Genomic DNA, 111,363 nt, shown 5'->3' on the forward strand with positions numbered 1-111,363 from the left:
GGTGCAACACCCACAACTCAGGTTGGGGGTGCCAAATTGTCCTGTTCGCCTGAGAGAGAAGGTCCCGTCTCAGGGGAATGGGCCAAGGGGCCGCCGTAAGCAGCTGAGATAGCTCCGAGAACCAAAGTTGGTTTCTCCAGAGCGGGGCCACTAGGAGGACTCTGTGTTTGTGGTCCCTGATTCGTCTGATTACCTGAGGAATCAGAGCGATTGGGGGAAAGCATACAGGAGGAGGTTGGGCCAATCGTGGGCCAACGCATCCTCATTCTTCGAAAATACATCGGGCAGTGAGAGTTGTCTTTTGAGGCGAAGAGGTCGATCTCTGCCTTGCTAAAGACTTCCCAGATTTTCTAAACCGTCTGCGGGTGGAGCATCCACTCCTCTGAGGGGATGTTGCTCCGAGATAGCATGTCTGCTCCTTGGTTCAGCAGGCCAGGGACATGTGCTGCCCTCAACAACCACAGATTGAGATGTGCCCACTCCAAGAGGCGTTTTACCATCTCGAAAAGGTGTTTTGAGGAGAGCCCGCCTTGGCAATTTATATAGGCAACCACTGTCATGCTGTCCAAGGGGACTAGCACGTGGTCCGGCAAGAAGGTCTGAACAAGGTCTGAAGGACTCGACATACTGCCACCATCTCGAGGCAGTTGATGTGTAACCGACCTTCCGCGACCGACCAGGAGCCGAAGGCCAGTTTGCCCTCTCACAGAGCTCACCAACCTGTGTTGGTAGCATCCGTCGAGACAACCTTCCTTCTGTGAACAATGCCCATGGTTACGCCCTGCTTGAACCATTGGGGTTCCTTCCAGGGGACCAGAGCTGCTACGCAGGCCTGGGTCACCCTGATACGAAGGCAACCGTGATGCCACGCGCTCAGCCAGTACTGAAGGGGTCTCATGTGAAGCAGGCCCAACCGTAATACTTATTTTTCTCACTATAACAGCGGCTGCTTGTGTGGGCGCTTTCAGAACGGGCCCAGTGTCCACAACAACATTTACAAACCCACTGCCACTGGGCACCCAGAACAGAACGGGGTGCTTGGGGGCATAACAGAGATTGTTTGGGGGGTGGTCCAGCGATGGCGAGACTTCGTCCCCTCCTCTTCCTGTCTGGTAGATCATGACGACGCCCAAGGTGGAGTTTCCAGCGTCAGCTTGGGCCAGGGTCCTTGGCATCTCAGGAATGAGTGGCGTCTACCCGAGCGGGAGCGCTGCGGAGGCTCAGGCTTTTGAGTAGGCTGAGCAGGCGCAGGCGCGGGTCTACCCAGCTGCTGCGTTGGACCAGGTTTGGGGCGACTGGTGACGCTCGCAGAGTGTTGCAAAGTGTTGCAATGCCTGGGACAACTTCTGTGCAGCAGTAAAACGCTCAGCAAACCCTTCGACAGTGAGTCCGAACAGCCTCGTGGGAGAAACCGGAGAATCGAGGAAAGGAACCTTGTCTGCCTCTTTGATCTCCATCAGGTTCAGCCATAAGTGGTGCTCCAACACCACTAAATTGGCCATTGACCTCCCAATGGCCTGAGCCGTCGCCTTCGTAGCTCGAAGGGCCAGGTCCGTCGCACTGTGCAGCTCCTTAAAAGCCGCAGGATCGGGCCCCAACTCGTTCATAATTTGGAGGAGTTTGGCCTGAAAGACCTGGAGCACAGCCATGGATTGCAGAGCTGAGGCCGCCTGCCTGGCGGAGGAGTAAGCTCATCCAGCAAGGGCAGACGTTGTCCTGCACGATTTCGAGGGGTGCATGACCTTCGCTCTCCATCCGATGGCAGTGGGCGGGCAGAGGTGTGCGGCCACTGACTCATCCAGCAGAGGTAGTCTCTCATAGCCCTTTTTGTCCATGCCGTCAACCGTGGAGAACGCGGATGAAATGGACATGCGAAGGCGAGCCGAGTAGGGAGCGCGCCATGACATCCAGATGGCTCCGAGTGGGCTCCTCCGTCGTGGACCACTCTAATGCCAGCTCTTCCACCGCTTTAGAGAGGATGCGGAAGAGCTCAGCGTCCATCCCCGTCTTGGTGACGCTGGGATCCGTAGACAGCAGAGGGGCGGGGTTGAAGGAAGAGCCCGAAATATCCTCCTCGTCGCACAGAACAAGACCATGTCGCTTGCATCAGCCAAGGGACGCTATTCCGGGCGTTCAAAGAGGATGGGAGAATCCTCTCTGCATGGCGAGATCGAGGCACACGGGGTCTGAGCCGGTGTGAGCTCGCTCGCAGACTGGCGCTGAGCCTCTCTGCCCCGCTGTTTTTTCCTTGCAGGTCCCTGGGAGGAAGAAAACGGGGGTGCGAGGGGCGGAGTCGCTTTCAGAAAAAAAAAGCGATCCGAGCATGCAGAGAGGAGAGACTCAGAGCGGCTACTGCATGGGGTCTGCCCAGGCAGGAAACGCACTCTTTTTGCTCTTTTAGCACTTTTTGCTCTTTTAGTGCTTTTTGCTCTTTTAGCGCTATGCTCTTTTTGCTTGCTGGATGGTGGCAGGGGACGAGCTGGTATCTGCGCCGGACGCTGACGGCGGCTCGAAGCTCGGCAGGAACAGTGGGACAGTGCAGGCAAGTAGCTCTTGTCTGCAGCGAGGCGTGTCGACAGCGAGCGGCTTCAAGTCTCGTAGCTCAGCGGAGAGAAGATCTTCGTTGCTGAAGGAGAATTGATCTGAGATCCTATGGCGCTATGCCCGCTTATATAGCCAGATGGCTCCGCCCATCCTGGTGGGCTTCCTTGCCATAGGCACGTGCAGTCCCGCTGCCGAGCCATTGGTTCGCTTTATTGCACTGCACGAACCAATGGCCATGCAGTTTCACTGCGTGATTGTAAAGGCTTCAGTCATCTGAGAAAAAGGAGTTTTCCCCATAGCATCTAGCGACGCAGTATGAGTGTAGTATCGAAAGAGAACTGATTATATTATAGTTTTTCTTAAATAGCATTAGAGACCTTTAGTTTTTAGGATTTTCATAGCCAATATTCTATGAGAATAATAAATTGAATAAATCCTCAAAATCAATACTGTTATCTTTATGTTGTCTGTTATGTTTGGTTTGTGTGTGTGTGTGTGTGTGCATGTGTGTGTGTTTCCATATCATGCCTTGTGCCCTGTATAATTCTGCCCTTTTCAACCCATTCTCATTAACAAAGGTGTGAATACAGTATACTTTAACCCAAAGTGTGTGTGTGTGAGTGTGTGTGTGTGTGTGTGTGTGTGTGTGTATACCTTGTTCTACCCACAGGAGGCTAATTGGCCAGTGGCATTTAACATGCTGTTCAGAGAGAAATGACAAAAACAGTTCACTGTGTGATATTACCACACATAGTTCCATTCAACTTAGAGGAGCCCACAGTAGGGTGATTTTGTTTCATTGACATAAATGGAAACAAAATACACTGGTGTTAGAATTTTATGCAGTAATACCCCAGTGGATTTACTTACTGAAAACTATCACTTACGTTATAGCAGCTATAAACAGTCTTTCCCTCACCAGCCTCTCTTTTATTCTGTCTCTTGAAGATAATAAGACAAAAACACACAGCATGTCAGGTTACCATTAACCCAGAAAGTTCTGCATCCGGATGCCCTACATACAGAGCTCAACACAGTTTCACAATAAGAATTTATATAAGCAAACTGGTTTGGCTATGGTTAAGGCAATAATAGTGTTAATATTTTTTGCTTTCCTGTACTGAATACAGTAAAATCATTCTCATTAGACAGAATTTCTACAAATTTTGAATGGGATCTGTTTGGTGATGTGCATGATGTGCTACAAAGTGTTGTGTAAAAACCTATTACACAACAGTTGGAATGAAAAAGTTTATAAGTAAGCAAAATACATCAAGTGGTTTGTAATGAAATTTAGGAAAATATTGGCCCAGCGGAAAGTACTACAATAATTAAAAAAATATATTAAATGATATATTAAATGAAGCACCATGGAAGTTTCAGGATAAGCCTGCATGAGTGTTCGGTGTTGAGATTGCAATGTGTGCTTAATATTACAGACCTAGGAGTGAAGAATATGATGTGAATGCTGATATGTCATTCCAACCTAATACATAATCTTTGTGTCAGGAAGGAAATGAGTAAACACAATATCGAAAGACCTCCATTTGATCAACAGCAGAAACACACACACACACCCACCACAAACAAATATATATACATGGAAATGACACACACCTAGCAAAAAGAGAAGGTTCCTTGGGGATAATAAGTATTTTCATATAGTATATCACTTCTCTGCCTTGTAATGATGTTCTGTCCCCGCTCCCTCTTTCTCTATATATCTCATACAGAAATAATAACACCAGGACATATCCAGATATATACAGTGGATTCAGAAAGTGTTCAGACCCCTTTACTCATTTCACACTTTATTGTAGTGAGGATTTGATTTTGAATGGATATAATTGCCATTTTTACCCATCAGTCTACTCTTACTTGCCCATAATGACAATGTGAAAACATTTTTATAGATTTTCCAAAATTAATTAAAAATCAAAAACTGAAATATCTTATTCACAAAAGACCTTTTGCTATGGCACTCCAAATTGTGGTCAGGTGCATCTTGTTTGCTTTATTTATCCTTGAGATGTGTCTAGAACTCAATTGGAGTCCACCTGTTGCAATTTGAATTGATTGGACATAGTTTGGAAAGGCACACACCGGGCTTACAATTTACACTGCATTTTCAGGACAAAAACCAAGTATAAGGAACTACCAGTGGATCTCTGCAATCAAATTGTGGCAGGCATAGAGCAGCACAAGGATATAAAACAATATCTAAGGCGTTGAGTTTTCTCAGGACCACAGTTGCCTCAATAATTTTGAAATGGAATAAACTTGGCACAACCTTGAACCTTTCTACAAATTCGGCTTCTGGGAAAGAAGGGCCTTGGTCAGGGAGGTAGGAAAGAACCCAACAGTCACTTTAAAAGAGCTTCAAAAGTCTTGTGCAGAGATGGGTCTCTGTGGTCTGTTGAGACCACAATTGAACTCTGGGCAGAACAGCAATCACTATGTCTGGCAAAAACACTGCACATCACCTGGCCAATAATATTCCTATGGTGAAACATGGTGGTGGCAGCATCATGTTCTGGGGTGCTTCTCAACGGCAGGGACACAGAGACTGGTAACAACTGAGGGATGGATGAATGCAGCCAAATACAGGAACATCCTTGAAGAAAACCTCCTCCAGAGGACACACAAACTCAGACTGGGGCGACAGTTCACCTTTCAAGAGGACAATGACCCTAAGCATACAGCCGAAACAACATTGGCTTCGGGGAAAGTTTCTGAATGTCCTTGAGTGTCCCGGCCAAAGCCCAGACTTAAACTCCATTGAACATCTATGGAGAGGCCTGAAGGTGGCTGCTCACAGATGCTTGCCATATAATTTGACGGAACTTGAGAGGATCTGCCATGAAGAATGGGACAAACAGCCCAAATCAATGTGTGCAAAGCTTGTGGAGACATATCCAAGAAGACTTGTAGCTGTAATTGAGGCCAAAGTGGTTTCTAAAGGGTCTGAATACTTTTGTGAATAAGAGATTTCAGTTTTTGATTTATAATTATTTTTCAAAAATCTCTAAAAACAAGTTTTCACTGCATCATTATGGGCAATTAAGTGTAGAGTGATGGGTAAAAATGGCAATTATATCCAGTCAAAATCAAATCCACAAAACAATAAATTGTGCAACAAGTAATCGAGTCTGAATCCTTTCTGAATTCACTGTACATACTGTACAGTATGTTTTGTAGATGAACTGGGCAAACATTACTCCACAAACTTGACTGTGTGTAACTGCTTTGCACTTTATGATATTCCAACTATTTCCTTATAACCTGAAACATCCGAAGTGTGGATGTATGAACAAATACACATTCATCAGAATGCCTAAGTTTCTCTCTTGGAAATAATCACTTCTCTGTTTGTGAGTGTCTCATGAATAATCAGATGTGCTTGAAGTACCAATGTATCACTTTCTTATCCATGGGATATTTGTTGCCATTGTTTTACTCTGACTGCTTATTTTAAAATTAGATGCCACAAAATCAATGCAACTGGTTTTACTCTGAGTTTGTTACTCTTAAAATGTTTGCAGTTAACTGACGTTGTAGTGCATTTTGTGGAAAAAAAAGGGACAGAAAAAAAAAATCAGCTAGATCTTACACCTTGCTGTGGGGGTCGCACAGTTTCCATGGGAACAGTTTATTACTCTATCGATATCCCTCTTTCTTTCTCTCTGTCTTTCAAGGACAGCAGAGCTGAATACTCCAATATTAGTATAGTAACAAACAAAATCATTCAAAAGATTACTTTAAAAAACTGGTTACAGAAGGGCCTTGTCCATACTGATTATATCCATAATATGATATGGGTAGCCCACACTCTTAGCCCTTGTTCTGTCTTCTGTCCATCACCAGCAGACATCGTATGGAATAATTTTGAGCAAGGTTGAAATAAAATAATAAAATCCACAAGCAAAATATTATCAAAATGTAAAAAAATATATTGCAAATGCAAGTAGTGGGCAGTGCTCTGAAAGTTAGCCACATCCACCTCATTAACCATGGGGTGGCCTTTGACATGGCCATCAACATGCCATTCATTTTTGTTTTTACAACATTGTGGGTTTATTTTGGGTTCACTACTCCAGATTTGCTTGTTAGGGCTAGTTAAAATTATCTAAAAGGAAATACAAGTAAATATCTGAACTTGTATGGCTTCAGCAGTGGGATGAAACCAAGATATCAAGAAAATCTACAGAAACAGCTGATCTTTATTTGGCGTTAATCAGAATCACTCCATTGATGACAGTTGTTTGATAATTCAATTTGATCTTAAGTTTGAATGTGATTAGTTAATTCTGAGCACAGTCACATGCCTCATTATAAAAGGGTGTGTATGCTTATGCAACCAAATTATTGTATGTTTGTTTCTTTTTTTTCTATTTGTTTTTTATTTACTCGCTGGACTAATCTGCATCTTGGCATCAGACATGGCTCAGCTGAAATCAATCATTCAGAAGCTGAGACCAAGCAACTCAGAGGATTGTACATTCTCAACACAGTTGTCCTTATAGCTCAGTGGCCAGTCATCCTTCCCACCCCTTATCAGAGGTGTGTGAGAATGCTATAGCTATAGCCATAATCTGGAAAGTTTTCCCAGGTTGATAATTACCTACGTGAGCCCCCATTTTCAACACTCAGCAGCTTCTCAGCAGCTTTGGAGAAAGGGTCTGTTTTGGACCCTGGCAGGTTACAGACATCTATGATATATATAAACTAGCTGTGTCACTCTAAAGACAAAAGTAGAGTTGGATTCTGTAATGTAACCAATATCATACAATGCACTTTTTTCATAGCACTTGTTGTGACAGAGTTCACTATGTCACAGTGCAAGAACAGCCTTCAGGGGAATTCATTAAGGCTCCAGCTTACCTGTGTCCAAAATCATGAGCAAATCAGGTTTGACCATATGCCTGCCATTGATGCATGTGTCATGTCACTGGTGGTCACCAGATGAATTGCTGAAATAGATAATGGCCAAGTGCTGAATGCAGACATACTGCTGTTTCCCTGGTAAGGATGGCCTCTAATTTAGCAGTCCCTTTGTAAGAAAGATGATGGAGTGGGAGCCAAGCAACTATTTGGCAACTCGTTGCTAACTTGGTTTATATGTACCTCCAAGTCCATACTGCCTGATGAGTGTAAATCTCATTGGATGGTGAGTACATGTCACAGCGATACAATTTACAGTTCTAGTTCTGGCCAACAGCCTGTTTGGGGCTCAAGGCCTTGTCTATATCAGACCACAACAAATTTGTTGCTCTGTCCCAAAATGTTTGTTCCCTCTTGTACAGAGGCCACTATTTGCATTACTCAAAGTCTCAGTATACTATATTATTCAGTAACTACTGTGAAACCATTAGGAAAGCTGTGTAGTTCTGAGGGTGAGAAATGGTGATCTGGAATCACCAATGGTCCCTTGAAAATATTAGAAGCTAATAAAAGCTTCAGACATTCAACATTTGGTTGACATGTTTAACAGCCAACATTTCACCTAACATTTTTTAAAGTAGGTTTTAGACAGATCCAGAGCCTATCCTGGGAACACTGGGTGTGAGTCAGGGCATACTTCCAGGAGACTGGCATCCGCACCCAGAGGTGGCAAAAGGTTTGGCAAAACACATGTGGACCTATTTGCTAGTGCTAGTCAGCATTTTGCCATTTGTGATAGCCTGGTTGAGCCAGAAAGACTGTTTAACACCTTTCCTCCTCTATTTGTGATTCTTTCTATGTTTTATAAGACTCAGCAACAAGGCCACAGAGTCCTGTTTGTGGCCCCAATTTTTGCTCCTCTTTCTCTTGAGGTTCAATTCAATTCAATTCAATTTTATTTGTATAGCGCTTTTAACATTGGACATTGTCACAAAGCAGCTTTACAGAAATAAATGGATTCACAAAAAATATATTGTAAATATGTGAATTTATCCCTAACGAGCAAGCCAGAGGCGACGGTGGCAAGGAAAAACTCCCTGAGACAATATGAGGAAGAAACCTTGAGAGGAACCAGGCTCAAAAGGGAACCCATCCTCATCTGGGTGCAACGGATAGTGCAATTATAAATAAATCCCTTCTATTATTGTGTACTATATGGACAAATAGTGCAATTGTGCAACCAGTAAATCCATCACAGTTTTTGCAAAAAGTCCGGTTGGTGAAAATCTATCCACTGTCCACTGATGGAGTCCTGAGTACGAAGGTGGTCATGGCAACTGTAGCCCCAAAGCCACTACAGCAATCGCAGTCCCAAGCCATTAGTAGGGCATCCGGATGGGTCAGGCAGGTCCTGGGACCAGAAGGGGTCAGGGTCACTGGCATCTCAGAAGTAGCATGTGTAGCTCGACAGAGAGTGAGGGAGAGATTGTTAGGTAAGCTTTTGTCCTCTAATGGCTAAGGACAATGTACTTTGCGTGCAGAGTGCAAGCAGGGACTCCGGCAAGACTAGCTATGACAGCATAACTAAAAGGGAGAGCCAGAAGCTAACACAGACATGAGGGCACCCTGGGACATAAGGCAGCCAGCCACTCCACCGTCGACAAACCTGAGTGAACATGTGAGAGTGGGGGGGCGACAGCATCCAAACATCCCAGTTCACCACAACACTCTATGCCTGTGAACACTCCAGACCTGCCCCTGTACCTAAGAAAAAACTATTCACAAAAGGCTTGACTAAACAAATATGTTTTCAGCCTAGACTTAAACACTGAGACTGTGTCTGAGTCCCGAACACTAAGTGGAAGGCTGTTCCATAACTGTGGGGCTTTGTAAGAGAAAGCTGTACCCCCAGCTGTAGCCCTCACTATTCGAGGTACCAACAAATAGCCTGCACCTTTGAATCTAAGTAGGCATGGCGGATCATAAAAGACCAAAAGTTCGCTCAGGTACTGTGGCACGAGACCATTTAGTGCTTTATAGGTCAATAGCAGTATTTTATAATCAATACGAAATTTGATTGGGAGCCAATGCGGTGTGGATAAGATAGGGGTGATGCGGTCATATCTTCTGATTCTAGTAAGGACTCTTGCTGCTGCATTCTGGACTAACTGGAGCTTGTTTATGCATCTACTGGAATATCCAGACAGTAAGGCATTACAATAATCCAACCTAGAGGTAACAAAAGCATGAACTAATTTTTCTGCATCGTGTAGTGACAATATATTTCTTATTTTAGCAATATTTCTGAGATGAAAGAAAGCGATCCTAGTTATAAAATCTTCATGAGCTTCAAAAGAAAGACTAGAGTCGATAATCACACCAAGGTCTTTTACTGCTGCACATGAGGAAACAGAAAGGCCATCCAGAGTTATTATGTAATCAGAAAGCTTACTTCTAAGTGCATGTGGTCCTAGTACAAGTACTTCTGTCTTGTCAGAATTAAGTAAGAGAAAGTTAATAAGCATCCAGTTTCTAATGTCTTTTACACATTCCTCAACTTTATTAAGCTGGTGTCTGTCATCTGGCTTTGCTGAAACATACAACTGTGTGTCATCAGCGTAACAAAGGAAGCTAATACCATGTTTACGAATAATTTTGCCCAGAGGTAGCATATATAAAGAAAAGAGCAGTGGGCCTAAAACAGAGCCTTGCGGGACACCAAACTTTACCTTAGTATGCGAAGAGAAGTCACCATTTACGTTTACAAACTGACAACGATCAGTCAAATAAGACCTGAGCCAGGAAAGGGCCATTCCCTTAATGCCTACTACATTTTCCAGTCTATTGAGGAGAATAGCATGATCAATGGTATCAAAAGCTGCACTAAGGTCAAGCAGCACAAGCAAAGAGACACAACCCTGATCAGAGACCGGCAGTAATTTACCACTTTAACCAGTGCTGTCTCTGTGCTATGATGAGGCCTAAATCCTGACTGATACATTTCATGAATGTTATTCCTATGTAAGTATGAGCATAGCTGCTGTGCTACAACCTTTTCTAGGACCTTGGAGATAAAGGGGAGATTTGATATTGGTCTATAATTAGACAGCTGACAGGGGTCAAGGTCAGGTTTTTTAATTAAGGGCTTGATAACTGCTAATTTAAAAGATTTAGGTACATAGTCAATGCTAAGGGAAGAATTGTTTATCTTTAAAAGAGATTTGATTGTTTCAGGAATTATTTGTTTGAAGAAACAAGTAGGTAAAGGATCTAGCATACAGGTTGATGATTTTGATGAAGAAATTAGCTAAATTAGCTCAGTTTCTTCAAGAGGAGTAAAACATTGTAATTGCTGATCTGATATTATTATATTATCATCTACAGGGTTAGTTATAAAACTGTCCGGTTTTAAATTAATAGTCAGAATTTTTTGCCTGATATTTTCAATCACAGAGGTCACAGTGGCAGCAAGCTGATAAGGTCAGCCCAGACTTCTCTATCCCCAGACATTTTCAAGCCAACTATCAGATATAATCTCTCCAGTGGAACATGGATCTGTCCTGGGGTCTCCCTCCAGTAGGACATACTTGATACATCTCTTGTGAAAGCCAACAAGGGGCCATCCTTGTAAGGTGCCTAAACCATCTTGACTGGCTCCTCTTGATTCTAAGGAGTAGCGGCTCTACTGAGAGGCTGTCACGGATTACTCACCTCCACATCCTGTCATAGAGAGTAAACACAGCTTGTGGGGGAACTTTTTTCCACTGCCCATACTTGTGACCTTATTCTTTTGATCACTACTCACAGCTCCTTTTTTCAACTTCACACTTTCTTTTTCCATCCCTCTTGAATATGATCCCAACATACTTAAACTTGTCCACTAGGGGCAAGATCTCTCCCTGCACCCGAAGAGAGCATTTTACTCTTTTCTGAGAGAGAACCATGTCCTTGGACTTGAAGGTGCTGACTTTCATCCCAGCCACTATACACACAGCAGCTTTTGAGTGCATGTTGGAGGTCTACTACAGATGCTGCCAAGAGAACACTATCTGCAAATAGCAGGGATGCTACCTCTAGCCCCCTATACTGGGCACCTCTCCATCCTTGGCTGTATCTTAACATTCTGTACATGAAAACCACAAACAGAAGACAAGACACATCCTTGACTGAGTCAGACACTCAACTTAAACAGTTTTGACTTAATGGAGATACTTCAGACACAACTCTCACTGCGCTCATACAGAGAACAGATTGCACAAATTATAGACCAAGGTACCCCATAGTCCTGCAGTACCTCTCACAAAAAATGTTGAGGCACATGATCAAAGGCCTTCTCCAAATCTACAAAACATATGTAGACTGAATTAACAAGCTTCCACAAACCCTCACAAAGCTATACAAAATTAAGGAGCTGGTCTACCTGAATCCCAGTTTCAACTATCAAATGGAGTCTCCTCTCCAGAACCTTGGCATAGACTTTTTCTGGGAGGCAGAAGAGTTTGTTTCCCCTGTAATTGTAAGACACCCTCTGGTCCCCTTTTTTTGAAAATAGGGACCACCATGAAATATGACTTTCAAAATGAATAAAAATTCACGTTACATTTTCTAATAGAATGATGCTAGAAATAATTCAGTCTGATAACGCAATACTATATGACTAGTGCCAGCCTTGACCCCCATCAACCTCATAGAAATTGGAAGCCAAATAAAACATTTCTAACACAAATTTGTCTTGTCTGTAAAACAGTTGTCTGTTATTTATTCTGCTAGTATGCTATATTGTGCAAAGAAAAAAAAGCATCTGACCTCTTAAATGCTGAATAATTTTGAGTTTGGAATATCACAATATATGCCTTGTATTGTGTACATAAAGAGGAAGTCAATAATTTTAAGTTTCTTAATTTAAAATCTCTGGTCTTCCTGGCTCTGTAACTAAGAGAAAAAACAAATAAAGTGGACCACCAACATTCAAACAAACAGGACAAGAAGACAGGCTTATTTGCTGGAAGTGTGACTTTGGAGGGAACGCTGAGGCAAGGTCTGTTTTGGTTTTGGTGCATAAAACCATGGAAATATATGCTCAGAATGGATAGTAATTTTGCTTAAGATAACAGGTGTCACGTATTGAAACATTTTGAATGCCGATGTTTAGATCCTAAAGGCTAAAACATGTTTTCATAATTTCATCTAGGAACTATGGTATAAAAAATGAAGAATATATTGAGACAACTGACAATTCTTTGGAATTGTGTATGACACACACACACACACACACAAACACACACACACACACAAAGTTTTCAGATCTCCTTTTCTCAGGTATTTCTTGAAAACATCAACTTTATGATGATTAAGGACCCTACTGTGCTTTAGTTAATCCAATAACATTTCTCCACTGGGCTAGACTGTACAAACATAATGTTATTATGAGAAAAGTAGCAGGAGACAGAGGGCGCCAGCATGCATTCCCTGCCCTTCAGGACTGACTCATAAATGCCACTCATACCTGAAATATGTAGCATAACATCATCAGTCAAGGGCCAGCTTTTTTGAAAAGAAAAGCCTTGGATTATGAAGATGTGAAAAATATGGTCCCCTGAGCTTTTCTACAGACATTAAAAAAAAATCAACAAATCATACATGGGAAATATTTCCAATATATAAATGAATATATCTAGTTCTTATTTTCTAGAGTATCACTGAAATTCAAACAGATAACACTTTTACAAAAAGTTAATTTTACATATAAAATTTAACAATTTATGAGATTTCATAAGAGCAACTTCATACAAGCATACAAGATGTTGGCTAACCTGTAATAAAGAGAAGAAATGACAGAACAATGAGTGATTTACAAAATTGAACCTTTTTACATGTAGTTGTGGTGAAAAATAGATTTTACCTGGATCTTAGTCATTAGAACAGACTTGTAGAATTGTTCCAGACTCATAAATATTTCATCATTGATTACAATAAAATAAGTTTGTATTTTCAAATAAGACTATGTAAACTGTAACTATGAACTAACCAATTTTACCAAATAACCCTCTCCAACTTCCTCTGTCCCAACTACTTTAGCTTTTGGACAATTTAAGATTTTTTTCTTATAATGGATTTTGATGCATTGAATGGTGTTTCGAAAGGTTAAACAATAGAACAGTTTCTCTCAATTACAGTAAAAATTTGTTCAAAGATGTGACAGTGAATATACTGGTATAATATGAATATACTGGTATACTATATACTGGTAAGGTTTTTGCTTGTGCACACATCAATTTGTTTACTTTCAAGTGATGTATCTTCTGAATCAACTAAAGACCCATTTTATTGAATTACCCAAACATGCATACTCATCTAGTATTCCCAACAGTCATAAAAATATTACCTTTAACACTAACAGGATATTACATTTACTTTTGAAAATTACAATCTGTGTAACTCAGTTGTGTACACATGTATCTGCTGGTGCCAGTCACAAGAGCAATAAAGCATTTATTATTCAACAAACATGCGTACATATTATTCTATACAAGAAATCTAAATACACTAAGCCATATTTTTCATTTAATTGTTTATTTTTAAATGACATTTAAAAATGAAACTTAGAGAATCTTCAATTAATAATACAAATGAATTTTAATGCATTAGCCTACTGTTTTAGTGAGTGTATCTTACACACACACACACACACACACACACACACAAACAAACTGATGCACCTGTCGCTGTTGTAAACCTGTTTGATGTGGAATGGAACATTATTACTAGATAGTAATTCTCATAACTCTTTAATATGAGGGAGTTTTGGCACAGTTACACAAACAAACTTGCACACTCATCTATCTGAGACAAGGTGCTATAAAAAGCAATAAATCCTGCTCATGTATTTCCAAAGTAAAGCTGTCAGTTTGAAAAGACCAGCTCAAAGGACAGAGACTAAGGGAGGAAAAAGAAGATAAATTATCATAAGAGAACCTCACTACACTGCCTACAGTGAATATATAAAACAAGATAGCCATCATTTACTTTTACCCCTCAACATCTCAACATATTATTTAATATCTGCAGTGAAACTATGAGGAAAGATGTGCAGATGTGCAGATGTGAGAGTAAGGAATGTAGTTCTGGACACAACAATGGGCCCTGGAAATGTAAGAAGCTAAGCGCTTCAGGCTTCAAACATTTTTAGCAAGTTTTAGCAGGTAATCACCCAACATGTGTTTTACATTAGGTTCAGACTGAATAAATTAAAAAGATATTTATATGTTATATAAAAATAGATACATTACAGGTGTAAAGCAATGCCACTATCTGTATCTGTTTAGTACTCCAAATAGTTATATCTGTGTGGGAATGGACCAGATTTTTTTTGCCCCACACAAGCAATAGAAAACCCTGAAAAAGAAATTTGAGAAATTTGCATAACATAAGCAAATACTAACTTAGTAAATACTAACTGTGTGTGTTTGTTTGTGTGTCATTGGGTTTGATTTTGCACAGGGGTTTTGTTGCACACACATTAATAGAATAATGAAAACATTCATACACATAGCATAATGAATTCATAATTTTTTTGAGAAATAAATTTCAAATTTGTTAATGCCACTACCTGAGAACCTGAGGACTGTCTACTCTTATTCTTCAACTGACATGGGTGTCTGGGGAAATATTGTTTTGTTTTTTGTTTGAGAAAATCAGACAGGCATGTGTGTGTGTTTGTGTGTGTGTGTGTGTGTGTGTGTAGACATTGCTCTTTGCATCTCTATGGAGCATCTCATTTCATTCCAGAGATCAATCAGTAAGATCAATCAGTAAGGTAAACTCATAAGAACACCTTTGCCCCCTGAGCTAGTCAAAGATCCTGGCTTGACGTCACTAAAACATTAGCCATGAAAAAAAAAGAGTCTGGTACCAACTCCACTTCTAGAAATATTTCCTGATTTTTTTGTGGTTATGTCTTCTTGCTTGAGTTAAGATGGAATGTGCATTTTAATTCAGAAAGGGAGGAATGATAATTGCACATACCTAAAAACACAAATTGATCAGAAAACATATTGCATCAATTGTCATGAATTGTGGTTTATGGGTTACCACTGTAAGCATTTTTAAAATGTATCTATAATATGTTATGATACAGTCTTTGGTTTAGACTTAATTCGACCACAGAAGAATAGCTAGTAATCTTCTGGCTGATGTTAACTGTTTGCCATGTCTCCTGTTAATGAGCTTGTGGAGTTCACCTGGAACAACACTGTAAACAGAATTTTAATTAGAATTCCTTTTAATAGGCAAATGTCCAATTTCCAATTCATCTTTATTGACTATCTTTGATTACCTCATAGAGACCAGTTTTCTTCACAAACACTGAGAATGTATGCACAAGCCCAGATCAGAAAGCCAAAGCTGGGAAAACATTTATATGAACAGATGAAATATTAAATAATTTAACTTCATTGTCATTACAGTATTCAGCACAATAAAAAGATTTCTTCAGATACCACACCTTGGAAAACATTGGGATCAGACTGCAGGTTCAGACACTGGGCAAACCCCACTGCGGTTAACAAATAGTCTGGAGAAGCCCTGGTCTGCTCATAGCAAACATATTCTCACATTTTAAATTGAATAAGTATATTAATAATAGACTATTTAGCACACTAGTCAACAGGACAGTTGTGCTCTGTGTATAGAACAGATTTTCTGCAGATCCACAGCCTTGATTATTGTCACATTCACATCATGAATAGCCAGTGAGAGGAGTCACTGGAAAAAAGTTACATATATGACATAATGAAAATCTGTCCTTCATAAAGTGACTATGATGCATGTGCAAGCTCCTTTATAGATCCAGCTTTGGCTTTCTGAAATGTAATTATTTTATCGCTCTTCATTTACAATCATATTGCTATTTTAGATGATGCTGTTTATACAGAGATATTCAGTGACTCACTAGTAGTGATCTGTGCAACCATGGATGACAGCATCCACGTCTCACAGGTTTTTTCCCCTTGATTTTGTTGTTATTTCAGACTCTTGTGCCTTGAAATACATCTATACATAAAAAAAAAACATACTAAAAATGACATTATAGCAGTTGTGTACCTTTAATTGAATTCAAGGCTTGGTTATTTTTGTTTGAGCATTTTTTTCTTCTCAGCCTGCAGTGTGGTCACTTGCTGTGAACTTGTCTGTTGTTTTAGAATTTCTAAGCTTGACAAACAGGAGGGAGGGCAAAGGAGAGATATAAGGAAAGAAGGGAGACCAGAAAGATAATAACCAGGAGAAAAGGAGGAATGTTAATGAAGAAGGAAATGAAAAAGGACAACTGGAAATGGAAATGCAGATTTGAGGAGAACTGAGGTGGAAAATGTATGAAGAGGAAAATGTATGGTGCATCTGCTATACCTAACTTAAAAGGAAGGGATTGTTCACAGTGTGCTTTGTTTTTTGTGTATATATGTAGTCTGACCTGCTAAGTTCACACTAAGTAGCAGGTACTCCAAAACTTTTGAAGGTGATGTGGTCCTTTTCTCAATTTTCTCATACGCCATATTTCACATCAATACAGTGTAATAGTTACTATAATAGTAAGATCAACATGGTTTCATAATTGGCAATGATGGCAAATGGTAACAATTCTCATGAGAAGTTAATCTGTCTTAATTTGTATGAAATGATTTGAAATCCATCCATCCACCCCTTGTTCAAATGCTAAAATTCTAGAAGAACTTCCTATGAGATCAGGTTGAATAATATACAGTATAAAATGTTTGAACTATAAATCTAATCTAAACTTGTAAGCATAATGGATATAGTAAAAATACTGTACATTTATTGTTACACTTCACAATTCTGTTCAACAACTCATAGGTAACTATGCGGGAACTAAGCAGGAACAAATTAGTAGTTCTTAATTAACACTTATTCCTATTAACTAGGTATGTTCGGGTTTATTATTATTTTATTTAATTGCTTTAAGTAAGTAGAATGTAACTTTTTAATTAATTTGACAGTTTCTTTCCATTTTGTACCATTATAACAATTACAGGTTATATGAATCACTTAAGAATGTTGTTTGCATGTATTTTAACTATATGGATATGCGTTTAAACAATAAAGTAAAACTCATTGCTAATGACTGAAGTGTTACTGTGTTGTTCTTCTGTAGTTAATAATGATGTGAAAAGGTATTACACATTATGAATTTTTGTTATTTATTTTTGTTAGAAAATTATTAACAAAACATTTGAAAGTATGTTAATGGACAATATTCGTTGCTCATTGCTACATTACAGCCTTGTACTTTTGTAGGTTATTGTTGTCCATTTCTTTCTTTAGACCTTAACTGGCTAAATAAAAACAACACACTGACCATGTGCACAGACACATAGACATTTACATTTACAGGTATTCAATCTCCAGGTCTCCAGAAGGAAGGTAATTAATCAATAGTTATTATAAAAGAGCCATAGTAGTAGCAACTAGTAGTTCTGCAGGAGAAATGTGGGACTCATTAATTTCTGCTTAAGACTCAATTAATTACTGCATAATTAATACTGAACTCCTACTAACATACTTACTGAGTAATTAACTAATAGTTCTCAGTAGTTAATAGGAATAAGATAAGTGTTAATTAAGAACTACTAATTCACCAAGGAGTACCAAGGAGTTATTAAACAGTATTGTAAAGTGTTACCTACATTTACGTCAGAGGCAAATACTTTATTGTTCCATCCTGGCTAACATCTGCAACTTCTGCATTGCTCCCAGAACAGCAGCCTCAAATTGCAGCTTCATTTTGTGTGAAACTGAGACTAATTGTTATGATTGGATGAAAGTAATGGCAAATATGAATGAACTGCGAAGAGGCATTATTAGATCAGGGCACAAAATGAATGTTATTACAAGAGAATCATACTTAGAAAAGTCCCTTCATGTGTGAACAAATGCTATCAATTATCAGATTAACACTTTATCCACCTGCTGTTATATTGGGTAGGTCATACTATCTGACAGACAGACAGACACACACACACACCAGCAACCGGCCAGGGGAGACTGGAACATCTCTGACTCATTTAATCATACTCTCTCTCTCTCTCTCTCTCTCTCCCTCTCTCACTCACACACACACACAGACAAGCAGTATCATAAGAATTGATATGACTCCCCCTTCTCTCTCTTTACACGTACACTTATTTGGGCCTTAGCTGTCTCTATCTCTCACTCCCAGTTCTCTCAGGACATCAGTCACTTCACACATGAGCACACACACACACACACACACACACACACACACACACACACAAACACACTTGTTTTACTATTCTCTATCTTTGTGAGGACCATCCACTGACATAATTAATGCAGATAATTTAATGTTGTGTCTACACCTAAATCTAGCAATAACCTTAACACCAGTAACTATATAACCTTTTGTTTTTTTAAAGCTGCATTTTTGTAAAAAAAAAAAAAAAAAAAAAAAGGGAAAAAAAAGAAGAAAAAAGAAATAGATAAATAAATAATCCCCCCAAGATATAAACACACACAAACACACTCACACAGAGTATACTTCTATCTATATTTAGAGTGTTAATTAACTCTGTTCCTCCTTCCACTGGGACTTCCTGCTGCTCACTCCTGTTTGTCACTTCCAGGCCTCCTTACTTTCAATCAGCGTATTTTTTTTCTCTGTCCCTGTATCCTTCATTCACTGTCAGCCTCTCAGTTGTGTTTAGAGGTTTGTGAGCCTTTGTGTTTAAATAAACTGTGATGGGAATTAATAAGCATTCTGAGTCGATCTGAGGACTTTTACATGACGGTGTGAGGACAGTTTGATGAGTGGTTGCTAGGCAATGGTGTCACTGCCATCTGTTGACTTCTTGGTACATGGTGAAACCCACCTCTGTTGTGTTAGTTTGTGTCAGTGTGGGGAGGGTGCATGGTTCATTTGTGTTCTCTTTGTTTTTCATGGAAAACCAAAATGCACAGAAAGAGACACATACTTACACATACAAACAAACAGTTTATACCAAGCATTCCTACATTTTATGGTTTAACAGACAGAACAAAGGTGAACAAAGGTGAGCATAATTTAGTGGAAAATCTATGGATGTAAACATTCAGTTTAATTGTAAGATCCATAATTAAATGGTTTGAGTTCAATATGAAAATTATCAACTACTTTTAAACATTAAACAAATAAATAATTGAATAATATAATGCGTCTTTGGCCATGCATCTCTTGCAGACATGGTGTGAGAAGAGAAGAAGAGCCACACTGGGGGTGGATAGATTATGCGTGGGTGGGAGAGAGATAGGGAGAGAGAGAGATGACAAGTGGGTGGTGGGAGAAGAAAATTAAAGTAAGAGAGAGAGAGAGAAGAAGAAGAAGAATCCGGAAGGGTCAGAGTTCTGTACAAGTCAAATTTAACATTCCTAGTGCTGCAGTACTATAAATGTACTGTACCTAAGCAGATGAATGAGTGAATGAATGAATGAATGAATAATGAACAAATTAATTAATAAACATTATGAATATGGACCATAGAAGCTTTTCTGGCAACCTTTAACTACCTAACTTCCAGGGAATCATTCAGTTCCATACACTGTTATGACTTAATTAACCAATAGCTTAATTATTCTCATTTGTTTCAGGTAGTTACCAGATAATAAAATTTAGAGTTGATAAATGTAAAGGAGCAGAAGTGTTAAACAACTATGTCACCTCTCTTGCACAGAAACAAAAGGGTCTAAATAGAACACCACAGGGTACCACAGGAAAATGTACACTCACCAAACACATTATTAGGAACACCTGTACATCTACTTATTCATGCAATTATCTAATCAGCCAATCATGTGGCAGCAGTGTAATGCATAAAATCATGCAGATACATGCCAGCATCTTCAAGTAATGTTCACATCAACCATCAGAATGGGGAAAGTATGTGATCTCAGTGATTTTGACCATGGCACTATTGTTGGTGCCAGACGGGCTGGTCTGAGTATTTCTATGGCTGCTAATATCCTGGGATTTTCATGCACAACAGTCTCTAGAGTTTACTCAGAATGAAAAAGAGAAAACATCCACAAGCAGCAGTTCTACGGACAGAGACACCTTGTTGATGAGGGAGGTCAATGGCCAGACTGGTTCGAGCTGACAAAAAGCCTACAGTAACTCACTCTGTACAACTGTGGTGAGCAGAAAAGCATCTCAGAATGCACAACACATCAAACCTTGATAGCCACAACAGCAGGAGACCACACTGAGTTCCACTTCTGTCAGCCAAGAACAGAAAGGTGAAGCTGCAGTGGGCACAGGCTCACTAAAACTGGACAGTTGAAGACTGGAAAAATAAAGCCCGGACTGATGAATCTTGATTTCTGCCTGAGGCACAGAGAATTAGAGAAGTAGGGTCAGAATTTGGCGCCAAGAGTATGAATCCATGGACCCAACCTGCCTGGATGGGAGGTGGTGTGTGGAATATTTAGGTGGTGTGTGGAATGTTTTCTTGGCACACTTTGGGCCTGTTAATACCAACCAATCATCTCTTGAATGCCACAGCCTATCTGAGTATTGTTGCTGACCATGTGCGTCCCTTCACGGCCACAATTTACCCATCTTCTAATGTCTACATCCAGCATGATAATGCACCATGTCACAAAGCAAAAGTTAAGCTTATAGACCCCCTGCCTGGAGCATCACTTCAATGCGTATGTGTCTACCAACTGTCAGCCTCAGATACCTGTACTATTAAGGAGTATGTGCATTTCACCAGCAACTGCAGGCTTCTTAGTCTTTGTGGAGAAAAGTGCATTTATTACAGAGGTCTGAATGCATTTACAGTAAAGTATTGCTATCCCTTACCTTTAATGCCATCAGGTCCAAGATTTATGCAGTGTATACAATCTTATCTGCATCAGAGAAGGGGAAGAGTGGAAGACAGCATCCATCACAGCATCTGGTCACTATGAATATTTTCTTATGTACTATGGACTAGTCAGTGCCCCTTCTGTGTTTGAATCTTTCATGAACAACATACTATGAGTTTTTAATTTGAAATTTAGTGATGGACTATACTGATTCATATTCCCATCTTCCAAGCAAGAACATACCCAACACTTCAGAATGGTCCTGCTGGAAATCACCTCTTGGAAAACATCAATCATCAACCAAACCACATATGTACCTTTCATACAGTAGATTCTCCCATTTCTACTCATGCTTACGCAGTCATTTATAATGATAATCTAGCCGTCACACAAAAACCTAGTCATAAATTCAACGCATTTGAAGTTCTTTATTCTAACATAACATACGTAGCCACTAAAAATAAGTCTACCCAGGTGATTCCAGTAATTATTATTTACAGACCCCCAGGGCCATATTCTGAATTCCTGTGTGAATTTGCGGATTTCATCTCTAACCTGGTTGTTTCTTTAGACAAGGCATTAATTGTTGGAGACTTTAATATTCATTTTGATAATCCAGATGACCCTCTGAGAACAGCAGTTGTGTCCATTCTAGATTCTGTAGGGGTTAATCAGAATGTAATAGGACCCACCCATAGTGGTGGTCACACTCTTGATTTAATACTAACATTCGGATTAAATATAGAAAATATAGTCTCATGTCCACAGTCTGAAGCTATCTCAGATCATTACCTCATCTCATTTAAAATGTGTATTAATCATAGTATATGCACCTTGCCACGTCACCGTGTCAAACGTACGTTCACGTCAACAACTGCACAGAGTTTTATCAGTAATCTCCCAGATTTATCAACCATGATTGGATCACCGTCTGATCCCGAAGAACTTGACCAGGCAACTGAATGTTTAGAATCAACGTTCTGCAACTCACTAGATAAGGTAGCTCCACTTAAAAGAAAAATAATTAGGGAGAAAAAGCTAGCACCCTGGTATAGCGATCACACACGAACTTTAAAACAGACCACTCGAAAACTAGAACGTAAATGGCGTCAAACTAACTTGGTAGTATTTCAAATAGCATGGAAGGAGAGCCTACTGAGCTATAAGAAAGCTCTTAGTGCTGCTAGATCAATGTATCTCTCCACCCTAATTGAAGATAACAGAAATAATCCTAGATTCTTATTTAATACTGTAGCAAAATTAACTAGGAATAAGACCACAATAGAAACACGCACACAATCATTATATAGCAGCGATGACTTCATGAATTTTTTCAATGGTAAAATTGAAAATATCAGGCTAGAAATTCAGACTATTAATTTAAAACCGGACAGTTCTATAACTAACCCTGTAGATGATAATATGATAATATTAGATAAACAACTACAACGCTTTAGTCCCCTTGAAGAGACTGAACTAATTTCACTAATTTCATCATCAAAATCATCAACCTGTATGCTAGATCCTTTACCTACTTGTTTCCTCAAACAGATAATTCCTGAAACAATCAAACCTCTTTTAAAGATAATCAATTCTTCCCTTAGCATTGGCTATGTACCTAAATCTTTTAAATTAGCAGTTATCAAGCCCCTGATTAAAAAACCTGACCTCAATCCCTGTCAACTGTCCAACTACAGGCCAATATCAAACCTCCCCTTTATTTCCAAGGTCCTTGAAAAGGTTGTAGCACAGCAGCTATGCTCATACTTACATAGGAATAACATTCATGAAATGTATCAGTCAGGATTTAGGCCTCATCATAGCACAGAGACAGCACTGGTAAAAGTTGTAAATGACTTACTACTGGCCTCTGATCAGGGTTGTGTCTCCTTGCTGGTGCTGCTTGACCTTAGTGCAGCTTTTGATACCATTGATCATGCTATTCTCCTCAATAGACTAGAAAATGTAGTAGGCATTAAGGGAACAGCCCTTTCCTGGCTCAGGTCTTATTTGACTGATCGTTGTAAACGTAAATGGTGACTTCTCTTCTCATGCTAAGGTAAAGTTTGGTGTTCCGCAAGGCTCTGTTTTAGGCCCACTGCTCTTTTCTTTATATATGCTACCTCTGGGCAAAATTATTCGTAAGCATGGTATTAGCTTCCACTGTTACGCTGATGACACACAGTTGTATGTTTCAGCAAAGCCAGATGACAGACACCAGCTTAATAAAGTTGAGGAATGTGTAAAAGACATTAGAAACTGGATGCTTATTAACTTTCTCTTACTTAATTCTGACAAGACAGAAGTACTTGTACTAGGACCACATGCAGCTAGAAATAAGCTTTCTGATTACATAATAACTCTGGATGGCCTTTCTGTTTCATCATGTGCAGCAGTAAAAGACCTTGGTGTGATTATCGACTCTAGTCTTTCTTTTGAAGCTCATGTAGATAATATAACTAGGATTGCTTTCTTTCATCTCAGAAATATTGCTAAAATAAGAAATATATTGTCACTACACGATGCAGAAAAATTAGTTCATGCTTTTGTTACCTCTAGGTTGGATTATTGTAATGCCTTACTGTCTGGATGTTCCAGTAGATGCATAAACAAGCTCCAGTTAGTCCAGAATGCAGCAGCGAGAGTCCTTACTAGAACCAGAAGATATGACCACATCACCCCTATCTTATCCACACTGCATTGGCTCCCAATCAAATTTCGTATTGATTATAAAATACTACTATTGACCTATAAAGCACTAAATGGTCTCGCGCCACAGTACCTGAGCGAACTTTTGGTCTTTTATGATCCGTCACGCCTACTCAGATCAAAAGATGCAGGCTATTTGTTGGTACCTCGAATAATGCGGGCTACAGCTGGGGGTAGAGCTTTCTCATACAAAGCCCCACAGTTATGGAACAGCCTTCCACTTAGTGTTCGGGGCTCAGACACAGTCTCAGTGTTTAAGTCTAGGCTGAAAACATATTTGTTTAGTCAAGCCTTTTGTGAATAGTTTTCTTAGGTACAGGGGCAGGTCTGGAGGGTTTCACAGGCATAGAGTGTTGTGGTGAAATGGGATGTTTGGATGCTGTCGCCCCCCCACTCTCACACGTTCACTCAGGTTTGTCGACGGTGGAGTGGCTGGCTGCCTTATGTCCCAGGGTGCCCTCATGTCTGTGTTAGCTTCTGGCTCTCCCTTTCAGTTATGCTGTCATAGCTAGTCTTGCCGGAGTCCCTGCTTGCACTCTGCATGCAAAGTACATCGTGCTTAACCATTAGAGGACAAAAGCTCACCTAACAATCTCTTCCTTTCTCTCCATCTCTCTCTCTCCCTCACTCTCTGTCGAGCTACACATGCTACTTCTGAGATGCCAGTGATGCCAGTGATCCTGACCCCTTCTGCTCCTCCTCGCTGCCTGACCCATCCTGATGCCCTACTTCTGGTTGGAGTTCTCATCGGTTGAGTTCGCTCGCTGCTGCTGGGGGTGGCCCCATATGGACTGCCTGAAGAACTGTTTGGATTGCTGGGGATGGTGCCACCTGGGGGCTGTGGAGATGGCTTGGGGATCACATATGGGGAGCTGTACTGTAATGGCTTGGGACTGCGATTGCTGTAGTGGCTTTGGGGCTGCAGTTGCCACGAGCAGCTTCGTACTCAGGACTCCATCAGTGGACAGTGGATAGATTTTAACCAGCCGGACCTCTTGCAAATACTGTGATGAATTTATTGGTTGCACAATTGCACTATTTGTCCATATAGTACACAATAGAAGGGATTTATTTATAATTGCACTATCCGTTGCACCCAGATGAGGATGGGTTCCCTTTTGAGCCTGGTTCCTCTCAAGGTTTCTTCCTCATATCATCTCGGGGAGTTTTTCCTTGCCACCGTCGCCACTGGCTTGCTCATTAGGGATAAATTCACAGTGATAAATTTAAATATTTACAATATATTTTTGTGAATCCATTTATTTCTGTAAAGCTGCTTTGTGACAATGTCCATTGTTAAAAGCGCTATACAAATAAAATTGAATTGAATTGAATTGAATTGAATTAAAACAGAGGTTACTTGATTCCAAGATCACAGATTTCATTGTGAATGTCTGTGCTGACTTGCACCCAGACAATCTTCAACTATCCTGTTCTTGGCTGAGAGTATTGAAACCCAGTGTGGTTTTCTGCTGTTGAAGCCCATCTGCCTCAAAGATCAATGTGTTGTATGCTCTGAGGTGCTTTTTTACTTGCTGTGGTTGTAAGGAGTGGTTATTTGAGTTAGCATATCCTTCCTGTCATCTCAAACCAGTCTGGCAATTCTTCTCTGACCTCTCTCATCAACGAGGAATTTCTGTCTTCAGAAATGCTGATCACTAGATATTTTTTTAGAGCCATTCTGTGTAAACTCTGCTGTACACGAAAATCCCAGAAAATCAGCAGTTTAAAGTGTATGGTGAATGTATGTTCATTTATTCATACACCTTCAATACCCACTTTATACTGGTCAGGGTCACAGTGGATCTGGAGTTAAGGGTCCCAGGAACACTGGGTGTGAGAATACATGCTGTATCACGGTATACCTACATGCATGTTTTTGGGAAGTGGTAGGAAACCAGAGAATCCCACCAGAAAAGAAAAACCAACACAGACAATGGAGAACATGCACAGATAGTAACCCGAGCTCTGGATTGAGCCAGCGTTCCTGGAGCTATGAGGCAGTAATGCTACCCACTGTATCATCATGCTGCTCTCCAGATATATTTTCGTAGAATAATTTTACTTCAAATAAAGTTTAGATTTCTATCATATTAAGCAAATTATTCACAAAGCCATTTTTCATAACATTTTTTTTAACCTAACAACAATACACCTAGCTTTCTATTTGTCAGTGACATGAATGCCCTTTGAGGTCCAGGGGAGGAGAGAAAGAGATGAACCAGACAGCACTGGTAACTCATTCTCCTTTCCCATCAATGCTTAAATATTAATTATCCTCTGAGTTTGACTGCTGCCTTGTAAATTTCAATTGTAAACAAGTTGTGTAAATTCATTCATCACTGTATGTCAGAAGAGCTCCTTATATTCCTAATAAATGCCTCATTTTTTTTGCTCACTTTACGATTATAGTGAAGAACATGGCCAGACATCATAATCAAAGAACAGTCCCCCTAGAATACTGTAGTATTGCTTATAAATTAGTAACATGGACTGATCTACAGAGTTCATGTGTTAACTGAAATGGTAGTCAACTATTTTCCCTTGCTATGTTGTAGTTATTGAATGAATAACATGTCCTGGTCACTATTCAGCTACTCATAATAAACCACTTTAATGTAGTCATACAACATATTTCAATGTCAAACTATGTGACCAATACATAAAAGTAATTTAAAGTGATTTGAATTAAAACATACTAGGGCCAGACAGGGCCTTGACCACACCCTCATCGCCTGACCTCCAACCAAGTATATTTCAGATCTGTGTGAAACTTGTAAATCTTGGTTTACAGCTGTTGGGAATTTAGATTTCATGTATAGCATATTAAAAAAATCATTACATAATTATTCTCTAAAACCGCATGCATCATATGCTTCCTAAAAATATCCTGTCCAAAAGTGTTAAAAATTGTTGCAGTTTACAACTATTTGCTATCCTAAATTGTTGCAGTAAAATTCTAAGACAAATTACCACCTCTCTACTGCCAGTTCATTTTGTCCCCCCACATTCATAATCATATGAAGTTTATGAATAATTATCAAACTGCTATTTGTATTTAATATGGAGACTTGGTATTGTTGCACACTTATAATTCACTTAATTGCCTTCCATTAAAATGCCATCAGTGTTTCTTGGTAGTTTCCTATCATTTACTGTTTTGGATCGTGAGATGCAATTAAACCTCACTCAGTGAAACAATCCTGTCATCCCAGAGGACACAGCCTAGTCCACCACAATCCTCATTACAATTTTTTTCTTCCTATTTCTTTCATGCACATACTTTCTGAGTGTAAGATATCACTGAGCAGCAGTGAGAGAGATTTTAGGAGAGACAGTGGAATGGAAAGGAGGCTGAGAAACTCAACAGGTGTTAATTATTTAATATTGGGGGCTCATATTTTACACTGTCCTGAAAAGAAATGAAAGTAATTATAATGAAATTACATGCATTTGTACTGACAAACGGAGGTGTAGCTGTAAATGTACTACAGGTGACTTTGTTCGTATTGATGAATGAAGTAATTAAAGCTTTTGCATCAACTCATTTATGTGCAGCTCTCCATAGTTTTAATACACTAAAACTAATGTAAATTGTTAATTACAAAATAAAATCTTTGGTGCCTATTATTTGTGTTAGTGTAGTTATTGGTGTTTTGTTGATGGTCAGGCAAGGTCAGAGAACATGGATGTTTACTTGTAGCCTAAACTATCTTATTGATTTAATGGTAATTAAGGTGGCATGAGTAGAATTAATTTGTTTTTGTTTTATTTTTCAGGTGCAGCATACACACCCACACACACACACAAACCTCACTCACAAACACATCCAGACTCATAAACACCTGAACCATCTGATGTGTTACCAGAGTAAAGACTCATAATGAACAAGTGTCTATTCTGGTTAAGGTTTTATTTTGACTTTACATGTAGACTTAATTAGTCTACATCTACAATTGAAGGAGTAATTTACAGGGGAACACTACATCAGTTAAAATTAATTCAGGAAGAATAGCATGCCATAAAACGAAGAGCTCAGTGATTGTTACGCATGGAAGCCAGATGGATGCACATGCAATGTGACTTTATTAGAGCTCAATGAAGATCATAATCTGGAGCAAGGGTCAATGTTTAACAGAGGTTTATTAGGTTTAATAGAGGAATATTAAAATAAACAAGAAATACAAAGGACTGCCAACTGGAGGAAATTGGAAAAACACTAGGATAAATATCTACCTGTGACAAACTGAAAAAATAACTTGAGTGTTCTGACAGTGAAGTTGCAGAAAGACCTGAGGCCTTGACAGCGGTCATGAGATGATCGCTCATGATCTCCTCCCAGTTTTGAGACTGTTTTCTTCTGGGACTGGACACAGTGTCACCCATAGTTAATATATGTGGGTCAGGAGATGTTTATGTTAAAATGTTACCCTCATTTTAAAATGTTAAACCCATAGTGTAGTCTTACACTATTGAACTCATTCATACAGTGTGTCTATGTAGTACTGTGTTCCTGTAAGATTTCTGCAATATTTTGCACCATTTTAACCAGCCTATAATAATTTAACCATACTGAGATTGTCATCAAATACTTTTCTAGCAATTTTATTGATTATGTTCATCTCAGATTAACAATGGAAATCAAAGATCAAGATTTTTTGATTATGCCATCAAGAACTGAAAATGTGTCTTCTTAACTTATAACCGTCAAAGGTCCTCTAAGGGTGAAAGAAAAAGAGAATAAGCAGAATTTGATAAGCACAAATAGCACAAAATGGTCAATATAATTAGTGAGCAGTAGGTACAGCTACCATCTGGACCATTGTCCCCAAGGACAAAATAAAAGAGGGAGATAGTGAGAAAGAAAAAGTCTATATGTGTGTGAATGTTCTGACCATAGCAGATGTTGCACCGTGTGACCAAATAAATAAAGTCCAACAGGAGACTGACAACTGTGACATCACACCCTCTTCAGGCATGCAGACACACACTCACACACAGTCTTTCACCTTCCTTCTGACACATTATATGCACAACCATTTGCTTCAGATATATGTGTGTGAAGGTATGATATCATCACTTCTTAATTTTGCTTTGACCTTTGGTTTTTCATCCTCTAGTTCTCTTTGTCTTGCTCTTCAACACTTTCTGAGTTCTGTCTATCCAGTCTAATAGTGACCTCACATCTGCTCAAAGTGTAGCATAAATTTAGATGTGATGGAAGGGAGAAAAAACGCATCAGTCAAAATGCAAAAAACACTTTCACTACCCAAGGCAGTTGTAGCTAGAACTGATGAAAGCGCTGAGAACCCGTATTTATTTATGGAAAAGACCAGATGGTGGCAGCTGCTAAAAATCTTTTTTTTGCTGTTGCAAAAAACTGGTATAACAGTTGTGCCTCTTTCTTTGTCTAAACCGCATCTGTGTTTTGGATACATGTGAAATAAATCATCAGCAGGTACTGTATGTCCTTCTGCACAAAAGGTCTTTGTTTCTTCCATTGGGTCTTACTTTCATGTTCTGTGACCTTCTGTCAGTGATGTCTGAATATTCTGAAGGACCTGATACACAGACTTGACAATGCAGTAAACTAATGTAAATCTGATTCTCCTACAGAGAATTCTCCTACAGAGACCAATCCAATCAATGACTTAGTAAAAAGACTGTACTTAAATAATTCACAGCTACTGTAATCTAAGCATATAGACTTGATAAAACGTAATAGGACTCTTGCTATTTTAAGGCTCTTAACAGTCTGGCAGTCTAAATCCTGCTGTGATAATCAAGTGCAAATTGCTTTAGTAGGAGCCAAGAGAGATTCACTTGAATTCATTGATACTGCATTTACCTCATTCATTTTAACACTTCAGTAACACACTCCAAAGAGCAGAAAAAAATCAAATACAGTTTAGTGACAGGCTGAGTCACTCCCTTCCTCTAAAGCCCCAACACTGTACAACACACACAAACATACATACATACATACAAAAGATCACTATATGACTTTTCTCTAATTACATCTAGGAGTGTGGCATGTGGTGAGGAACAATTAGACCTATGAATGATTGCTGCCCCACTACTGTGTCTTTGTGGGGGACTGTCTTATATCAGCATAGTTTTCAAGATGCATATGTGTGTGTGGTTCAGTGCATTTAGTAACACACACTCACACCCTCCATTGAATCATTATGTGACACAAATTGTGTGTGATACTAACACCATATGGTGCTTATAGAGGTTATTTAAACAAAAGGTGAAACTAAAAAGCGAAGCTGCTGGCTTTAGGCAACATCTATTTTGGCTCAATGCTTAGGTTGCAATTATATTAATGAACTGAAAATAACTGAAGTGGACCTTGTATCAGATTTAGAAAATTCACAGCTCTGTGAAGTCAACTTCTTATACTATATCATCATCAGGTGATCCACACAATTAACAAAATGTCGTGGCTCTCAGATGGTTCACCATTTTCTTTACACACACCTAGACACATGATTGTCTTACTCTCCTTGTGAGGACCTTCTACTGAAATAGTTATTAATGCAGCTAATTAATGGTATGCTTACACATAACTCTAAACCTAACCCTAACCTCAGTATTTTTGTTTGTTTTTCATTAAAACTGTCAGATATCCTGTCCTCTGTGGGAATATTTGCTCCCCACTAAGATATAAAGACATGCCCACACACATACACACACACACTCATTAGGAGTCATGGCTATAGGCATTAAAGATTTAGGTTCTCATTTAGGTGATGATTACACAGAGGAGGAGGGAAAGAACTAGGTGATAGAGAACAAATGATCTTTTTGTTTTGTTCCTCTCCTTTTGTCTAAATTAAAAATGAATGTCTTGAAGCAATGAAGCAATGGTCTACTGAGACCTTTCTTTTGGTCTCTGTGCCTCTTCATCCACATCTCTCTGTCTTCTCTCACTCTCTTTCCCCCACACTAGTCATGGCAGCTCTCAGAACTCACTATGCTCACACCACCATAGATTGTCCTTGTTGTTCAGATATCATGAAAAAAAAAAGTAACAGTAAGCAGCAGATGCCAAATCAGTTAAAAAACCCAAATCTGTAGTGAATTTGTACATGAATTATGCATAATGAATTATGCATCCATCTGATTTTTAGTAAGAAAGTAAATTAAAGTAAGCATACTTATTCCTCCTAAGTTGTTCATTCAAGATGACAATTTTCAATTGTATTGTCACATTTAACCATTCGTAGTAACTGGAAGATTATTAGACATATAAACATATTGGATACAAATTTATAAATATAAATATAAATTTATGGACTAAAAGCAAATGGTAGATGTATAATGATGTAATCAAAATGTTTTGGCAAATACTAAACATTGGCATAGTATTTCTTAAATATTTCAGTTCAGTCTCACCCATGCCGAAGCCTTTGTTCTTCTGGGCTGACCTGTGCAATGCATGTGTGCAAATATATGCGCATGGATTTCCACATGTAAAAATGCAAGTGCAAACACACACACACAAACACACACATACTGCATACACAAACCCAGGTAACATCAAGCTAATAGATTGCATGTTAATCTTCTAAAGACCAAGCAGGAATACACATCTGAACTATATTAATGTGTTCATATTTTTAGCCTCGGGCAGTGTTCCAAATACTTGGGCTGTCTGTGCACTAGAAGAAGAGGGGCCATATGCATCAGTGTTTATTGTTTATGCTTGCCACGTTTTACAATACACCGTTATTGTAACCCCTTAGGGCTTAGCAGCGCAAAAGTGCCCCCTACAGCTGGGATTTGCATTCAGAGTGCCAACTCTGCCATGATGTTTCAGGGCTCTGGGGTCTCTGAGACCACCCTAAACTACATTCATGGTGAGAGTGAGGGATCTTAGGGTCCATCTTTACCACGTTGCTATGCAGCATTTCAAGCAGCTACCAGCATTTACTCTGCAGATTCCAGTACTTAGCATTCTCTGCTGAGCGCTCTGAAACCCTGGGAGAATGGGAGAAAATCTTAAAAGAGAATTATATTATAGTAGGTTTGCTTTTTCTCATTTTAAAAAACACCAACAGGGATCAACAATCTGCAATATGTTGACTGCAAGTAAAATGCACCATTAATGTTTGCTGAGCCTCTGAAGAAATCCTCTACTCGCACTCTCTTGCCTTTCCTCTTGCCTTTCCTCTTGCAAGGCATGAGGGTGCAAATAGACTTCCAGGTCTTTCAGTTGTGTTTTATAGCCAGAGTCATCACTAGAGATTTATGGATAGGGGACTGTGCCTTTATTAGGGGGAATGGTCCCCAGGAGAATTTTTTAAGTGGCTCCAAAATATCTGTTCATCATGAATTTTTACGCTATATGGTCAAGTTGGCACACAATAGATTTGTCTCTGTTTATAGGCATAAATATAGCCTAAAATGTTATCCATCCACTTACATCAGGCACAGATCAAGATAAGTCCAAACATAATAGCATGATATAATAATCATTAGATGAGTGAAATCCTAATGCCTTCTTTAGACTTCCTAAATCACCCAGTGGCTTTCTATGCTAGAAAAAAATATATCATGAAAAAAACTGTTGTTTGATGAATGAACTTCTAAAATTAAAAATGTCATAACATAATTTAATTTATGCCTAGTATGAGCAATAGACCTATATCAAATTCAGTGTAAATTTAACTGATGGCTTAAACAATTCCCACTCACGTTCTTCTCGATCACTAACCTCCATGAGACATGCTCCTTCAGCCCTGTCTGTCACCTTTTTACTCTTTTCACTTTTTACTCTTTCCTTGCCTATGTTTAGTAACACATTATTTTTATTTAACTCAGATTTACAAGGTTAATTAGAGATCCTGCATGTCAGTGCATATGTCAGTTGTCTTGGAAATGCCATGACATTGTTCCCTTCACAGGGTGTCTAAATCCTTTTTCTTTCACATACTTTTGTAGATATTGAAGCACTGCCTCAAGTCAGTCAACTGACATATGAGACAGCACAGGCAGCAAGGCATCAAGGCAGTCTTTACTCTTGCTTTGCAGAACAGGTAGCACATTCAGGGCAGCAATGAATTAGAGCAGAAGAATCCTCCCCCATGTCCTAGCACCCAGCAAGCTTCAATAACCACTTTATCTTGAATTTCCCCTACCGGGGATCAATGAAGGTACATTTTATCATCTTATCTTATCCTGGTCAAGGACAAAGTGGATCCTGAGTCTATTCCAGAAATACTGGACATGAGGTAGGAATACACCCAGGATGGCACACTAGTCCATCGCAGCACACTGGTCACACACATTCACACAATCATTCTCACACATCATAGCAGCCAATCCACCTGGCATGTTTTCAGGGGGTGGGAGGGATGGGGTGGGAACCACAGAATCCAGAGAAAAACACATGCAGTTACATGCGAACATTTGACACAGACAGTAACCTAAGCTGCTGACCATAACACTACCTGCTGCACCACTGATTAATATTTTATATAGCCTAGCATTTAATAAATTCTTGCTAATGATGATGTTAGTACTTCTTAAGACACTTTTTTACAATACTAAGAACAAAAAGAATTCTTAAATAGGTATGTTAGGAAAGGTACAGTGTAGCTGTTGGGGAGTAGTTAGCTACAAGTAGCAACACTACTGGCTTAACTGCATATTTTAGTAGTGTGTCAGTAGCTGAGCTTCTTTACCAAGTAGCGGTGTAATGCAACAGAATTCTACACCAAACACTAAATTTTCCCTTTCCAAATAACCAGTTCAACATTATCTTTATATCAAACTATTGTATCCATCCAGAACCCAGTTCAAAACTTCTAATTAATGTAGAGCATACGTTGGTGTGCATATCTCAGACCTGCGTTGAGAATAACTGGATTCCACTACAGTTAAAGAGGATCCATTCTTCTACTGATGAAAACATATCTATTTTCATGAAAATACCCATGAAATATACATCATTTTTATTTTGTACAATAAATCACGATTTTCCTCATTTTCCTCAAGTAGCTTCAGTGTAGTGAGATTGTTTTTTTGTCCTATTAGCTTGTTGTGTAGCTAGCTACTTTATAAAAAGGGTAGCTTCGCTGCAGCTTAGCTATTATAAATCATGAGTAACTTGTATCTTGACAAGTTACATTTGAAATGTAGCTTCCCCAACACTGCTGCCCTTTGTAATTAATTTAAGGGAAATACAATTAACAGGTGATGTTTTTATATTGTATGTCCTTAAGCAATACTAAGAAACCATCACTCAGTAATAAATGTCATGACTTCTTATTTTGCACAATTTAGTCATGCACAGATAAATATGTAGAGGAAAACCCTTATTAAAGACTTGGTTAATTGAGTAAAAAAGAAAATAGTACATAGTGTGTGTTTTGAGTAAAAGAGAAATACTGAAGGAACAGGAATGAAGAGTCTAGACATGCACAAAACTTATCAGACAAATGTTCATCTTTTATGGTTCTTTTTAGGAAAAATTTCATATGGCTCGATCCAATCAGGTCATAAGCACATCGTCCATCACTGCCACACCCAGAGACACAGTGTCCTTCTGGGAGCCGTTGCCTGGAAACGGGGGCTGATTGAGTTTCGTTGAATGTGTGTGTGTGTGTGTGTGTGTGTGTGTGTGTAAAATAAGCATACCGAATTTAGTAAGACATAATCCACGTAAATTTTAATTTATGTTAAAAAATTACTGGCTGATACTTTGTGTGGTTCATGAAACTCTAAACAGCATGTGATTTTGTCTTGAATATAAGTATGTGCATTCATACTTTTTCATGTGTGGTGTGTATGTGTGTGTTGGTAAAGTTCAATGTCTTCTCCCCACTGTGATGCAGTGATATGAGTGTTAATAACCCTAATCGACTCTGACAGACACTAAAAGGTTCTCTCGAACTCCTAGGGTCTTTATACCTGAAGAAGTCTATGTGCAGGATAACACACCTCTTCCTCTCCATCTCTCTTTTCCTCTTCTCTCTCACACATGCACACACAGGCACACATACCAGTCACAAGTGAAGCTGATGGCTATGCAAGAATTTATTTTCAAAACAAAATATAGATAGAGACAGATAGATTGATATATAGATAGACATGTAGCTAGTCAGTTAGATAAATATATAGATAAATCAGACTTTGTCAGGCTTGGGTTCAATTCAACATTCGTAATTGTTTTCCTAACAAAGGTATGATGGTTAACAACCATCCTATCCTCACTCATTCAAATTTATACAATTCATTCATGAAATCATGATTATTAGTTTGAGTTGGTTTTAGCTTCTTATACTATAGGTCTGCTTTAATTTGAATTTAACTTGCCAAGCCCTTATAGTCTAGTAATCTTCTCCCCATCCAATCTAATCCAATAAAAATTAGAGACAGTTTACAATACCTATATCTAATCAGGCCATAATTGGGTGGCCTGTTGCTACCACATGAGAAGACACAGTATCCTTCTGTATCCTCCTTCATTTTAGTTTCCTGGCAGACAGATCTGAAATACACAAAGATATCCCAAGCTTGTTCGTGAATTATTTATGGTGAAACATGTTTCGATTACTTTCATTCATCTTTTTGGCATATTTTCTTCATGGTCATTTTGCACCTTCAGTTTGAGGTTTATTTCTTCATCTATAAAAACTGTACCTCACAGATTCCTACTTTAATTTGACACTCAGGTATGCCGACGGCTGTATATTTTATATTGTCTAAGATATTTCTCTGTAAGGAGAAGGTGTGAAGATATAAATTCCATCCATGTGCTGTACATACTCACGTTAGATCGCTAGACATGGTTAGGCTGTACTTCCTGTTGCAACAGATGGCCTGCCAAACAACAAGCTGGCCATTTTTTAAATAAATATGATTTATTATGTAATTGGATGAGCGTGGTATTATTTCTCATTTCTTTGATTTATAATTCATGATTTTAATTTGTAAAGTTTCAAAGATTAGACAAAATGTTGTTGTTTACAAAAATTTATTCATACAAATCTTACAACACCTTATTTTTGACATTTATTCTGGTGATTTCTTTTGTGGTTCCCATTTTTTATAATCTACTATTTAGCTACACAAGAAATAGATTTGTTTATTTAAGATTCATCTAAAGTAAGGCTTCAGGCGCTCTCAGACGTTACACACAGGATGAATTTCAGAAGTGTGAGTTTCCTACGATTTCTACTCAACTATCCATCACACACTATGCATAGTGAAGCTAAGACAAAGAACAGGAAATGGTGCAGGAAGTCAAACAAAATAGAGTGGGCCAGGTGACAATTGAATGAAAGTCATGTGATCCAGTGAAATGGAAAGAGTGTGAGCAGGTGATGTGCAGCATTGGAGGGCCACTAACGTGCCATCTGAGATTGGTGGCCATTTTTAAAGTCGAAGCAAAGGCACCCGAGCTGCAAGCTGCCCTCCTGCGTCACAAAGCCTGCAGGAGAATGCATAATTAAACAAACATTGATTTCACACTCACACCCTCTCTCTTACACTTTCACACATATATTCACTGCAGCTTTGAGTAGGTGTGCTTTAAGCAGTGTTTTTTCCCCAAATCCTTCCTTAACTCTGAGATTTTACTCTAGATATTCTCATCTTTTTGCATACATAAACATAGACATGAGCAAATTGCCTCTGTAAGCAATTAAAACTGTACACAGCCTCATACAGCTGTGAAATCCTAGATAAGGCTATTAGCATTTGCAACTAAAGAGACATGATACACGAAAAGTACCCAGAAGTCCCAAATTACGTTTCCACACACAGCAGTAAGATGAACACAGGGAGAGATGAACATGGAAAATGCAGATATCTGGCATTAACAAAAGCAGATTTCAGGGCAAGTTTTGTCAAGAAGGAGAGACTTTAATCTGTAAAACTAATGGTGCCCAGTGTGTTTTTGCAACAGGAGAAAAACTATGAGTTCAAATACAGAATAAAAGAATGGAAAAAAAATCCCAGATCTAATTTTCCACAACCACAAATTCATGAGAAACATTTTACACACATACAGATACTCCACAACTATAAAAGCTGAATTGGATGCTTGTAATAAATGAGTAAACACATTCACAAGCTCCCATTCTCAAGATAGAGAGGTGAAGAATAACAGTTTGGAAAATGGTAGATAAGGTGCTTGGACATGCTTTTACAGAAATAGGAAAGGTTGTGTGGTGGCTCAGAGAAAGAGGCATATCTGAGGAGGCCTCTATTCTACAGCTGTGTTCTGGAGAGTGTGTCACGTTTACTTCATGAAAAGAACCCAAGAGCTATTTTCTTCTGAAGTGAGAACATACCATGGTATGAAAGTTATCAAGTAGAGTGTGAACAGGTGAGAAAGGAAAGGAGTTGGCTCGTGAAATTTAAGTACTTGATGACAGAGGGGGAGAACGTCACGGGAGAAAGAAGGAAGAGTGAGAGGCACTTTTCCGAAAAGTAAAGGGCTAAGGTACGGACCAGAGCCACAAAGCCACTCACCAGGAGATTGGAAGGGAACTGCCTCAGCCAGTTCCTCATTAATGCCTCAAACTCATGCCCATCCGGGAGCGCCCCAATGTCTATGCCTTGTAGAATTTGGTGCAAATCTAAGTCTTCAGGGCTGTTGTAAATAAAGAAGACTACACGCTTAATTTCAAGTTCCAACAAATAAAGAAGAGAGGTAACATTCAGTGCAATGATTGTCTTTAAGACAAATTTATTTACTCATACTCATAATGGTAGATTGATATATTTAAAAGACATAATATCGGAAGCATACCCTCCAAGTGCACATACACTTTGTTAAGGTCTAAAAAATAAATAAGGAAATATAGACTATATTTGGTCAGACTAAACGATTGGTCCACAAAGTAGTGTTGTGCGTTCTCAAGTGCTTCAGTACAAAAAAGAAAGAAAACAGTGTCATTATCAAAATATTCATTTCAACGTCTTTACTTCATACATAAAGTACATGTTTGAAAAGAAACAGTGGTCGCACTCTTCATCTCAACACTCTTGACTGACCCGGGACAGCACAGAACAAGCTGGATTAAGCGGCTGTAGGGGGGGTGTGGGGGTGGGTGGGGAGGTTGTGTGTTTTTTTGAAAGCGCTAAAAATAGGCGAATCGTCGTCCTTTGGTTCTAACTCTCTGTCTGTACCTTTTGCCGAGGACCGCGGCCAGATATTTCCGCACGGCCATTTGCTTCCGGTAGCGGCTGTAGCTGTCAGTGAACACGCCGTCCGAGTGGCGCTTAGCCAGAGCTTCTGCATCCTCCATAGCACTGCCTCCTCTGAGAGAGAGAGAGAGAGAGAGAGAGAGAGAGAGAGCAGAAACGCAGGCGCGTTAGTGTTACCGGAACCGCATACACACTTCCAAACTGAATAGTAGCCCATAACAAAATAGTAAACTGCGCCTTCATGGATATGAAACAGCATGAAGTAGTTTGTGTCTGTTGCGCTTGTGCGTGTTCCATACAGCTGTTAGGTTAAACCAGGAGTCTGGGACTGCATACTAAACACTCATGGGTTGTTGCTTTGTTGGTTGTTGCTTTGTTGTACTAATACAGTATTCTGTTTGAAGTCTCTAACACAAGAACATTTCAAACAAATAGTTTTTCATCGCTCTAATGTAACCTACCCGTAGATCTACATCATTTGATATTTTCCTTAAGGTTAGGTTTGGGGAGAAAAAAAAACGCTTAATTACTTAGAATAACGCTTAATTATTGTAATTATGCATTTATCATCTAGTCTGTTCAAAGATAATCAGTGAACAAGAATGCAGAACACACACTATCTCTCTCTCTCTCCCCTCACACACACACACACACACACGCACTCTCTCTCTCGCTCTCTCGCTCTCTCTCTCTCCTCACACACACAGACACTCTCTCTCTCTCTATCTATCTCTGCCAAGATGAACTTTAAAAGAACTGTACGACTCGTTTGGAAAACTATGTCCATTTTTTCTCTTTTTTTTACTTATTATAAATATATATACTTATTACTTATTATAATTTTTAATCTTTCCTTTTTGGGATAGACCATCCACGTACAAAGGGACAGAAAGAAAACACTGAAACATGGAATGGAAAGTGAGCATCCACAAAAAGAGGCACTAAAACAGGGATCAAATAGGACACGTGTGTGTGTGTCTGTGTGTGTGTGTGTGTGTGTGTGAGAGAGAGAGAGAGAGAGAGAGAGAGAGAGAGAGAGTCTGTGTGTGAGAGGGAAGACAGAGAGAGAGAGAGAGAGAGAGCGAGAGAGTGAGAGAGAGAGAAAGTCTGTGTGTGAGAGGGAAGAGAGAGAGAGTGAGGAATGAGAGAGTGAGAGAGAGATAGAGAAAGAAAGAGAGTCTGTATGTGAGGGAAGAGAGAGAGCGAGAGAGTGAGGAGAGAGAGAGGGAGTCTGTATGTGAGGAAGGAGAGAGAGAGAGAGAGAGAGAGAGAGAGAGATGCGCTTACCCGACGCGTTTTGCCATCAGAGAATGCAGGTATTTCCGGGCTGATAACTGACCCAGCGCTTGTCTGTAGGCTTTATTAAAGATCCCGTCTGCATGTCTTTCCGTTCTGGGGTGACAAAACGCCAAACACACACATCATCACACACCCTGCACTCCTAGATCGACATGCTGAGCCATAATTACTCAATCATACTTTCCAAAACTAAGACAAAGCTCTTTCACATATCTGCCTCCAGGCTGAACACATTTCATTCAGTTGCTTTCACACACACTCTGCTTGTGGGGTAAACCCTTTAACTGAACCTGATTAGCTGAGGTTTTTTAGGGGTCTAGTTTAAAAAGACCTCCACATTAAGCTGGAGTTACACAACCTCCTGACACAAAACACACATTTATATCACACAAGATCACACACTGATGAACAAAAAAATCACTGGCATACTATACTTATAGACAAGACCAATGCTGTTCAAATGAGTGAAAGAAAATGAGACATAGGTTGAAGCTTCACCTTTTTTCTGGAGGAGAATATATCTCGTAGACATCGTCCGTCCCTGATGGGGAGCTTCTGAGTGCGAGCTGCTCTGAGTCAAAGGCCAAGTCTGCTAATGAAGTGCCATCTTCATCATAAGCCGCAGTCTCCAGCCTGCAACAAACAGCACGGCGTTACAGGATGCTGATTGTACCACAAACCTTTTTTTTCACTTTCACAAATGCATATAAAATTAACCTGATCCGCGACACTAAGTGACTCAGGATGGAAAAATCAAGGGATTCCGTCTGTCGAGCTACAAAAAAACTGACAGTGATGATTAAGAAACGGAACGACTACGTGTTAAATCACACACATCAAACGCGCTTCATTCCATTATTCATTTATTTACTACAATATTACAATATTAACTTAACCTCGCATTATTCAGAATGTAAGTTTAAGTGAATTTTCTACAGGGAAATATAAAGGAATGGGCGGTATCTGTGAGTGAAACGATAAATCGCGTTCTAGTAGGAATTAATTTGAATTCGGTTTTATAATATATGTATATACACGATATTTTTATATTTATCACGTTTCTATTACTATAAAAAATTATGGCTCGGTTAGAAACCTTTCGGGGTTCCTATTGAAATGATGGCTCTTTTTTGGGACTATTCATGTTACAAGAACCTGGGAATCCTGTGAGAACCGAAACAATCTCCAAAAAAAAAATCTTTCTTTTAGACCATAAGAATGCGCCATGCATGGATAAACGAAAATCGCGTCGTCTGTTTGTTTTTGCCCATATTGTCGGCAAGTAACTGTATAAGAAAGTTGCGTTTTTTGCGCGTTATTTCCCGCTGATTCCCCGCACCTCCACTCTGCACACGGTCGTGTTGTCCTACCTGAGCGGAGAGGACGCGCTGCACTGCACCAGGAGCGCGTAGATGAGGAACCCTAAAGTCCCTCTGCTCCCCGACATGATCATCCTGCAGGAGAAACAAAGATCACACCACATCACTACACCTCACACACACACTGGCTAACCTGGTTTGAATGATTTTAAGCAGGATCTAACGAGCTAAAGTTGTGGATAAAGCGCAGCAGGTGTCCCGGGTTTCACCACACTGAGGTGGAGAGGAGCAATTACGCAGTGAAGTCGAGCTGATAAAGGGATAGATTGCTGTTTAAATCATTACGCATTTACAACTTTACCTAACACATAACGCGTATCCAGTTAGTTTAAGTTCAAATAGTTGTAAAAATATTCATACAATTTGTTTTATACATTTCTCTTCTTTTATGAGCTAGAAGTTTGGCTGGCTTTGACATACCTACAGCGGTGCAAGTAGCGGGATGCAGTCCAGTGAGGCTGCGAGATAAAATCTCTCTCTCTCTCTCTCTCTCTCTCTGTCTCTGTCTCTCTTGCTCTGTACGGCGTTTTTCTCCCAATTCTTATAAAACTTCCCTGGCACTCTCCCTGTTCTCTGCCCAGCAGCAGCGCGCAAGACTTGTAGACTTCTGAAGCGCGTTGCTCAGATTTCTCCGCTGCGCTGGACGCCTGGAAGATCGCGTGCCGCCATCGTATGTCTCAGTCTCAGGGCGGCAGCGCGAGTTTTATTGTGCTGTGGCGAGGCGAGCCCTTTTCACTCCCTGTCGACGTCACTCACCTCGTTCCACCAGGACCGACGCGCGTTCTTCGTCATGGATTTACTTAGGCTGTACGTGTAGAAAAAAAAAGAGAGAGAGAAGCGTACGTTTGACACCACAAGTGAATGCTAATATTTGTCGTTGTTTTTTACGAGTGTGTGTGTGTGTGTGTGTGTGTGTGTGTGTGTGTGTGTGTGGGGTGGGGTGGGGGGAGGGGAGGGGTAGTTGGCGTGGGCAGGTTCAGGTAGACACTGAATGACTCATCACCGCCTGCCCGGGCTACAGCGCCTGTATGCGGAGCTGTCCAGCCTCCCAGTGCTGAAATCGCCCTTTTGGGTTCATCAGACTTCTTTGATCTTCTTAGGCGCCAAACACCTGAATGGTATTTCCCTCCTCATAGATCAGAAAGCACAGGCCACAAAAGTGGAAAAGTGGACGCTGGTGTAACGGATTTTATAAACATCAGTAAAGCATAACAGGTGCAACAGACTGTCTTTTCCAGGTAGATTTATTCAGCTTTATTTATTTGTTTGTTTGTTGGTTTGTTTGTTTGTTTGTTTAGACTATATGGAAGCTCAAGGACAAATTGTTGAAAAAAAAAAAAAGAAATTAAAAAAAGGAAGGTGGAATGAGTTTAGTGAGAACTGAGTTCAAGTGCATGGTCGAAGTTTTACAGATCTGTCTGATGTGAGTATAAAAACTTCCTAAAGAATTTCAGACTGATGAACAGGATTTTTTTTAAACTGCTGAGGCTTTAGTGAATGAATCACCGGCCTCTTACGTCATGTGGCCATGTGACGAGTATTCCCAAGTACTAAGCTCTAGAGCTGTTAAACTTCAGCTAAAGTTCTAGGAAGGCCTCTAGGAACGATCTTTTTCTTCCCTTCAGAAACGACACGGAGCTCAAATTACTTGACCGCGCGCGCCATCCAGTGTTTTGCACTAATAAATACGTTAACACATGCATGAGTACTTCTTGTGTATATCAAGCATGAGAGGCGTACTATTAATAATGAAACTATTTTTTTTTTTGATTCGCTCATATTAAACTGGATCATATAGCTGCAGGAACCAAACTGAACTCTGTGCTTTGTAGCCTACTCCAGTTGTCTGATAAGCCTAGGCAAAATCTATAAAACATTATGCCGTATCATATCGTGTTCTCCAGCAACAGCCCTGCTCTAAAGTCTCGTTCTGCGTAAATCCCTGGAGAACTCTGTGAGCTGCTCTTCCCCGAAATAAAACCGCACCGGTAAATAGCCCAAATCTAATACTCGAGTCACCATCAATATCCCAGCGGCATGACGACCTCAAACGGAGAAGCGGTAAACAGGCGGAGTCCTGTCATGCAACTGATAAGACTGTATTTACTTCATTATTTTTTGATTCACAAAAGGATGTTTAGAGTAGAGACCTTTCATCTAGGATCTGGTTACAGCCCCAGATTAGATTACCTAAAAATTTCGTGAATGTGAGCTATTTCATGAGCAATAATATGGGCTACTGTAATCTGCTGTAGACTCTCTCTCTCTCTTTCTCTCTCTCTCTCTCTCTCTCTCACACACACACATACACACACATACAGAGAGAGAGAGAGAGAGAGAGAGAGAGAGAGAGAAAGTGTGTTTAAATTTAAAAGCCCACTTTATTGGGTCAGTCAAATATCATCATAAAACATGAACACTGGGGGGGCGAAAGAGAGAGAGTTTGAACGAAAGTAATTGCAGGGTTGCTTAATTAAGTGCAATATGTAATTTTCTAATTGAGAGGATTTTGGCTTTGATCCCATTTGAAAGCGTGATCTTACATCTTCTTCCTCTCTCTCTCTCTCTCTCTCTCTCTCTCTCTCACTCACTCACTGTCTCTTTCTTTCTCTCTCACCTCTGACTCAACTTTAGCACAGGCATCTTCTTTTGTGGCTTGTCACTGCTGAAAGCCAAGAAATTGTCAGTGCTACATGGTCCACAGCCAAGATAGGAAAGTTATTTACTTATTTGGAGGTCATTAGGAACTTAAACAGATATACACTACATGTGTACAATCAATCCATCTAATCTTTTACTGATATTGATACTGATTCTGTGAAAAACCTGTATAAACTGATAGAAAATCTATTCTGTGAGTAGTATGATCTAAATTATGCATGTTGTTGGTTTTAAGTGAGCTTGCACAGAGAAATGTAAAATATTCATTACTTCATGTCCAGTAATCATAATACTGGAATATGACCACTTTATCCTTCATCCGAATGATGCCCTCTGACATCATCACTATTTGGTAACCTGGCAAACAAAACAAAGAAAGAAAAAAAATTAAAGTGCTTGTCATTTTACAAACGAAGTCTCTATTGATTTTTATATTAGCAACAATGATTAGCAAAATGGGTAAAAAATTTGATATTTTACATTTTCACATGTTCACATTTGTCTGTGTACATGTGTGTGTTCTATGGTGAGACAGATCCGCAGCAATGCAAATCCTTCAGTCTCCTTCAGTCTAGCTCAGTCTAGTATTTAAACTAACATCAACCGTTTTGCCCATTTTCGACTCTTGTGCTTCCAGGTGTTACTATACAGGCATATATTGACTACCTCTGTCCACTGTGCATTCGTATGTCAATGAGATAAGATAAGAGAGCATGTAAAGAATACTTCACAGTCTTTTTCTAAAAATATTCAAAAGAAACTAGCATTTAAATCAAATTAATTGATTTTGAATAGCACCAGGAGCACCAGTGCTAAGCTTAATGCATTAGGCCCCCCATTAAGTACCTTGTGCACACACATTGTCTCTCTCTCTCTCTCTCTCTCTCTCTCTCACACACACACACACACACACACACACATACACACACCTATGGACAAATTTTAATTTAGTCACTCTACTTCTCTGCATGTTTTTGGTTAGTGGGAGGAAACTGGTGAACCTAGAGGAAACCCACCTAAACACAGAAAGAATATGCAGAACGGCACACAGACAATAACCCGAGTTCAGGAACGAACCAGGGACCCTAGAGCTGTGAGGTGGCAACAAATCACTGTGCTGCCCATTGTTGCTAATAGAACAATAAAATACTTTTTATTTTCATTTTTTCTATATTTCCTTTGCTGACAGGAGTATTCTCAAGCAGTGAGAAGCATGAATAAAAATCAATTATCCTTTTTACCTTTACGTAAAAAGGATAATTGATTTTTATTCATGCTTCTCACTGCTTGAGAATACTCCTGTCAGCATTTGGTTCAAGGTTCAAGGTTAAAGGTTCTTCATTTGTCACATACATATTACATACAAGTGATGTAATGTAGTGAAATGTATTTCCTTAGTGCCTCGTCCCACAGTGCAACAATGATACATAATAATAAAAACAGAATTTAATAAAATAAAATAAAAACTAGTAGACTATTATGTAAAAAATTTTAGCAGTCTTTTGAGGAATAAAATGTAGAATATGATATATGCATAAATAGAATATGTTTAAAAAAAACAGATATACAGAGCTGTAGTGTGCAAAAAATTGTCTCGCAGTGCAACAGTGTAAGAGTTTTTTATTTAGTGTGCAAAAAAATTGTTTTTCCATAGTGCAAACTGTTTGTGTTTGTGTGTCTGTGTGAGGTAGAGATATGGAGACTTCTTATTTGGTTTGAACCTGTGAGACCACCTCCTATTAACCACTCGGTTAATTTTGTTTTCTTTTGTTTTCTCACATAGCCATGACTAACACTCTTATAAATAGCTAATCAGAGTGTACTACCTGCAATTATCTGCACAACGAACAGTATGAAGAAAGCTGTAAGTGTGTTAGTGAGACCACAGGTTCCCACAGCCTGGCAGCATATTTACTGACTTGTTTTTCAGTATATCTCTTACTATAGACTGAAGATTATGTGGAAAATACAAAGCTACTGTGCACAGTCAAAACTGTATACTTTAAATACAGCTGAACATTAAGGGAACCTTCTTACATGGATGTGAATATAGTGAATAAATAGATATTCAGCATAAAAGGAAATATAAATGAAGCAGTGATGAAAATACAGTGGGTTCAGAAAGTATTCGGTCCTTCTCACTTTTTGTACATTTTATTGTGTTATCGATTTAATTTAAAATAGATTAGATTGACTATTTTGGCAATTGATATATAAACAAAACCCATGATGACAAAGACAAGCTTTAGGCATTAAAAATCAAAAACTAAAATCTATCATTTACATAAGTTTTCAGCCCCTTTATATAGTACTTTGTAGAAACAGCTTTGGCAGCTATTTCAGCTTCAAGTCTTCTTGGGTAATTCTCTGCAAGCTTTGCACACCTGGATTTGGTGTTTATGTTTCTCCCATTCTTCCTGGCAGATCCTCTCAAGCTCAATCAGATTGGATGGGGAGCATCTGTGAACTGCTATCTTCAGGGCTCAGTCTGTGTTTTGTCCTGAAGCCAGCAAAGCACTGTCTTGGCTGTATGCTTTAGGTTGTTGTCATGCTCAAAGTGGAACTTTCACCCTGATGTCATGTGCACTCTGGCGTAGTCTGATGTTGTGTGTTCACTGGAGTAGGTTTTCTTCAAGGACCATCCTTTTCTCAATTCTAAGACAGTCTCCCTGTCCCTGCCACTGAGAAGTAACCCCGTAACATAATGATGCCACCAACATGCTTCACCGTATGGATGGTATTAGCCAGTTGTTGAAGAGTACCTGGTTTTTGCTCAAAGTAGCACTTAGAGTCCATATAGAAAATAGTCTTCCTCATGCTCTCAGCATCCTTTAAGTGCCTGTCACATGCCTTTTACTCAGGACTGGCTTCCATCTAGGCACTCTTCTCTAAAGTCCTGATTGAAGTAGTATTTCTGAGATCGTCCTTTTGGCAGTTTCTCCTATCTATGCGGAGGACTTCTGAAGCTTTCGGTTCCAGCTTCTTCGATTTCACAGTGATGGAGCCCACTGTGTAACCTCCTGGTAATAATCAAAGCTTTAGAAATGGTTTTATACCAGTTCCCAGATCTATGTCTCGAAAACAGTTTGGTTGCAGAGCTCTTTGAAGAGTTGGTCTGACATGCACTGTGAATTGTGCGACCTTCTAAATTATGTCCAGTCAATTCAGTGTGAAATGGGTCCACTCCAGTCAAGTTCTAGAGACATAAATAAATAATCAAAGCAAATAGGATGTGCCTGAGGATTACTTGGAGTGCTTAACCAAGGGTCTGAATACTTTTAATGTGATATTTCAGAGTTTCATTTTTAATAGTCAAAAAAGTTCATTTAACCTGTTTAAAAATAAATCTATAATACAATAAAGTGTACAAAAAGTGAAGGGGTCTGAATACTTTCCAAACCCACTATAAATCTACACAATACAATTCCCATTATAACCATTAAAGCCATTACAGATTCTATAAGGGTTTCTGTTGTTGTTTTTTCCAGCAGGGATACAGATGATAAGTTGAGGGCAGGGAAAACTGCTGATTTATGCGTTTAAAAAGTTTTATAGCTAAATAATAAAAAGTTGCTTATCCATACAGCTTTTACTGATCTAACCAATCACAGCTTGAGGGGGGCGGGATATGAGGTGCAAGTTCACTTGCTTCCTCATTGCAGTTAAATCTCTTGACAAAACAGCGAAATGTTGAAAGCTGAAATTACCAAACTGACAGTAAGTGATGTGAGGTTTCCCACGTCTTTGGAGCAGCATGGATCCGACGCCATGGTGTGTATAAACACAGTATAGATTTTAGCAGCACTTTTGCAGGTTTAGCACGAGATAACTACTTAGTTCCGTTTTAAAAAAGGGAGTCAGGCATTATTAGCCGTATGTGTTCAGTGCAATCACTTAAAGGAGCATGTTTTATGTGTTACTCTTGGAGATCTGATCAGTTGAAATGGTTCCAGTACACTGCGTTTGACGGTTGGACTGTCATTGTTTGTGTCATGTGACCTGTTTCAGCACACCGACCCGGACTACTCTGTAGCTTACGTTGTGCTCGACACAGACACTAGTCTGAAGGGATATGGTTTGACCTTCACGGTGGGAAGAGGCACTGAAATCGGTGAGCTTCAGCAATATTAAACCTGCTTTCACTGCATTAAATGTAGCCTGGGATGTTGTGGCAGACTGTAACCTTCCTGGTTTGTGTTTCTGCCACCATTGGCTCTGGCTGTAAGAAGGCGCCACCATGTGGTAACATATATATATATATATATATATATATATATATATATATATATATATATATATATATATATATATATATATATATATATAAAATATTTTTTTTTAAATAGTAACGTCTTAAAGCATTTGGTTTTCAGTTAAGCATTTAAAATGTGTACACTTCTTATCAAAGGAAAAGATATGTATATATACATATGTGCAACACATGTCATATCTTAGAATTACTATTCTATATACAGTACTGTGCAAAAATCTTAGGCACATGCAAAGAAATGCTGTAGAGGAAAGATGCCTTCAAAAATAACGAAACTAAATGCTTCTACATTTAAAAAAATACTGTAAAGAGCAGTAAACAGTAATAAATGAAACAAAGTCAATATTTGGTGTGACGATCCTTCACTTTGAAAAAAAAAATAGTAATCTCAGGTGCAATTAGTGCAGTTTTATAAGGAAATGAGCTGTAAGTTTTACTGAGCATCTTGCAGATCCAGCCACAGTTCTTCTGGAGACTTTGACTGTCACACTTGCTTCTTATTTTTGCAGCAAAACCCAGCAGCCTTCATTATGTTTTTTTTTTTGTCTGAAAAGTGTCTCTTATGTAATATGCTGCTTTCTTTACATACAAACATTTTTCTGTAATATTTAATTTTGTGCTGGAAAATTAAAGTTTGGAAGTCTAAAATGTTTTTTGTACTGAATCAATAATGTAGAAGTCATAAAATAAAAATCTATAACAAAGTTTGTACAAAAAAAATAGGGTTTCTAAGACTTTTGCACAGTACTGTATATTTTAAACATCCACCCATCCATTCATTCATTCACCCACCGACCCACCCATTCATTCATTTATTTACTCAACCATTCATCCATCCATCCATCCATTCATTAATTTTCATTAATCGTGTTATCCTGGTCATGGTTGCAGTGGATTTGGTGCTTATCCTGGGAACACTGTGCGTAAGGTGGGAATAACCAAGCTCCTGATCAAACTGGGGACCCTACTTGCTGTGCCACCGCGCCACCCTATCTATCTATCTATCTATCTATCTATCTATCTGTTTATTTATTTATTTATTTATTAGTCTACATGCTAAAGTCACAAAAATTAAACAAAGGCACTGTGGTACTGTCAGCATTCCAGTTAAAACCAGGATTCTTCACCTCAGGTATTATTGTGTCTCTGTGTAGTTGCGTGTGCAGTAGAGGCCTTGTCATCTTTGGTGATTGGAAAAACACTGGAGGAGATAGTGATTGACTTCAGAGGATTCTACAGACTCCTGACAAATGATGGGCAAATGAGATGGGTAAGTAACCAAGTCTGTGAAGGCAAATTGACAGTTAGACCTACATTTACTGACTTTACATTGTGCCAGATTGGTCCAGAGAAGGGGGTCATCCAGCTGGCAACGGCCGCCATCCTCAATGCTATCTGGGATATGTGGGCGCGTGCGGAGGGCAAGGTGAAACATTTCAGTTGATGCATTATTTCTCTTTTTAATTTTTTTAACTTCTGCAGTTTATGCCAGAAAGATAGCACAAAATGAAGTTTCTTATACTCTTGTACCAATATCATTGAGCCCATTGCAGGTATCTTGCACACCACGATAACAGCAGTAAAAATACAAGAAAATTGATTCTGATTAAATGACCTACAGTTGTCATATCAGGTGAACATCTATATTTTATGCTACATGCACGTAATGTCATTTCTTTTCATTAATACAGCCTCTCTGGAAGCTCCTTGTGGACATGGTAAGATCATATGACAGTATAATCTCAGTATTTAGTATTTAAATCTTCTCAGTGTGTGGCAGCCTTGTTTCTGTGACTGTTGGATACTGGGAGAAGGTTAAGAGAGATTTGGAGAAGTGGTTGGGAGTATTTGTGTGTTTTCACAGGACCCAAGGCAGCTCATCCGCTGTATAGATTTCACTTACATCACTGATGCGCTCACTGAACAGGAAGCATTAGGTGAGGTCATTATTATTAAATAATGTTTACCCAGAACTTTTTGGCTTACCAAGCTCTCTCTCTCTCTCTCTCTCTCTCTCCGTGGAGATAGATATCCTGGAAAAAGCCAACAAGGGAAAGCAGGAGAGAGGTAGGAAACTCATGTTCTGATTGAGTTTTGGATATAACAGATATCTAATTGAAGCTGGTTATCACATACACGTGCAATGTAGTAGAACCATACATGACGTCACACTAAGGGTAATGTTGCAATCCTTGGCAACCTACTCAGAACTCAGAAAAAACACCCTCCGATGGAACAGTCATTCGTTTCGGAACTTCAGAACTTGATATTTTAGCCCAGTTTTCCTAAGATTATTAAGAAGTCCTATGACTAAGATCATAAGACCATTGTGACATAATCTTTATGAGATGAAGATATAGTTGACCTATCTTTTCCTTTGATTCTCAGACTAATTGCAGAGAAATATTTCAAATAGATCTTCTTACTCTGGACATCTGACACACTGGAACATGTTTAGATAGGAACTGCGGAAAATCGACTTGGAACTTTCTGAGTACAGTGGATTGCAGCATAGGACAAATATTTGGACATGGGTTTTGGTTATTTGAAGTTTGGTTATTGGTCCAGGGTTGTCCAGGATGCTGTTTGTTGTAATAAAGGGATTTCCTGCATGAGACAACCAATGTACCAACCTGTGACAACCTATGAAAATATTTTTGTTATACAGTTATTATGGGTTATTATGACAGTTATTATCCAATTTCATTCACGTTTGCCTGAAGTTTCCTATATCACACCTATTATGGAGTATGGGCAGTGAGATTATCCACAGTAGAGTGCAAACTTCAGTAAAAATACCTCATTCTACTTCATTTTGGATTCTTCGTGACTTCCACTAGCAACTTACCATACAGACCATAGCATACAACCATGTCAGCAAGTTACACTAATAATGATATTATGACCTCTTTGATCCTTGTAGAGGACCAGATGCGGAAGGAAGGATATCCAGCCTACACTACATCCTGTGCCTGGCTAGGATATTCAGATGAACAGCTCACACAGGTGTGTGTGTGTTTGATCATTGACTAATGAGAAACACTGCAGAATAAAAATGCAAGTGTGCATATGTAGTCAGGTTAATTATACTTGTGTATGTGTGTAGCTGTGTTCTGCTGCTCTAGATGAAGGATGGACCAGGTTTAAAGTGAAGGTAGGGGCGGACTTGCAGGATGACATTCGCAGATGCAGGCTCATTCGAAACATGATCGGCCCAGAAAACACGCTGGTAAATCTAACATTCTAAACCAAATACTAGTATTGTAATTCAAACATTTTGCTCATGTTCAGAATGCAGGCTAAGTCTGATTTATTTTGCAAATTTTGTATGGTTTAGACTGTTCTCAAATGTGTTTGTTTGCATAGCAAATTATAAGTGACCAAATCTGATTACTTTGTTCAGACTGTAGGGAAATCTGCTCATATATCCACTTTGGTTGTTATAGTAATAATGCAGGGATCTGCATGCCTTTTTGTGCTGAGGAAGTAAGAGAAATCAGTGTGGAGATTTCACTGTGGATTTGAAACATCATATTCCTTTAAACATTGCATTAGCATTTGACTTAGATAAACGTTTGGTATTCAGATGCATTTGATTATTAATTAGCCAGAAGGCACAGAAGGTATGATAATTAAATATGATCTGCATGAAACTTACCATGAAAAGTGAAAACCTTTTCCTTCTTAAGCAAAAATAATGAGAAGGAAACATCATTTCAACATTCTTACATAGAACATTGAAATTTGAACCAACAGCCATTTTTTGGATTATGTTTTATATAACAGTAATGTCCAAGACAAGGTAGTGATGAGTGTGGATGTTGTCTGAGGTGGGCTTCTGACCTGCCTTCGTGTTGCTTTTTGTCTGTGTTCTCACAAATGTCTGATGCCCAGAAACTGAATGATCATAAAAACTGGGTTGCCTGTACAAAAAACCTATTCCAATTGTATTATTGAACACATATAAGAATGACTTGAATCCAACTGAAAGAAGTTAGATTATGTGGTTTGTATAGACTGCAGAAAATCTTTCCTGCACCAACAAGATATGCCTGTCTAAACAGAGTCTTTGTGATTAAAATAGTTCAGTGACTTGTGACCTATCTACCGTTAGATGATTGACGCCAACCAACGATGGGATGTCAGTGAGGCCATTTCTTGGGTAAGCACACTAGCAGAGTTCCGTCCACTGTGGATTGAAGAACCCACCTCTCCTGATGACATCCTTGGACATGCTGCCATCTCAAAGGTAATCAATAAGTGTCAGCTTGTGTGGGAATAGCAATGAGTCACTTATCATGATATTAATATTCATATCTGTGTTTCAGGCTCTTGCACCTTTGGGTATTGGAGTTGCCACAGGAGAACAGGTTCAAGAAGTGTGATTCAACCCTTGTACGTTGCGTGTGAAGTTTAATAAGAAGGATTAATTGTGTGTATTTTTGTGTGTCAGTGCCATAACAGGGTGATGTTTAAGCAGTTTCTGCAAGCCTCTGCTCTGCAGTTTGTTCAGATTGACAGCTGTAGGGTGGGCAGCGTCAACGAAAACCTTGCCATCATATTAATGGCTGCTAAGTTTAAAGGTGAGATCTGTATATAAGTGGGGTTTAGAATTTGTAACGGGCTCTCAATAGTTAATGCTTATATGTTCTTAATAGGTGTGTCTGTTTGCTTCTTTTAGCTCTTATTAAACATGTGGTTCTTAAGAGATTGTATTTGTTTGTATGAAATTTTATCCATTTCAAGTTCCGGTATGTCCTCATGCTGGCGGAGTGGGACTTTGCGAGCTTGTTCAGCATCTCATTCTGTTTGACTATATCTCAGTGTCAGCCAGCTTGGACAACAGGTGAGTAGATGAGTTACTGAATGAGAATAAGATCAGGGCCTAATGTATAAACATTTGCATAGGCACAAAATATTTACTAAACATTGGAATAAAAAGCAGTTTTCCTCTACAATGGGGCTACTTTTGACTTCCAGCTATGAGTTGATTCTTTTTACCTGCAGGTTGGTGTACATTTGATTTATTAGGCAAACTGGAAGTTTTCAATGTAGTGGTTAGAATCTACTGCTTTAACGTGTATCAGAAGAAATATGACATTGACATTGTAAAAATCATTGTGAAACATCTAGCCAGGTCAAGAACACTCTCAGGCAGGTAGACAAATCATTGTCAAAGTCTACAATCAAGAGATGCCTTAAAAAATGTAAATACAGAGGGTTTACCTCAAGGTGCAAACCACCAGTAACTCTCAAGTACAGAAATTCCAGATTAGACTTTGCTAGAAAACATCTAAATAACCCTGCACAGTTCTGGAACAAGATTCTTTGGACAGATGAAACCAAGATTAACTTGTACCAGAATGATGGGAAGAGAAGAGTATGGAGAAGGAAAGGAAGGGCTCATAATCCAAAGCATACCACATCATCTGTCAAACATGTGGACGCAGTGTTATGGCATGGGCAGTATGGCTGCCAATGGTCACTGGTGTTTATTGATGATGTGACTGCTGATAGATGCAGCAGGATGAATTCTGAAGTGTATAGGTCTATACTCTGCTCAGATTCAGTCAAATGCTGAAAAGCTGAGAGAATGGCACTTTAAAGTACAGATGGATAATGACACAAAACTTTGTGAAACTGTGAAAGCAACCCAAGAGCTTCTTAAGGCAAAGAAATGGAATGTTCTTAAATGGCCGAGTCAGTCACCTGACCTCAACTCAATTGAGCATGCATTTCACTTACTGAAGACAAAACTGAAGGCAGAAAGACCCACAAACAAGCAGCAACTGAAGGTGGCTGCAGTGAAGGCCTGGCAAAACATCTCCAGGGAGGAAGCTTTGGTTTTATATATTAGTTTGTCCAATTACTTTTGATCCTGTGAAAATGGAGGGACTATGAAAAAAATGCCTGTAATTCCTAAACAGTTAATGCAATATTTTTGTTAAACCTTTTGATTGCTTAATTTCAAGTCCATTGTGGTAGTGTACAGAGGAAAAAAATTACAAAAATTCTCTCTGTCCAAATACTTATGGACCCAACTATATATGTGTTGATCTGAAAGGTTCAAAATTTACTGTGCACTCTTTTAGTAAACACAGAGCATTTCTGAAATGTAGATTTAAACAGAAATATACACCACCATTAATAAGGTGTTTGAATTGTAGTGTATTGTTTGTGTTGTTTTTAATACACTCATTGCTCTGTATGAAAGGATGTGCGAATATGTGGACCATCTTCATGAGCATTTCAAAAGTCCTACCGTAATCAGAAATGCACACTACATTCCTCCTAAGGTGAGTCAATATTTCAGACTATAAGACAGCAGGCTTGTGACAGGACATCCACTTAAAATTTGCAAAAGCATCCTTAAATTGTTATGCACAACAGATGGGAATTCATTTGTCATTAGCATAGTGCATGTGTGATTCAGATCTAAATTGTTAGTTCACTGTTACTTTTAGGGTAGGGTTAGGGTTAGAGGTTTTTAATATTCAAATCAAGTTGCTGCATTGTTTATGTCTCATGGCTGGTTTGGGTCTCATTAGGATCCTGGATTCTCATGCGAGATGTTGGAGTCATCAGTGCAGAAACATCAGTTTCCTCGTGGAGAGGTGTGGAGACGCATTTTGGGGCAGAAACACTCACCAATAATCTGAGTAACTGCTGATTAACATAACACCAAATACCAAACTGCAAATCTTTCATTTTACCAAATCTTTTATCTCAGTAAGCAAAGAAATGACTGTTTTCAAAGTACTAAATACTGTACAAGTTAATAGTTTTTGATAGAAATGAAATTTTGTTTGATACTTTCTATCTGTTAATTATATAATTAAAGCAGCAATAAGGGACATTGCAATTATAACTTGTGAAGGATTTGCACTTTAACATGTGCCACTTATTTCTACTTATGAATTTGTCACAAATTAAACTGAACTCTAATCCTGTTTACTCTGCCTATTTTACACTTTTCAAACTTTCAAAGTTTTACATTAACCATGCTGATAATGACATTTTTCATATTTAATCACAGTGAGGTTACTGTTAGTTATATTCTACTAAAATGTTACACTTCTGAGTTTTAGATGGAGTGTTTATTTAGAGTTACAATTAAAACACACAAACACAAAACACATATTTACATTATTCAAATAAGTGACGTTAACAGTAAAATAGAAAATATGTAATATTAAATTAGACTACTACAGCATGTCTGTTTAGATTTACCAAGAGGTTGTGTTGTTTAAACTGCCATCTGCATCTTGATTGTGGGATATGGATCATAGTCACAGATCTCAAAATCCTCAGCTCTAAAATCATCAATGCGTTCCACGTTGCGAAGGATCTTCAGTTTAGGGAAAGGCCGTGGCTCCCTCTGAAGCTAAAGGGGGGAAAAGAAAATGTGAACATAAACCAGTACATGTGCTGGTTATGTGCACACACTTTAATATAATATCCACCTCACCTGCACTTTTAGAGGCTCAATGTGGTTGAGGTAGATGTGGGCATCACCAAGAGTATGTACAAAATCACCAGGCTGAAAAGGATAGAAGAAAAATAAAATAAACAAAATACAGAACACACACTACAAGAACAGAATTGAGACAGTATTTATTAGTCTACATCACTGCAGAATCTGTTATGATAGTGTCACTGAACCTTTGTCATGATGCACAAGTGAGGAGCCAAAAACTCACCAAAAGGATTAAGACTGCTTAAAGTGAGTGTAAAACCATAGCCAATAATGTAGAAACTTCTGAAAATATTTTGTACCGTTTTATACAATTTTTTGCGTTTTGTATGGTTGTTTATGACAATGCTGGCACAGATTATTCAGAATTTTTTCACTGCTAAATTGTTAGGAAGTATTATGTCTTCAACATTTATAGTAGTTTGTATTGTTATACTTCTTAAGGAAATCAACATGTGTAAAAAAAAAAAATTACACTGACATTTACACTGAATGAAATATGTGGAGGATGATCAGTAAACAGCTAAAACAAATGCTGTTTGTAAAAAGAAAACTAGAATGTTAGTCAAATGGGAAGTACACTGATATTGATGCCTATAAAAATTTGAATGTAAGTAATTTAAGTGTTTGTGTTTACCTTGAGCCCTGTGATATGGGCAATCATGTATGTGAGTAGTGCATAACTGGCAATGTTGAAGGGGACACCCAGGCCAATGTCTCCTGAACGCTGGTATAACTGACATGACAGCTCGCCATCCGAGACGTAAAACTGGCACAAAGCATGACAGGGTGGAAGAGCCATCAGGGGCAGATCTGAGAAGAGGAAAGGAGATCAAAAAAAAAAAAATGTTAAAGATGTTGAGCAAGTTTCCCTGCATCAAAGAACTCAGAAAGCACTCCTGCATACTGACTAGAGAGAAACTCATTTATGAGATGTTTATAAAATCGATTAGTTAACCTGTGCATTACATTATCATTAGCCAAATCCACCAAGGTCATTAAGGAACTGAAAAATGTTACCCAAGAGCAAGGAAATCTGTTCGATCCTGTGGTCTGAGACAATATGAAATGTTTATGAGAAACCTGCTGATCCACTTCTTCCCTACAAAATTTTCTAGACTTTCTAGTGTTCATAGAATGCTGAATTTCCATAAAGCCAGTAATAAGTTGAATGAGTTTTGGTAATGCCTTTACAAAAAAAAAAAATAAATAAAAAAAAAATCAAACAATTTTTCCAAATCTACCAATTCCTTAGCCATCAGCACTTAGGATGAGATACTGTAATAAATTCAGGAAGGGTATTGTGTCATCTGATGTCTGTGCTTCTGCTCAATATACCACACATGAGATACTATGCATAAAGTCTGTACCTTTAGGATTCCAGGCACACATGATGATCCTCCTGTCCTCAGGATTGGACTTGATGGTGTTGATGACTTTCTGCAACTGGTCAACACCTTGGCCAGAATAATCTGGTAATGCGAGTCAGAATTAAATACATTGCAATATATATAAGGAAGCCATTTAGAGTGGTTAAATGGAGCATTTTATGAAACACACAGTACTTCCTGTTTTACATTGTGATTATTCACTCTAGCAGTCAGTAATATGACTTTTATTAAAGTTAGCAAACCATTAACATCTGATACAGATTTTCTGAAATGAATGTGGCTTTAAAAGGACTTTTCTCAACACAGAGTGTGATGTTACTAAACCAGGTAGTTTGCTAAGTAATGGCAATTTGACTTCCATATATAGATAGATTAGATATTGTGTACATAAGCCAACAGGCATGAAAATGCTTTTTGTTGGTTTCTAAAATGACTGAATTCAATCAGATTTCTTGTTTCACAGTTCTATTTTGCTTGTTGTGTGTCCTGCAATTTTTCTGCATCACAATTGTCCATGGGCCATTTGTGGCATGCCACTGTTTTTAAACTATCTGGAAGCCATTTTAGAAATAAAATTAAAGTTTGTTTGAAATTAAAAGAAAATGAAGTTCCTGCATGTTGCCATCACAAAAACAAATCAGATCATAATCTTCCCTAAAATGTTAAGCAATTTAGTATTTATTTATCTGGTGCAGGTACTATACAACTGCACAGATACGTTCAGCTCTTTCTCAAATATGCCTTAAAATCAATTATACAAATATTGCTTTGTCATCCTGTGTATTTATTGTATATTTCACACTCATCTCACAATGCTGTATATTTGCATTATGTGTCATCCTGTGCACTGTCCTGCTAATGTGCCTTGCCATGTCCCTTTACAGACAAAATGACATAATAATGCACATTTCATTTGTAAACAAATCATTGTTCTGACCACACAACTCTGTGCTTTATGTAGTTTTAATTACTGGATATTGTAGTGATTTATGCTGCAATAGTTTTTATAGATACAACACCCACCAGTATGCATGTCTTTGTAATCTGCTCCAAAGTGTCTCCATTGGAAGCCGTACACAGGGCCCAAGTCACCTTCCTCACGCTCAGTGAATCCATTCTTATCAAGAAACTCCCGTGAGCCATTGGCATCCCAAATCTTCACACCTTTCTCTGAAAGCTCTTTTGCGTTTGTTGAACCCTACAAGAAAGATCTGTGTTAGATTGCTGCCCTCTGTTGGTAACTCAGATTATAAGTAAGCCACCAGTTAAAATTAAATGTTAAAGTTCCATGTAAAGTTAAACCAGTTTGACTAATGTTTGTAATGCAAACTCAATTCCAGCCAGGAATGCTGAGTAAACCTTAAGCAAAGTCAAACTACAACAGCTGAGCCTGGTTTTTAAGGTTAATTTGTTGACATTACTCTTAAACCAGAGTGCACAGTTACAACATCTTCTATAATATAAAACGGACACTGGCTGGCTACTTTTGTGGGCCAAAACATGCTATAGCCATGACATTATTTTACTGTTAAAATTCAGGAGTCATCATTTAATGCAAGAGCAGGACTGCATCAACTCTCAGGCAGCTCTAATTTTCTCTAAGCCAAAATGCGTGCCCCAATGTTAGTTGTGTTTAACTAGATAAACACAAAAGCAAATGGATTATATTAAAGGTAAGATTTTTAACAGGTCTCTAATGGTTAAATGGGTGGCGTTGATTATGATTTGAATGATTTTTTTTTTTAACTCACTCAGCCCGTCCCCATTTCCAGCCATGTACACAAAGCTCCACCCCTAAAACATATACTGGTTCAACTAGTTATCATGCTAACTAGAGTTACCATTAGCAAAGACAGTCATGACGTTGCTTTTCAACTATTTGAAAGGTAAGTTACAAGGCAGGTTTCCAAACTGTTTTTTTTTTTTTTTTTTTTAAAGAGCTGCGTAATACACTTGTTCTGAGATAATGGCTTAAACTATTTTTTTTTTATCCTTTCTACATAATTTTCCACATTATTGGTACAAGTAAGACATGAAAAATATCAACTATTGCACCTTTAAGAGGTTTGAAAAGTTGTAAAGTAATACATGCAAAATTGCTACAGGGCCTTCCTTTGATTTAGATTTTTCCCACATATACTTCAGGTCTGCAGGAAATGTATCAATGTACATGATTATTATTTATATTTCGTATCATTCATAAATGTTTAAGTTATGCATTGAAAAAAGCTGACCTACAATTAAAACTACTCATTGTAAAAGGTGCACTCTAGTCCACCACCTATACATTTCTAGAGATCACCGATTAAGTTCATCACCATTGACGCTTTTGCATAGAAGCGAATAAACTGAAGGCTGCATTTTAAATTCACTAAAACTGGCTTATTCATATTCATAGTCATATTCTCTGATATTATTGCGGTCTGGCAACCAGAGCAACTAGGTGATCAAAAAATAATCACTTACCTTTATGAACCACAGTAACTCCTCCAAAATCCCCTTCCAGAAAACACGTTTGGTCGTTAGCAAAGGAAACTGATCTAAAAATCACATAATGGGCATGTTATGGTTAAAGGGCTGGAGCAGACAGGAGCTCAAACACGTCTCAATTCGCATACTTATACTATGCACTATGGATGTAAAAAGTATGTACTCTTTTTGTGAAGAAAGTCGAGAGTGTTGCTACACACTTTTGAGTACTGGCAGTAGTAGCTCAGTGGTTAAGACGCCGGACTGCGAGTTCAAACCACCAAGCTGCCACTGCTGGGCCCCTGAGCAAGGCCCTTAACCCTCAGCTGCTCAGATATATAAATGAGATAAATGTAATTCTCTGTGGATAAGGGCGTCTGCCAAATGCATACATGTAAATGTAAGTACAGGGACATACTAACACATCATGTAACGGAAGAGAACGTCATTGCCTAGTTATGCACACTTTCACCGTAAACAAACTCCTCATAGCATTTCAGCTTTTCTTCATTAATTATTCCTCATAAAATTTATACTACATAATTTAATTTACCCTTGATTTATTTTTCTGTATTTCATTTACACCTCTTTACAATGCGAAGCAAACAGCTACAAAACTCCTCCTCCCTTGCGCAAAGAGTTGTGGGCTCTGTTAGCTGAAAAAGTGGCCACGGATCCACACTTTAAAAATCTACCGCTTTTAAAATCTACTCAATCACAGATGGGGCTAAAATTTAAAACATGGTTTAAGCTGGGGGCCAACCAGGATTAACATTTATTCACCAGTTTAAAACTATGATAAAGACGTCGCACACTTTAATCATGCAGCGCTTCAAAAACTCCCCCTCGGTAAATGGCCGGGCTGATTTGGCTATCTCCTCTGCCACTATAAGGCCATTTCTACCCCTTAGCCCTTCCCCTTTCCCTACCCCTCCGTTTCGCGCGTTCACGTGAAGGGGTAGGTGTGTCTTGATTCTCTTTTGGTTGGAGGGGTAGGGGTAGGGGTGAGGGGTAGGGGTGAGGGGTAGGGCCAGATAGCCCTTCAAACGAAGATTTTTCGGGACCACACTTCAAACGAAGGGGTATGAATTATCTCAGCGTAAACCGGCTACTGCGGCAACATGGCTGCCCGAGCGAACAGAAAGACCCACAAATGTAAGCATTATTGACGTTAATAAAGATTTTATTAACATATTGAATGTAACATAAATCATTTGTTTTATGTTACATTCAATCGTGTGTTCATATTTACGGTGATAATATTCAAAGAAATGTTTGCAAAAAATCGCTAAAGTTTGCTAACTTCATATCATTACAGACTGCACGATAGTGCCACAACATATTTCCATGTCTGATCAGGGCTGTAACCACCAAAGACACTGAGGTGGGGCTAGTCCCCCCCAATAATTAGAAATTGCTAAACTTTTTTCTCAAATATTGCCAATTCGAGAGAGAGAATTAAGACCTAGATGACGTATGATGACGTGTACCGGTATAGTAGTGGTGTCCCAATACTTAGGGGAATATTTTCACCCCTACCCCTTGACACTCTGTTTCAAGGGACAAGGGACAAGAGGAAGGGGTAGGGGTAGGTGAAGGGGTATAAAATAGAATTGGGATTGGGCCTAAAACTAGCTTTCACAGCAGCTTCACTTTGTAATTTTGCTTTTGTGAACATATTCTGCCATGACATCAGACTTTTTTTTTTTTTTTAACTCTTCTACCTTGTGTAGCTTCTGCTGTGTGTCCAGGTTGTTCTACTTGTCCTGATGTTTCGTCTCATAGTGCCGTCTTATGTTACATTCTTTAATTACAGCCACATTAGCTCCGCAAACAAGGCACACAGGTTTACCTTCAATGTCAACAAACAGGTACTCTGCCTCCCACCTGTTCTGAAAGCCCCTGTTTTCAAAGTCCACTTTTCGTTTGGCTATTTTTTGGGGGGTGGCTAGCTTAAATGTCACTGTATAGGCGCTGACCACTGATGGGATTCACTTTTTTCCAGGGGTTTCAGAACAGAGTAATCAAAACTGCGTCATCAGGTAGGCGTGGCCTATTTGAGAATCTGCATAGGTCACCGATCATGCGCAGTTTGGGAAAAGCCATTTACTTCAACTACCCTTTCTGATGGCAGGGGTTTCAAGTCAAATACCTTTTATATACATAGTAACTTCAGATACCTGTCCTGATCGCAGGTGTTTCTTGTCAAATACCTTTTATATTATACACAGTAACTTCAGATACCTGTCTTGATCGCAGGTGTCAAATACCTTTTATATACACAGTAACTTCAGATACCTGTCCTGATCGCAGGTGTCAAATACCTTTTATATTGTCATGTATTCTTTTGATGATGTACATATTTTGAAATTTGATGGGAGCCAGTCTGATAGAAAAAATATATTAATTTGAAGAGGTTCATACTTTCGTCCACATGATCTTTTTATTCTTTATATTCACTCAGTATAATTGTGGATAATTGTGGAAAGATATTAATTAATTAATTATTTAACCAATTAATTAATTAAGATTGGGTCAGTACTAAAATTAACCATGGTTTATTATAGTAAAAGTGTGGTAACCATGTTTGTTTGTTTTGTTTTTTTAACCGGATTGATTACTATTTGTATAACCAGTTTTACTACAAATAACGCGGTTAAACTATGGTTAGTTTACCACAACCATTATTATTTTGTGGTTACCATGGAAGTACAAAAACCCTGGGTTTTCGTTGTTGTTGTTGTTGAAAAACCATGGTTAATTTTCGTAAGGAGACTGGCTACAACTTACAGAAAAACGTAATTACGCTATTGACGGTTACTGCAGATTTCTTCTGGTTGTTTGTTTTAATGTAAGATTATAAAACATAAATAACATGTATGACTGTTTTCGCCTTCATTATCCATCTGAGCTGATCCTGGGATTGGAAATGCACGCGCAAAAAAACAGTATTCTACGCATGATCGGTACCTCTTATTATTATTATTATTATTATTATTATTATTATTTGGAAAAGGGGCGTTTTCCCAACACCAGAAACGCCCATTTTACGTCGTGGTAATGAAACCCCTGGAATTTAGGGAATGCCGACCAACTGATGAGTGCGCCATTAAAGCAGCAGGGAGGCGGGGCTGGCGCTCGCAGCTCTTCGCAGCGCGGCAGATGTTGCAGTGCATTGTGGGATTTGTAGTATGAGTGGTGTGAGTGCGAGTTACCAGCGGGCCATTAATAATAATTGTATAATTGTATCACGCGGGCCTTGAGTTTGACATGTCTGTAGTAGACCATCCGGGTACCTCTGGGATACTCATTTCAATATACCCCGATTTGGTCACAGTTGAGACGCAGAATATGTAAAGTTAACTACATAGCCACCCATAATGCATCTGGACCAAGCCTTTTGCCTTTGGCTCGAGTTGGCTGAAGGTGTCAATAATAATAATAATAATAATAATAATAATAATAATAATAATAACTATGCACATTCAGTGCTTGGCCCCCTAATAATACTATTCATGTTAATACTATGCATGATCGTATCTAGGACTGAGTGTCAGATGTCGATTTCTATCCTGTACAAGTGCACTACTGTACGTTAGGTACAAAACAGTGGTTTCTAGCCCCTGCTGTAGTGCACTACATATCTGTAAGAAGCTGTTTGTGATGCAGCCGTACAGCAGAGTCTACAGTGTTAAGTGAAAAACTAAATATTTGCTCATTGGAAGATTGTGGGTTGTTTGGAGTAATGCTGTACAATATATCAAAGTTATCGAAATATTGCATATGGAAATATCGCAATATGCATATGACAAGAGCTTACGATAACTGAATGATTTTAATACTTCAAAAAGTTATAAAAAGTCAAAGTTTTAGGGCGACACATAGCAGAGAATGCTTTCTTTTCCTCAGAACATGAAGTATGAAACATGTATGTTAGTTATGTCATTTTCAGTTTTTAAATATATTAATATATATCAATATGATTTAAATTGATTTTACACACTTACAGCATTATCGTACCGCATATCACATTATTTAACAAGTTATATCGCATTTTTGTTCAATATCGTGCAGCCCTATTTTGAAGGGGGAGGGGAAGCCATTTTGTTTTTCTGCTGAGACTTTGAGAGTTAAGAACTGGCCAAACTGAAAAAGTGAGCCAGATATAAAGTTTTGTGAATATTACACCCACCTCTCAGGCTGTATCTGGCCTGTAAACCGAACACAGAGACGACCCCTGTTCCTGTGCGGTCGCCCTTCTTCACTCCAGTCTGCAGAATGTGCTGAATCTGGTTGAGATATCCGCGTTCATCACAGAACAGAGAGAATGGAGCTGGGTCCTTAACACGCTTCTTCTCCTCTGCAGACTTACACTCTCCGGCTGTGTACAATTCACTCGTGGCTGGCATTGTGTCAGGAAAAGAGCTCAGATGTTAGCGTTAAAAAAAAATGCAATTCCTGAGCAGTTTTGCTTAAAACAGATTCCTGTGTGATTTGCTGAATTCAATACTCGCGCGTTTTTTTTTCTTCTTACGTGATTGATAAAATAAGATCCAATAACATTTGTTGCTTTGCATTACGCATGTTTCCTCTTCGTCGTCAGACCGCGGGAAACCTTCCGATTGGCCTGCTTGAAATGACGTGCCGTTTTGGGTGAAGTGACGAAAAAAAAAAAAACACTACTACTACTACTACTACTACTACTGCTAATACTACTAATAATAATAATTAAAGCGTTTTCGGGGGCCAAGCATCCAGACTCGGTGAGCCAAAGTTTCACAGACGGGCTACAATTGTTGCCTAAGCACTCACAGGAAAGCATAACTTTAGGCAAAAAGATTCAAGAGTGATTTGTAGCGTCACTCATGATGTGTATGTTTGAGAAAATTTGTAGGAGTGATACCGAAAAAACAGTTTTTAACAAAATCTAAGATGGTCGACAGGACTTGAATTTCAGATGTTGGTGTGCCTTCACTTCCGCATACTCCAGGGAATTATAGGAAAAATTAACCGTGAATTTATCACAAATGCTTCAAATGATATAAGGAAAAAATGAAAGTTGTTACAAAACCATTTGGGTACATTCAGGGCATGGTTCTGAAGATACTTATCAAGTTTTGTGATGATAGGTAGATGCATCGCTGAGATACACCCTCACATCCTGTTTTTGCATTTGCCAGCACATCACAGGAGAAGGGGTTTGAATATCAAAATTCCTTTGATAACTTTTGTTCAGACAGATCTCACACATGTGTGAAGATTGGATAAAATCTAGAGGAGGAGTAGCAAAAATGGCAGTTAGATGTAAGCATTTTTGGCATGCATATTATTGTAACTTTTGATCAGTAGGTGGCGCCATCACTAAATTTGTTGCATAGCCTCAGGTCATAGTCCTGAAGATGCCTACCAAGATTTGTGTCAGTGCTCAATGTCGTTGCTGAGATACAGCCTCACTTCCTGTTTGGTGACTTCCTGTTTGGTGGCAGATTCCTTGGCCCATTACAGGCAAACCGTTTGGAATATTTAAAATTCTTTTGATAACTTTTGTGAGGCTTACTCTGAAGATGATGTCTACGAAATTTGGTGATGATGGGACAAAATTTGTAGGAGGAGTAGCACAAAAACTGTTTTGACAAAATCCAATATGGCGGAAAATCTCATTATTGGAAATTGACGTCAATTGACGTTGCCTTGAACTTGTCTCAACCCAGGGAAGCCAGGGATACCTGGCTTTTAAATTTTGGACACACGGTTCAAATGTTATGACCATAAATGTACCAAATTAGGCCCAAATTTGACACCTAGAACATTGGCAACACTTGGCCCAAATTTGGTCAGAAATTTGTTTCTTAGACCCTCCCTTAATCAGTGTGCCAAATTTCACTTTTTACAACTTTTTACCAGAAGGTTCTATGGGCTGCCATAGACACCTTAGCCAGAAGACGAAGAAGAATTAAAGCTGCAGGCAGTATTTTTGGGGGCCAAGCACCCAGACCCGTTGAGCCACACATTCACAGAGACGCTACAATTGTTGCCTAAGCACTCATAGGAAAGCAGAGTCATAACATTAGGCAAAGGGATTCAGCAGTGATTTGTAGTTTCACTCATGATGTGTAAGATTTGACCACGGACAGTGGTGGAATGCTCTGACTGTAGGAGGAAAGGTCTAGACGAACAAATGGGCAGCAGGGTGGCATTGCTGCAGCATTGTTTAGACAGGTGTCAAGATGATGTGAGTCAAATTTGGTGAAGATTGGACAAAATCTTTAGGAGGAGTAGCAAAAATGGCAGTTAGATGTAAGCATTTTTTTGCATGTTATTGTTACTTTTGACCAGTAGGTGGCACTGGCACGAAATTTGAATGTCAAAAGCCCTTTTGATAACTTTTGTTCAGACAGATATCAAGATGATATGAGCTAAATGTGGTGAAGACTGGACAAAATTTGAAGGAGTAGCAAAAATGGCAGCATTTTTGATGTTATTGTAACTTTTGACCAGTAGGCATAGCATAGCCTCAGGTCATGGTCCTGAAGATGCTTTCAAGGTTTTGTGTCAGTGCGCAATGTCGTTGCTGAGATACAGCCTCACTTCCTGTTTGGCGGCTTCGCCGTCAGGTTCATTGGCCCATTACAAGCAAATCCGTTGGACTATTAAAAATTCTTTTGATAACTTTTGTGAGGCTTTCTCTGAAGATGATGTTTGCCAAATTTGGTGTTGATTGGACAAAATTTGTAGGAGGAGTAGCGAAAAAACACTTTCTAACAAAATCCAAGATGGTCAACGGGAAGTACACTTGAATTTCAGGTGTTGGTGTGCCTTCACTTCCGCATACTCCAGGGAATTATAGGAAAAATGAACCGTGAATTTATCACAAACTATTCAAATGATATAAGGAGAAAAATGAAAGTTGTTACAGTTCCCAAACCTTCTTGGGTACATTCAGGGCATGGTTCTGAAGATACCTATAAAGTTTCACAGTGATATGTAAATGCATTGCTGAGGTACAACCTCACATCCTGCTTTTTGCACTTGCCAGCACATGCAAATGCATTGCCCATTACGGGCAAACCCGTTGGACTATTCAAAATTGTTTTGACAACATTTGTGAGGCTTACTCTGACGATGACGTGTGCCAGATTTGGTGATGATTTGTAGGAGGAGTAGTGCAAAAACTGTTTTTAACAAAATCCAAGATGGTGGAAAATCTAATTAGGCAGAAACTGAAGTCAAGGGTGCCTTGAACTCTTCTTGACCCAGGGAAGCCAGGGATGCCTGGCTTTTAAATTTTGGATACACGGCTCAAAAGTTATGACCATAAATACTTCTATTAAGTAAGTACTTCTAAATTAGGCCCAAATTTGACCCGATGGTGGCGCTAGAGCGTTGGTAGAACTTGGCCCAAATTTGATCAGATTGTTCCTTCTGATGCCCCTCCCTAATAAGTGTGCCAAATTTTATAATTTTTTACCAGATGTCACTGAACATGCCAGTGAGTTGAGTGTTCTTCAGTAGCCTTCCCAGTCACCGGATCTGAATCCAGGGAGATTCACAGCATGAAAGTGCACCTGAAAAACCTGCAGGAATTGCGTGATGCAGTCATGAAGCTGTTTTGAGAGCAAAAGGAGGCCCTACCCAGTATTAATATAGTGCTCCTAAAAAAGGGTTCAGTGAGTGTATAGTCTATACACACACTGGTCACTTTATTAGGAACACCTGTACACCTGCTCATTTATGCAGTTATCCAAGCAGCCAATGATGTGGTCGGGGCCGTCCCAGGGCCCAGTGCGAGTTAGAGGATGTGGGGCCCTACTTAGCGCTCATTACTGTCATCTTAATATCAAATCTTCTATATGATATTTAGTACTACTACAGTGAATCATTGTTCAAATACACATAAATAGATATTTTATGATATATGATAATATGATATTTTTTTATTTATATCACTGCTGCATAAAGGTTGCATTTTACCTTGTTGGCTGCCTCCTAACTGGACCTCTTCTCAGTGGAGTACTCTCCAAGAGGAAGCAGTAGGAGGGCTTTGGAAGAGGTAGCAGTTGGCCAATGTCGGGACTTTCTGATCGTGGTTGAGGGTGAGTTCTTATAATAATATAATTGGGATATTATTTTGTTGTTGAATATATTTGCAAGTTATGCTACTAAGCCAGTGATTCTGTATTAGGGATTGCTCGAGACCACCTTTTAATTGCCCACACCACAACCTTGAGTATCTACTGATACCAATCTGACAGTCCCCCCCCCCAAAAAAAACCCCAACTATGCTGTTATTTGTATGGATGCACTTTGCAAGATGGCCATCTAAAAAAAACATCATGCTGAAACTGTGAAACAAATACTCTAATCCCAAGAAGGAAGAAAAGGATAGCCCACAACAGGACTCCGATAATACTGTCACATTTTCATATGCAAATAAACAAAAACATTATATCGGCTGGTGTGCTCTATAAACATTGGTATCAGCCATTGAAAAACCTATATTGGCCAATAGCCACTGGACTGTATAGGAGTAAATGCACATAATATACAACATGATATTAATGACTGTGCAAATGTGTCAATGTAAAGTTGCAGTTGTAAGTGTTAATGATTTGAAATGTCAATTGTATCAGAATAAATGAACATCACCAGTACATTATTTAGATAATTATATATATACACATTGTAATTCAGATGTATGTGTGTGTTTTTTCTAAGAATCTGTTACTTTGGTTTGTATGTTACAGATGGAGATGCAGCGGTCCAGGAAGATGGTGGGGACCTCATTGAAGTGACCCTGGAGGATGTGCTGGTGTTTGCTTCTGGGGCATCTGCCATACCTGCTTTTGGTTTTAGGGAGACAATCAGGTTCCTCCATTATGACCTGAATGGCATCAGGTGGATGTTCCCAGAAGCAAACACCTCCGTCATTACTTTGAAACTACCCATAGGTCATGACTATGACGGCTTCTGTCATTTAATAACTTCGGGGATCATTCAGTCCCCGATGTTTGGGGTAGCCCAATGATATCATTGATATCTTTGTATTGATTGTTTGTTTTGTTCAAAATTACTTCAAAATGTTATTGGTTAATGTCTATAAACATTTAAATGATGACCTAAACCTTGACTGTCTGTTATTCTTCCTACCAAAGAAAAATTTCAGTCTAATATGATATTGGTTAATCCTTATATGAGTATTTTGTGCATGACTTTATGCCATAGCTTTAGTCAGTGTTTTTTAGTAGTGGTTAAAGTAGATTTGACTTCTAACTGGTGATGTCAATCTGTTCGCTAGCAACAGAATTCCAGTGAAACTGTCTATACACACAACACAGACTGCGTGAATCCAGGATCAATATGGAATGAAGAACATGGGCTTTAACAATATTTTTCCATCATTCAGGGAATGTTGTTTTTAATGTCATTTTCACATTTCTGGAACAAACTGCGCAGGATTTAAAGATTTAATATAGCATACAGTCTCTATTAACAGTTGGTGGCAATAATGCTCCAGGGGTATAGTAACTCATCAGCAAAGCCCACACTCTCTCCTCTTCCCACTCTGCAAATGGATTTCTGTTGGGAAGTTCAGTCTGTGCAGGTAAAATCATAACCACAAACATCCGGAGACCTAAACCGATTGCATCTACATTGCATGGTGCCTTCAATCTCTGTACCTAAAGGTTTCTCTATGGAGTTAATCCCGAGTGTAGCTAGGTAATGGCCATATACAGGAGGATTGATCTGGAGCCAAGCAGTCTGCAGACTGTCATCAGTAAGAACATCCACCTTCATTTCTCAGCTTATCACCCAGCAAGAGAAGCTGGATGGTGCTGAAAGTGCTTGAAAAATCAAAGAACAGAATTCTAACATGTTCCCAGTTTTCTTGAGATGGGCATAGGCCCTGTGGAAGATGATGGCATCATCCACCCCAACCAGTGTTGGGGAGTAGTAAAGTACATGCAATTAAACTACTATTTTAACTACATTTTGCAGTAGCTTGCTGGTATTTCAGCTACATTCATACTTCCATAGTGATTCAAGTAGTTCAATTACCTTTTGCCATTTTTGTGTAGTTAACTACTGAAACTACAAACAATTTTGGGACATAAAAGGAAATAAATGATTTTTAATTTATATTTTACGATTGCTCCTTAACTGTAATTGAACCCCCTATGATCATACCCATCATCCAGACGGCTGTGCAGGTATGCCCAGGCAATGCATTCGTCAGGTAGCCACCACCTCACACTTACGTAATCCTGCTTGGTGCAATACCCCCAACTGGACTCTAGTTTCTTGAAGGCTGATGGACATTGTGTACAAAACCAAAGCTGACATTCCTTGCACTTTCCCACAGTTGGGTATCCAGCTGAAGACTAGAAAAAGACCAGGTGGTCTTCAACTGTCCAGTTTGGGTGAGCCTGTGAGTGATAGCCTCAGATTCCTGTTCTTGGCTGACAGGAGTGGAACCCAATGTGGTCTTCTGCTGTTGTAGCCCATCCACCTCAAGGTTTGATGTTTTGTGAATGCTGAGCTGCTTTTCTGCTCACCACAGTTGTAAAGAGTGATTATTTTAGTTACTGTATCCTTCCTGGCACCTCGAAACAATCGGATCATTTTCTTCTGACCTCTCCTATGAACAAGGCATTTCCACCCACAGAACTGTAGCTCACTCAATGTTTTTTTGTTTTTCGCACCATTCTGTGTAAGCTCTAGAGACTGTAGTGTGTGAAATTCGCAGGAGATCAGCAGTTTATGAAATACTCAAACCAGCCCTTCTGGTACCAACATCCATGCCACAATCAAAGTCACAGAGATCACACTTTTTCTTCATTCTGATGTTTGATATAAACATTAACTGAAGCTCTTGACCTGTATCTGCGTGATTTTTTGCATTGTGCTGCTGCCACATGATTGGCTTATTAGATAACTGCATGAATGTGCAGGTGTACAGGTGTTCCTAATAAAATGGACAGTGAGTGTCCATTTTATTCAAATGGCATTCCATTGTTTTTGGGGTGCATTTACAGCCCAAATCATAAATCTCAGTGTGACAGATATTAATGTGGTTACATTAAATTGTCTGACAGTGGTGCTGGACAAGCAACATCACACAAGAAAAACCGACTTCGGTTACTGAGACGTGCCTCTTTTTCAGTGCTGTGCTATAAAAACAATTACATCACATTCAACTGGCAGCCACTCCTAATTAAGGAAGTTGTTTAAGGGTGCTGACAATTGAATGCAAAAGAGTGACATAATTGTACATTTTTAACACATAGTGTAGGGACTCTTTGGCTTGTGTGCACCATATCATTCTGCATTAGTCCCCCGGTTGCTGAAATAATAACCTCCACTCTTCTGGAAAGGCTTTCCATTAGATTTTATAATGTGGCTGTGTGGATTTGCTCTTTCAGCCAGAAGACAATTAGTGAGGTCAGGCACTGATGTTGACTGAGGAGGCCTGGCATGTAGTCAGCTTTCCAATTCATGCCAAAGCTTTTCAGTGGGGTTGAGGTCAGGACTCTGTGCAGGACTCAATTTCTCCCACATGCCCTGGCAAACCATGTCTTCATGGATTCTGCTTTGTGCACAGGGGCACTGTCATGCTGGAACAGGTTTGGGCCCCTTAGTTGCAGTGAAGGGAAATTGTAATGCTATAGTATACAGACATTCTAGACAACTGTGTGCTTCCAACTTTGTGGCAGTTCGGGGAAGACCCACATATGGCTGTGATGGTCAGGTATCCACACACCTTTGGCCATATAGTGTATCTCATTAACAAAACACCTTCTTTTAATGCCCTATAATGGTCCAGTATAAGGCCATTATACCATTAAACACCCTAAAGATGTTTGAAGAAAATGTCCTCATCCAAATATGTAAAAATAACCATGCATATGAATACATGTCATTTTGCAGAACTTATTCAGGCTAACAGAGCTGGGTGTGTATGCGTGGGCTGAATCAATCTCTGCTCACATTTGTTGACTTTGTAAACCAAGACCCATCCATGTGGTGCACTACAGCCAGTGAAAGGGGTGAAAGCCCTTTTATCAGGACAAGCAGGGAGCTGGAAAAAAAAATCCACCAGGATTTTATCAAGGCGGTGAAGGTGTGCCACAAGACCTTTAACAAAGACTCAGACTTCAGCGCACAGCACCCCATAGAGAACACACACAGTGACTCTCTGAAGCAGTTCATCAGGATGTTTGGCAGGTCATTTGCGGTTAGTTGCTTACAGAACTAGAAATTAACCTGAAGTGTTTCTTTGTTGTGGGTATGAGTGTTTGTGTGTACCTGAGTGCAGAGAAAAGGAAGTGTGTGTATGTATGTGTGTCAGGAGATCAGGAGACGCACAAGCACACACACATACACATACACACACACGCGCGCACGCGCACACGCATGGTTACTTGGATTTCCACACTCTAAAATGCGCATTTCCTATTGCTTTCGGGATGTTTGGCCTCCTTTCCAGTGCGCTAACCGAAAGCTTTGAAACGTTTCTTAATGATTTGCAGATGTTTGACCCGTGGTTGAGCGCTCCACTGGGGTTTGGTAATGTAATCCCGAGCCGCGCCACGCCAAAGAACTATCTCCCCAAATCCCTTCAACCTTCGCGCACTTGGCAGCTTCACGAGTCACGTGGTCTTTCCATTATGGCGTAGGTGCGGTGCCGAGAACTTGCGCGGCAGTGTTGCCAGTTGCGTGGTTTTCCCTCGAAATATATTTATCGGACTCAGAATGAGCTTTTATTGCCAAGTGTGCTCACACACACACACAAGGAATTTGACTTGGTATGAAGCTTCCAGAACACACATAGCAATAAGATGGCAAGACATATAATTAATAAATAAATAAATAAATAAATAAATAAATAAAAATAAATATAATATACTGTAAAATCACAGTTTAAAGAAAAAATTTTTAAGAAGTTAAATAAGTGAAAAAAAAACATCTTTGTGTTTGAGGACTTATTCTTGGTCATTCTAATAGGAATGTAGCTTAGTGCTTTATTAAAGGTGAGTGCACTTGCTAAGCAGTTACTGTAAGACTGTAGATTCCTGTAAGTCTATATTTCTCTTATAAGTATATATAGCCAAAAGTATGTGGACACCTGATCTTCACAGCCATATGTGGTTCTTCCCCAAACTGTTGCCACAATGTTGGAAGCACACAATTGTATAGGATGTATTTGTACACTGTAGCTTTAAAGATTGGGGTCCAAACATGTTCCAGCATGACAAGGCCCCAGTACACAAAGCAAGCTCTATAAAGTCGTGGTTTGCCAAGGTTGGAGTGGAAGAACTCAAGTGGCCTACACAGAACCCTGACCTCAACGCCTCTGAAAACCTTTGGGATGAATTTGAAAGGTGACTGCACACCAGGCCTTCTTGCCCAACATTAATGCCCAGCCTCTTGTGCTCCTGTGGCTGAATGGGGACAAATCCTCACAGACATGTTCCAAAATCTAGTGGAGAGCCTTTCCAGAAGAATGGAGGGTGTCATAGCAGCAAAGGGCGAACAACTCAATATTAATGCCCATGATTTTGGAATGGGATGTTCAATACTCAGGTGTCCACATACCTTTGTCCTACAAGTAGTGCGAGGCAACAGTGCTAACCACTAAGCCACTGTACTACTCTTTGTCAAAGCTATACTTTGTTTAAGACAATATCTGTAGTAATTCGAGACAACTTTAGGACTTAAATCTATTTAAGATGGTTTTTTTAATGCCTGGTTTTACCACACAACACTGCTTATGTGGTTTTAATGACCACTGAGCCGGTTTGTGGGATGATTGTTGTTGTTGTTGTTTTTGTATTTTTATTTTATGCAGACCTGGCAACCCTGCCGCGCAGTACCACTGCGAGGCGAGAGCTCTGTGCTAGCGGACCTGTGATGTGATAGAGGCGTTTTTTCCCGTATCTGAAATATTAGAACCGCTTGGAGTTGAATGTGAGCCCAAAAGCCCTGGAAATTTCCACAATATAGTCTCGGAGAATTGGTTCTAGTTCAGTTCGCAGCTTAAAAAGTTCTCGTTCGGGATTCGACTCGAATTACTGCGTTCGTTTGAAAGAGTGGTTCAGAAGTTTTTTTGGAGCTCAGGACAAGCAGTAACGCAGAGGAAGACGCGTTCACTTTGTGCTACTGAGGTTTATAAAAGATAAGTCGATAAAATATTGTTTCTGTTGTTTGTTGGAGTTTTTCACGCAAGGTTTTGCCTGAGGATTAAACTTTTCTGCTGAATTGTGTGTGTCGTGTCGAGCGAAATGAAAGGTGGGCTACAAAACATTTCACACACTGGACTTAAGAACGTGTGTTATTTATTTGTTTGCGTGTTTGTGCGTGCGCGTGAGGGCGAGCGCGCGCGCGTGTGTGTGTGTGTGTGCGCGCGCGCGCGCTTGTTGAACATCTGGTTGAAATTGACAGCTCGTCATGTGATGTTTTCTCATTTAGACGCAGTAGGGAGATAACATCCAGTAGCACTGAAAGACAGATGTTAATATCACTTTTTTGACAGGGTGAATGCGAATAAGATAGGGATTATATTGTTCATTATCATCTCTCTCTCTCCCTTTCTCTCTCTCTTTCTCGCAGACGAGTTCTCTGAAGAAGAGGACGTCCAGTCATTTGGATACAAGAGATTTGGTAAGAGCGCATTCTTTATAAATACAATCCTTTATATCTTTTTACATACAGGTACAACTAGAGCTACTTCAGTACACTGTAAAAGTTCTGGCGGAATGGAATAAATTAAATAAATATCTAAAATAAATATATTGAAAGCACAGAGTTAGGCATCAGGAATCACTATGCAGTTGTTTTTGCATGTGTTTGACACTTAGCCATGCTGCTACATCTTTTAAAAACAAACATCCTGTACCAGTAGGTCCTTTGCCAACAGTTCATCTGTCGAATAATGACTCTGTGGAAGATTTGCTCTCTCACATTTTACAATATTTGTGCATGATTTTATCATTGGCCTAGCAGTAGCGGCTTTTAGACAATGGATGTTTTTCTTTGGCGTCAGAATGCTCTGAATCTTTAAATTCAGTTTTCTCCCTTTTCACTTTTGGAGAAATTAAAATGCTAGAACTTACTTGTAATTATGGTTGAGATACACAAATGGAATGGGAAAATATTTCAGTTCAGGAAAACCTGAAGTTTTCAGTTTCAGATTTTCAGTGTATGAAGGGTTTTCCCAGGCCACCACACCTCTATGAAAAAATAACATTAAATGACTTAGTGAACCTCCACAAGTCACCAAAACAGTTTTAATGCACACAGATTCTACAAGAAGTGGACGGCTGAAACACCATTCTGGACCCATGAAGTTGTTAAAAGTTCCATAATTTGTGTTTTTTGCCTGAAGGTCTGTTTTCTCTTCTGTGCAGAGATTATTATTAAGGTTACTTATAAAGATCGTGCATCTGATTGCAGGTTTTCAGGAGGGAACTCAGTGTACTAAGTGTAAGAGTGAGTGGGCATTGAAGGCAGCTATAGGCCTGCTCTACGTTCTCTGCATCTTACTCACCATTGCTGTAGCCATACTGGGTTACAAAGGTAACACACATACACATGGTCATTTCTTGCTTTCTTTTCCATATTTTGGATAATCCTGAACTCTGTCACCAATGACCTTAAAGTCCTTGGCTCATCTCAGTTGTTTTGTTTCATGTATTTTGTTTGGGAGGATTGCTCCACTTTTATTGGCATGTTTATATTAGTTCATGTTCTGATTGTTTGTGTGTGTGAATGAGATCATGTGCAGGATTTCTGTGGGGTCTTATTCCAGCCAAGAATAAGGACTTAGTGCTGTTTGATTGCCATGGATACAGAAGTGGGTTTGTTTGTTTTGTAGTGGCTGTAACCACAGCTTTGTGTGTGTGTGTGTGTGTGTGTGTGTGTGTGTGTGCCCACACACCCATAATACTTTACAATTACATCCGAGGGTGACCTTGCAAGGACAAGGCAGATGTTAGTAATCAACACCATCACTTAACTGTATCTGTAAACCTTTTTCTCTGTTCTCCTAGTTTCCAGATGGCTCCATATTCTTTAACAATGGTTTGCCTAGTGACTGTTATTGTGTGTGTGTGTGTGTGTGTGAGTGAGTGAGAGAGAGAGAAACTACTAATAGCTGGAGCAGAGATCAAAGTCTTTAGCACTGTTCCAACTTGGCCCTTTCTCTTTCTCCGTATAATGCAGTGTTTAAGCCAGGCTAAACACTATTTGAATCTTTTTTAGTGCAATCTGCATGATGTGTATGTTTCCACTTTGTGGTGTTTGGGACTTTTTATTGTATGTGGATACATGTCTGTATTGCATAGTATTTCAAAGGTTTGTAACATCAAATAATATAATGGTGTACCACTAGTTATTTATTTGAATATGCATCCTTTTTTTGTGATCAGTGAGTCTCAAATGAGTCACAAAATGATGAAAAACAAGTAACTGAAGTACTTTGGATCATAGTACAATGGAACTATGAATTTACAACGATGATGTGAAACCATAAAGTATAACCTCCTGATCATTGCATAAATGCAATATCAATGTTTCCAATCATCCAGATGATAAATCAATTGAATTTCACTGAATGTTTCTTCTAGTGGTTCAGAAAGTAGATGGTGTTACTAAGGGAATGCACAATTATGAGGGCAAAATCACTGCTATGGAGACAGATGTAAGAAAATTAGGTAAGTTCCAATGCAATACCAACTGCATACAGAATTTTAAATGAAGAGGCATCATTTAATCCATTAATCCATTAGTCAATTTAATATTTTCTATTTTTATTTGTCAAAATACCACCTTCTTTCTACTCTTCCTCTCATATCTCTCATGTCTAATGTTTCCCTTCTATTTATCCCTTATGCCCTGTCTCAGATGATGAGTCTGGTATGACATCGAAGAACACTTCCAGTGAGCTGCAGATGTTTCGTTCTGGGTTATCAGCGTTGCGTCAAAAGCTAGCTGCAGCCTCTGACTCCGTCAACAGCAATGCTGCTGTCCTGCAGCAGCTCCGAGCCTCATCACAAGATGTGCTTTCGCTGCAGGAATATTTGCGCTCACAGCTAAATGACCATGCCAGCACTCTGCATGCTGCTAATGCTACGCTATTTTCTGTTGCTGCAAACACACCTGTGCTGCAGCAGGACACTGCACACCTTCAGCACAACTTGCAGACACACATCAATGCACAGCGCATGCTACAGCTTTCTATCGACCGTCTCAACTTCACTCAATTGCAGCAGGACACTACTACAGCAGCACTGCAGCGTACAATGGAAGCAGCAGATATGAATACGCAGAGTGTCTATAGTGACGTGCTAACGGTGCGCCGGGAGACACAGCTAGTGGGCAGCATTGAGGACTGGATTAGAGAAAAGATCATTAACCTGGAAAAAGCTGAATTTAATGCATCAGCCCATGTTCTGGCCACTGCACAAGGACTGGGGGAGGTAAACATGCAGCTAGCTAGCATCTCCAGTCAAATTCTGAATATTAGCACACTCAACGATGGTAACGCAGCAAACCTGAGAGAGCTACAGGAACAGCAGCAGGATTATGGCAGTCGAACAAGTGCTCGCTTTGACAGAATGGAGGAAAGGCTGGATGCAGCAGAAGAAAATGTTGACAGGGTCACAGGGAATGTGAGCTATACTACATGGATGCTGGGGGGAGTGAACGGAGAACTGGGTGCTTTGCGGAGCTGCTCAGACACAGTGGGACAACATTCAGATCTCCTGCTGAATCTAAACAGGACTCTGGCTGAGACACAGGCAGACGGGTCTGCTCTAAAGGCCCAGCAGGATGATCTATCAGCTCGGCTAGACAAAGAAGTCAGCAGTCTTTCCATGATCATGGAAGAAATGAAGCTTGTGGACAGCAAGCACTCCCAGCTCATCACCAATTTTACAGTATTGCAGGGTATGATGTTATGCAGGCCAGGCACACATACACTATAATAGCTTTCTATCAGTATATACCTTAAAGTTTATCTAAGCACAAAAATGTTGGGTGTTACAAAAAGCTTGCGCTTGCAATCTCTTTGAGACACATGCAAAATAATCATATACAGTCCCCTCAGAAAGTATTGAAACGGCAAGGCCAGTTCTTTTGGTCATTTGGGTTTGCGATCAAAAGATGAGTTTGAGATGATGGATCAGATTTTCAGCTTCATTTCCTGATATTTACATCTAGATGTGACAGAGGTGAGCAAAAGTATAGGAACAGATAGGCTTAAAGCGAATTAAAGTAAGTAACACTTAATATTTAGTTGCATATCCGTTGCTTGCAATAACTGCATCAGGCTGGTGATGCATTTTTCTTTTGTGATGCTTTTCCTGGCTTGTACTGCAGCATTTTTCAGTTATTGTTTGTTTTGGGTGTTTCTCCCTTCAGCCTCCTCTTCAGGAGGTGAAAAGCATGCTCAGTTGGGTTAAGGTCTGGCGACTGACCTTCCAAACCTTCCACTTTTTTCCTCTGATGAAGTCCTTTGTTGTGTTGTTGAGTGGTGTGCATCTTGTGGTATGGCCTCTATTTTTCTGCTTTCAAAGTCTTCTTCAAACAGTGGATTGTGATAATTTCACCCCTACCCTGTGGAGGTTGTTGGGCGATGTCACTGACTCTAGTTTTTGTGTGTTTCTTCTTAGCTTTTACAATCCTTCTGTCAACAACTGCTGTTGTTTCCCTTGGCTAACTTGTTCTATTTCTGATTATTAGTGCACTGTTGTTTCTTTTTCAGGACATTCCATATTGTTGTATTGCTATACCCAATGCTTGTGCAAAGGCTCTGAGAGATTTTCCCTCTTTTCTCAATTTCAAAACGGCTTGCTTTCCTCCTATAGTCAGCTCTCTCTAACAACAAATGCAGAAACCAAGATTAGACATTCAGAGCTATTAATTGTTTAAACAATCAGTCTAACAGGCACCCCTGGGCAACAAGAAACTCCTGTCAGTCACATGTTCCAATATTTTTAATCACTTGGAAAATGGGTGGGTTAAAACAAATGGTACCATCTATTAAATTGTTTAAAACATCTAGATGGAAATATCAGGAAAGGAAAGCTGAAATTCTGATCTGTTGTCTCCTATTCATCTTTTGATCTCAAACCCAAATGTCTTCAGTGTATAGCAAAAACAAAAGAACTGGCCTTGCCGTTCCAGTACTTTTGAAGGAGACTGTACTTCAACACACCCAGTTTGTCAGTTAGTGATTGTCTGTAAAAAAAAAAAAAAACCAACTAAGAATTCATTTTTTTAAAGTAACAATAATTTAGCTGTAATCTTCTCACACACCATACAACTGATTACTAAGTACTAATTTCTGTAAATCACAAACTATAGAAATAGCATATGGCAGCTCAATTTATTTTTACTTTAGATTGGAAAGTTATGCATGTAACCATGGTTCTGTGAATGAGTGGAGGACTGCCAGGCTGCCTGTGTAACTGGGGTTGATTAGAATGGTCAGAGATGATGAGCGTGAATGAGGCTCTTTTATAGAATACACATATGGGGTCACAGTCATGAGATAACGACTTTATTGGAACTTGGAAAGGAATTGAGCAAACAGGAATACTCCGCTAGTTCTGAAGAACTCCACTCTGGTGGTCCTCCACTCAGTTGTAGAACCACAATTACATGTAAAACCTTCTGGACAACCAGTTCAATACTTCCTTTATGGTCCTTTTAGGCCCTCCTGGTCCAAGGGGTGCCCGTGGTGAAAAAGGCCCTCCTGGTGCAGGTGGTCCTCCTGGTCAGAAGGGGGAGAGAGGTGATAAAGGAGAGGCAGGTGTTCCAGGCACTCAGGGAGAAAAAGGAAGCTCTGGCCCTCCTGGTTTTTCAGGTGTCCCAGGCATACAAGGGCCTCGTGGTAGCCCAGGACCAAAGGGCTCACGAGGGTCAGGAGGCCGTGCAGGACCCCAAGGCACAAAAGGAGAACCTGGCACACCTGGACTGCCAGGCAGAGATGGGATGCTAGGGCCCCTGGGTCCTCAAGGACCACTGGGTATTCGTGGACCAGTTGGTCCTGTAGGGGACCCAGGACACATGGGACCACCAGGGCCTATGGGACCTCCAGGACCACCAGGGTTGCCCGGCAGCGCAGCACCAGTGCCAACGATACCTGCCCCACCAGAAGGTGCTTCACCACTAGTTGCTACAAGATCTCTGCCAGGTGAGACACATCACTCATGAGCAGTGTGGTTCCATGACAGATCACTTGAAGAAAAGTGATTTTGACATTCATTGCACAAGACTTTGGTGAAGAATTGGGTGCACCAACTATAACTACTATATGTGTCTTAATCAGTGGGTACAATAACATAATCACATATTGTCCAGAGGCAACTCTTGAATTAGATTCTAGAAGTCCTCATACTTCTTGAATGCTAGTAGAATTGAGTAAACAAACAAAAAAAAAATTAATGATTAATGTACATAAGATGCTACATTATATTGCTCTTGTATAGTGTATTTGGAGTGATTTTCTTCTTAGTATTTCTATACAAATTGTACAGACATTTGAGTGGGAATGTGTGGTGTCGTTCTAAGCAGACAAATTATTTAGCTTTCTCAAAGGAAGCATTAAATATCATCATATGGGAAAGGGGGGGATAAAAGAGAATGGAACTCAAGTTTCCTCCTGAGTCATGCATTTGAATATACCTATTTGTCAGACCCCAAGGGTGCCAATTCATCTGTGGTAGTCTGTAAGCCATTCTCAGGACATTCCTTGAGAATCATCTGGGTTGTGTCAGAATTCTAGGTCACCCTGCCCCACTTGTTTTGTGCAGGTCTTCCCAAACTTACACCAGCTACACTATATGGTCAAAAATATGTGGACACCTGACCATCAAACCCACATGTGCCCATTCCAAAACCATGGGCATTAACATGGAGATGCCCCCCCTTGCTGTTATAACAGTCTCCACTTTTCAGGGAAGGCTTTCCACTAGATCTTGGAACATGGCTGTGCTTATTCAGCCATAAAATAATTGGTGAGATTGGGCACTTATGTCAAATGAGGAAGCCTGGTGTGTAGTCTGTGTTCTAATTCATTCCAGAGGTGTTGGGTGTAAGGTCAGGGTTCAAACCGCTTTGACCACTTGAGTTCTTCTGCATCAACTTTCCACATGAAACCATCTCTATATGGTCTTCGCTTTGTGCACAGGGGCATTGTCATGATGAAACAGGTTCGGGTCCCTTAGTTCCAGTGAAGGGAAATTGAGATGCTACAGCATGCAAAGATATTCTATACAATTGTGTGCTTCCAACATTGTGGGTAAACAGCTTGGACAAGGCCTACATATGGGTGTGATGTTCAGGCGTCCACATACTTTTGGCCATATATTGTATAGCCAAAAGCAGCTGAGAAAGGCCTGTAGACAGGTAGGATTCTTTTAACTTTTTCTGGCATTAAGCAGAAGCCACCTAGAACTTTAGCCCAAGTTCTCCATGTCCCCTGTCCCCAAGTCTTCCTTGTATTAATTTATTGAAGGCATGGTGAAGGCATTGTCCCTGTGACAAAGTTTGTAAATGTCACTGCCTCCCCCTTCAATTTCTTCTTCTCCTGGATTTTGTCTCCAGTGTATCCTGAGTGGGGAGCCTGGCATAAAGCAAAATCCATATAGCAATTCCCCCCCGTGTACTACCCCTTAGACTATCAGTCTTCATATGCCTATTGATAGACGCCATGGTTTGCATTTGCGCTCTCTGTGGTTGTACGAATCATATTTGCAAAGTTGAAAATAATCTATGATGTAATTAATGTTTGATAAACTATTTAGATGTGCCTTGTTATGGAGTTAAGAAAGTTATGGAGTTGTCGTTGTTGTTCCTCTTTCGGCTGCTCCCATTAGGGGACGCCACAGTGGATCATTGGACTGCGTATTTGATTTGGCACAGTTTTTTATGCTGGTTGCCTTTCCTGACACACCCCTCCCCAATTTTATCAAGGCTTGGGACCAGCACTGAGAGCGCACTGTAGGTGGTTGTTTCCCTGGTACTTACTTTTTCATGTGATTAGATAAGCAGACATAATTACACACTAAGCATTACAATCACAGACACATATAAACACACCCACACAATCTGCTAAGTCCTTTCAAATGAAACATCTTAGCCACAATCAGTTTAGATGGTACTGTCAAGAAGGGTGGTTTAAATAGACACTGATGTAAATACACTCTACCCACATCAGAGCTACGTGTGTATGTGTTATATAGGCGGAGTTGGCTGCCCTGCTGACTGGGTATGGTTCAAAAACAGCTGTTACTTCTTCTCTACTGAAAAGCTCACTTTTGACGATGCTCTTCAAAAGTGCAATGGCATGTCTTCATCCATGGTCATCATCAATGATAATGAAGAACAGGTGAGAGGAGAACTCAAAGTTGGTGAAATCTCCTGAGGTGGGGAAAAATACTAACTCTGAGAAAACAAGAAAATTTTTTCAAATTCTGGTTTCAACTCCTACAGTTTGAGAATAATTTTGCTTATATAGGCTAATAAAACAGCAAAGACACTGTATGCAGGAGATATTATATGGTCATGAGTAAGGTATGTTACATTAAAAGTATATAATCTGTTATATCCTCAGGGCTGGATACATCTTCACACAGTCGGTAGAGGCTACTTCTGGTTGGGATTGACAGATCGACAAAAAGAGAATATTTGGCGTTGGGTGGATGGCTCAGAGCCTACCTTCAAGTAAGTATATATGTGCATGTCTGTGTAAGCATTGTTTTTTGCTGGGATGTAGCCTTAGGATGTGGGCTACATTGTATTTGTGTGTGTGTGTGTGTGTGTGTGTGTGTGTGTGTGTGTTTGCACATATGTAGGAAATGGAGGCCTGGTCAGCCTGATAACTGGAGCCATGGACATGATGAAGGAGAGGACTGTGCAGGCCTTGTTCATGGAGGCAAGTGGAACGACTTCTACTGTGACGACCAGCTTGGTTTCATCTGCGAGAGAGCAGTAAACAGTTGAAATCTGTGAAAATGGAACAGTGTGGCAACAGTGTACCCCAGTGAGTAAATAAATATGGTCAAATGACCTCGCAGCTTGTGTCAGAGATAGATGACTCTCTTTGACAAGTAAACCTGATGCAGGTACGACGAATGAGGAAAGACCATGTTGTAGAAGTAATAAGCTGCAGTGTTCAGTGCAAGGTGAATTGTTTCCTGTCCACTGGCCACTGACATTAAATGATGGTCTCATTCCTGGACAGTCAGTTCATAAACATCAAGGAGCTATTAACATTCAAGCTGTGAGCTAAACAGGTGTAAAGAAGCAAATTAATGTGTATTTCAGTACTTTATGTAATTTTCTACTATTTTATGTATATAATTTTGAATAGTTTTATTCCACATTTGTTCTTGTATTTTTCAATGAGTCCTAATCTGCCATTTCTTTATATATGCCCCCTTTTGACCCACACATACACTTAACTCCTACCTATTAATAAATAAATAAATAAATAAAAGAACAAAGGATATAATAAATATGGATTTCATTTCTATTATGTTTGTTCATTCTTCTAAAATATTTGATTAACTGCATTTTTCCAACACTTATTATTGATGTGATAAATAAGAAGGTAATTAAAAAATTCTACACCATAAGTGCATTGTTATAGTCATTTTTATTGTTTCTTCCTTATTACTTATTTCAGTAAATTATCATGATGATTATTAAATACACTTAAAAACTTGCAGTGCACTTATTTAAATGAACATATTCATTTTCTTAAGTATTCACATTTTTTAAATTGTCATTCCACTTTGTTTCATATCCTTTGCCTTTGACTCCTGTCCCTTTTCTCCTCAGCTGCACGGAAGAATGAAATTATGTAACAGTAGCACCTTAGAGAGAGACACTACTCAACAAATTTGTTTCTTAAAAAAAGACAAAAACAAAATGAAAAGACCATTCCATGCCATCTTTTTCATGCTATTTTTAGGTTCCAACTCCAGACCTAATCATCACAGTTCTTGGAGCCATTTCAGGCAGAATCAGAGTGAAACTGGCTAACAGTATACAGTAATTTTTGGACTGATCCAAACCAAAATCTAATATTTCACTCAGTAATTTCATAAAATAAATTTAAGACCATGTACTATGTTAGCTATGAACCTGGGTGGTCTCATACATCAAATGGTACAACAGTGCAGTCTTGTGATAACACTCTGGTAACCTTGGTTGTTGGTGTTATTGCTGGTGGTGGGGTTGTGGGGTATTAGATGAACTATAGCATGAGTAAAATTATATAGAGAAATAACACTGGTATGCAACGGCATATCTCAAATATGTCTTTCAAACCTAATGTAAATGTCTTATTTGTGAAAACTGGGTTTGTTGCTTGAGTGCTTTTATTTCAGTTATCGTGTTAAATGTTATTTAGATACTGATTCTGATTCTGATTTTGTCTCATTGAGTTGTCATAACTACAACAACTTTAGACAAAAATGAATTGTTTATAACATTGAAATTGAAAGAAAACCAAATGGTTGGCACTGGCTGTTGCACATTTACAATTTTCATTCCATTCAATAAACATCACCACGGAAGAGTGTGTATCTGTAACTTTGTATCTTCTGATTTAGTGGTTACAAGATCTGTGATGGATGTCAACACAAGGTAACTTGACATGGAATGAACCAAAACACAACACCATGACACCGTGCTATGAAGACTGACAGCGCTAGTCAGGATTCAGAACAGATTTATTGCCTCACTCTTTATATTGTCTTATTTGACTTTGTTAGAATCTGAAATTGTGAGAATATAAATTTGCAAAGTGAGATCATGCTGACCTGTCAGATAGCTGTTCCATTTCTATTTATCCCTGAACAATTCTCACCAATTTTGAAACACCAGTTATTGATGTAAACATTTAAGAAACAGAGTCATAGTGCAGTCGAAGTATTAAAAAATATTTCAAATATTTGCAACATTTTTCCCCTTCATCCTGACACCACACTCATGTATATACATTTTGCTGACAAGATTCTGATAATAAAATATATTTAAATTTATACCATAGCCTGGTCAAATTCTCAATTCTGATTGGTCAGAAACCGTTGATTTACTTTCTCTAACAGCACAACTCAGTAGTGGTGGCTGCAAGGAAAAGCACAAGGTTATATTAATATGTAATATGTTTATGTTTTATAGTAACAGCTCATTCACAGGGACTTGTATTGCAGATGCTCCACATAATCTAAGACAAATGAATGGATAAAGGGTTAAAAAAACATGTTATTTAACAAAGAAAAATGGATAAACATTGATATGGCAAACTTTTGTGTATGGAGATGCTTATTTAACATTTCTGAAAGAAATCTCTGTTGTCAGCACTTTGTCACAGTGAACCTTCTGGTTCTCAGTAATGGCAAGCTGATTTTTTTTTTGTTATTCAATTAAAGAATAAGAAAATAGAAAAGCTGGTGAGGGAATGGCTGTTTATGGCTGCCGTAACGTAACTGATAATAGGAAATAACTTTCTTTGTGGTCTTTCTACAACAATAAATGTAAAGATATTCGGACTGTGTTTTAATTAATAAGAAAATGTAATCACTGGCAAATTGCTGTGGTATGAGAGGAATAAATCACTTCGGGATGTAATATAATCAACTTCAGAGTGTTAATGGTGTTAGGCCACCTCGTCATTCATTATTTTCCTATAAGAATGCTCCATCATGTTTTATTCCTTACATAACACAACAGGTTTGACTCTTTTAGAATACCGAATCAAACCCTGTTTTTTTTCTTTGCGAAATGCTTCTCACAAGTGAAATGCTGTAAAATCTATCTCTAAAACGTTTCTCTTGTTTTCCGCATTAGCCTATCATTATTTTATTATTAAAAAAAAACCTTTCCTGCACTAATGTTACTGGTGTTTCTTGAGTAAACACACCAGTTCAAAACTTTCAAATGGCATTCATAATAATCAGCAAATTACCATTTCACCCTTTCTTCGCCATTTCTTCACTATTGGCTACATTCCAAATAGAAGAGGATGTGAGGAAAAAAGATATAATCCAAAATAGATGAAGTTTATTCCCGTGGCAGTCCTTCTTGTGATGAATCACATAAAATATAACCAAAAGTTTCACTGCTTTTAATTGACCATAATTTGGATGTTTTCAGGAATACTGGGAGCATTTCCATCCAAGTGAAGAGCACCCAGTTCTCAATAACAGAAGAGTAGTTGTAGTAAAGATTGTGTGCTGGAGCATTTCCAACGTGTTGCAATTTGTATGTTGGGTTGCTGATTGATTGCTGTGGTGGTCGGTATGGTGCGGTATTTTTCTACTCGTCCTTCTCTACTATAACCTCCCCATGAAGCACCTTTCTCCTCTGACGCAGCATGTGGAAATACAACTGGGGAAACACTAAGACAAAAAGAATGAATTGATAAACATAAGGATAACTTGAATTTCCTTGTACAGTGCAAAAAATAAATATCACTGTGCATGAGAAAACAAAGTATGAGAAAAATCACAAACATGAATCTGAAATAGGAGGGACATGGAGGCCTACAACTAGTCATTAAATCAATGTTTTGCAGGGTGTCTCTTTGTGTAATTTAGTGCTTAAACGAAGTATTCTAGAAAAAATTCAGCTCTCTGGCTCCAAAATATAAACTCCATTTAAGAGTGTGGTTAAATTCCGTGAGTAGGATTTTAGAAGCTGACTGACCAAATCCAGATGATTTCCTGGTTTCTAAACCACATTGGTTTGACTTTTGCACTCCGAAAACAAAGCAATGTTGCAGTCTATATGTCAAGCACAAACATACTAACATACCAGATTTGCCAGCCATACATCTTTTCAGACTCAAACATTTAGAGACAATTTTGTGACTTTACAATAGTAGAATTATGACCAAATCAGATCCAACCTTAACTGGTAAAATAAATTAATAAATAACATAAACACACACAAATCAGGTAGAACCTTATAATTCCAAGGTCTTGATACATGTTTCAACAACTACAATAGACTTCCACTGTTAGTTTTTATAATTTCAACTGAATTACTAGACATAGTGGTATGAATGAGCATGGGTGAATGAGTCTTACGTGGGATGTAGGAGAGCATTACAATGATGAGGAAGTAGTAATAGTCGAAGGAGACATTGTATTTGTTTGGGAGTCTTAAAGAGTACATGCCCGCTTTCCGAACATATGGCAGAGCAGCATATATGGTCATCAGTTCACCAATCACACCCAAAGGATACATGACAATGAACAAATTATATCTGAAAGTCAGAGACAGTATGAGAGATTTTAGTCAGATTATATTCAGAACAATTTTTCCACAAAAGAAACTGAATGCATAGATTGGCTGGGGTTTGTGAGGTTTAACATTATATGATTTAACATCATACTTAAGTACACTGTAAGACAAGTATTAACAAACCTACAGGCAGTAGACAAGCTACTAGATATTCTATAGTATAAGCACGTTTAGTATATACATATATATTTTATAGCTCTGTTTTATGAAGTAGGTAAGTGATAATGTAATGTGTCAACTAATGTAATGAGTTAAACACAAAATAAACCCTGATAAAGGTTCTGATCCTAAATCATCCTGAAGGGGTTTATTTTAAAATGCTTAGTAGAGTCTTTTCATTTTAAGGTTTGCAACTCAGCTGTATTTATTACTGGCTTGGTTATTGTAGTTATAGCTGACCTCTATAGGGTACAGCTGTTATACAATATCAGTTATTCACAACTAACTTCAATTTCATTAGGAATTAAAGAAAAGAAAAGACAATTTATAACATTTTCTAGTTAACATAAATTTCTCTTGTCTAGCGATTCTGTGGTAGTGGTAGTGCATGTTAAATATAGTTCTCTATATTTAGGCTATATATATGTATATATGCTATATATAGTGTCCACATATGTTTAAACAACTTTGTGGCACAAGGTGAGTAAGGTCTTTGGGAGTAGTACAAAACCTTGTATGCATGTAGTGAATAGATGCTAATAGTGGACAGGCATTCCAGTGCCCAAAACAGTCACTCTTAAAAACAGGGGCAGCTGAACATGAGTCGTCCACAAGAGGCCTGACCAAGATACAGCACAAACGCATCCTCAGCAGGACATGTGTTAGGACATGCTATCCCAGATACCCCAGTACTCCTAACCCCAGACAGGAGCCATATTCTTCATTCAAGACTAGCATACATAATGCTTATATGCTGCCTTCAAGGCAGCCCTGTCTGTGCTAATAAAACTCAAAGTGAGTTTCAGCTGTTTTTGTTATAAACCTGTCATGCGTATATTATAGTTTTTGAACAACTGATAAAATTGGAAAAGAACAGGCCAATGACATGCTATATAAAACATTGACAAAAATGTTTTTATAAACTATAAACGAACTAAAGAGAAATTAAAATTTTGCTATGGGTATGGGGGTAAAGATGCATTAACACCATCTGTTTAGCAACTAAACACTGCATTAGCAACATAACCGTATATACACGTGCCAAATTAAATATAATTAGCTTTGCATGTTCTACTCTGTTAAACATCCTGAATGAACAAAAATAACTATATTTAGTATACTTGACATGCATAGTTTTTATACCTGGCCCATTTGATGAAGTAAGGCAGATGGTTAAGCAAACTGAAAGTGTAGAAGGAGTAACGTGTGATCTCAGTGACTGTCCACACCACCAAAAACAAGATCACACTCTCTTGATTCTGGACCTAAAGTAGCAAAACATAGCAGTAGTAAGTAATGATTCCCTCTCTAACACACAAGAGCAAATATATAGTCATTTGATTAGATTAGATGTTATTTTCTTACTATAAAAATATTTATATATTCATTTTTATGTTTATTATTAGGCAGTGTTTTATACAGCCTTGTTTGATCTATTCAGGATTCAGATGGCAACATTACACTTGGTATAAATAATATATGGTTTTGAAATATGATAGCCTATGCTATCATATGCTGAATGGGACATTTTTTTTAAATGTTCAGGTAGCATTCAAGTTTTTGTTCTTATAGATGTATGTATAATCAGTACTTGCATGTCTGCACTGTGTAATTAATTAGCCTAGACGAAATTTGAACAGGGGGGTCAGTTAAAGGAGTCTGATGGCAAAGAACTCTACAACAGTGTGTAATGCATTGATAATAAAGATGTTGTTTTTGGTATCCTCAAAAATGGCATAAAAAGTGAGCACAAAATGAAAACTTTCAATAATATTAAATTCATGGTACCATGTAGGTAAATATAGAAAGTTGCTGTCTTTTTATAACGCTGCAATTCTTGATTGAGTATATGATAGTATTAGCAGCAAATAATTGCATACTCATTTGTGAATAATTGGGCTGTATCCCAAACTGCATGCTAACATATTAAATAGTGTCAGTACTAACTAGACATACTATTTAGTGTGATGTGCAGTTTAAATAGTCCTTGACTGTGTAGTGAAATGTTTTTTTTTCACCACAACAAAGCCACTCTGTCCAACTTGACTATTGCTACACACTTGATCTAATAGCTAATCAAAAGTAGAGAGCCATTGGTGAAACCCCAACAGCGATTACTACAAGAGTCTAAGAAATATGTGTGGATCACTCAAATGGTTTAAAATTTTATAACAATAGTAAAAAGCAAGTAATTCTGTAGGTTTACTGAGCCCAACAAACCTGAGCATCCTCACTGAATAATCTTGAAAACATGTTTCTGTAACTGTAGTAAACTTCACTTGCATACACAGATCAGTATTTTAGTTGTACATTTCCATGATTGCACTCACCTGTCTGATACTATGCGTGATGAACCAAACCATGAATATTCGAGAGCATACTTGGACCCCAGTCACAATCACAGATGTCCGTACAATTCCTGCAAAACACAAACACATATCTTCATCCACTCCTCGACAACCATAATGCATATATTAAAATGCGTGTTCTTTTTTTTGAAAGTACATACCAATTGCACAGTGCCCAACCTGACATATAGGATGGAAACAAGACAGAAAGGGAAACAGTAGGGTGAAATAAAAACTTAACGTAGAGAAAAACAAACATGGCTAGATGAAATAGAAGAGAATACTTCTAGTGGACAGTTCTGTCTCTAAGAACACCCTGAGGGACTGAGAGGGCTGGAATGACTGACTAGCAACTTGAGAAGGAAAGAAAGACAGAAAGACAGAAAGAAAGAAAGAAAGAAAGAAAGAAAGAAAGAAAGATAGATGAGAGGGAAAAAGAGAAAACACTTACCTCCAGAAGAGCAAAGGTCTGGAAAAACTTAAGTGTCCGTGCTATACTTCTGTACAAGCCCTTATGCGTGCCTTTCTGGAGATAGAAGCGAGTCATTGCAACAGCCAGCACCAGCCACCTGGATCACATACATTACATTTAATACATTTAATAAAGCTAAACACGTTCTCTGCAAAATGTACGGGTATTCATGACTTTCCTATATTACACATTATAGCAGTATTATTACAGTGTTATTACGGAAATATTCTTAATAAAAACTGTTTACGCGCTAAAAGATATTTCAGTATGTTCTACCACTAGGATTCAGGTTCAGGTCATATTACACCCAAGGTTGTTCAATGCATTTGGCTGCACTAAATGTGGCGAAAATCTAGTAGAAGGCTTTCCAGCAGATTTTGGGGTGTGGCTGTGGAAATTTGCCCATTCAGCCACAAGAGCTGGCTTAGTGAGGTCAGGCACTGATATTGGGTGAGGAGGCTTGGCACGCTGTCAGTTCACCCCAAAGCTGTTCAGTGGGGTTGAGGTCAGAGCTCTGTGCAGGCCACTTGTGTTCTTACACACCAAACCTTGGCAAACAACCTTGCTTTGTGCACAGAGGCATTGTCATGCTGGAACAGGTTTGGGTCCATTAGTTCCAGTGAAGGGAAACTGTAATGCAGTTACTAGACAGTTGTGTGCTTCTAACTGTGTGATACTTTGGAGATGACCTACATACGGATGTAATGGTCAGGTATACACAAACTTTTGGCCATATAGTGTACATTGTTTATGAGTAATTCTCAAATCAATCCATTAATGAATATAGACATATTTATCTTTAATGCTCAGCAGTGGTGGTTCAACGGTTAAGGCTCTGGGTTACTGATCAGAACCAAGCTGCCACTGTTGGGCCCTTAACCCTGTCTGCTGCAGAGGTGCTGTATCATGGCTGACCCTGTGCTATGACCCCAGCTTCCTAACAAGCTGGGATATATGAAAACAGAATTTCACTGTGCTGTAATGTATATGGGACAAGTAAAGGCTTCTTCTCCACTGTTAGTTTTGCCTCTGTGCCACTCTGAAAAGAGACACAGAGAGACAGAGAGAGAGAGACAGAGAGAGAGAGAGCACTCTGTTTTCCATTTTAACACTCCACAGTGAGTATTTAATGCATATACGCGTTATTAACACGTGTGTTCTCAAACTTTTTGCTCTGTCAGAGTGAAGCTCCGGTGTCAGCGTGCGGCTAAACTTATCGCGCGCGCTGCACTGATGGAGAATGACGCTCGCGCAGCACCGGACACCGTATTTGGCAAGACAGAGGCGCGCCGACGGCCCCAAAGAAAAGCCCGGTTTATTCCCTTACACTGCTTACTCGACAAAGTCAAACTCTTCTGAATGATAGTCTTCAATGCGACGCGTTCTCTCTCAGTGCTCTTCGCGCTGTGGGTTATTGAGGTTGACCATAAACGGCTACAACAAAACAGAGTTCTGAAACTATAAACAGCAACGCAAGCTTGCTCTGTAAAGTGGAGTGGACTGTAGTAAAAATAATAATAATAATAATAATTAAAAAAACGATAAAGTAAACAGTTGAATCCTCACATACCCGGCTGTCATGGCGATATTGTAGAACATGAGCCATGCTGTGGCAATAATGCTCTTCGTCCGCTTTTTGTTGTTCGTTTCCTTTTCCTCAAGCGCTCCGTCCTCCTCTCCGGACGCCATGGCACCGGGGCGCGAGACCGACAACGAGTCACAGACTGGAACAGTGCACGAGCGCAGCTGTCAGTCAACGAACAAGGGGCGGGTCCATGCCTTCGCCACAAGTTTCCCATCACCCCAATAAAACAAACTTAACATGAATTGAAACATTTAAAGTCTGAGATATCAGAAAACAAGACAATATTTTGTAACATGTAAAAATTAAATGTAATAACCCATACTGTACATAGAATAACTTTAAAAAGAAAAAAAAAGGCCACTACAGTAAACTGAAGAACTGAACGCTTAAAACTCCTTTTCCCAGCATGCTCAGTGGGGTCAGTAGGTCATGCCACTAGCACATATTTTTTGAGTCACCTGTTAGGCTACAGCACAGCTGAGAACAAACATTTGACTTAGAAGATACTGACTGAGTCCCCCTGCTCATGAGCTAATGAAAGGGCATTATTGTAAGATATTACAGTTCTCTATTGTAGATTTAAGACCTGGCCAATTCAATTAGAGATATGATATAATAAATAGGCGAATTAATATTACAGTGTTATTATTCCACCTGGTGTGTTGTGTACAGTTCTGCATCACATAGCTGAGGTATGTATGTGGCATGAAGTGGGTTAGGCTTTGTTATAGTTATCTGTCTTTGTAGACAAATGAAGTTACAAGGAGTATTTTCTATGCACTAGCTGGCAAATGTGATTGGCTGTGTAAGCTGATAAGCATTTGTGGGCCAGAGGCGGTGTCTGAGAAAGTACTTCACAGTAGCTTCTAAAATTAGCCCCCACCAGGCACCCAGCAGAAATCAGAGTTAAGCAAAGACACCACCAAATATAGTGCAGCCCACATAATCTTGATCCTGCTAGAAATACCCATACTATACACATAGGCTTCAATGTTATTTATTACCACCATGTTGAGATGTTTTATAGCATATATAACAGGGGTTTTCTGATAAAAGAGCCCTAATCTTAATCCCTAAACATTAAACACTCAGTGAAAAAATACAGACCATTTTAAAGCACCCCGCATACACACAATACAGCTATAGTAACTCACACAAGAAAGAGATTTATTCAAAAGCTAATAATCATGGTAGTTCCATATCATGCCATCAGTGTCCACATGATGGAGCTATACAATAAACTCACAATGAGAGGATGACTACCCAAAAGACACCCACATGTCTGTAGGGCCATATGTGAAAATCTTTATCCTATGGAAAAACTGCCCAAAAAGAAAAAAGTACTATTATTCAGTTTATAGTCATGAAGTGATAAGTGAACAGCAGAATCAGATGTTAAAGTGATATCTAGACTGACAAAAATAGCCCACATGCAAAAATTTCCACAGTGGACATATGCTTAAGATTCTGGTCATCTTTCTGCTAGAGAATTTGTACATACATTTAAGTTATTTCCAAATTCTTGACATGAATATAATTTAATGTACTGCAAATGTATGTTGCGGTAGTGCTAGTGTGTGTCTATATATGTTTATGTATATGTGTGCAAGTGGATCATGTTTCAGACATGCTGGACTTTTGCACAGGCTCCTAATGCTATTAGTTTCCTAATGCTATCTCTAAATCTGTGTTGAAAGTAATAGTCATAGAACAACATATTTTCTGTGTTTTGTTCATACCCAGTTGGTTTCAGATTGTGTGTGTGTGTGTAGGCCTGGCCTGTTGGCCCAACACAATAGTAAGTGCAGAGTAAGCAGTGGTCCAGCACTAGTATGTGTGTGTGGAACATGCTAGCACTCGGCCACAATGCACCCTTTTCGCAGGGATTTTCATCCAACAGCACCTTCTCCCTTTTCTCCCTCTCCTTTTCCGCATTAGTCTTTTTGTGCCTCTCCTCTGCATTATGGGTTCAGGGAGCAGAATTAAGTTTGCCATTTGTGAAGTACTGCAGTTTGCCGCCTTCTGTGTTCCATTTTTCATTGTGATGCAGCGCTTTGCCTTCATCCTAGCACAAGCGAAGAGACAGATGCAGCCCTCTGGTGGAAACGCTAGCATGGCTTACTGGTTGATCGTGTCTTCATCTGTTGCCTATCTGACAACCGTGGCACTTCTGGTGTGGCTGCCAATTAAGTACATGGTGTTCATGAAGAAGAAAGCCCTGGTGGGGAGAAAGAAGTGGTGAGAGAGACAGAGAGAGCAGAAAGAGCTCATAGATTTATGTGTACTTTTTTTCACAATCAGTGTCTAACTATTGATGTAGCATCATAATTACATACCAAGATTATTCCTATTCAGAGATAGATAATGAAAATGTTGCCTGGAAATTTTTATCAAAACTATGCCATGAAGCATGTAAGTGTTTACATGTTTGTTTAAGCTTGTGTAATTCAGTTGATTTAGTATGACTCATTATTATTATTATTATTATTATTATTATTATTATTATTAGTTTGTTTTTGCAAGTTATGTGTTTGTCACTGAGTCATTGGTAAAATGTCATGTAAACTGTCACATAGTACACATACATAAACACACAATTCATAGTATTTTGTCATTAAAATGAACTAGAATTTTCTTTCTCTTTAGGAGACCTGTTGCTCTGGCTTATGTGCTCCTCTCCACGCTACCCACTTTTGCATTCCTAATAGCCAGTTCTGAGGTAAATAGAACATGTTGGATAATATTCACTATTAGTGATCTGGGATACATGTTGTTTGGTAAAGTGGGGAAATGTCTAGAATTCTATGTCATTCTTAGTTTACATTCTGAATTGAAATGGGTTCTGTACATGTGACAACGAGAAGGTTTACACAGTGCTGCACTGCCAAAACCATTAGGAAACTGCAACAATTCTTTGGAACAATTCCCAAAAACTACTGGGCATTCATAAGAGATTTATTGCTGTTTCTGACCACTCACGGTGCCATTCATATGCTCTCCCTATAATCTGTAATGGTTGAGAGCTGTAAATGGATCACTCTAGGATCTGCAAAGATGTTTTACCACTGCACCACTGCTTAGAGAAAGCACTAATTAGAAGGAACCATCCCTATTTGGAATATAAAAACCATCCCATCCTAGTGTATAACAGAACAACATTACTTGGGCACAGATAGTTCTGGCTATGACAGCTGTAACTGCCGCATTTTTTTCCTAATAACTACACAGTTATTAAAATGACTGGCAGAGTGACTTAGTGTAGCTTGTGAATATGCTGCCAGCACAAACTGGAAGTATTGATACATTGCTTTGACAAACATTTCTAGCCAATTCAGCTGTGCTAAAGGCCTGTTAGGTACAAACTGCTACCCCTGATAAGTTGACTGTCAATCCTGATATGAGCTATGCAGGATATCTACTCTGAGTGCGCAACCAGGTTGTGGGAATTGAAGTTCAGCTACCTTGCCAGGCTGCAAAAGTGTCAGTGGTGCAGGAAACAGAACTACTTCATCAGGGCTTTCAGTTGTCTCTACTGACTTATCCTTACCTGTTTATTACTTCACAGACTCCTATGACTACACACTCAGTGAGTTCAACTTTTCATATAGGCATCATAGAGCTGGATGTTATCTCTACTGAACTTGCCTGTTGTCCTGCATTTTGTCACACATCTAACATTCACAATTTGGACTCACAGCAATGGTAACCTTCTGTCTTTCACCTTCCACTGGCAACAAGTATTCCCTGTCTACAGCAGAGGACCTGACCACTAGTTCCACCACATTCTTAAAGCTAGACCTCTGTGAGGACCATCTACAGGTCATGCTGCATCAACTTCATGGAATTTGCTACTCATGCTGGTTTATTGTGCTATGCATGACTTGGTTTAGCACCCAGCTGTTTTCAGGATGTCATAAGCCATATTTTCTAGTATACCCACAATTCTTCTTTCTGATGGCTTCAACATATACTATATGTCCAAATGTTTGTGGACATCTGACTGTCAGTCCCATATGTGGTTCTTCCCCAAACTGCCACAAAGTTGGAAGCACACAGTTGTATAGGATGTCTTTGTATGCTGTGAAATTACAGTTTCCCTTCACTGGAACTAAAGAGCCTAGCCCAAACTTGTTTTACCATGACAGTACCCCTGTGCACAAAGTAAGGTCCATGAAGACATGGTTGCCAAGGTTGGTTTTGAAGAGTCTGCACAGAGGGCTGACCTCAAATCCACAGAACACCTATGAGATGAACTGGAATGCCAACTGTGTACTGGGGCTTCTCTCCTGACATCAGTGCCTGACTTCACTAATGCTCTTGTGGCTGGGGAAGGGGAAATTCCCACAGTCACATGCCAAAATCAAACCTTCCCAAAAAGTGGAGGCTGCTATATCAGCAAAAGGGGACCAATGTGATGGTCAGGTGTCCACAAACTTTTGGCTATATATTGTAGTTCTGACCCAGCTTCATCACTGGCAACGAAAGGCCCACTGCCTTCAAGTCTTCGACATTCAGCTTAGTCAAGGAGAAATATCCAGAAGGTGAGTTTGAGGCCATGGCTTGGCACACGTGACAGTGTCACCTGTGCCTTTATGGGCAGCCACTTACATTGCACACAGACCACCTGGCCTTTTCAGCCCTGGTTGCTACATCTGGTTCCAGGCAGAGGCCTCTTAGGATTCAACACTGGGCTGACAGTCTCCATTATAAGTTAAAAATGCTGTTCACTCCCATTCAGGAGAACTGGGAACAGATCTGCTTTCCCATGCCAGTCTACTCCCAGTGACTCAGACATGCACACAGTGCCTGACCTTATCCAAGTGTCTTTCTTCTGGACTTTCAGCTGGCCTTTGAGCAGGACCCCAGGCTGTCTATAATCCATATATTCATACATGCCCTCAAAGGTATTGGAGGACCAGACCTGATATAAGAGAAAAACTGTTGTGTATCTGCTTCAAATCCCGGGCAACTCTGCTGTTGTTCTCAGCTGTTTACAAGTGTTTGTGCATGCACACAAGGGCCATCTAAGCAATGTGCTATTCACTATTTTCTCCCCTTTTTTATCATTCGATACTTCCCACCCACCAGCCAGCTCTCCCCTATCATATGACAGCTACCAGCTGTGTAGGGTGAGGGCTAACAGGTGTTTGCCAGACATGTAATGCCAGCCCACAACATCTTTAGCATAACACATTCAGAGGAAAGCACTATCTGCCCTCTTCCACATACATGAGCTCACAGATGCCCATGATTGACTAGTGTCGCTAGTGATTGACAGGGGAGATAGAGTATACCATCCCTCCTGTTCAAAGAGCACAGCCAGTATGGCTCTCTTGGACTCCTAGCCACAGATAGAGGTAGCTTCGTCAGGAATCTAACTCATGATCTTTTGGCGGTATGGCAAACGTGTTCAATTCCTAGCTATTATATGAAATATTTCTACAGATTATGAATGGCATTTCAGAAAGTGGTAGGGACATGTCTACACCATGTAGACATGATGAAGCTGGGTCAGAAAGTAGGCCTATGTCATTCACAGTGAATAATTAGCAACAGGAAATGTTCTCATCCCATGATGATGATGATTATGGTGATATTACAGCACCAGTTAAACAGGCAGGATTCAGCATTGCCTTAGATTAATTCCCAGTGGTATTTCAAGAAAAGAATAGGGCCTACAGCATGATGTGTTTTAAATCTCTCTCTCTCTCTGCCTCTTTTCTAGGTGCAGATTAGAAATGATATGCAATTTGATACATTCACTGAGTTACCTGAGTCACTGGTTGTATTTTCCCTCATCCTCATTGACATTGTGGAAAGAATCCGTCACTGCAGACTTACCGGCCAGGGTAAAAACACTTTTTTTTTTTTCATTTGCGTGAACGCATATAAAAATATTTATTAGGTTACCATTGGGCAAAAAAGATTTTTTTTTTCTTTTCACATGAGGATTGTTGCCAGATCATTTCTTGCTGGTCTCACTAAACCATTAGCAAAACAAATTCATCTACTCCAGATAATAAAACACTACACAGATATTATAAATTGGTTTAGATTGGTATCTGATTCATGAGACAATTCTTAAACCTTCTTAAAACATGACCCACTCTCACAGACCTATCCCACTTTTCTTCTCATGGAAATTTGATATCCATTTTACCCTTCTTTGTGTTATGCATTCTAATACAAAAGGCTATGACATTTCTTTATTAGCACGATTCATTTAGCTTCAGTCACACATTTGCCTAAAGAGAGGCCCCTTGGTACTCTATTTCTCTGTTGTTGCACTCTATGCTAGAACTTTCTCTCAGAATGTCATGTTGCCAGAAAAATGAGTAGAATTGTGAATTTCTGGATTAAATATTGTTGAAGTAATGTCAACAATTGTAGTTAAACTAACTAAATAAGTAACAATTTTGCTTGTTTTTGTAGAAAGAAATTTTAATTTAACAAGAGGCACATTCCTATTATATTTACATATTATATTTTATCAGCCTCTGTGTTTGAAGAATGTATCAGCAATATGTGTTCTGAAACTAACACAGCTTACATAAGAATTTTCCTTGTAAGCCATTAATAATTAATGCAAATGTAATTTCACATAATGCACATTTTATTTGTAAAAGTGCATGATTATTCATGTCTGTAAATCTTTCCTTAATTAATATATTAGTAATAGTAATAGTAAGGCAGTTAATCAGTTCTGTCTTTGGACACAGCATAAACAAACCAGCATTTTTTGTTGTATTTTTAGCTAATGAATTACATCGAAATGCAGACATCCCAACCCTTAACCACACTGAGATGATGATGCCAATAGCCATTACTGCCACTGGGCCATCTCCTGCAGCAGCAAGTACTGGTGTGGGGCCACAGAATGGAGCAAGAGCAGCTAATGGGCCCACTACAAGGTTACCTGGAAGAACTGTAGTTACAGGGTTATCAGGCAATGGGATGGTCACTGGGTTGCCCACCAGTGGGGCAATTACAGGGATTCCAGGCAACATGATAGGTTCAGGTGTGCCCAGCAATGGTGCGGTGCCAATACTGTCAGGCAATAACCAGAGGCAACCATATACTATATCTGGGATTTGTCCAGGCACTGGCCTGCCCTTAAGAAATTTCCAATATGCCACTGCATACACAGGACCATTTCGTTTTTTGCTAGCAAGTGATGTGCGTGCTGAAGCCTTTGCCGATAGCTTCCTGTTCTGGTTGGACACAGCTGAAATGGTGCGAGTTGCAAATCACACTTCTGTCTATTTCTCAGGTTGGGCTTTACCAGTGTACCTCTTCAGCTTTCTTTCAATGCTGCGATTGGCTCTAATGCCCCACAATCCCGTTCTCTCACCCCTGGGGGTGGCCCTACAGGACCTCCCCTTCCTCATTTTGAGAGTGGCCCTTCTAGCCATTTTTGGATTTGTCACTCCAGTACTGTTTGTGATGAAGAACTTCTTGGTGTGTTTGGCTTACATTTACTTTAACTTCATGACCAAGCTTAAAGTTTTCAACACTGAGAGGATGTTCTGACTGGCCCAGTGAGAAAGTTACAGTGAACTGAACAGCAGAGGAAAACAAAATTATGACTGTTACAGTCAATCTGAACTGCAGTAAGGCTGGATTTGAAATGAATCTGTTTTCAAATCCCAAAATTATTAGATACAATACTGTTGAGTATTTTCTTATTACAGAAAAACATAAAGGTCCTTAATAATAATTTTACTTACTAACCTAATGAATGATTTAATGTATTATTATAAAGAATTGACAGTGCCATAAGACCTGTGTTAATAAGAGAGATAAGAATTGAAACCTCACCTGCTGCACTTTGACCAATGTTTGTTTCAAGTGATTTTAGTTATTTTTATTTCATGTTACTTTATCTCAATTGTCATGTAGATTAAATGTGTATACACACATAGATGCCTTAAATCACCTGTTCTCTTTTCTGGAAAAAAAAAGTGCTTATGACTTGCACCGATTTAAAAAGAAAAATAGTGATCTTTTATTATTATTTTTTAATTTTTACTTTAGTAGTTTTTTTTTTTTTTACACTTATCCTTTAACATATTTTTATATTCGGCTAGGATTCAACCTACAGGGTATATTTCTCTCTGTAATATCAGAAATAAAAATGGAAACTGAAAGTGGTATTTTCCTGGTAAAATGGCTTTGTGCACGTACTGTAAATGCTTATGGTGTGTTTAATTTCTTTGCTTTATGTCCTATTATCTTTCTAGCTTCCCTTTTCAGCTTTAAATGTTTGTTTTTAGGAAATTTGCAACAGAAAAAGTATTAGCTCTTCAATCATATTATACGTCGATCACGTACACCAGAGGAGGAAACAGGGTTATTCTGTTTTTGAGTTTGTTTGCCGCCTGACTAACACACACACACACACACACACGAAAATGAATGTTAAACTTGAGCTCATGTGTGTTTTATTGTCTTTCTGATGATATCAAACCCTAGGCAGAAATTCTGTATTTAATGTCCACCTCAAAACAGATTCAACCTGCTGTCTGAGGGGTGTGTGTGTTAGTCTCAGACTGTTAATCTGACACAGTGTTCACCTTAGCTAACCCTTTAGGTAACATCAGCTAATCCCATTAGCAGATCCTGCTTTATTATAAATTAGAGAGACCTACATTCCCTTCACTTTTATTTTCTCCTGAGGTGGTCTATGTTGATTCTGATGAACATCCTGATTCTGTTTCCCTATAAGTACAGGTTCACTGAAAATATCCTCAATAGCTGATTTGACGAACAGCTTTGATGCCATATACAGAAAAAACTACATCAAGGACAAGAAATGGGGTTTTTGTTTTTCGCTCTGTGGCACGTTTTTAAAGATGTTGAAATGTCACTTTATAATAAATATGACTGATATGTAGTCCACTATGACAAGTGGATGATATGTTGTAAATGTTATCCCTTGTTCTTTTCTAGAGGGTTTGTGTTTGAGGACAAACATAATTACTCATTGGAATAATAGGAATCTGACAGGAGGAAGAGCTTTGTAAAGACAAAAAGTGCTGTGGTAGTTGGTAGATGACTTTCCTGTTTTACTGTGTCCTGTATTGGGGCCATAAAGCTGGGGTCAGACCCAACGCTCCCTTTTAAGTTGTTTCCGCTGTAATTTCCTGTTTTAATGCAGATGTAAGTAAGAGGTTTAACTGATTGTTAGCATCTAAAATGGAGCAGTATGACCTGCAGTAGTAAAATGGGGAAACTTTACTATAATTAAACCTTCAGCGGGTAAGATCTGGATGCACATAATGCACAACCAAAACGTTTGGAAAGAAGGATAATCCCATATAGATACCCTAAAGATTACTGTGAATGGTCCCACATAAAAACAATAAAGATTGCACTTCCCAAAAACAGTTTATGCCCAAGTCTCAACCTTTTTTCAGTGGATAATCTCACCTTGATACTGTAGACTTTTACTTGTTCTTGTAAATACTGCCGCTGTTATCATATATCCTCATACAGAACGCACTTTCAACACACATACTACTGTGTGACTTTAAAGTATACAGTACACTTGTAGAAGAGTATATCCGTATTTCTGTAAAACTGCTTTGTCACAACATCCATTGTTAAAAGAGCTATATAAATAAATTGAACTGAATTGAAGTTAATTATTGATTCATAATCACATTATCCAGTTTGATACTAGTTCCTCTCAAGTTTCTATCCTAACCTTTGACTCAGGGAGATTTTTCTTACAACTACCACCTCTGGCCCAATAGAGAACAAAATATAAATCTACATAAGGGTATCTGTAAAACTACTTTGTGTCAATGTCTATTGTTAAACGTATTATAAAATAAAATAAAAAGCAATAGTGGGGAGTACAATGTATGTTTATTAACAGGAAATATTTTTCTGGGATTTGGCTAAATGAAAACAACCATATTTTACACCTGATAAATTTTCATTACGGTCTTGCATTTAAAACAGATTTTAACATCTCATCAGCTGTGGTAATATGGTGGTCTCTTTCAAAGGATAGATGGAGTAAATGGGGGCTGGCAAATGCACCTATATATAGGTCAGCCTGCCCATATATAAAATGGCCAATGAGTGTATACACCTGACTGTTACATTCATATGCCTCTGAAAGCTTTATTAACTCAATGAATGTGTTAAATTAGGTGTTTGTCACTAAGAAAAACATAACGAACTATTACCAAAAAAAGAATATCAGTTGCAGAATACATTGGAGTAAGGGTACATTACTGAAAACCAGTAGAACATTGTGGAAGAACCAATTGGTTAACTGTATGTCAAGGTACACATTGTGTTGTGTAAATGGATTACAACCTAAAATATTTTTTAAAATTTAAAAATAACTTGCTTGTTTCCATACTTTTGGCCTGTAGTATACATGCAGTCACAAAAAAAAACAAACAAACAAACAAATTTGCTTGTGTTGCTTCTTTCTGTTCTTTTGTGAATGTGTGTGTCTTTGATAGATGAAGACCAGCCCAGTTTCTGCCCAGACATTGGGAGTTGTATGCTGGTCACTGTTACTCTGTCCAGCACTCTAAGGTGAGGTGGAAAGATGACAGCTTGTCATATAAAGGAGGAACCCATCTGGCCAGTATTCACAAAATAGAAGAGCACAGATTTAGTGGATACTGTAAAGGCATATACCCATATATTATATTTGGATTAGACCAGATTATCTGAAGTATTATGAAGCATAGTCAGAATAAAATTTGTAGTCAGCACACTATAGCATACTAGTCTCTACACAGAAATAAAATACATTTTTGAAGTACAATACAATGAACGTCTATAACTTTTGAAAAGATGTTTCTCATTCCCTTGAATAAATGTGCATATCTATGTTCTGCAGTGCACCTGATGAATCATGATGTAACATCCAGTCTGGACATTTCCCGTCCTGGCCTCCACAGGGCACTTTCCCTGGAAATCTAACCCACTTTCTCCATTATCTCACACACTTCCTTTTTACACGCTTTTAAAAAAGCATGTGGAATTTTCTTTAGATGTGAAGCCTTACAGTATGCCTTCAACCTCGTAACTTTCGAACCATAGTTGTCTGGCTAGCCTTTTGTGTGACCCTTTTTGCTTGCTCATGTTTCTTGCTTTTTTGCCTAGACCTTCTGATGCTGTTTTTGAAATCTGATTCTGATCCTTGCTTACCTTTTTTGACTATTCTCTGGACTGTGTATTTGTAGATTTGACTGCCCTGATCAGTTCTTGCATTTTCTGGTTTGGCCCTGGACTTTGTTTTGACTCTGCCCTTTGACCCAATAATACTCTTTGCAAATGAGACCTCTTTGTTACTTATGAATATGTTTGAATCAGAAGACTTACAACCTGTCAGATAAAACCAATGTCACACACCGAACTAACCTCAGAGAGGACTGCATTCTCGTGAAAGGAAAACTATGGGCACTGTTAATTTGCAGTATTTGCATCCCTCTGCATGTATTTTACACTGGCAGATGACAAAAAAAGTGAGTTTTTCTTGCCATTCCTTTGAAAGTAATATTACTGACTATTATGTACAGATAATTATGTACAGATAATTACAGATAATTAGATAATTTGGTCAATGTGCAAAGGTGGATAGACATGTAAAAATGCAGAATTATAGTGTTTCACAGTTGGTGAGAATTTAAATGCTTGTTTGTTTTCAATATTAATTGGACTTTAGTATCCGCAACTTATTTGTTACAGACATAATAAGTAAGTATATACTGTATTTAGCTGAAGGTGAAGAAGCCTATTTATGGGTGAATGTAATGAAGTGGGGTGATATAAATTGTGCATAAAACAGGTTGTAAGAAATGTCTTTGTGGCTGTGCTTGAAGATAAGTAAATGCTGTTTTATCCCTGTGTCTGCACTAAGAGTCAGTCTCGGGAGGCAGTGACGCACCGATGAATTTTGAATTGGTTATGATTGTCAGTCTCATTTTGCCCCCCTCCGTCTATTTCAGTGCAGTGCATTAATTTATGACCAAGCTAATTGTAATATGCAGACTTGTTACTGCCAGAATGTGTGTGCCTACAGTATATGTGTGTTTTATTAGGGCAAATCTGAAAATCATCATCAAAGTCCATGACAGGGGTCAGAACATAGGTGGATAAGGTAAGGTGGATAGATATTTCCAAAAACATATGTCAAAATAAACAGGCATGGGTTAACACGAAGAGAAACTAAAACCTGAAAACAAGACTCAGACTTACAGTACTCAGACTTACAGTACATACATACACATTTAGGTCCAGAAGTATTTGGACAATGACAGAGTTTTGGTGATTTTGCCTTTATACACCACCACAATAGATTTGAAATAAAACAATCAAGATGTGATCAAAGTGTAGACTTTCAGCTTTATTTTAAGAGGTTATATAGGTTAACTGTATATATTTAGGTGGAAACAGTAGGGTAACACACCAATGACAGCATGGGGCGGAGACAGGACTAGAACATAAACAAAAGCAGATGGAGTGCAAAATCTAACCAAAATGTAAAGAACTGGCAAATTATGAGGCATAGCATGAAACTAGCATGAAAATATACCACTAGCATGAAAATATAGCCTGCTGTCTCACTCTAAGGGATTTCATAAATGTGCCAACCAGATAAGAGGATATATATTTGGCAAATGTAGGTTTATTTGCATCTTTGCCATTTTTTAATTTGTATATTAACCTATTAGTTAAAAATAGTCAATTGTTTTTATGTCACACGGTATTACAACTGACAGCATATTTCACATAAACAAAGGGTTTATCAGTCCGCAAGTTAAAAAAAAAACAAAAAAAAACAAAAACAGCTACACAAAGGGTCCTGTTCAGAGTTGGTGAATTAAGTTAAAAAAATTTGTCAATTTTTTAACTTAATTCACCAACTCTGAACAGGACCCTTTGTGTTTTGTGTGTTATTCATCTTCTCATGTTATTTCTCTTCTTACATAATCAATGAGGAAACTGGACTCTTCATTCTCAATTAAGTGTCCATTGTTTTTTTAGCAATCTATTTTACACAGTGCTTCCTTTATCATCACCCTTATCCCTTCCTTGTTCCCCACTAAACATCACTTCATCTATCTCGTAATCCTTTTTAGCCATTAGCCAAAGACATTTCTTGCTTTTGTTCTGCCATTTTAGTTTGATCAGTCGATCAGTTATCTCTCTCCAATCCCTGTCTAAATCTTTTACAAGCCTCTGCAGAAACTGCAATAATAGGTATCAATAATCTTATTTATACTTGACGTCTGCTGCAAAAAATGTTGTAATTTGTTGGACTGAATTAATCTCAGTTTCTTCTTTTCATGCACTCGGCGTCTGGCTGTGACATCCCTTTATAGACTTATGTTCTCTTTATCTCACCAATAATCTTTTCTATTCCTCCTTTGTTGTCTGTTGCTTCACTCATCTTTATTATTCTACCACCCTTCCTCTTTTCACTCTTGTCATTAAAAGATCTACTGTGCTATAGATTTGCAACACAGTCATTTCCATCTGCTCCTTAACTAATCGTTGTTCTATGCAGCAACAAAGAAAATAAAGAATGACTGAAAAACATGGAGAAAATTGCAACTAGATGCACATTTATATATAAATAAATATACATAATGTATAATTATGTATACTGAACTCATAATAAGAAATATTAGGTAAATTCATCTATATTCAAGATATTTTCACATGCTGAGATTTTATTTTTCACACTGCAATGCAAAGTCCTCATTCACATGAAACATGAGAAGACATGAGAAGTTTGGGGACAACATAGTGGATAATTATCTGCCAATGGAATAAAAATATTAGATAAATTAGCCTATATTTGAGATTTTTTTTTATTTACTACGTTTTTTTCCCAGCGTGAAGGGTGTTATGTTTTTTGTTCTTTCATGTTCCTTTTCTTTTCCTCCCACTCTTTTTTCTTTGTTATTTGATTTGTTGTACCAGAACAGACAGAATGCTGACACTTCTTAACCTCTGGTCTGAACTGCTATTTCCTGCTGATACTCCATGTACACATACTGAACTAGTTTATGACACTGTGCATGAGAGAAATGTAGATTCGGGAAAGAGGATGCTGACTGTACAGTTTGAAATATTCTGAAGAATTCAACTCTGCGATGAGTCTTTGTCGCACTTCCTCATTATTTCCAGGAATGTATCTACTCTATATCTTTATTCACTGACTTTTAGATGGTAAATCAGTGATCACATGGCAATGGCTTGGGTGAGACAAAATAATTGGACACACAAATTCAATACCTTTGTGGTTTAGTCACATCATTTAATTTCTATGAAGAAAGATACAGGAACTGGGAAAATAATTTTTAATCTTTTAATTATTAATTTTCAGTGCAGTTTCAGTTTGATGAGTCTGTATTAACACATTTGTTGTATTTTATTGACTATGCATTGAAATTGTATCAATCCAATATGTATGTTGTGAAGTCCTGCATAATGCCTTCTGTCTAGTTATGGTGGGTAATCATGTAGGTTAGCTTACTAAAAATGATTTAAATAAGTTCATGTATTATACTATCACAGATTGTCTCAGGTAAGGTAGGGCAAAAGCAAGGGGCAAGGTACTATCTAAATGTACATTTTTGAAGTGTAAAATGCACACATTGTTGCTCCCCGTCTTAAAATCTTTTACATACTAAAAAAAGGAACATTACAAAATGAAGTAATTTATACCACAGCATGGCTGAATTCTAGAATCTGATTGGTCAGAAGGTGCACAGCGCTGGCAATAGTTCTGGTGCTTTTTATTAAAGCACACATGTATTTTAATACATTACTGTTACTGTAGTAACAGCTCATACACAGGAACTTGTGTGGTGGACAGTTCTTATAACCTAAGCCTTATTAAAAAATGTGTTATAAAAGCTTTCTGTTAGTAGAATGTATATTTAACTTACAGAAGGAGTCTCAGGTGTCTGCTCTTTATAACAGTCAGTAAGTTTCTGGACAAGGGAGAATCTTCACATTTTATGCTTTCTGGTTTCTTGGTAAAATTACAAGTTTTTTGTCTTATTAAATTAATTAGAGAGAGAAAGAAGGACAGGCCGGTGAGAGAATGACTGTTTATAATGACTATAACATGAGTGATAACTAACATAAGGAACTAATTTTTCTTGCAGCATTAAATGTAACTATAAACCATTAAAAAGCATGGTCTGTCGTCTTTAAGTTTGTAAAAAAAAAAAAATCCTTGGCAGACTGTTGTGGTATAAGCATGGTATAAGGGGTATGAGTGTATAATAACACACTTCAGACCATGCAATTATACAGTATAATAATCCACTTAGGGATGGTAATGACATCAAACTGGATCACACCACCCAGGCCTAGATTTTTTTTTTTCATATACTAAGTCTGTTGGCTTATCCCTTACCGAAATGCAAATGTTACAATATATGTAAAAGACATCCAGAAATTAATTAATGTACATTTTGGAGCTTTATACATATTTACTATAGTAATAAATTGGTTATACATTGTTAGTAAATTATAGCTACTTACAAGTATATTAATGTTCATGAATACAGGCTTCATAGAAAGTGGGATCATATCCACATACATAGCCTAGTTAAAAGTCAGTTTGGTTATATATATGAAATCATGAAATTTAGCATTGTCTAGGGCTAACAGTATTTATATACACCTTCAGTATTTTATATTTTGGATTTGTTTTATTGTGCAGAGAAATGCTGGCACATGAATATTACTGCTCATTAAGACGGGTATTTGTTAAGAAAAGTGGGTTTTGTAAAACTAAATTGTGTTCTAAACAGGTTCAGAGTAATTTGCAATACATTTTTAAAATAACCTTGAACAAATATTTCTACTGTTGTCAACTGTTGTTACTTTTCACAGTAAATAATAAAAGGAAAGGGTATAATACATGTGATTTCCTGATGATATTCCAGGAGCAGTTAAGCAGATGTTTTAGCATTTCCGGAGTTGAATTCCCAATCCACAGTGCTATCTCATGGACACTAACAGGGGCAGGGTTGACATTTGTTTCTCAGTCAGACTTGAGTCTGTTGTTAAAGTTATGAGTAAAAGTATAGAAATTTCTCTTCTCTCTCTTTCTTTTCCAGAAAAAGTTTAGACATAATAAGTGATTGAATCCGCTCTTTGACTTCCCTGTGTGTCAGATGCCATAGCCACTTTTCCACTGACCCCATAAAAACATTCCATTTTTTTAACCATAACCAAATTTTGGTAGTCAGATCTGAGCAACCTTGTTCTAACCCTTTGAAGTAATGAATGATAGCAGTAAATGATATGAATGAATGATAGGAGTCAGCATAAAATGCTTTACTTTTAATGTGCAAAAAAAAAGAATCCTCTCTGCATGAGAATGAAGGAATAGTATTTAGGCTAGTTGAAGAGAATAGACAAAACCCGCAAAGAACATTACATTCTAGAGAAGACTTGTTTTAAAATGTATGAGTTAATAATTTAGTTAGTGAATTTATGGAAAAAAAAAAAAACTGTATTATTGCCTTTGACCAACAATTACCAACAAAGATTTCACACGAGTAAAATCCCTTTGTAATCCATCACTACTGGGAAAATCAGCTTTCCACACACAAAAAGATGACCTACATGAATCAATTAATGCTTAAAAAAAACAGAACCAGTTCAATATACCACTAGGCACAATCAGGTCCGAGAATACACATTGACACTGCTCTGCACAGTGAGAAAGATGGTGAGGTCTTAAATGGTTTTATGGAAAAAATAGAATGTTTGGGGAGACACAAAATCTTGCAACACCCATCTCAGTCTCTTGATTAACACACAAAAAAACTGTAATCTGACTTGAAAGGGGTACTCAGGTGCATATCTTGTAAAAACAAACAAACAAACAAACAAACAAACGCATCATACCCATAAGCTAACAAAATACCATTTATTTGAAATGCTACTCATTGTACATGTTCAGTTTTTCTTATTTTCATGAAGGATATGAGATTAGTATCTACAGTATTTGTGCATAGGGCATCCTAATATGAAAACAACTGGATAGGCCACTTGATTTTTTTTTTTTTGCCATGAAAGTAGTCTGGCTACACTGTGACAGGTAAAAGCTGACAGCCAATCAGGGGAGAGAGTCAGTCAATACGAGGAAAATGGATTCAGGCATGAAGGAGTTTTACCTTTTTTTGAACATTTTGGTGGGAAGCTAGTTAATGATAGTCATATTATTTGTCTTTGTTGTGGACTTTGTATAACTACCCAAAAGTTGAAACGTAAGCTTATAGATAAGCCAAGTAGTAGATAAGTAGTTGGTTTGTGTGTTTGTGTGCATTTATGTACGTTAAACTCTGTTATGTCACCACCAGTATGTGTATTTCGTTCACCAATCTTTTAGTGACCTAACATGATAGTTTTGTTTTCTACATTGTAGTGGGCTAGCCCTACTGGTTTTTGGGAAAGCCCCTATGTTTAACCCACAGTACAAAGCCAAGCAGCCCACTGTGAGATTACAGCTGAGCACATTCCCCTACAATCAGAAAATATATTTTATTTAGTTTTATTTTAGTTAGTTAGGTAATAGTATGTGATTTTTGCTTTCTCTGTGTTAAGATCCTGTTTTTCATATAGTACAAAATTTGCTTGATTAGGCCATTTCCTGTTTCCGACCACAGTTCTACCAGCCAACTGGAAACATGTAGTGAGTATAAAAATATCAGACTAAAGAAATGGCAGTGATCTCCATAAAGCTATCACTAATCAAGCAAAGATGTTGGGTGATCATCAACAGGAATTGGTGCATTTCAGCTATATAGCACTATAGCTGCTTTTAACAGGAATGAGCCTGCTTTTTGTGCCCAGTTCCGAACAGTACTGAAGGAAAAAGTACAATGTGAACTTGCATGCTGTGACGCAGTGTGAGTTTGGACTCTCACATATTTCCTATGTCTATCAGATTAGAAAATCTAATTTGAGAATGGAAACAATGTCACAGAGATTTTCTCACTAGTCACAGAGGGCTGACCAGATCCATACAGCAGCCCATACAATTAGGTACTTCCCACCTTTCACTGGAGGAAAGGAGAAGAAGGAGACTGGGGCTGTGTGGCTAAAGTAAAGAGAGTTGGACCACAGCTTGGAAAGATACCCTTGGCACCACCATCTCAAATTCATAATCACACCCAGCCATTTCTTTTGGAACATCAGCACCCTGAAAGAGAAAATCAAAATAAGGTGGAATTCTGCTGGCAAACAAGCCATCATGGACCTTAAAATGGTTCACTTTGGCCCCTGTATTAAAGCACCCTGATTCTATTCTTTCCTTCATGGAGGAGGTGGATGCCTTGGACACCAGGGTAAGAGCTACACTTTTGAATTGACAAGGTAACCCTTCCAAACTCTATCAATATGCCTTTTACTCACATAAACTGTACTCTGCAGAGTGCAACAACGATGTGCAGAATCAAAAACTGTTGGCATTAAATTACCACTGAAAGAGTGGAGACACTGGCTGAAGGGGGCATGCATCCATTTATAATATTGACAGACCACTACAACTTCTTGTACATTTGAGCAGCCAAGAGACTCCTTGATAAGGAAGGTGGGCTCTGTTCGTCTCACAAATTAATTTCAATATTTCCTAGCATCCACGGTTTAAGAATGGAAAAGATTATGCATTGTCACAAGGTCATAAACAGGAACCATCTAAAATGAAGGAGGCACCATTGTTCCAGACTCCTGCTTCCTAGCTCCCATCATCTGGGAGATTGGTGAGGAGATACAGAACACACATGAGACTGATCCAATACCCATCACATAAAGTGTACATTCCACAGTGTGTGCACATACTATGGTTGCCACGGGACACCCAGGTATTTCTCGTATCACACAAATGCTGCAACAACAATGCTGGTGGCCTACACTGGTCCATGATGTAGCATGATATGTCAGATCATGCAGCACATGCACCACTGCTAAGTCTTCTAGAACAGTACAAGTAGGAATGCTTATGCCATTCCCCATACTTCAATGGCCCTGGTCACACCAAGCAGTGGAGTTTGTCACCAACCTCCCACCATCTAATGGATTCACCACCATTATGGTTGCTATAGACTGATTTTCTAAAACATGTAAATTGATCCCGCTCATGTCCCTTCCATGTGCCTTTCAGGTGGCTGAGGTGCTGTTTGTGTTTCTTTCACCATTATGGGATTCTAGAGGACATTGTCACTTACCATGGACCCCAGTTTCCCTTCCAGATTGTGGAGAGTCTTCATGGAAAAGATGGGTATGACAGTCATTCTTACCTTGGACTACCATCCTCAATCCAATGGACAGGTGGAGAGGACCAACCAATAACTTGAAGAGTTTCTCAGAAGCCACTGCTATGATTGGCAAACTGAGCGAGCCAAATTTATCCCCGGAATTTATTAAGACATTCTACTGCTAGTTAAACTTCTGCTCCCTTTTACTATATTCTAAGATACCAACTGCCAATGTTTCCATGGAATTTGGTCTAGACAGATGCTCCTGCAATGGACGTCTGGTTCCTCAATACTGCCTATATAGTGCCTATACTCAATGTAGTTATACATTTGGGACATATTCTTTTTGCATATTCTACTTAATCTAAAATATTGTGTGGAAGATGAGTTGGGGCCAGAGAAAACTCACTCCTGGCCTGGATCTGGTCCAGAGATGTAGATCAAGTTGCAAACTTAATACTCTATTGCCTGGTCATTTCCATGTCTATTGCTGTAATAGCTCCTGTTTTTTCTGCTTGACTGTATTAACAGCTCTCTGTGTTTTAGACTTAGTGGTAAGATCATTGTCCTTCATTCCATAAACAGAATATCTAACTGGTTCAAAGGTTATTTTTCAACCTTTTCAGGTGCTACAGTGAAAGGGTTGTCAGGTCTTAAGTGAATCTAGTAATACACGATACATGAGAGTCTCAGTGATGCTCAGCAATGGAGCAGTGCCAGTACAATTCAGAAACACTAACTGAGGGATTTGCCAATGCTCTGGGCTCCTGTAAAGAAATTGCCACTTGCCAATTTTCCACTGCCTTTTTGCCACCAAGCAGGTTGCATACTAAAGCCTTCACCGACATCTTCCTGGTCTGCTAGTCCACTTTTTTGTCTTGAAGAAATTGTTGATGTGCTTATATTTACTGTAACCAATTACCAAGCTTAAAGTTTTCAACCACTAAGAGGATGTTCTGACTAGCCTAATGAGTAAGTGACAATAAAGCCTGATGAGAAATTAAGCAACTCTCTAAACTGTTAAATCTGACAATGAAACACAATATGGATAAGCATTGTTTATATTAAGGTGCAAATACCTGCAATAATAAATTTGAACAT

General features: G+C 38.8%; 7 protein-coding genes across 12 annotated transcripts; 4 read left to right on the forward strand and 3 right to left on the reverse strand.

Annotated features, from left to right (window-relative positions):
* Positions 1-36,279: 36,279 nt before the first annotated feature.
* adcyap1a (adenylate cyclase activating polypeptide 1a) lies at positions 36,280-41,596 on the reverse strand. Its single transcript, XM_026936085.3, has 7 exons — positions 41,274-41,596; positions 40,845-40,928; positions 39,973-40,107; positions 39,463-39,567; positions 38,158-38,289; positions 37,498-37,618; positions 36,280-36,451 (listed from the first exon to the last, which is right to left on the reverse strand). Exons 2-7 carry the CDS (start codon positions 40,925-40,927, stop codon positions 36,443-36,445), a joined length of 585 nt encoding a protein of 194 aa, XP_026791886.3. The 5' UTR covers position 40,928; positions 41,274-41,596; the 3' UTR covers positions 36,280-36,442.
* Positions 41,597-47,120: 5,524 nt separating this feature from the next.
* On the forward strand, positions 47,121-54,736 carry enosf1 (enolase superfamily member 1). The gene is made up of 15 exons (XM_026936822.3): positions 47,121-47,285; positions 47,523-47,625; positions 48,939-49,054; positions 49,124-49,210; positions 49,476-49,502; positions 49,649-49,721; positions 49,813-49,851; positions 50,708-50,790; positions 50,891-51,013; positions 51,899-52,033; positions 52,113-52,154; positions 52,238-52,367; positions 52,531-52,630; positions 53,999-54,080; positions 54,333-54,736. The coding sequence occupies exons 1-15, from the start codon at positions 47,202-47,204 to the stop codon at positions 54,441-54,443; spliced, it is 1,335 nt and encodes a 444-aa protein (XP_026792623.3). The 5' UTR covers positions 47,121-47,201; the 3' UTR covers positions 54,444-54,736.
* A 244-nt stretch (positions 54,737-54,980) lies between these two features.
* tyms (thymidylate synthetase) lies at positions 54,981-63,724 on the reverse strand. Its single transcript, XM_026936823.3, has 7 exons — positions 63,311-63,724; positions 59,116-59,189; positions 57,673-57,847; positions 56,629-56,730; positions 55,896-56,071; positions 55,253-55,324; positions 54,981-55,168 (listed from the first exon to the last, which is right to left on the reverse strand). The coding sequence occupies exons 1-7, from the start codon at positions 63,525-63,527 to the stop codon at positions 55,031-55,033; spliced, it is 954 nt and encodes a 317-aa protein (XP_026792624.1). The 5' UTR covers positions 63,528-63,724; the 3' UTR covers positions 54,981-55,030.
* Positions 58,065-68,239, forward strand: LOC113540377 (G2/M phase-specific E3 ubiquitin-protein ligase). Of its 5 annotated transcripts, none has more exons than XM_053233610.1 (3): positions 58,065-58,535; positions 67,125-67,211; positions 67,863-68,239. In XM_053233610.1, the coding sequence occupies exons 1-3, from the start codon at positions 58,508-58,510 to the stop codon at positions 68,141-68,143; spliced, it is 396 nt and encodes a 131-aa protein (XP_053089585.1). In that variant the 5' UTR covers positions 58,065-58,507; the 3' UTR covers positions 68,144-68,239. The 5 variants fall into 5 exon arrangements, 2 of the variants coding, with proteins under 2 accessions (XP_053089585.1, XP_034159668.2); XR_004578015.2 differs by having other exon boundaries at positions 58,102-58,535; positions 67,078-67,211; XM_034303777.2 differs by lacking the exon at positions 58,065-58,535 and adding an exon at positions 59,799-60,273.
* Positions 68,240-72,978: 4,739 nt separating this feature from the next.
* Positions 72,979-83,053, forward strand: LOC113540212 (collectin-12). 2 transcript variants are annotated; one of them, XM_026936530.3, is made up of 9 exons: positions 72,979-73,404; positions 73,726-73,776; positions 74,569-74,691; positions 75,741-75,827; positions 76,018-77,061; positions 78,830-79,312; positions 81,363-81,508; positions 81,734-81,843; positions 81,975-83,053. In XM_026936530.3, exons 1-9 carry the CDS (start codon positions 73,398-73,400, stop codon positions 82,120-82,122), a joined length of 2,199 nt encoding a protein of 732 aa, XP_026792331.1. In that variant the 5' UTR covers positions 72,979-73,397; the 3' UTR covers positions 82,123-83,053. The 2 variants fall into 2 exon arrangements, with proteins under 2 accessions (XP_026792331.1, XP_053089448.1); XM_053233473.1 differs by lacking the exons at positions 72,979-73,404; positions 73,726-73,776; positions 74,569-74,691 and adding an exon at positions 74,708-74,968.
* A 2,116-nt stretch (positions 83,054-85,169) lies between these two features.
* On the reverse strand, positions 85,170-91,143 carry hacd1 (3-hydroxyacyl-CoA dehydratase 1). Its single transcript, XM_026936531.3, has 7 exons — positions 90,986-91,143; positions 89,395-89,512; positions 89,105-89,123; positions 88,926-89,014; positions 87,739-87,860; positions 86,220-86,398; positions 85,170-85,529 (listed from the first exon to the last, which is right to left on the reverse strand). The coding sequence occupies exons 1-7, from the start codon at positions 91,102-91,104 to the stop codon at positions 85,447-85,449; spliced, it is 729 nt and encodes a 242-aa protein (XP_026792332.1). The 5' UTR covers positions 91,105-91,143; the 3' UTR covers positions 85,170-85,446.
* A 1,453-nt stretch (positions 91,144-92,596) lies between these two features.
* Positions 92,597-100,006, forward strand: LOC113539992 (transmembrane protein 236). Its single transcript, XM_026936150.3, has 4 exons — positions 92,597-93,238; positions 93,647-93,719; positions 96,726-96,849; positions 97,755-100,006. The coding sequence occupies exons 1-4, from the start codon at positions 92,964-92,966 to the stop codon at positions 98,528-98,530; spliced, it is 1,248 nt and encodes a 415-aa protein (XP_026791951.3). The 5' UTR covers positions 92,597-92,963; the 3' UTR covers positions 98,531-100,006.
* Positions 100,007-111,363: the final 11,357 nt, after the last annotated feature.

The sequence above is a fragment of the Pangasianodon hypophthalmus genome, chromosome 4 (genome assembly GCF_027358585.1).
Source record: "Pangasianodon hypophthalmus isolate fPanHyp1 chromosome 4, fPanHyp1.pri, whole genome shotgun sequence".
In the NCBI taxonomy this organism is placed as follows: Eukaryota; Metazoa; Chordata; class Actinopteri; order Siluriformes; family Pangasiidae; genus Pangasianodon; species Pangasianodon hypophthalmus.

What these genes read in the sequence shown, in the direction of transcription:
- adcyap1a (XM_026936085.3), bottom strand. Translation starts at nt 40,927, where the DNA reads ATGATCATGTCGGGGAGCAGAGGGACTTTAGGGTTCCTCATCTACGCG. An exon ending in AGCGCGTCCTCTCCGCTCAG is followed by an intron (nt 40,108 to 40,844) that starts GTAGGACAACAC and finishes TGTTTGTTGCAG; the next exon opens with GCTGGAGACTGCGGCTTATG. An exon ending in CTGATGGCAAAACGCGTCGG is followed by an intron (nt 38,290 to 39,462) that starts GTAAGCGCATCT and finishes TCTCTCTCTCAG; the next exon opens with AGGAGGCAGTGCTATGGAGG.
- enosf1 (XM_026936822.3), top strand. Translation starts at nt 47,202, where the DNA reads ATGTTGAAAGCTGAAATTACCAAACTGACAGTAAGTGATGTGAGGTTT. An exon ending in CACTGAACAGGAAGCATTAG is followed by an intron (nt 49,722 to 49,812) that starts GTGAGGTCATTA and finishes CCGTGGAGATAG; the next exon opens with ATATCCTGGAAAAAGCCAAC. An exon ending in AATGGCTGCTAAGTTTAAAG is followed by an intron (nt 52,368 to 52,530) that starts GTGAGATCTGTA and finishes ATCCATTTCAAG; the next exon opens with TTCCGGTATGTCCTCATGCT.
- LOC113540377 (XM_034303777.2), top strand. Translation starts at nt 60,240, where the DNA reads ATGGCTGCCCGAGCGAACAGAAAGACCCACAAAT. An exon ending in GAACAGAAAGACCCACAAAT is followed by an intron (nt 60,274 to 67,124) that starts GTAAGCATTATT and finishes ACCTCTTCTCAG; the next exon opens with TGGAGTACTCTCCAAGAGGA. An exon ending in CTTTCTGATCGTGGTTGAGG is followed by an intron (nt 67,212 to 67,862) that starts GTGAGTTCTTAT and finishes TGTATGTTACAG; the next exon opens with ATGGAGATGCAGCGGTCCAG.
- tyms (XM_026936823.3), bottom strand. Translation starts at nt 63,527, where the DNA reads ATGCCAGCCACGAGTGAATTGTACACAGCCGGAGAGTGTAAGTCTGCA. An exon ending in GGCCAGATACAGCCTGAGAG is followed by an intron (nt 59,190 to 63,310) that starts GTGGGTGTAATA and finishes TGTGATTTTTAG; the next exon opens with ATCAGTTTCCTTTGCTAACG. An exon ending in TTACAAAGACATGCATACTG is followed by an intron (nt 56,731 to 57,672) that starts GTGGGTGTTGTA and finishes TCGCATTACCAG; the next exon opens with ATTATTCTGGCCAAGGTGTT.
- LOC113540212 (XM_026936530.3), top strand. An exon ending in TGCTACAAGATCTCTGCCAG is followed by an intron (nt 79,313 to 81,362) that starts GTGAGACACATC and finishes TGTGTTATATAG; the next exon opens with GCGGAGTTGGCTGCCCTGCT. An exon ending in TCAATGATAATGAAGAACAG is followed by an intron (nt 81,509 to 81,733) that starts GTGAGAGGAGAA and finishes TTATATCCTCAG; the next exon opens with GGCTGGATACATCTTCACAC.
- hacd1 (XM_026936531.3), bottom strand. Translation starts at nt 91,104, where the DNA reads ATGGCGTCCGGAGAGGAGGACGGAGCGCTTGAGGAAAAGGAAACGAAC. An exon ending in AATATCGCCATGACAGCCGG is followed by an intron (nt 89,513 to 90,985) that starts GTATGTGAGGAT and finishes TATGTGATCCAG; the next exon opens with GTGGCTGGTGCTGGCTGTTG. An exon ending in AATGCTCTCCTACATCCCAC is followed by an intron (nt 85,530 to 86,219) that starts GTAAGACTCATT and finishes TTTTTGTCTTAG; the next exon opens with TGTTTCCCCAGTTGTATTTC.
- LOC113539992 (XM_026936150.3), top strand. Translation starts at nt 92,964, where the DNA reads ATGGGTTCAGGGAGCAGAATTAAGTTTGCCATTTGTGAAGTACTGCAG. An exon ending in TCCTAATAGCCAGTTCTGAG is followed by an intron (nt 93,720 to 96,725) that starts GTAAATAGAACA and finishes CCTCTTTTCTAG; the next exon opens with GTGCAGATTAGAAATGATAT. An exon ending in CTGCAGACTTACCGGCCAGG is followed by an intron (nt 96,850 to 97,754) that starts GTAAAAACACTT and finishes TTGTATTTTTAG; the next exon opens with CTAATGAATTACATCGAAAT.